This window comes from Lytechinus pictus, chromosome 14 (genome assembly GCF_037042905.1).
Source record: "Lytechinus pictus isolate F3 Inbred chromosome 14, Lp3.0, whole genome shotgun sequence".
Taxonomy (NCBI): domain Eukaryota; kingdom Metazoa; phylum Echinodermata; class Echinoidea; order Temnopleuroida; family Toxopneustidae; genus Lytechinus; species Lytechinus pictus.
Window position 1 is genome coordinate 1,851,486 of NC_087258.1, and position 131,683 is coordinate 1,983,168.

A 131,683-nucleotide genomic window follows, 5' to 3' on the forward strand; every position below is an offset into this window, starting at 1 on the left:
ACTAGCTTTAACCGAAGAGTGCTCCACATAGGCAAGAAGATGTTTTTTTTTTCAAAGATGGTGGGGGGGGGGGGCGCTATATGGCATTCATTTACTGCGATTGTATATAGAGATACTTAAAATGATACTCCGGGCTGAAAATATTTAAATCTAAATAAAGAAGAGTATAAATTATCAGAGTAAAATGCTGAAAATTTCATTAAAAATATTTCATCAATAACATATAGCAAAGTTACATATGGTGAAAATAGTTATATGCAAGTCATCATTAATATTTATTAGGTGGGCTGATGATGTCAAATCCCCACTTTTCCTTTTCTTATGTTATTACATGAAATCATTATTGTTTCAATTTTTCATATATATTATGCGAATGATAAATCTCTCTCGTAATGAAATAAATTGCAGCAATGAATATGCAATGCACGTAAGCAGTTGTTATTTCAATATTTTTTGTTCTTGGATAAAGGGAAATGAATAAACCTAATTTCATATCATAAAATATAAAATAACAAATGGGGATATGACATCATCAGTTTGCTCATTGAATATTCATGAAGACATGCCTAGAACTGTATAACCGGAATAATGCAAATCTTTAAAATGACTACTTTGTTATTCCTTGACCCATTTTGATCAAATTTTCAGTGTTTTGTTTGTCGGATTTTTCTTAATCTGTACATATCATATTATTTTCAGCCTGGAGTACACATTTAACTTAACCCGAAAACCGAACACAAAAAGTGGTATGAACCGGTGTACAGAACACCACATCAGTCACTTTACTCCAATGTTAGATTGACAAAGTTGGATTATAAAAACACCCATGCTACTAACACCTTTGATTGTCACTCTAACACTCTTCGGTGTTATGTCCATTGTTCAATCTCTATACTGATACTTTAACACCTTATGTCGTGGATCTCTATAGGGACCTCAACTGGTGTCAATTTAACACCCAGTTATTACAGAACACCACGTTCACAATAGAAGAGATTCATTAGGTGACACAATTCCATTGAAAAAATGTGATTCTATTTTCTTGGGACACCGCGAAATCAACCGAGCATCTTTGAAATGTTAAGGAGGGCCTTTTTGAGAGACAATGATTTTTTTCGATGATAATTTGATACTAAAAAAATAACCCATTGAGATAAATGGAATGAGATTGACTAGATTCAGTAGGTTACCATGAAAATAGGTCGTCTGGAATCATGAGAATGATGTCTGATAGATGACATTCATGTTTGACATTGTAATACTCTGGAGGAAATATTATCTTTTTATTCTTCATATTTTTGTTTCTTGTGATTTTCTATGATTGATGGTTTGTTATGCCATTGGAAATGCAGCACAAATTTGTCATCTTTGAACGTTTGCAAAATGATAATAAGCATGCAGTATGAATGTTCATGTTGTCATTGTATATAAAATGTTATCATTATTAAACAACATGTTCATGTTAAGTGAATGAAGTTTTTAATAAATTCTAATTCAATTTCAAAACTCTCTTTTATTTACTTTAAAAAATATTTTACGGTAGTAAAAATAGTTATGCTCTAGATATGCTAGTTATGCATAATTATGATAAATTGACACAATGTTCGCAATAATTACAATCACATAAAAAAAACAGAAGAACAAGTAATGTTTTATGACTACAAAACGGTCATACCCCCGGTAATTTAATAATCTTTGCTTCTCAACCCATTTTTGTGTTGATTTCTCTCTCTCTCTCTTCCTGATTTCAAGTTTGGGGGTGGGGCGGACCTATGGTAATAGATACGCTAATACTGGTGGTATTACCAACGGATTTCCCTTTATTTTATTATTGTTTTTTATGGAGTGGACGCTACAACAGTGTAGCTCATGATATTTTTTTTCTCCAAATTTAATCTTTTGCAATTTTGATATTTATTTCATGCTCTACCCGACCACCATGATCATCATAATTATCGATTATGATAAGAACAAAATGATATGTTATCAATAATCTCATTGATGTTGTTCGCTCTTAATTTTAACCCTTTAACATGCATGCCTACATCACTGATTTTAAATTTCTTGTTACACTGAATGGAATTTTTGCTTCAGTAAATACGATAAATAAAATGTATAGTTCGATATTTCCGAGTTATTCTTAGATTTTACAACCGCTCTTCTGCAAGACAGAACGGCAGTTTTTTTTTTTACTTCAATCTGATATCCCGCTCAAATCTAGTGGATGTTCCGTCAAAATTGCAATGTCGGAGCCAAATTTCTTTCGGACGATTAGGTGGAAGGTTTTACCAAACTGTGCTGGCAAAAACCATTCGATTCCAGAAATGAGATTGGGTGGAAATTGAACCTGGAAGACTGCCTCGAAAATCCAATTTACGTGTAGTACTTTGTATGACCTACTCACTAAATGAAATATTTAAATATCATATCTTACTCTGCTGAGGCATGCAAGTCAGTGCGTAAGACGTGACAAATGAGACCCTGCTCAATTCACTGCTAACCCAACCTCAAATGTTAATGATTTAGAAAAAGAGGGGGGAAATGTGTGAGAGAGAATGAGAGGGACCGTGAGAGATGGGCGGGGGCAAAAGGGAGAGAGCATGGTCGTTTTTCCTATATAGGACAACAATGTGTAAAATATTGAAGTATAATGAGCGAGCAAGCGAGCGAAGCGGCCAAAACTATTTTAAGGGGTTTTTATTTTCCGGATAAAATTTAAGGAATGGGTACACTTAATGTGGAATTTTGTGAAAATTTGCAATGAAAAGTTATTTTCTTTTTTTGCAAATATTTGGAAATGCAAATAGGAGAGAGAAAGGGGAGGGGGAAGAGAGAGAGGAAGGAGAGAATATAGAGATAATGGAGGTGAGAGGGGGAGAGAGGGAGAGGGATGGCTGGGAAAGGGACAAATGAAAAAAGATATAATTAGGAGGAGGTAATTCCTTTTCAATCTTAAAGGGGAAGTTCACCCTGACAAAAGGCTTATTGAAAAATAGGAAAAAAATGATAAAAGATATTGCCGAAGGTTGGATAAAAATTCATCAAAGAATAGAAAAAATTATTAGAATTTTAATTATTTGATTTGTGACGATATATGCGAGCAGCTTTCCTACATATCGTATGGTAAAAAATAAAAGAAATGTCATTTTCTCAGAAATTTGAAAATAATTTTTACTGTACCTTCAGTATATCAATAGTCAAATCGTTTCACATCCGTTCCTAAATTGAAAACAAAATAAGTCATCACGAACCATTGAAAAGTTGAAGTTTATGCATCTTATATTACATAACATATGGGGCAGCTGCTCGTTTATGACGTCACAAATCCCACATCTTAATAACTTTGATGGATTATCCTCAAACCTTCACCAATATTTTTTTATTATTTTTTCTCCTATTTTTACAACAAACTTTTCTTCAGGGTAGGCTTCCCCTTTAACTAATACGTTCCGTTATTTGCCATATCAATTTTAATTTTCAATCAATAATTTCCCCTCTTTTTCCCTGCTATCCCCCCCCCCCTCCAATATGAACGCCCACCCATCTTCCAATCAGACCGTCCATTATAATTATGGATAGGAAGGGTCTTAAAACTCCTATAATGAATTATGGGGGTCATAAAATTTATGTCTGCTTTCATTTAGGGATAATCGAATGGTAAAGAGTTTACGATCATTTCTATAACATCACCGGCTTAGGAAAACAAAATAAAATTGTATAAAACTGTCATCAGAAATATTAAAGTTGGCTAGATCGTTAAAAATGGAAATCAAAACATGGATGAGCACGAAAACCATATCCGAATAAGCACAGCAAGGGGTAATCATAAATGCATATATTTTGGTATTGACCTATATCTACTTTATGTTACATTAGAAGAAGAATTCGAGTTAGCAGGAATCAAAAACAAGTTTTTGAAGAGGAAAAGTCAAGTCAATTAGGGTGCCATAACTTTATGTATATTAAACATTCTTATCAGCCAATTATATTTTTAGGCTTTATGTTGCCATGAGGAAGTAGTTCAGTTTGTACTTGACAAACGGGCATAATTTTGTCATTTTTGCCCCCAAATACTGATTTTATTTCTTGTCCCAATGAATTGTCGGAAATATTTATATTCTCATAATTTACTCGAAATCTATTTCGCCTATGAGACATATAATAATGATCTCACACTCAGGTAGATTCAACCGTTTAAAGAGAGGAATTGAACTTATAATGAATTAATTTCGTTGTTGTAGATGATGAGATTCTTTTTCACATTTCTTGATACCCCCCCCCCCACTAATCAGTCTTGTTAAAAATCGAGAGATATACACCAAAATGATAGTCTAGCTAATTTGGGAGCCAAGTCGAACCGTACTCAGATACGCATCAAAAGCAATCAAGTTTATAAGGCACCCGAATAAATCAGCAATTAATTTTTCCTAGTATAGTGCGTCACAACCAACTGCTGTTATATCTCTTCATCCTTCTTCCATCATGAGCTGATTAATGAGTTAAGCTAATCATTAGGTACGTCGAGATCTCTTTAGATATTAACCCTCTTCATCCCAGAGAGACTAATTTATAGTCAGACTCACTGTGTATGATAGCTCCATGGATAAAGTGTCTAATTCTAAACAGTTCAGGCGCAGAAACGGGGGGGGGGGGGGAGGGTGGTATAAAACTTGTATGCCTTACTGGCGTAGAAATGGGTGTTTGGTGCCATGCCCCCAAAAGTTCCATGAAAAAAAAGAGAAAAGGAAGAACTTAGGAAAGGACGATTTTTCACTGACAAATTTGCGCTCAACCAATCAGATGCAAAGATTTCAGTAGCTTTTGACAGTGAACCCTCTGACTATTTGCTCCATGAAATGCCCCTTAATTGTTTTGGCAATTGTTTTTTTTAATCTCATCGAGTCAACACAGATCCATTTCGACTGATGCCCATGAAATCCAGTATCATTTCTGATTAACCAAAATATTTATAGAAACCTTTTTAGGTCATACAAGCTCTCTAAACATTTTGCCATCTAATTTATTTGCCTTTATTGCGATCCACACCCACAATCGATGAATCAAATTCGTGCAATCATTTGTTAAGTTTATTTGCGTGGCCTAATTAGTTTCATTTGTACTAAGATATTTCTTTTCTCCTTCAAATTACATCTAATATTTTTTGCATTCTTGTAATATTTTTATAATAATTTTTGAGAAATCATTGTACTGTATTATCATGACCATTATCTGAATATAGCACCCCCCAAAAAAAAATATTTAAAAAATAAATGGAAACGGATTATTGTATCCATCAATCAAAGCCCTTGTTTAAAATCGACTGTAATTCTGAAACGGGTCAAATACGAAAGCAAGGCGAAATGGGAGCAGAAACGAAACGAGAAAAGTGTCAATGGATCATTACGAAATGGACGCATTATCCCGTTAACGATCAGCTGATCAGTTTTTGTTTGTGTCTTTTTTTCCATTTCTGTTCATTTTTTCTTCAATTTTTCTTCGGAGCATCTTTTTCAGCATCCTCTCAACTTTCCCTCCCGTCTCACGCAGAGTCGGCAGTCACTCCACAGAAACCAGTCGTGTCCCCTCCAGAAAGGTCAAATGCAAAGGTCAAGGGTCACATGAAATGAAATACCTGTATGCCCGGGGCTTGATGAGATAACGAACGTCAAATTAAACCAAAAATTTGGATTCTATTACCCCAAGATGCCCGAGAAGCTCACATTTGATAAGGATTAGCGGGTTATTCAACAATCACAGACTTTCTCCATTTCATCTGATTTTTTTTCAAACACCAAGGAATTTTTGGTAATATTTTCATAGGTAGGTGAGTGTCATGAACGTTCATTGAACTATGGGAGAAGCTTTGAATTTTTCTTTTAAGTCCGTTAATAAAAAAATAAAAAGGATAACTATAAAAAGTGACGAAATATAAAGAGAAAGGAAAAATAACATGAAAAATATTCATTCATTCATCATTTCAATACTAACTTGATATGACAGGCATACTTGCAATGAAAAAAAGGACCTTCTTAAACAATAATAGGCCTATATCTAACAAAATAATTTCCCCTCCAGGAAAATTAAGACTATTAAAAATATGATTCATGATATCACTTGTGAGTAGACCTTAACCTCTTCTTATTCTATTCTCACCCAAATACTCTTTATCCTTGACCACGTTGACGACGTCAAGATCATAACTAGTGCTTGTTTGATCACGAGACTCGGTCACGGAAGACGGTATGATATAGATTGCAACAGGGGCGCTCCTCGATCAGAATTTTATTATGACCAGGGGTGGGAGGTAATGGACCAACTTCGCCCCGAAAGTATAAAAAAGTCACCATCAGCAGAAATAATATGACTTTTCGCGTACTATGTGCAGATATATATTTCTATGTTTAATTCTATATTCCTAAACGCTTTTCCTACAAAGAGAGAGGGATGGCTCAAGTAAAGAATCCAAAATATTAAATGCGAGCCCAAAGGACACCGATTATTGCCCATTGCCCGTTTCATCAAGTGTTCGCATGCACCCCACCTTGTTACTAGTGGGCCTTGGTATATCTTGGTCTTTAGACTCACTGGTCTATACAGTAAGCCTCTTGGCAATGGTCCTTGGAACCTCAAATAAATGTCTTTATTCAATCATACGTAAGTATATCAGTATGAGTCACTTCAAATTGGAATTGTTCTTGGTCCATGCTTGCAAAATATTCATTGAATCGTAAAGATCATGATTCACTATATGAACAGTCATATTATTTTCTGAGACGCAAGTACTATAATTCATCATCACGCGTTTCTAAAAGTGCACTTACACTCGGCATTGGTCGGAGTCGGTAACGATGAGCAATATTATTGTCTTTACCGTTTTGGACTGAAATACCGAGAGCGGTTCTTTTTCGGTCAAGTACGGCTGTATTATACGGTCTACCGCCTTGTCAACGGCTGTATCACGACAGTACTACGATGTCCGGTCAACCTTCGGTCGACACAAAATATGATGAGAACACATTGAAAGCAGTTTGTATAGCGACTGTATTACGTCTACTACGGTTGTATTACGGCAGAACAACGTTCATCAATAATTGATATAAGCTCACTGAAATCCTTGTATTTATTAGCTCAGAAGGAAAAGTTAATGAGAAACACTTACTATTTTTGCTTCAACAATACATTCCCGGTCACGCTAGTTGACCTGCCCTAAATTTGTGACGTACATTGTGCTAACATTGGTGAAGGGGGGGGGGGGGGGTTACATTGTAAACCGTCTTTTACTTATTTATTTTTTGTATTTTTCTGGTTTCTTTACAGACCAGCAGACGGGGATGGCTTCTCCAAATAAGATCAACGATGCTTGTGGGTGGGATGTAAACCAGTCTCTAAAGAAAGCGAAAGAGTAGTGTGGAATCATTACGATGGAACGAAGCTCATATAACGAAGCTCATGTGAGGAAAATTCGCTATTAATGTAAAGAGCATGTTGAGAGCCAAGAGGTACTTAGCAATACCAAATAGTGGGAGCATAATTCCCTTCTTGCTCTCGGGTTTTAACATGTTTAAGGGAGAAGGGTTAAAGCACGAAAACTTGAGAACTTCTGAAATTGGCAGGAAAATATGAAAAACAGGTTGAGTATGGGGTGAAAATATGCCTCGGAGCAACAACATCTTGCGTTACATTTTCAATTGATGTATTACGATTATGTTCAGTGCCTGTTACCACCCATCTCAAATTGGTCATGTCACTGTGATGTTGACTTTAAAGGGACTAAACCTTCATTTAATTGCTCCTCATACGCAAAATCATTATCCTTTTGTTCAAAAATTTTACTCAATACACTGTAAAAAAAAAAAGGATAACATTTTAACCAGCATGAGGGTGATTTTGTGTCCAACTAATTTGGGGCAGTATTTTACCTAATGCGGGAATAGCATATTGTCCAGTAAGGTTAAAAATAATTACTTTAGAATGGGCAAAATTTTCATCACACTGGATAAATAAAAATGCCCAAAAGAAATGCCCACTGTTGGTTGGACACATAATTAACCTCATGAAGCATTTTTACTCAATATTTTTTTAGAGTGTATTGCTTCTTTCATACAAATAATTATGTAACCAAGCTTGGCTCAACAATGAGTAATACAGATAAGTTCAAATATCTTCATTGGAAAAGGAGGAAGAGAAGAGACTATTGTTACGATACTGCAACAAATAACAATGAAAATTTAGTTTTAAATTCGATTTCCTTTTTTTATTACAGGAAATACAATGTACATCAATCAACAAAATAAAAACAAAACATCTTATATGTCTTGAAGAGTTAGATGTGCAATCCAAGGTTATGATATTATATCCCAATAAAATCCAAGTTGGTTGGCTAAGATTCCGTAAATTAAAGTTCACAATGATGGCGATGACGAAATTGATGTTGAAGCACGATGAATAACAAGAGTCACTGTAACGAGTTGAAATGTCCGTGAAGACGATGTTGATGATGATTAACAGTCAATTTCAGCAATCCATGGGTTGAAAAGCGTTCATTAAAACAGGTTGATGATCTCGATGAGAACTGATAATTCCTCTCTAAAAGTAATTGCAAACAGTTCATTGATGGCGTGCAAATAATTCCACAGAAGATAAATGTTGTATTCCAGTTGGAAATAAACTATGCTCTGACATAAAGTCTGGCGTGAAACTCTGAGTTCTGATCTGATATAATGAGAATAATGTCCTTGAAGAAACTGCCAGCTTATATACAAATTATTCACTATTCTAGAAGCTTCTGGTATTCACTATTCTGGAAGCTTCTAGTATTGTCTACAAAAAGAACATTCTGCCAATTTCTAAAGCAGTCTAATTTTAGAAGACTCTTGAATGACCTCAGTGAAATTAACAATGTAAACAAAATAGCTAATCCTATTGTCCTTTTCACTGCCATTAGGAATCTCTTTTGTGTTGCAGTCTCTATTCAGAAATAACAAAATTCCTCAGCCTATCAAAGAACATGCCTAACAAAGTTTTAGTGAGACATTCTGGAATGTTCTTAATCATTCTATGCTATGAATATCCTTAAAGAAAAAATAACTAAATAAATGAATGTTATTGCTCCTACAATTCTTCTTATATATAACAATATAAACAACAGTTTCTCCCATGTCTGAGTGTGATGAGTATAGGCCTTATAGCATGTATAGCCGTACGTCGGCAAACATTTTTTGTGAATTATATTCATACAAGCAAGAGAACGAAATGACCGAGTTTATGCAGAGGGGATTGTAGCGGGTATTTATTGAAATAAAATTGAACGCTCTGGTGCACATTCTTGGTTGTAATCTTGTGAACGTTTTTTTTTTCAGGAGAAGTGGGGGAATCGCGGTTTGGCTTTATTTTTTTTCCCGGATGGGAGCAAGAGCGCCCCCGCAACCCAACCCCTCCCGATTTTTAAGGTGCATGGGGCCTTCAGTGTGGCGAGGGTTTCGAAAAGCGATTATTATTATTTCCTGTTTCGGTAGACCATTACTGATCCGCTTTCACGCTATGAATATGATGAATCGTATTCTTGAATTGGAAACATCCAATACTCCAGCTCGTATACCTCATATAGCTTCAAACCCTAAATATATGGTGAGGGGTGGGCAGAAGGGTCGGGGATGTACACCCCACAATCTTTCCGGAGTCAAAATCCATTCTCAAACTCTTAAATTCTGAATGTTGGAAGGACGACAGTCTATTTCCCGGATCATTTCATTTCACAGACCTGAGATATTTAACCTCCCAAATCCTATGATTGAATATTTCCGGGCGTTCGTTCTTTTTTTCCAGAGCATAATTGAACTGCTACACATTTCCCCCCATGTATAGGCAGTTGCGTCTTGAATAAAATCTTGAACGAAATTTAATTTCGGGAACCACAATCGAGACAAAAAGCCAGACCTAACCTTTAATTCGTCAAGAAAGAACCAATATTGGGACCAAATATGTGCACAAGGCGCCGCAAATATTTGCCAAGTGTTTCAGATGTAGATTTTTACCCCTCATAAGGACTTATATTTTTCATCATTACGAAGTGTGACTCGGTGATTTGACCCGGTACGAACAAACACTCGTGGCGATTAAGTTGAAAATATTTACCTCGTAAATCAAGCGATGTGGGCTCTTCAAGAACCGCAGACGACCTGATCAGAATTTGGCAAAGTAATGCAAAAAAGGGTTGTGGTTTAGCGAATGTCCCCTCGAATTTTCACCATGCCAAAATTCCTGCAAATTTCGAAGCTTGATGTGTTTTTTCTTACAAAATCTTACTCAAAAATGCCAGATTCATACAAATCTTTTCCATGATTTAAAGGCCAAAAATATATTTTGGATGCGGAAAAAAAGCATTATTTTCTATAAGTTTGTTTTTATCCCGATTATTTTGTGGATAACTTGCTTCGCTCGCTCACATAATTACACCGCCCCCGTATAGCATTCCGTCTTTATGGGCGGCGTTACGTTATGAATAGGGCAAGGTTACCCTTTCCATGCATGAACGAAAAATAAAAAAGAAAGGTAGGGGTATCACATATCCTCTATATTTACACGACCAACATGACCAAGCATCCCCTTTCCAAAATTCCTTCATCTTTTTCCTTTCGTTTATAATTACCTTCTGACTTTAATTTCTTCTTGTCTTCATTTTCATCACTTAATTTCAGAAATCATAGGGGAGGACCATTATCCCCAGGCCTGCCCTCTGTGTCATCGCCCTTGATTAAGTTCGATCTGTTAATTATACACGATAATTGTTCTTATAAGTATGCAAAATATCTTTGGAAATAAAAAAATAAAATGTTTGCTCGGTATTCTCAATGATTATTTTGGTCGATTGTATTCATTAATCTGAGCAGGTACCCCCTCGGCCACTCCCACCCCCCGCCGATCTTGACGCACATTATCCCGGCACGTTACACCCGAAAAAAAAAGAAATGTTGCTTGAATTGAGCACCTTTACGCCGTGACATCCAATGTTTACAAATGTTTACAGAGCAGCAATAGGAAGTGGTTTTTCTGTATGTATGTTTAGTCATGGCCATGGAACAAAGTGGCTTTCGCAATGACCTTGAGAGTTTTACAGATGAACTTGGACGAGACATTCGTGGTTCAAAGAGAAGATCGACTCTTGGGAACATTTTGTGGATGGATTTTCAATAGACTTGTGCGCGTTGAATCACTGCGTCAATCAGTGGTAGCAACATAAAATGGACCATGGCCGCATTTGCCACATCCTTACAGTCGGGACTGTTGTCACTCTAAATGCCCCCCCCCCACCCCAAACATTTTAGAACTGAAAAAAGAAGATATAATTAACTGTAAATAGTAAAGAAATGCTGTAAAATATAATTCTAAATTTCTAAAACTTATTTTCTCACTTGGTTGTTGCAGGTGCCTCATTTAGAAATACTAGTATCTGTCACAAAAAAAATCAGTTTTTATTTTATATTTTGCTCGCAACTATTTCAAAGTATTCCGTCGTCAGGTTTTGCCCTTCAATTGTCGTTTGTTCATACGCCCTTACTACAGCAAAGTGCCGAAAACAGTGAAAAAATGGAGGCTTGATACTCTTATGGGCCTAAACAAAATAAATATGTTGATTACAAGATGAATTTGAAACATAAGTTTCCAAACCTTTTTACTGTTTTCAGATGTTTACGAGAAGTGAAAGTACGAAAATATTTTCGATGGTATACACATAACAACAGAAGAAATACAAGGCTTAAAAATCTATTCATTACAACTGGAGAAATATACAAAGCAGTCTAACCCCCACAAATGAACCGTTAACGACCAGTTTTATTTCTTTAAGTGTTGAATGAGGATTAAGCCCCATTTTGTAGAACAGTAAGCTGTGTACTCAAGCGTAGATAAATATGGGGGACGGAGGGGAGAGGATCGGCGCCGACTCTCCCATTTGTGAAAAGTACAGTTTCTCCTTTTTTATCGATTATGTTTTTTTACATTCATTTTCATTGTAATTATTATTGTTATCATTATCGCAATTTTTTAAATCAAAATTTTATTGTTCGAAATAGACATGAAATTAAAACCGGATACTCTGAAAGTTTGCTTTGCCCAGTTGATCGTGGGCCCGGCAGCCGCTTTGTAGCGCCAGATCGACGAGACTCTATCCCTTGAACAATGTTGAACGTCAAACAGGGTAGCAGCAACTCCCATCTTGTAACATCTTTTGGTCTGACGCGGCCGGGGTTTGAACTCCCAACCTCCCGGTTGTGAGACGGACGCTCAACCAATTGAGCCAATACACCGGCGGTATTGTTTTTAATTATTACCATTATTATTGTTGTCGTTCTCTTTCCTCTTCTTCTTCCTCTTCTTTTTCATTTTCTCTTTCTTTTTCTTCTTCTTCTTCTTCTTCTTCTCTCTTTCTACTTCTTCTTCTTCTTCTCCTTCTTCGTCGTCGTCGTCATCATCATCATCATCTTCGTCATCGTAGCATTTTTTTTGGGGGGAAGGGCGCGACTTGTAAGATTCTGAGATTTGTCGCCCCCCCCTTCCTCTTTTATGAGACCCTGAAATCGCCCCTGTGCATACCAGTAGAAAAGTCGTAAATAAAATATATTTTTCTCGATGTGTTGCAAAGAATAATAGGCTCTTGAATCGCTAGAATGAGTAATTTCATGTGACGCTGACATGGAAACATACCAGACAGGCTTTGCACCACGCTTTGTTGGTTATAGACTGGAAAAATCGCAGGTTGAGAACAGGTATTTCATGAGAGATACATAGAGAGAGAGAGAGAGGGAGAGACAGGGGGAGAGAGAGGGGGAGTGAGTGAGGAGAAGAAGAAGAAGGGACATAGTAGAGAGAGAGAGCACAGACGTTCAGACGGGGGGGGGGGGGGCTTAGGGTGCTCCCCATCCCCCTCCCCCAACGCACCCCCCCAAAAAAAATCCATGACCAAAAAGGAAAAGAGAAAAGGGGGAAAAAGGAAAGGAAAAGGGTGACAATAACACTATTTGTTGTATAGTATATCAAATCTATCACAACGTTATCTTATCTTTTTAAAAAAGCTTATTTTTATTATACGCCATGTTTGACCCCTCAATAGTTTTGGCTTGTTACGCCAATGGCAAGGAGATAGGGAGAGATGGAGAAAAGGGAAAGAAAGAGAGAGAGAGAGACAGAGAGAAAAGAAAACTTTTAGATCTTTGGAAAAGAGAGATGAATATAAGCATGGAGATAGAACAGAAAGGAATAAGTAAGGACTACCATTTGAAGTACACAACCGTATCGAAATTCCACAGGTTTGGCTACATAATACTTTGTGACAAGACAAATTAGATAAAATGCCGTTTTTTTCCAAATATAGTGACTTCCCCATCAACACAATGCTTTTAAACAAACTTTGAATGAGTCTCGATAAAGGGATTAGGGTGAATAATGATTATTGTCTCCTCTACCACAGAGCACCATGCAGGGATGGGGTACAGAATAATGTTTCGTCTTCTTTAAGGTTTACTACTCATGAATTAAGTCTGTTTGTGTGCTAAATTGTAATTATAATTGTGCTTGGATGTGTGAGCAATTGGAATCGCATGATGAAAGCTGGTAAAAGACTGAGTATGATAAGTTTGGGGTACAATAATGCTTTATACTGTATAAAGACGACTGCAGTATTAGATGGTGAAGTCGACGTAGTTGTGGTGGTGGGTGGGTGGTAGGTGGTGATGGTACAGTAGTAGTAGAAGTAGTAGATGTGGTCGTATAGTAGTAGTCGTAGTAGTAGTAGTAGAAGTAGTAGCAGGGGCCGCGGAAGCGGGGGGGGGGGCTGGATGGCTTCAGCCCCCACTTTTTTCCAAAACCATGTACAAAAACGTAAAAATTACCATACGATTGTGATTTTTTGCATGGTCAGCCCCCCACTTTGAAAACTGTTCCGCGGCCCCTGAGTAGTAGTAGAAGTAGTAGTAGTAGACGTAGTAGTAGACGTAGTAGTAGCAGTAGTAGTAGTAGTAGAAGTAGTAGTAGTAGTAGTAGTAGTAGTAGAAGTAGTAGTAGTAGTAGCAGTAGTAGTACTGTAGTATAGTAGTAGTATAGTAGTAGTAGTAGTAGTAGTAGTAGTAGAGGAGTCATATTAGGGTGAATTCCGCAATGAGCAATCAAGTAACAAAGATTTTTCTAGACTATATGCGAACTATATGCTAACATAAATGACGTTCGCATTAATGTGATAAAAGTTATATACCGGGTAGGACTACTACGTGGAGAGAGCGACAAAATTGCTGCCTTGCCAATCGGACGCCAAAGTGCACTCCGAAATGTTTCAACCAATTCAACCTACGAACTGTTGGTAAAACAAAATTTAATGCAAATTGATTGAGATTTGTTGCTTTTTTCATTATACGTATAGATTGAAACTGTTTCGAGGAGCAATATTCATTCTAAGAGAGGAAGAAAGCAACTATTTGACTATATATATATGAGGTTCATGATCTAAAGAAAGTCTGTAGTCGAATATGCTTTATACTAATATAGCATTTGCAGAGAGATATAAAGAGGAGAAAAACGATACCTCTTGTCTTTGTCTCTGAATTGACCAAATGCACGAAATGAAAAAGAAAGGGAAAATTAAATTCAAGAATCTTACCGCCAATTCTATATCCGAGGTAGTACACTCAACCCGAGCCGGCCTCCTGGATTCATGGGGCATCGAATTCGTCGTCTGCACCCAAAGAACCGATACAATCACAAAAATCAAACATAAAGCACAGAATACATCGTTCCCAGGGGTCACCATTGTCATTTCGAAGTCCAAAAGAAGATCATAAATGGTTTTTATTCCAAATTATGTCCATGGATGACTTTGTGAATGTGTTATCTCTCACATCGATTGATATGGTATGTCTGGTTACGAGATCTTCGCATTAGCGCGATCAGGCGACCTAGCAGACGATTTTCGCCCGATAGCACCAGATGTGATCGATACTCGTACCTGGAATGGCTGGAAGCGGGGTTCAGGAGGGGATAAAAGATGTCCACTATAAACAGTGTTATTGAGGAGCTTTCTTCGTTTTGATTTTATTCCAAGGTTTTGGTTTGTATATATATATATATTTATATTATATATCACATTTTATATATCACATTTTTTTCCAAATTTGCTTCTTTAAAATGAATGTTTAAGCGATGGTTTTATTATTGTTCAAATGTGACTTCAGAATAATTTGAAAATATTAGATTGTAGGTAATGCAATATGTCGTGTTTTATGGCATATTTGAGATATAAAATTTACTAATGACAAATGTCAACCTGACGACATATCCAGAGATTATTATGCACCTGTGAGAATTGACCTGGACTGGAATGTATGAACGCTGTAGGGCGCCCTGCTTCTTTCAACTGAATGCAGGTTGGTTTGAGAAAAAAAAATACCTACGGGTTCTGACGGTTGGTGGTCTAAAATATAACTCAAACACGATAAACTTTACATAACATCATACCCAAGAGATGTATCTACTCATGAGAAGACATATGGTATTGTAAAATTGAAAGCAGTTTTGGACCCTGATCCACTCTGACGTATACTATTGGTCACAGTGGATTGGGTAACCAAAAATGTTATTAATTGTTTAAGTATAAGAAAATGTCCAGATTATATTCAAATTATGGTAATTTACACAAAATGTCATATACAATAATTGGCATATTTCTTTACATGTTAGGTCTAAATATAAGACAGATATTTACAATTTTAATTTCCCAAGTTTTGCTTATTTCTCCCCTGCGCCCCCCCCCCCGAATAGATCATAGGAAAAAAATAAAAACTTCAAAACTATTGCTTTATTAGGTAACATCCTCGATTGGCAAACCAACGGCAACGCGACAGTGGAATCAGATTATATTAAAGGTCAAATCCACCTTAGAAAAATGTTGATTTGAATCAAAAGATAAAAATCAAACAGGGATTATGCTGAAAGTTTCATCAAAATCGGATGTAAAATAAGAAAGTTACGGTATTTTAAATTTTCGCTTATTTTTCACAAAACAGTTATGTGCACAATTCAGTGATATACAAAAATTAGTGAGAGTCGGTGATATCCCTCACTCACTATTTTTTTGTTTTATATTGTTTGAATTATTGAATTAAAGACCAACTTGACTGAACCATAAAATGGTAATTCCACATGTTCAGGGAGTAAGAAAAACACTGTTTCACAGGAGAATGAGGAGAAAATTAGAATGATGACAATGATGACGACGATGATGATGACGACGACGATGATGATGATGGTGATGATGGTGGTGGTGGTCATATGATGACGATGGCCATGATGATGATGATAATGATAATGGTGATGATGACGATGATGATGGTGGTTATGCTAATGATGATGGTGATCATTATAAAGACCGTGACGATGACGATGGCAATGATGATGATGACGTTAATGGTGATGATTATGGTGATCATACTGATGACGATAATGATTATAGAGATGATGATGATGTTAATTATGATGATGAAAATGATGATGATGGTGGTGATAGTGGTGGTGATGATGATGATGGCCATGATAATGACACTGATGATGAATGAAGACGATAAGGATGATAACGATGGTGATCATAATGAGGATGATAACCATGATGACGGTTGTGATGAATACGATAAAAAAAAAGGATGATTAGGTGGAAGAGGAGTTATGGATGGGTAGAATGGTGATTAATGATCATGATAACGACGATGACGATGTTGATGATGGTGACTGTAGTTCATAAAAAGAAGTACTTGCATGTATTTTGGTGTCATTGTCATTTCTGGTGATAGCCATATTCAACTATATAGCAACGTCATCCAGAAGTGGATAGGAGCGTGTTGGGGGGGGGGGGTGGTGTCGTAGCAACCATCAGGGGAGCATTTCATCAACATTTTCATCCTACAAATTGTCAGATCTTACATCTTTCCTTGAATCTGATTGGCTAAGAAGCACTGTTACTATGGTAACTGTCTGATAAAATTGGACTTGTCGGATAAAACATCTGACAAGTCCTTTCATGAAACGCTCCCCTGGACTGTTGCCAGTGGAATGGGGGAGTGGTATTACTCTGATACCAGTTTGCCTTTTTTAAATTAGAGTACATGCAAAGTGTACGTAATTACATGACAAGGATTAAGTCATCTCTCTTCTATATATATATATAAAAAAAAAATAATCGTTTTTCTCTCTCTGTCTTTTTTTTATTTATCACGACCTATACAAAGATAATTGGTGGAAGGGGCAATCACCCTCTGCCCCCCCCCCCCCGACGTTATCTATCAAAGAAAAATACAACATAAATATTTACCAACATCATTCGCAGGACGGCAGATTCCGCTCGCGATCGCTCTGGCTTTTCTCGTATTTTCTCCTATATCGCCCTCTACGCTGATTTACTATACAGTAATCATGACGAGTTTTTCGATGATGTCATCGGGTCATGCGTCACTTCAAGTAGGCTTATACAGGAAGTTTCTTATCAAGATGAAATGGGTATATTACCAAACCAGAGCCAATTATATTCACAAAGAATGACGATGATGGTAACTTTGCCATTATGGTAAATACTGTGTAAACCATGATGTTGATTGGCTGACCAGCCCCGTTACCATGGTAGTTATGATAATTAAAAAAGTGTTCTTTTTGAAACGGGTACCGGGTGGTTGATATGGTGTCACTTTCAGGGATAAATATGACTTATCAACAGACCATACTGCTCTATCGCTTGAACTTATTTCAAACCTTTGAAAGTGACATTTAAAATAGTATTTTAATCACACCAAAAGCTTACAAGATACAAATATGAGGAAAAAAGGGGAAAGGGGAAATACTTTGCCCCTCCCGTGCAGCGGTCTAATCATATCATTGCAATCTAGCGAAAACATATCTGTGAATTCTTTGCAAGTAAGATCGTGTCTGATTAATTGTTGTATTGTTTTGTATGAAAATTACATTATCTTAAAGTTAACTTTAAAATTTGACTACCAAGTCTGAAGGATTGGAGGCTACACATTCAGGGGCGGATCCAGGATTTTTCTTAAGGGGGGGGGGGGCACATTTTCCCGATGAAAATTTGACAAGCCCCCCCCCAAAAAAAAAAAAATAGTCCCCTCTTTCAAAAGGGGGGAGGCACACTTGGGTAAAAACGGCATATTTACATTACAGATTTTGATTATGGCTCTCAAGGGAAGGGGGGGGGGGGCATGGGCCAGAGGTGCCCCCCCCCCCTCTGGATCCGCCACTGCATGTGTAGCATCTCAGTCCAAAATGTACACTTGCTACTAGTGCTGTTCAGAACATATGTAGAACAATGAATAACAAAGTCTTCATTTTATGTCTTATGCAAAAGGAAATATTGCAATACCCAATCAATCCCAATTCAATCTAAAAATGAAAGAAATGTAAAATAAATCATACTTGAACTGGATGACCTGTTATCGAAACCGAGGAGAAAGTAAAGTGGTGATACAAGGAAACAGATTACTAGTTACAAGGATATTAAAAGAATACGTTGAGATAATTATTATTACACCAAGGATGAATAACACTAGTAAAGGAAGGAGGAAGTAATTAAAACAGTAGAAAGCTGTTGATGAAATAACCAAGAGGAAAAAACTTATCACCTCGCTAGAAATTATCTAAAAACAATGAATTACCGTCTCTTTGGAAGAAGGGAATCACATCAGTACATTTTGTTTTAAATCCTGACTTGACAGCCCTATTAAAAAGTAATTCAATATCTTTCCAGTCTTTTACTACATTGTTTTCTCACATTTAAACCTTAATTACAAATAAAAATATCTTTGGTTGCTCATACTCCTCAGAAACTCATTTAAAAATGACAAAATGACACTCGGTAATTATTTTTCCCTATTTATTGGTAACTTATTGATAACATTTTACAATTTTCTTCTTTTAATCAACATCATTCACAGATGTTTATACAGAGAGCTCAAAAAATTAATTTCTGATCTTTTACCAAACATTGAAATCGCAGATAAAGATATGAATTTGGGATATGTGACGGATTGCTTAAAAGTCATATAGGATATAGAGTGATATAACAAGTATATCAGAAAAAACCTAATATATTTAGGAGATACAATACAATGTACATGTTAAATCTTCTATTTCTCATGAAACAGATATGCCTTATACAGATCCGATATTGATGTTTTCTGTCTATAAATAGTGAGACATTTTTTTAAACACAGACAACTACATGCAACCCTGTCAATAAAAATTTTGGGTGAATTAAATTGTAAAAAATAGACGCAGAAGTGCATGACGAAAGCATGCAGAAGTTTACATATTCTGTGTTACCATGGTAACCATACATTACAAAGAAAACAAATCAAGACATAAAAACAGCTTCATAGAATGTTACTCAAACAGTGTATAAAGTAATTTGTGTATTATAATACTTTGTTTCAAAGATTACTTTTGTGAAAAAAGACCCATGAAGAACGATTCATTGTACATATTCTTTGCACTGTTAACATCTATACAAATTACTGATCTTCAATCCCTATTTAAATTTGTGGATGGAAACCACGAGCCCAATACATGCAATATTGTGAGAAACAAGATAAGTTGTTCACCGACATTATATACAATTGATGAGAAACCAAGGAGTTAGCAGGTTACAGACACCATGCTTAATAACAGAACACAAAGACAGATATTATCAATCTTCTATCCAAATCTGTTCAACATTTAAATAATCCCAAAGCCCCTCAAATCAAATTCACATACATGTAAAAACATTATCAAAGTTTTCTTCTTTTGAAAGGCTTTCATTGAACTCAATTTTCTTGAATCTATCAACAATAAAAGGGTTCCTGTATGTGCATGCAAATTTCAAAGGAATTTTAATTGTACAAAAAAAAAGATAAAAAATATAAATTGCATAATTAAATTTAAAGATTCTACAAAAAAGAAAGAAAGTGAGTGGCATTAAATTATATAAATTATAATCACAATCTTAATTGATTTCTCAACATGCAATCTGAGATTATCTCTATCAAAGTTACACAAGTGCATTCACTGAACCTAGCTCTAAGTATTTGTATATCTTTTGAGTTTTGCATGGACTGAAGTAACAAATGGTTATCTACACAAACGGAATGTCTAGATTACATAGTGGTTCACTGTACTAACAAATACAAACTTGTTAAAAACAGAGTAGAATTGTACAAGATTCTTCTCATGAAATGAGTTCATTCTTTGAACTTCCTACAATCTTCTGTTATCTGGTATATTCCATCTAATTTTTTTTGGTACTTTATTTAAAACTGAAAATAAACCAAGTGAAAAACCCCACAGGCCATATCACATTGCGCTCCTATGAGTCTATCTCACCATGTATTCACAGCCAAATAGCTTGTGCTGATGCTGCTTGAGCAAGTATTTACTTTAAAATAAGTCATGCAATATGAGAAATAAAAACACAGAATGTGTCAGGAAATTTTCAGACTAACCTCCAAATATGTATGTGTCAGGGTTCACACATTTCTAAGGCAATAAAGTGTCAAAATGTATGTTACATTCATAGATTTTGTTAAACATAACATTTTGCAATAAAACATTAATAAGAAACAGTCTGATCAGAATTAGATTTCTAATAAGCTGATGATATCTTGACTTGACAAGCAAACACACAGGAGATAATTAGATTTCAACTAATCTTGCATCTACTCAATTTATTTATTCTTGAAGAAATTGAAGTATTTGCAGACTCGACTGCAATGAATATCACATACATACACTATTAGAAGCTTTGCCTGACCTTGCAAGATGTACATGTATTGAGGAATGTTAAAGACTGTAACGCAACATTACTGTCTTAATGGCAAATCGTCAATCATTCTGCACTACAAACCGAAATGTAACGGAGATCCAATTGAAAAGCTGGCTTCATGCCGGAACAGATGCTTATATCTTTCAATCATACAATATTCCTGTATTAAATATACTTTTTTTTTCAAATCAAGCATGATATAACTTTCTATTATAACAGCTAGTTTACAACTAATACAGTTAAATGTACATAATATGAAAATGTAGGCGATATCTTATTCTTAAAAAGACCTACCAAGAACAAATGGCATACATTGGTACATGATGCTTGCAGTAAATCATCTTGTTTATCATTTCATAATAAATTTCTTATCATCCACCTAACTCATGCAAAATGGTTCTTTTTAAAAGGATCAGCCCACCCTAATTTGTAGAAGTTTCCTTTTTTAAAATGTAGAAAAACAAACAAACTGAGAATCAGAGTAATACATGTATATAGTTAGTGAAACAACAGAAAAAAAAAGATTCCCATTTATATTCTTATTTTGTTTTCACACAAAGTCGCATTTATGCAAAGACCCACAAGTCTGCCAATTCATGTTTACATGACTGCATATTAAAATCCGAGTAAATGAAGCAATTTCAAATTTAGATCTGCTCCCACGGTCTTACGTAAGTATATGAGTGTGTCTATTTGCGATTTTATCTACTGAGCTCGACTTGATGTTAGGGTGGACTATCATTTTCAAAGAACTCCTACATGCACGAACACCTTTTGGTATACAAAACACATACACCTCCATCACTAGTGATAGTTATATTTCTAGAATAAACGTTAAGCATATATGTACAACAAACAATAATAAGATATGAGTAAATACATTACTAGAAGACTTAAGAGTTAGATAATATACATATGATGGAAATAACTTGGAGTAAGGGGGGAGGATAAATTGTATGATGTACATCTCGGAAAAAATTAAAAGCTTGGTAGAAAACGATTATCTTTGTAGTCCCTGGTATACTTAAAAAATATTGACACAAAACCTCAAAACTTGCACGCAAGCATAAACACTCGTCATCGATCAGTCTAATTATTCTTTTTACAAGCTATCTTGTCATTGTGAATCATAAAAGTGGAGAAAGTTTACTTAAACTTAGGCTCCACAGATGTCACTAAAAACTGGCTTTTCTCTGAACTCTACAGAAACAATGGCACAGAAGTCTAGCTGATATTTACATTACTATAGGCACCAAGTTTCGTTTCTTCAATCTGCTTTTGAGAAATTTCCTCACATTCAGAGGTAAATTATTTTAGTTTGCAAAAATTGAAGGATAGATCACTGTATCACACATACTCACAATTGATGCGATGTCACATGTTGTTAAATAAATCAAATTACAAATTTGACATATATATTTTTTAATTTTCACACTTTCTCAATAACACCCTCAAAAACCTTTAAATTCAAATTTACATTGTCTTCAATCTAACCCAAGCCTGGCCTACCTTTGATCACCGACCCGGCCACCTTACGAACATACCCCACAAAATCCTAAATACCAAGATTACTCATGTTATTTTTCTAGCAGTATACCTCATCGATTATAAATCTGGGAAGAATGATACAAATAACCCTTGAAATTAGCGTTACACCATTTTTCATCCATACCAAGCTTTATATGGAAGCTCAATCAGAACTCCCGTTCCCATTCCTGTATACCGCTTCAATCATCTCCCCTTTGCCCCCCTCCAAGCTCCAAACCTTAACACCTTACATACCGGATTAAGGTATATCCATATAGTTTACATGATTGGGAGTGATTATATCCGGTATGTCAGGGGTTAATTTGAGGTTGGTGTCACATCCCTCCAAGCAGGGGACCATTAAGATATTATTTTTAAAGATTATTCTCACGATCTTTCAATTCTTAAAGGAGACGACACCTCTTCTTCTTGACTGGTTCGGGTGGTTCCAACGCAGCTAGGATGGCTTCGTCAAAGACGTTCTTCAGTCCTTTCTGCAATGACAAAAAAAAATAATGTGAATAATCTTGGATTAAATGTAGGAGATATATCCAGAAAAATAAATGGCCAGCATCAACATGTGTTCTACCTTTGCGCCCTCTCGTCTATAGATTCAAATTATCTGATACGTAACAAGTTGGTAGAAGTAAAATAATAAAATGTGCCTTAATGAGCCTTGGATAGGTCTCTGTATATTTCTTGGGGTGTTGATTATTGTCACCTTTCATTTCTCAACATGCACAGCACATGATATTGATGGAACATTAGCATTGCTTAATGGTGGCCCATAGTTATTCTTCAATCACAATAAAATGTGAATCTGGTAGTTGCAATCTTGTAACATGGCAGTCATAAGTTAGTACATAAAGTTAGTCTTCATATTTATGCACTGCTGTCCTATACAAATGGATATAATTCAAGGAATAATAAAGAATTCCCTCTAACTATAAATCTTTAGAAGGAACGAGTGAGGCAAAGTAGACTAATTGTTTGACAGCTAAAACTGCACCACAGGTATGACATGTACTATGTTTGTTTGTGTCTATTATTCCCATGGAAACTCATCTTCTACATATTTACCATGTCAAGAGAGAGAGATAGAGTAAAATGCATGAGAAAATACATGCGGGAGGGGAGAGAGAGAGAGAGAGGGGGTGGGGAGGAAGTGAGAAATGGGGGGAAAAGGGAAAAGAAAGAGAAGGAAAGAGAGAGATAGGGGAGAGATAGGAAGAGAGCTAGGAGATGGATCAAGAGAGAGAGACCTATTCAGAGACATAAATATCAGATGAAATGATGGAATAGAGAGCGAGAGAAAAAAAAGACATAAAAGGGAAAGATGTAATCGGTGCAAGTGACAGCCTTAAAAGAAAACAGCGTGGGTTTCTGAGTTATTTTAATAACAGAAATCCATCACAGCTGTATAGTCAGTTACACTCCCAATGTAAAGGAAACCAACAGATAAAACTGAGAGTGAACTCGTGTGTTCTATGTCAATCAATTCTAATTCAATTTCTTGTGGTCCATTTTTACTTTTTCAAAAATCCTTTTGATCAATTCAAAGAAAGTTGATATTTTTTGGAAGCCCTCAATGGGATGACAGTTTTGTGGCTGTGTAGGTAGAGACAGTAGCCCACGCAGCATGCTTATCAGCTGAAGATTGGAAGCTCTTATTGGAATTTTCCCCAGGGAGTGGAGAAAGGGAATACATTGTGTTAAGGCATGCCAATATTCAATGATCGAGGTAATAATATCTACAATGTTAAGCGCTTTATAGAAAAAAAGTATAAAGAGCTATAATGTTACTGTTATTATTATCATTGAAAGTTACATTTTTTAGTTTTGATTGGTCTGAAGTAAATTTCATTAGTGTGACTGTATAAGTCTAAATTCAATGACTTTGATGGCTTGGGTAATAAGGTTATCCTGATGTATTAAATATCATAAAGCCGTATATCATTAACATCTCTGTCTCCCAAATCAACACGAAAACACTGTCCAACTGACCTGTGTGAGAGCGGAGCACTCTACATATTTAACGGCACGCAGTTCCTTTGCCATCCTCTCACCGGCTTCTCCCGTCGTAGGCTTCTGCTTGTTCTTCATAAGCTTCTCGATGGTCGCTGGGTCGTCACGGAGATCTATCTGTGTTCCAACCAGCAGGAATGGTGTTTTCTGACAATGGTGAGTTATCTCAGGTACCCACTGTGATCAGGGAGGGGGGGGGGGATAGAGGGGAGAGAAAGAGATTAGCTAGTTAAAACGATGGATTTTATGCTACAAACAGTGGATTTCAACTTTTCTACATTTTGCAGCAGCACCCAGACAAGGACATACAGATGTATGTTCCAATTTCATGGAGAGTCAGGAGTAAAGTCATGCTAAAATAATGCAGATCTTCCGACCTACATGTATTACACATACATGTACACGTAAATGTACTCCTGGGCCTGTTGCAGAAAGAGTTGTGTTTGAAGGCAAGTCAAAACCTCAAGCGCAAGTCCCTAATATGGGTGCCTCATTGGCTGAAAATCAAGTAGCGCAAGATTTTTTGAGTTGCGTTTGATCGCAACTCTTTCTGCAACGGGCCCCAGAGATGCCAAGTTCAAAGACCAGCTAAGCATGAGATTTTCTATGACTCGGCATAAGATCACTGGCATTGTGTATAATGCATGCGTGAGAATGGGATACTAGGGGATGAGCAAAAGACTCAAATGCTGGAGTCTTGCCCATAATGCGGGAGACTTGGCATGTCTGGTACCTGGGTCTATGGCCCATTTCATAAAGAATTGCAATTAAACTAAGGTAACTATGCAATGAAGGCAACTTCCATGATATAACAGGGCAAAATAGGCAATCACAATCATGGTTTCCACACAGGTAGTTCCAATAATGGCATTTACCAACTAATCTGGCAACACTATGACATACATGTATTTCCCAAAGTTGCTCTGTACCACCAAATTTCACGCTCTTTCCCTCTTTCACTAATGGAATAAACTTTTAAAACTAATAATTATTTTCTTTGAAATTTACAATTTCTTGGTCTTGGAATACATATATGCAAGTATACTGTATTGCAATTTCCTACAGAGAGAATTACAAACCTTTTCTTTGACATTTTCAAATGATGAGGGCGCTACAACTGAGAAACAGACAAGGAAGACATCCGTCTGGGGATAGCTGAGAGGTCGAAGTCTGTCGTAATCTTCTTGTCCTGTTAGTTACAATGAAAGAAATAATTATATATAATTAAAGACATGGAAAGGAAAACATTTTAGTTCCTGTAACAATTAATTGAAATTGTGTCTTTGAAGTGGCAAATACATGTAATAAAGAATCTTAAGAAGCTATAATCAGAAAGGTATAGAAAGTTGCAAAAAAGGAAAGATACAGTTCTATTTCTATATGTACATTTAGTATACATGTACAGTAGTATTGCTAATGATTACATGTATATGGAGAACATACAAGAATTTCTCTTTGACATTTCAACTTGTTTTTTTTTTTCAAGTTGGACAAGCATGCAAACTAAAAATATTGATTGGGCTAAATAATGGAGAGGAATTTGCTTCTAAAATGCTCTCCTAGTTTTATTCTCAATTTGAATATTATTATATATTTTTAAAAGGACATGCAGTGCAACATACAGTACCATTTTCATATTTTTACTGCCTCAAGCTACGTTAGAGGTGACTTTAAAGGTCAAGTCCACCTCAGAAAAATGTTGATTTGAATCAATTGATAGAGAAAAATCAGATAAGCACAATGCTAAAAATTTCATCAAAATCGGATGTAAAATAAGAAAGTTATGACATTTCAAAGTTTCGCTTATTTTTAACAAAATGGTTATATGAACGAGCCAGTGACATCCAAATTAGAGAGTCGATGATGTCACTCACTCATTATTTCTTTTGTTTTTTATTGTTTGAATAATACAATATTTCAATTTTTACGAATTTGACGATTAGGACCTCATTGCCTGAACCACAAAATGTTAAAATAATGGAATTCTACGTGTTCAGGGAGGAATGAAACTTCATTTCACATGACAATGACGAGAAAATCAAAATATTTCATATTTCATATAATAAAATACAAAAGAAATAGTAAGTGATGTCATCGGTTCCCTCATTTGCATACCGACCGGGATGCGCATATAACTGTTTTGTGAAATGAAGCGAAACTTTAAAATGTCATAACTTTCTTATTTTACATCCGATTTTGATGAAATTTTCAGTGTTATGCTCGTTGAATTTTTCTCTTTTTATTCAAATCAAGTTTTTGTTGGGGTGGACTTGTCCTTTAATAGAGAAAACTAAAATCCATGTTTAACATGAAGTATATGGGAGAATTGTCCCTCCAACTTTTTAACCATTTACAAAAAAAAAAAATATGCAAATTTGAGATTTACTCAATTAAGCCCTATTTTTCTCAAACAACTACAGTTTTTTTATTCCTTGTACGATTCCTTTAAACTTTGACCACTTTGGTTTCTATTTTTCCTTCTCATAAACCTACAAGTATTTATTAAAGTTTGGATGACCCTTTAATGTTTGACAAAGAGGAATTCACAGAAACTGTAATTGAAACTAACATATCTATTACGCTTCCTGTTTGTCATATCAATAAAGACTAATTACATGTACTTCATATTGTAGGCATGAATGTCATGCTATAGAAACATTAAACTTCCTTCTTCTACAAGTAAAAAGTTCGGTTTTAATTGATAATTCATTCATGGTAATTGACACCATTTTTTTTGTTTGGTCCAATATCCTCTGATCGAAAGAAACCCTTCATATCATGCAGAATACGTATGTCACAAGAAATAAAGCCAACAATTCTGAACATGAACAGAGTCCAGTATTCATCCATCAGCATTTTGCATTCAAAACAAAATAATGACTTAACTCCTTTAATTGACAATTTAGTTTCAACCATGAAATTGCTGTTTTCACGCCCAGATATGCATTTCTCACAATAAAAATTTTGTAACTAGACATTATTAAGTATACGATCTATACTTAAGAATTCATGTCTATGTCCCGAAAAATGGGAAAACAACTGTTAGAAAGGGCACAAAAATGTCAAAAGCCATTGAGAATAGTTAAGGTCCAATGTTCCTTGTTACATGTATGTTTCACTTTAATACCAAACAAATGAAGTTCATTATCAAACCAAAAATATTGAAATATTACAAATTTAAGCCCCTCCCCCCCAAAAAAACAATGATTCACAGTTTGGACAAGATAAAAAAGTGTTTATGAAATTCTTACCTGCTGTATCAAATAGACCCAGTGTATACGGCTCACCACCAATCATAACAGTTACTGCATAATTATCAAATACCTGGAATAAAAAAAATAAATAAAAGTAATCCTTGAAAGCTATATTTCATGTCTGGAGTCTCAAAATTACATATATACGTGTAGTGCACCAAGGAGAAATGCATGTACGATACTTGCATACATTGTACACATATATACTGTACATGGAGGAATATACATGTACCATACATGAAATGATCCATGGCCAAATCCCAGGGGGGGGGGGGCTACTTGAATTATAACATGATATCTATGTGCCGCGCAAAAGGCAGGGGTCGGGGGCTCTGAAACTAAATCTTGGTCTGAAAATGGGGGTCTCCGGAACGGCTCTTGGATCAGCAATATGGCTAAGTTGTAATGCTCTGGAACTGACCACATAAAAAATGGGGTCTCTAGAGCACATGTACATGTAGCATGGTAGCGCACTGTCCAGAACGAGAAACACAAATTTGAGGATCTTTGGAACGGGAAAAAAGTAATTTCTATGGCTTTCTATATTGGCGATGCTCTGGAACGGAAATTTAGGCTGAAAATGGGGGTCTCGACCGTGGCACATATGCAGGTATCATATATTTACACTAAGTAGCCCCCCCCCCCCCCATCCCCGGGGCCAAAGCATTTGTTGTTTTGAGGTCTCACATTGAATAGAGAACATCAACAACAGCCCATGCATGTATGTTTTGAAAAAGCTATAAAAAAAAAATATTAATATTAAAAAATCTTTATATTGTACACATACTGTACATGTGTATGTACATGTATAGTAGGCCCTAAAAGTTTTTACAGATTTACAAGTCAGACCAGTCATACATGTATGTAGGCATACATGTATCAGAAATATGGATTTGTAGTTTGGGCTGAAATGTAATAGTAGATACAGGATCATGTACATGTTATAGACAGTATTGTACAGACATCAAATTTAGTATGGATCCAGCACAATAATGTATTGGTACAATGTGTACCGGGTAGGCCTACACACTGTACATCTATATGTGTCATGTGCAGTCCAAAAATCTGTATGTATTTTTGCCAGTTTTTATGTATAAATGTACATACGCAAAAGCAGATTTGTAGAAACTAGATTATAGATTTGAAGTGGAATGGATTGATGATGTGGGTATAGCAGGAAGAGGAAGGGATCTCTGAGCTCAAGCACAAGCTGCGGTATATACATGTACAAGTACACACAGGATATGCACAGGATATCCTATATCCTACATCTACATCATAAAGTAATCACAGCAGTCACTTTATACATGTACATGTATCTGAATGTGGATTGTATACAGTACTGTACATGTACATTGTACTTGGTATGATGTTCCTCCGATATACTCCAAGAAGAGTTTTAACTGGAGGTGTAAATGACATGTAGTGGACAGTCGATTAGTTACTATGTATGTACATGTTCATGTATTGTTGAATTATACCGGATATAAGGTGGATAAGTGCACAATATGCATACATGTACAGTTTGTTTCGTACAAGATACAATTATACACACATGTAGGCTTCAGAATAAGCCTACGTACAAACCAAATGGAACAGATTCTAAACAGATGATACATCATACATGTACACATGGATGATAAAGAATGACAAACATGTCAAACAGCATTTAGTTCTAGATGATCTACTTTTAATATCCCAACAGAACATTGACTTGCATGAAAAGAGAAAATCAAACAAGTATACATGTAGTACTGTTTACTGTAGACTCTACATGTATGTATTCAATTTCAAGAAACTGGAATATTAAAAATACAAATTTTGCATTGGGGGATTTCAAGGAAATTTCCTATGTTAATTGTTTTAATATGCTACTTTGAATTTTCTTAAATCATTCAAATGACTTTGATGCTGGGGTGGACTGGGCCTTAAATGGTGTAAAAACGAACAAGAAAATTATATTAAAAAAAGCCAAATAATACTCACCGTTGGAACATACTCTGAAGGGAATTTATTTGTTGTGTATGAGATGAGTAGACATGTTTTACCAACAGCTCCGTCCCCAACAACTACACATTTTATCGTCTGCATTTTGGATTTGAATTTGAAATATTTGGTAGATTGCTAAGTTTTATTCCCGAAGGATGACAAGCAAGGATGGCCTATTCCTGCATAAAGATAAGAGGAAAGTAAAGAAAACATTGTAAAAAATAAAAATTAAAAAATAAATATTACCATGCAGTGTATGAATTTTTATGAAATGGTACAAGTAATACATTTTTCATTTACAGGTATAAGCAAATAATGCTACATACTGTTCTGTATTGTATTTAAATAATACAGTTAGTAGTAAAAAGAATTTTTAAAAAGCCACCCACAAGAAAATACATTGTATGACTACATGTACATGGACACAACACATCTGAAAAATCTAGCTTATTGCCATCTTCCTGTTTGTATGCATGTATGTAAACATGTACATTTGTACATGTAAAAGTGGAGATGTAAATTGCAAGAAGTTTATTTAAAAGAAGAAGTGTTAATATTGTTACCTCACAACATGAAAAATAATCCCAATACAGGCTACCGGTACACAAATGCAACATGCATGAAATAACGCAATTCACTCGCCAGTCCCATTAGGTACACCTGTAAAGGCTACATAGTAAAACACAACTCTCTCTTAATAATTTACTGACTTGAAATGATTGGCAGCATACAATAAGTTTAACTTTGCCTACATTTTCATTTATGTACTCAAACAAAAATCCAAACTTCCTCAGCTAAAAATAGCACAAGTCAGAAAAGCCCTACCCTACATGTACATTTTTTTGTACTTGTACATGTATGCCTACAGTATGGACAGCTGTGTATTGCCCAGGCAGCCCAGACAGAGTATACTCCATGCAATACCACGTGACATCATATCCAAATATAACCCAACTCCCCTTTACATGTCCTTCCAACTATAGAGGGCTATATAAACGATAGACTTCTCACACAGGGGGCACAGTTTAGTGCTCTACGCTACAATACACTGTACGTGTACATAGAGGCCTACATGCTATTGCACACAGATAATACAGCAGTGTGCAAGACTCGTCCATTCACAACAGTGTACAGATACTAGCAGAGAGCACACAATACCATGCATTGTTACTGTGGGCATGTACATGGACTCCTCCCACTGTAAGAAAAGTCAATGGATAAAGTGAGTCAAAGTGTATTACACTCGTACTGACCTCAAATATGTTTAGGTGGGAGTTTATTACAGAGAATCCCATATGACATTTAACATATTTTTTTAATAGTGGGGAAAAGGAATGTGGGGCAACGCCAACAGTCATACATGTACCAGTACATGTTATTTCTGTACATGTAAGGCTCACTTCACTGTAAACAAACATGTACATTGTACATACTGTACATATCGAAATAACAGAGTTGAACAGTAAATTACATGTATCTTTAATTTATTTCAAGAATGTTTTTCTTCCCTTTGATTTTGAATTACCTGATTTGTTTCAACAGAACACAAGTTGTGTACCTCCGTTGTGTAAATTGCAATGTATCTATAAAGTCCAGGCCTAGTATCAACCTGTAAACATTCATTAAAGAAATAGGAGTCCCAGTATCATTCCCATAGATGACTGTACATAATATCTGGACAAAAAAGGAGTTTTCTTTCCCTATATGATATCATATACATGTGTACTAAAAATTTCCAAAGAAGGAGTAACTCCTTTTAAAAAGGAGTAGTTGGCATGCCTGAAAGTAACCCTGAAAACTAGTTAATTGCAACATACAATATAAAAAGAATAACAAAGTCAAACGTAGTTCTAGTTGATCGGAAGTGGTGACACCTCTCGTTCAGTATCCCATTCGTACATTGATGAAAACAGTTTTGATTTCAGTTCACGCACCCGCACAGCGATGCTCGGCCGGAGGATCAGGCGTAGCATCACGCCACGAACCAGTGGGGCGACTTGTGGATGAACATTTGCACTCTTGCTCTTTGAATGCTTAAAAACGTATTACCCTTATGTCTAAGTTTCATGAACTAGGTCCATATACATGTACTTTCTAAGTTATGACATTTCAAAACTTAATCTTGGTTTAAGATGATGATATTGATTCCCCAAACATGGTCTAAGTTCATTGACCCAATTGACCTTTGACCTTAACCATGTGACCTGAAACTCAGGCAGTATGTTCAGTAGTACATGTACTTGAATACCCTTATGTCTAAATTTCATGAACGTGGTCCATATACTTTCTAATTTATGATGACATTTCAAAAACTTAACCTTGGTTAAGATTTCAATGTTGGCGGCGCCGCCGCCGCTGGACTCGGAAAAGCGGCGCCTATAGTCTCGCTCTGCTATGCAGACCAGACGAAAAACCTGGTTGTTTTAAAACGTTTATTAAAACACACCATTTAAAACGTGTCAACCCTGTTTCTCACTAGTAAACTGTCTATTTCTACTCTTCAAAATCAGAACAGTTTTGTTCTCAGGATGCTTAATTTTCCTTTGCTGGATGAGCCTTTGGTTAGACCTCCAACTATATACATGTACATGTAGCCTTTGGTAACGCATGGTGTTGTTTATAGTAACTTTAACTTATATCCTGGAAATATGGCCAATTCCACCTTGAGGTGTGCCCCCTCTTCTGAAATTTTTTTCGGGTACGAAATATCCTTAATTTTGGGTTAAAAACCTTTTTTTTTTCCTTTTCCTTGTCATATTTGTTCAGGTACGAAATGTCCTTAAATTGGCTTGTCAAAGTTTTCTTCCGAAAAATGTGCCCCCCCCTTTTGGAAAATCCTGGATCCGCCCCTGCCGTGACCTCATCAATCGCATAAAAGACAACAACTATACCAGACAATTCGCAAACTTTCTTTGAGGCAGACCCCAAGTCATTTATAGAGTGGATTCTCTTTCTTTTCCCTGTGCGTATCAACAGTGCCAGCAAAACCCAGCTCCACATACATGTACTTGCATTTTACACTTCATTTGCAATCTTCACACAATTCGCCAAAACCTTCTCAACAAAATGTCTATTAACAACCCATACATGTAGCCTACATGTACATGTATGGGTTGTATCTAGTTGCCGAGAAGGTTTTGGCAGGTTGTGATTAGTGATGTACAGTATATGTAGGAAGTGTCTTCAGTCATTTCTACAGATATCAGCAATCTCTGACCTTAACGGTAGAATACAAGAGAGTGTCTCTATGGAGAATTCTCCATTTCCACAAGTACTGTATATAATTTTCATATTTGGGATAGCAAGTGCGAAATTTTCTTGATTGTATTTCCTCTAGTTGTCATTTTTAAAGCACTGAAATAAAGGCGATATGCATGCTGTAGTCTTGGCGAAGAACAAAGAAAACAAGATGGCGACGTAAACACGGTGGCAAGTATTCCCCGTCTTTTCATAATAATTTTCTCGTTTTTTTAATGAATTCTTGTTTAAAAATGAAATCAATATCGTAGAAATGTCGGAAATTGAAGTTGTATCCCATTTACATGATTAAGGGCTAGATCTTTTCGAAGGAAAGTAGAAATCTCTGGGAAAAATTTCAGTTTTTTTCGCGGTACACACACATGAATGGGAACGCATTCCCTGCCTCCATGGAGAGTAAGCATACATGTACGTTAGTACATGTAGTTCTAAATGATTTTTACTCTCTAGGAGCCTCCTGGCTAGGCGGCCGTCACATGGCAAAACGATGTACCGGTATCTGAATATTTTGACTTTTTCAGGTTTTGACATTTGGTGGGGTTTTTCAGGGAGCTCTTTTCATTTATCTTACTCTCATAATTACAGGTATTTTAGTTTTCAAGATACATTTGTAGCTTGGGCTATCTGCAGTACTTTTTTCAAATTTGCCTACTCGTTTGATGGTAAAAGGATGTATCTTACAGATACACTCCAAAAGTGCCGCAGAAGAGCGCAATGATCTTTGGTAAAAAGATGTATCTGTTAGTTACACTTTTCTTCCATCAAATGAGTGAGCGCACCCAGCTTCGTGAAATATGGCAAAAGGATGTATCTGCAACATATATTTTTACCATAATCGGTGAACCACGAACTTCATAGACTAGTTGATGGCAAAAAGATGTATCTGCACAACATACAAACTGTGTGCCACGAATTTCAGAGACTAGTTTATGGCAAAACAGTGTACATGTATCTGCAACCTACTGTACATCTTTTTCCACAAATTGTGCCAACAAAAGTCAGATACTAGTTTATGGTAAAAGTGTGTATGTGCAAATTACACCCTTTTACCAGTTGTCATATCTTTAAAGTTTTAAAGGCTTGTTTCATGGCTAAATTGAATTTGACCTTAAACACAAAATGATGTATTTTTGATCTGCAAATACATCACTTTGCCATGATTCAACCATAGAAACTAATCGATGTACATGTATGTGCAGATACACCTTTTTGCCATGATATCGCTGTAGGAATTGTATGATGTACATGTATCTGCAGATATATCATTTTGCCATAAACGTAGGACTAATGTGGACAGTTGAATATCTTGGCTACATGATGGTGTATCTACATAAAAAAAGTTATTTTGATGAAAAACAAAAGTTAAATGTTATAAAAACTATTAAGGGAGATGAATTCAATGACATTCTTATAAATCTAAATTATCTAACTAAATTCAACACTGGGAAATTTTCTTTTGAAGACAAAAGCTGTAACTTCAAAGTGATTTTTCTAAGAATGTGCATTTTGCAGATACATGTACATCGTTTTGCCGTGTAACGGCCGTAGGTGTATACATGTAGAGACAGTGATTTTCCGTTTAAAAAAATGGTCTTTTCCATTTCTGAAAATCTGTTATTCTGTTTCAACTTGATCTAAAAATGGAAATTCTGTTTTGTCACTGAAAATGCACACAGCAAAAACCTGAATTCCATTTTGCAAAGGTGAATTCCATGAATTTTTACATGAAAAGTACAAGAACCAACAGAATTTCCGTTTTACATGTATGTACCGGTAAAACGGAAAATCACTGTCCCTACATGTAGGTGTACTGGTATTGGTAAGCTGATTGTTGGTATAGTCCAGAATTCATTGTTGCATATTTTGTTTTCATTCTTATGCCCTTTATCATCTATCAAAAGGGGGAACTGAGCAGTTCATTCAGAACTCGGTCAGAACAAGTGACAACTGCTATTAAAGAGTAAAGTTAGGCTAAAAGACCACTCACACGTATTGTGAGGTTAGTAGGGCTTTTAGCGATATCAATAACCTTTCTCTCTTGATCAATAATACCCGCAATTATGTAGGGACACAGTGATTTTCCACGATTTCACGGAATTCACGGAAATGGCCCTTTGAAAGTGGCGTTTCAAACGGAAAACATATTTTTCATCAAACTGCACAGAACAGCAACAGAAATTACTCAAAAATCTCACAAAAATACTAGCCACAAAACACGATCTCACCCCACTTTGTTATTATTATAGCGAATCCAAACATCGTGACTGCACTCGACTCTATTCGATCGAATCGAAAACATCACAAGCGCAAGCTCAACTAACGTAGGACAGCCGAGCTGTGTGTTGCTGCCCTCTATGTTTGAACATGTACAGCACGATATCAAAATGGCTGATAATCAAAAGATGTTGACTGCTCAGAACGATGTCCAAAAAGCCCCAAAATTATCGATAAAACTTCATCCAACCCTAAAAAAATGCCAATAACGTGAAAGGTGAGGATGTATTTTTGCTATTGTTAAAGATGCCATGTAGCCATTTACATCCGATGAACGCGTATTTCAAAGCATTATTGGTACAGTGGCAGATACAAATTTTGGCCAACGCGAGTATGTGACATCGCTATAATGCATAAAAATGCGTATTGATTATGTTCTTTTGTCGATATCGTTAAGATACTTTAAGCATGATATCGACAGAGAATTTTCTCAACGATAACAGCCCTCGAGGTTAGTATGCTATACTACATGTAACCTTGCACTACAAACGTGTCTACGCGTGGATATTTTAGTTGTCAGTTAACACCGCTTCATAATGGATTTAATGTTATCCGAAACTCATTCCGCTACTCACCAGGGGTTTTTCTGGTGATGGGCGTTCCATTTAGAATTTTTATATCATAGCACATAAAAGAGCAAAATCGCTTACCTCGGCCAGGAAAGTGGCTTCGCATGTCTCTTCCACGGAAATGAGAGGAAGGTCATTGGTGGCGCTAATACAATTCACAACCTTAATTCAGCTCGTCTGTATTTTATAACTAGAAAAAGTCAAGATTCTAGATTCATTGTACATGTATGCGATATTCCCATGATTGTTTGATAAAATGTAGACACCAATAAATGCAATAACTTAAAAACATACTTTTTAGATTATTTTTGCTGACGATAATACTTTTTGAAACATTCAAAGCGATGACAAATAAAACAAAAAAATAGACAATTCTATGTGCCTTGAACGAAGCCAGCAGTGCTACTGTTCGTTTGTCAACGAACTTTCCACCAAAGTCTTTACTATAAAAAGATTGGACACTTTGCCGACTTCGCGTAACGCTTTGCATCGATTTACGTGTAAAATAGTTTTTGTGGCTAGTCCTTTCAATCTAGTGTCTTTGATATGAAGATAAATCGCGCGCCCTCTTTAGCTAATTGGATGAAAAGTTTTGGAAATTAAAAGACGGATCCATATTTTATCAATGAAAAGAGAAATCAGCGATTAAATGACGCTATTTGAGAGATATGCATGATTTGGGGAATTGACTTCACATCGTTCGGTAAGTTTTGTAGAAGGACTTGATTTTATAAAACCTCTTTTTAAATTCGCGGGATTGCCATGCAATTGTTGCAATTTTGTATGCGCTGTGCCTTCAATTTTCTTGTAAAGCACCCATGGCCAGGGTGGGCTAAGCCTAAGAGTAAGATCGTAGACGAGAGTAAGAACTAACAAGTGGAATGCCTCTGGCCGTCTCACCTGCATCACGCGATTCAATATAGCAGCAGTGCTGATTTTGAAAACTACTATAACTCGCACAAGATGTTCAGTGATACTTGGTTACTCTTATTTCCACGTTTTATGAACTAGACCAATACACTTATAGAGATATGATGGCAATTCAACAAATACCCCCAACGTGGCCAAAGTTCTTTGACCTTACATGACCTTTGACCTTGATCATGTGACCTAAAACTCGCACAGGATGTTCAGTGATACTTGATTACTATTATGTCCAAGTTTTATGAACTAGACCAACACACTTTCAAATTTATGGCTGTAATTCAACAAATACCCCAATTTGGCCAAAGTTCATTGACCCTAAATGACCTTTGACCTTGATCATGTGACCTGAAACTTGCACAGGATGTTCAGTAATACTTGATTACTATTATGTCCAAGTTTCATGAATCAGCTCCATAAACTTTCAAAGTTATGATGGTAATTCAACAGATACCCCCAATTCGGCCAAAGTTCATTGACCCTAAATGACCTTTGACCTTGGTCATGTGATGTGAAACTCATGCAGGATGTTCAGTGATACTTGATTAACCTTATGTATAAGTTTCATGAACTAGGTCCATATATTTTCTAAGTTATGATGACATTTCAAAAACTTAACCTTAGGTTAAGATTTTGATGTTGATTCCCCCAACATGGTCTAAGTTCATTGACCCTAAATGACCTTTGACCTTGGTCATGTGACATGAAACTCAGGCAGGATGTTCAGTAATACTTGATTAACCTTATGGCCAAGTTTCATGAACTAGGTCCATATACTTTCTAAGTTATGCTGTCATTTCAAAAACTTAACCTCAGGTTAAGATTTGGTGTTGACGCCGCCGCCGCCGCCGCCGCCGTCGGAAAAGCGGCGCCTATAGTCTCACTCTGCTATGCAGGTGAGACAAAAATAGTAAGACTAAGACTCTAAAGAGTAAGACTAAGACAAGTGCTACACAGTCCGACCTCTCTTATCCTGCCTCTCCTTATCCGGATCTCTCTATTATCCGGAGATTTCTTTTTTTTCAATTCAATCTAGTACGTGAGGAAATGAGATTTCAATCTAAACTCAATCCTATACAAAAACTCACTTTGATTACATATATTTTCCAATATAGTCTACCTACAACAGCATTATTTTTCAGAACTTAGGCAAAATAACTTTCCAGTAAATCAGGGCGCAGCGCAAACAATTCATCACGTTCTCTTTTGTTTCCCGGGAAAAACAATGCATGTCTCGCTAGCTAACGCTAGGACTCAATACGGACAGCGCCATCTATCATATCATGTTTGAGCCTACAGTCAGTATAACAATGGCTGACATTGCGAAGCTACGATACCCGTCGCTTTGATCTAATTGTAAAACCAGGTAACAGTGGGTCAAAGAATTGTGACTGGTACTGTAGTTTCATCGAGTCATTCTCTTTCTTTTGAGGTATGCTCGATGTATACCTCAATCATTTTAGCAGGTAAATCATCCAACAGTTTTTGCCATCGATCGGTTTCATTTCCGTAAAAATACCGCCTATAATTTGCACTGACGCTGCAGTGAATACTGTCTGTACACCCTAGATAACCTGCACTGCAGCTACCGCCGTTTGTTGGGGAGGCTATAGAGTACCGAAGTGTGACGTCAGTTGACATGGTGTCATGGCGGGCTGGTTCTAAACAGAATCGCACCCGACTATCGTCTGTACACATTTTGGCTCCTCTGAAAAATAGATTGCAAGCGATCATTCCGATAGCAGCCATTTTCTCCTATGACAAACGCACGCTTTCATTCTGGGTTCATTTGTTTAGAACCAGGCCGCCATGACACTCATTCTGGGTTCATTTGTTTAGAACCAGGCCGCCATGACACCATGGCAACTGACGTCATCGCTTCGGTACTCTATAGCCAGGCGGCTTCTAGAGAATAAAAATCATTTACTAACGTAAGGTTACTCTCATACGAAGCCAGGCAGCCCTCCCCATTCATCTGCGTGTACCGCAAAAAACCCTGAAACTTTCGCCCCCGAGATTTCTACTTTCCTTCTAAAAGATCTAGCTCTAAATCATGTAAATGGGATAAAACTTCATTTCCGACATTTCTACGCTCTCGTTGTTATTTTTAAAACAAGAATTCATCAAAAAAATGAAAAAATATTGTGAAAAGACGGAAGAGACTTGCCCGATGTTTACGCCGCCATCTTGTTTCTTATTGTACTTCCCCAACGTTACGGATGCGAGCGTCGCGTAACGTTGGGGAAGTACAATAAGAAACAAGAAACAAGTATTCAACCTGGCATAATTCAAAGATTTTGACATATTCCCCAAAATATTTAGAAATAGGGAATTTATCTTAATTTCACACCTTTGTTATTTCCAGAGTAATCTGTTGTCGATATTTTCTTTGTCAATCTGTCGACTGTATGCGCGGAGGATCGAATTATGCGGCGATGGCCTTTTGCACTGAATGGTACTAGTATTCAACCTAGTGAGGATTGATAGCAAATCTCAAAAGGGTTTAGATTGCTAAATTAGATCTAGATCTATGTAAATCTCTGGCTTTGATTAATTCCCTGTTTGGTCTCATCTCAAATGGTCTAGTCCATAGTCGGATGGGACAAGGGCAGATTGAGAGACAGGGCCATCTTTCATCGCTAGGTTGAATACTAGTGCCGACGGGTTGAATACTACTTACTAGTACCAAAATCCGTCGCCGACTATAATTCGATCGCCCGCGCACACAGTCAACTGGTTGAAGAAAAAAATAACGGAAAAAGAATAACCAGCATTTGCTCTTGGAAATAAGACGGGTCTGAAATTCAGGTAAATTCTATATTTCTATATATTTGAGGAAACTCTCCAAACGGGTTGAATACTAGTGCCCTTACGGTACACGCAGATGAATGGGGAGGACTGCCTGGCTTCGTATGAGAGTAACCTTACGTTAGAAAATGATTTTTACTCTCTAGAAGCCGCCTGGCTAGGGAGGCAGCAGCTGCGTGTATTTAAAGGAGAATGAAACCCTTGAAACCAGCTGAATCCATATCAAAGAGAAAAATCAAAGAAACATATTGTTGAAAATTTGAGGAAGATTGAATGAATAATATTATAGGAGTGGGCTATAAATGGGTGATTTTTGGTTTTACTGTGGGAACAGTTTTTTTGTGTTCCTTTTACCTTATCTCAACATGAAATGACAATATTTTTTGTCTCGGGTCCGAGAAAAAAGTGTGCCGGGCCAAAATCCAAAATGGCCGCCAAAACCCCCCAAAATCACAGTTTTGGCCACAACTTTTTTATTTGGTGGTCAATTTCTCTGGTTTTGGTGTCTATTCATATGTTTTGGGGGGCAGGCAATTTGTTTTTCCTATAATAAGTACTTTTAAACCATTATTTGTAGAGTTAAAAGGTAATTATACCTAAATTTTCCCATTTTTGTAGCCTTTTTTCAGCCAAAAAGTGGGTTTTATCATCCTGGGGTTCTGGGATATTAGATGGTAGGAGGTCAACAATAGCAAGCAGCTTCATATAGCTATATTGCTTTTATTCCTCCATTTTGGGTTTTTAAGGATATTTGTGAAATATATCTCATCAAATAAAAGAAAATGTCATTTATCCATAGGGGCTATACGGTGTACAATGCACTGTACATACTACATGTACACTGCATATATCCATGCATTGACCACCATGGCATATGTCAAGGCCTGTATATAAACTATAGTGTCATAGAAATGAGCTTCAAAGGTTTAGAATTAGATTGTGAATTTGATTCCTTGTCAGCTGATGTACATGATGAAACCAGCAACGTAAACTGCACTTAAATATCACATACATGTATATATCGTATAGGTACATCACATTTTTAGCCATATCTTCTTCATTAGGAGGCTTTTTTTTACCTGGTTCTGGTGTCTAACTGGCCTATAGATGTTTATGGGGTCAGGTAACTACTAGTATCATGGTAACGCTGATCAACAGCAAATCAGAATCAAAGATTGCATGCAAGTTACCATTAAGTTAAGTTAACATAATGGTAAATTTTTTATGCAATGGGGCCCAGTGTAAATTACCTCTCTCCGCCCCCTGAATAAGCATATTTGACAAAACATGTCCTCAATTTCTGAGACAAAACATATCTTCAATTTCTGAGGCATCTCATTCTAAACCTGAGAGCTCATTTCTATGACACTATAGTTTATACAAGCCTTGTTATCTGTCATGGTGGCCAATGCATTTATGCAGTGCAGTACATGTATGTAAGTACAGTACATTGTATACTGTATAGCCCCAATGGATAATTGACATTTTTTCTATTTAATAAGATATATTTCACAAATATCCGTAAAACCCAAAATGGAGGAATAAAAGCAATATAGCTATATGAAGCTACTTGCTATTGTTGACCTTATACCATCTAATATCCCAGAACCCCAGGATGATAAAACCCACTTTTTGGCTGAAAAATGGCTACAAAAATGGGAAAATTTAGGTATAATTACCTTTTAACTCTACAAATAATGGTTTAAAAGTACTTATTATAGGAAAAACAAATTGCCTGCCCCCCAAAACATATGAATATACACCAAAACCAGAGAAAATGACCACCAAATAAAAAAGTTGTGGCCAAAACTGTGATTTTGGGGGGTTTTGGCGGCCATTTTGTATTTTGGCCCGGCACACTTTTTTCTCGGACTCGAGACAAAAAATATTGTCATTTCCTGTTGAGATACATAACAAGGAATAAAAAAAAACTGTTGTCATATTGAAATTACAAAAAAAGTATTTTTGACCCATGTATAGCCCACTCCTATAATTTTTTAAAGAAAGTTATGAGCATTTGAATATTGAGATCACTAATGCCATGTAGATCCTCCCATTGGCAATGCGACCAAGATCTGTGATGTCACACACGTACAACTCCCTCATTACTTTAGTACTTATTTCACTTATATTCTCACTTTTATAGTCTATCACAATGTGAGGTGTTCTCTTTATGAGAGGACAAGTACAGAGGTTTCACAACATTATACAGAGATGCCAACTTTTGGAAATCAGAATTAGGGAGGATTTGCAACCGACACCAAATTATGTGCGCATAGCGCACATCTCGAGCGCAGAGCGCTCGACCCTTGCGGCCGGGGTCGAGGGCCCGCCTTAGGGCCCTGGAAGCTCTGGGTTTCTAGATGCTCTCTGGTGCAATCTGACCCTTATTTTGGAGCATTTCACATGTTTAAAAAAAAACATTGTTCCCACTTTTTTGACATAAAAATAAAATATCAAATATGCATTTTTACATGTAAAAAAAATGAGGGGACAATAGAAGAAAAGTACCTGTTCAACTATAATAATGAGGAATTATCCTCTTTATTATTATCAAAGCGCGGGTAACGTCTTCCTCCTCGCTGGTCCCTTGCTTGGTGAAATAAGTCAACAGGGTACTAGTGGAGCTCGAAGATCTCGTCTTCGCAATGTCCGTATGCCGTTTGCTCCCTACGTGCTTCCGAATATCATCACGACCTCCGTGCTCAACTTTAATGTCCACGCTGCAAATTGTGCAAAATGCATGGTAGATTCCTCTTTCCGAATACACGAGTACTGGAGACTGTATTCAGTCTTATACTTCTGAGACCATTTCTTGGTCTTTTTTTGTTGATTTTCCGCCATTTCGTGTCAATATCAACCCATCAATACGCCGAAATCACACACCGATATTCCATCGCACGACTCGACAAATCCAGCGGCCGCGAGCGCACACGCCTCGCGAAGCTAGCCAGGCCTACCGGCCTTGTGCACAGTGGATTCCCGTTGGGCATATCACATGCACCAGCTTTTCGCTGCTCCTTATTTGTCTGCCTTTCACACAGAATTTAGTAGCAGCGAAACGTAATGGAGTTACTACATGCTAAAGTCAGCAGACGATACATGTACTTCCAATCCAATTTGATCAATGCAAAAAAAATCGTAATTTCGGGAGGATAAGGATGGTAATCGTAAGGGCGGGAGTTGGGATGAATTTTCGGGAGCCTCCCGATGAAATCGGGAGGGTTGGCATCTCTGCATTATATCATTGATGAATCATTTTGTCATATGATTAGAATGAGCAAAAAGAGATGTTTTGGGGTATATTTTCAGTGTCCAAAAGCGGAGAGTTGTTCATCTGTGACATCATAGATCTTGGTCGCATTGCCAAAAGGAGGATCTCCATAGCATTAGTGATCTCGACATTCAAATGCTCATAACTCTTCTTTTGCTAGTCCTATTTTACTCAAAATTTTGTTGATCTTATTCTTTGATTTTTCTGTTTTCACAAAAGCTAACTTGCTCCAAGAGTTTCATTCTCCTTTAATATTGCCTTATTGGGTTTCCCAGATCCAGATAAATCCCTTATCCAGATTGGTGCTGGTCCCAACCCGGGCCGAGGTCCCAGCGACAGTTGTCCGGATAAGATTAAGAGAGGTCGGACTGTATTTTGGAAAATCAGTAGAGGCGCACGGCCAATATTGGAGACTGTCTCCAAGACCAATGTGGGAGATTATCTCCAATATCAGAGACTTTTGTAAAGAATTTGGGTATCCAATTTCAGAGACAGTCTCCAGTTTTGGAGACCAATTTCCTTTGTTTACATTTGCTGCAAAAGGATTACCTTGGCGGCAAATAAAAATGTGATAAGGAGATTCCTCATGAAAAATTACCCCTTTTCACCATCTACTTTAAAAATTCACCAGTAGAGGCGCTGGTCCAAAAATTGGGATTGTCCCAGAAAACAAGGATATCCTTATAAACCAAGACAAATTATGTCTTGATAAATTGAGACTGTCCTTGTTTATGGGGACGTTTTTTCTTCACTTCTCCCTACGGGACAAAGGCAGCAATTAGGGGAATTGAGAGTGCTAAAAATAGATTCAGTGACCTCAATAATTCCCCCCAGTTCACCGTTTATAATATTATGACTTGCCGTCTTCCAATAATCTTGTTATGAAACCCGATATGTTTACATTGACTAGCACTCTTGATTGGTGTCAGCACTCAACAGGTGAATGAACTTTCCTAGATTTCTTGTGTGGAGAAATCCTTATAAACTGAGACAGTCCCTGTAAACGGGGACGATCCCAATTTTCTGACCAGCGCCTCTACTGTTCACCGTCTACTTTTGTTTTGATAAGGATTTTTGTTGTCAATCACACACAAAACAAATGGGCTTCTGACCTCAGTGAGACAAAATTTTGGGTGGAAAAAATAAATGCTTTTGTTGGTGTTGTTTCTTTTGTCCTTTTGCAAAGCAAGTCTCCAATGTGGGAGATTGTCTCCCCTATTGGAGAGAGTCTCCCATATTGGCCGTGCGCCTCTACTGAAAATGGGAGCTGGTTCCCAATTTCACGATAGATAATGGCAAATGCCCCGGACTCTGAGAATCAAACTTGGGTGGAACTACATATAGATACATCTCAGTCTAACTAGTAACATGCTGCAATATTTGGAAAGCCCAATATTTTGTCGAAATGACATTCCATGCGTGCCAATTTGCATGCCATTGGCATTGGGAGTGTCCCACAATTTGGGCAATAGGCTAGACATGAATAGAGATTCTACACACATTCTTCACTTCCTCTTCACCATACAATTTCTGCAAAGTCCACTTTAAATCTCGAATTTACAGGCAAGAACAGATTATAACATTATTTTTTACAATAAAAATAAAAGTGCATTATATAACTTACGATGGGAAACGACGCCCCTTTGAATATAAACTTCCGTAATATCCGTAATTTCTGTGTGATTTTGAGGATTCTTTCTCATTTCAACGTCCAAAAATACACGGTTAATGGCCGGTCGACGAATGCGCACACATACGGACGCAAATCTGCATAGTCGTGTATATTCATATTGTACACACTACTCATAGACACTACCACTTTTCGTTGATGACGCGCGCATCGAAACAACCGGAAATAAATTGATATCGTAGATGGCGACAAACCACTCATGGTCAGGAATGAAATGGACCCACCGTACGTAGTGGCATTGGTGAACATTATTTGTAGGAAATAATAATTATAATAATAATGATGATGATAATGATAATAATAAAAAAATAACAATAATGATAATAATAATAATGACAACAACAACAATAATAATGATAATAAAAAAAAAAAATAATAATGATGATAATAATAATAATACTAAATAGGTTCATTATTGCGGACTGAAATAATCGCTATAGGGTATTCATTATTTTGTCTCGCAATCTACTATGGTCAACAAGGATTATTCGTGATCACTCTCGCAAAAAGTGTTCACTAGCTTTCTAGGAAATTCGTGATCACTCTCGCAAAAAGTGATCACTAGCTTACAATAATAATGATAATAATAATAATAATACTAATAATAATAACCATATTTTTTTAAGGTGCACCTGCACCTAGATACCAATACTGCATATAGCATTTCTATTTATTTGATAGCAGGATAAAGGAACATTGTAGATTAAATGCATTGCTTCCCAGGTACCAGCAGGAAGTAATTCCTCAAAAAGCTGTGCACACCAGAATCGGTAGACTAGCTTAGCCAAGGTAATATACATCATATAGGAGCGACTATACCGTGTTTACACTTAATCGGCATTTGAATCGGCTCGCGGTTCTGAACCGCGAGCCGATTCAGCATCGGCTTTTTCATAGCGTGTAAACGCGAGCAACTTGAATCGGCTCGCGGTTCAGAACCGGCAATTTGCACCACCAAAGTAGTAGGTTCTGAACCGCGAGCCGATGCAGAATCGGTTTTTTTTACTACGTGTTAACAGAAAGCCGATTCTGCACCGGCAATTTGTGCGCATTTCAATTACTTTACCAATGTGACGTAATTGTAAGCGCACTGATATCCAGCGTTGTCTTTATTATGACGTATATTGTTGGTATGCGTATCATTCCAGGTTTTTGCATCGGCTCGCGGTTCTGAACCGCGAGCTGTAACAACGTGTAAACGCAATCCAAATGCCGATTCTGCATCGGCATTTGGTTCTGAACCAAATGCCGATTAAGTGTAAACACGGCAACGAGCACCTAGCAAGGTGGATACGTGCGCTATACAAATCCTATATCATTATATTATTTATTGCTCACGGGCATAGGTGCCCCAGCCGGGATCGAACCCCGGACTTTTGATGTACAGCCAGATGCCTTAGACCACTCGGCCACGGCAACTCCATAATTTTGTTTTGTAGTGATCTTTATTATTCTTTCAAATAAATTTCATACATACATAATCAATAAAATATAGAACAAAATGATAATTGCATATACACAAATTAAATAACAGTGTAATAAACATATAAGGCAAATTGTATCAGAACAGAGACATAATCCGAACTCATGCAAAAATAACATTTCAACAACTTATGTATGCAGCTAAAGCAAATAATAAAACAAAGACGTAACAACTACGCAAATTTAAAGATTGAATGTATATGACCATTCTCCCGTCCCATGAGCCCCCCCCCCCTATCAGACCCCAAAGCTGAACAAACTAACACACCAACAACAAACAGGGGAAATAAACAGAAAAAAAACACCATACACATAAAGGAGAGAGAGACAAAAAGGGGGAAAAAAGACAGGAACAATTAACAAAAGAAAAAAAAAAGAAAGCAAAGGACAGGAACAATAATTTTGAAAGGATAAAAAAAAACCGAACCAATAACAGACAGGACAGAGGTCATTTTACAGTGACAATGATCGATCGATTCCATGCACGGGCAGACGAGGGGCACCCCTCCCTTCCCCATCTTTTTTATTTTGGTTAATGTTTAAAACCTTTAAATATTCCCATTTTTTATAGTGTCGCGTTAATGTATTACGCTCTAATGCAATTTTCTTTTCTTCTTCTTTGCTAATAAGTAACTTTTCCTTTATCTCTTCAGGAGTTGGTGGTTTACCCTTCCCTCTCCCTCGATATATTAAATATTTGATTATCAAAATGATATGATTAAGTAATTGTATGTTTTTTGTTGTTTCCTCGAGACCAATATGAATTTCCATCCAGCTTAGTTTTTTGAGAATTGGAAGGCTAAACAAATTACTACTCCGTTCCCACAAATCTCCTACTTTTTCACATAAAAAAAAATAAATGCTGATATGTTTCTTCGTATTTGCTACAGAAAGAACATTTATCACTTGCTATAAAATGAAACCTGTATAAGTGATGATTCAGAAAGATGATATTGTGTAACATTTTAAATTGAAATTCTCTCAATTTGTTATCCAACGTACTAAATCTAGGACGATAAAATGTTTTCTCAATTTCTTTGTTTGACAGATTATATAATAATGCTAAGTTATGAAAACTAACTGGTTGTTCAGCAATTTGTTTTATACACCCTCTATATAGATTTTTGGAAGTAACCGAGTCTAATTTAATTTTTTTCTCATAAAAGACAAATTTAATATTCAAGCCGTCCACTGAAGTATTCCTTCTTAATCTGTCTTTCCATTCTCAGGGGGTATGTGCAAATATTTCTTGAATAACTGATACTTCCTCTTCGTCCAATCCCATACATCTGAAATAATTATCCGGCTTAAGTGCCCCCTTAACATCTGTATTGTGATGAAATTTAAACATATTTTTGAGGAACAGATTTTCATGAAAAAACGTTTTTCCTTTCTTCAAAATACACTTATTATTAAAGAAAATTTAATTTCTGTTACTATTTGTATCTTTTTTAATAAAAATATTCATATCAGACCAAATACATAACATTTCTCGGTAATATTTTGGTAATTTAACATCGACCATATCAGGGGAAAAATTGCAGTAAAATATTAAATGACCACCAAATGTCCTCAGGAGAAATTTAAAATATCTTTTCCACTTCGCTCTCTGGTCACCAGTAACTAACCTTTTAATCCACATCACTCTTTGTACCATTATAAATAGTTTGAAATTGAGCATTTTTAGCCCACCTTGCCTGTAATCCAGAGATATAAAGTATTTCTTTTTATTTTGTCTTTCCCCCACCATAAAAAGTCAAAACATGTATCATCAATTTCTTTGAAAACCCAGTCTGGAACTGAAAATAGAGAGCTCACATAAGTCAATTTGGAAAACGCATACGTTTTAAGCAAATGAATTTTTCCTATCAAAGTGAGATCTCGTTGTTTCCACCAATTTAATAACTTTTTGATTTTGCTCAAAATTTCTTTGAAATTCATTTCTTCAGCCACATCAGGATTGAGTGAAAAGTAAATACCCAGTATTTTCACAATATCAACTCTTTTACCGAATTGAAAGCTGTTCCCCGATGGAACAGGAGGCCGTAGAGGCAAAATGAAAGTTTTATTTTTATTAATTTTCAGTCCAGATATTTTCTTGAACTTCTCAAGGATTATGTCTAATCTATCTATATAGTCTAAATCTTGCACAAATATTGTCATGTCATCAGCATAAAGAACCTGCTTAATTTCTGTATCGCCAAAGCAAATACCCCTTACTGAATTATCGTTTCGAATAGAGTGAGTTAAACACTCTATACACAATATAAAAAGATATGGGGACAGGGGGTCCCCCTGCCTTAGCCCCCGCTCAACATCGAAATAGCCAGTTGATCTCCCTCCATTGAAAACGCAGCATAGTGTGTTAGTGTAAATTACTTTGACCCAATCCCTATATAACATCGTGTCAAAACCGAATGAACAAAGTGCCTTTTGAAGAAAAGCGTGTGAAATTGAATCAAAAGCCTTTTCAAAATCGATTGCTAATAAATAACCCGATTTATTAAAATGTGAGGTATGAAATATCATGTCATTAATTAATCTTACTGCTTCACCAATATTTCTGTCATTTAAATACCATAATGATAAATACCCTAATGATAATCCATAATGATAAACAGTATGTGAATATCGATACCCTTTCTATTACGTGTGTTTCAATATCTATGCAAATGTCCAGTTTCCCCGCTCCCTCCAAAAAATTATCTAAAAAGCCTTGTGAAATCTTACGAAAATAGATATAGCTGTAAGGTATTTTTGCATAATCAAAAATAGATTTATTAAGCTGCAACAATAACTATTTTCTCTTCCTTGTTTCAACTAGTTCGCATGGTCTCTATAGTCATTGACATTATGTATAATTTTAAAGTGTTTATAATGTATATCAATAATCTTTGACAATCACGTTCGGTTTATTAAGTGGTGTCAAGTAGTAAGCTGCTATACTTGAAATTACTTGCTGGCAGTTCAAGTTAGAGCAAAAGACACCAGCATTATATTATCAAACACAACCGTGTTACCCAAAGGGCACTAGCGTACCTACGGGGGGGGGGGGGGGCAGAGGGGGCAGACTTCCCCCTCTGACGAGTCACAACCCACGCAGCCAAGGGACATATCTCTGCCCCCCCTGACGAGTCTTGAAGCTAGCTAGACCTTTTTTTTTGGGGGGGGGGGCCAAATGGGAACGGGGCCAAATGGGAACCGCAACTACCCTCTATGAGTTTTCAGGTAGTGAAAAAATAAAAAGATGGGAAAGGGAGGGGGAGAAAGGGAAGAGAAGAAGGAAGGAACTAGAGTATAAACAGAGATGTCTGAGTGAATTACTCTACAATATACCCATATCATAATTCAATTGAAAAAAAATATGACGTCATCTCTAAGTTGCCCCCCGGCCACCCCATCAAAATTTCCCGGCCCCGCTTATTTCAAAAAGGGTATTTCATTTTGAAAAAAAAAGCATTTTCAATTTTGAAAAAAAGGCATTTTTTCCTATGGGGATTTTTTTTTTTTTTTTTTGGGGGGGGGGAGTCCTAGTAAAATTCGAGAGGGACACATTCATTTACATCCGATTTTTAATAAATCTTCAATATTATGCCCTGTTTGATTTTTTTAAATTCAAATAAATAAGTGCGGTGCTTATTCATTGTATAAAATTTTTGGAAGCATTTTGTATAATAAAGAGTGGTCTTCACCGGTAACCATGGGCTACTTCCCCGGGGATGTGAGCCCCTTCCTCGAATTTAGGGGTGGGGGAGTCGCCTCGCCGCCCCTCCCCTTACAGCGACAAAAAAATAACAATTCGCATGCCCCCAACAAAATCTGTGAGCATCTACCCGCAACAAGAAAACACTCGGTGTCAAATTCGTTGTCGCCTCTAGAGATTTAATCCCGACATCAATTGGTCAATAGTCGATTGTTAGTGGATGGAACTCGGCAGCAGTTTGATTCACGATTGCGGCACTGATTTTTGAACGAGGTAAGTTGATTGTACAAAATAATATTCATTTCAGTTTTGATCTAATGAAAACATAATCTAGATTGACTTTGCGCCTTATCATCTAAAATACTTATTAAAACAATATGAAACCACCATAATTATATCAATCTATAATCGTGCTTATTATTTCAATGCTCTTTGATTTAATTGTGATATCACAAATTTCCAATGATAAGTTATATTCAAATGTAAAATCACTCATTTATTGCACTAAAGGAACTATACATGTATATCATTCAAAATTGTTTCAACGTACACTCTTACAAATGTTGGGCAACATACGTACTGTCCACACAACAGTTGGTTAAAAATTTATCCTATTCTGGGTAGTTTTAAACCAATAATGTGTGCTTTGGTTGAGAACTACACAAAGTTGGATATTTTCTGTGTGGACAGTATGTTGCCCAACATTTTAAGAGTGAATAGAGCCTACCCCCTGTCAAATAAATTCACTTCTTTTCCCATTATAACGTTCAACTACCGATATTTAATTGGATTGATCAGGGTAATTTTCTAATTTAAGAATAAACATTATCTTTTTTTTTCAGAAAGAGTCTGTGTCATGAAGTATTCCTTTGCATACCTGGCCTTAGTGGGCGTGGCCTTGCTGACATGCGCAGTCGCTCAGAATGGTAAGCCAATCAATCACCAATAACTCTTCCCGAATATAGTTTGATTTTTACTTTTCCAGAGCTTGGTTTGATTCATTCATCATTTCATTCTAAAAATATTCGAATTATGAGAGGCGAATATCCCAACAACCGACGCATCATCTTTTTTTTTTTTTTTTTTTTTTTTGGGGGGGGGGGGGGACTACGATCTTGTGAAATAAATACCGCAGAGATATGGGCATTGCTATTTTTTATAGACATATTAAATTACATAGATTTATATACTCTTAGTATACTGCGCCTTGTAAAATGATTGTTATTAATGAAATCGATGTGTTTGGAACTTCATTCTTTCGTTCATTCGTTCTCATGGTTTTGGTTTATCCCCCCAAGCTGATGATTATGCTCGTTTGAGAAAATCCCTGTTTAGAGATTACGACAAAGAACTTCTGCCTAGATTTGACGGGGTGAACCGTGTGGATATGGCGATGACATTAATCAAACTGCGTGGACTGGTCAGTACAATTATCATGAAAATAATAATAAAATATCAAGAGCAATATGTGTATTTATTTGTTATTAAGTATTGCTGTATTTATGTTTTCTTTTGCTTTTTATATTTGCAAAAGTTTTGTACAATTGAGCTTATGGTGCGGACAGTCTTGAAACAAAATACCATTATTATAATTGTTGTTATTGTTACTCATATCATTATAAATTGATCAATAATATACCAATATGATATAATATTGATGTTGATGGTAGTAAATAAATTACTGATCACGTGACAGATTACAGCCAATCATTTGATCAAGATCACCAATTCATAAAGATTATATATCAACGAACGTAGAGGGCAGCAACACATGACAGTTCGTTGATAAAATCTCACCTCATCATCCTGGAAAACAATAATATGATTTGAAAGAACTTGTTTTCTATTTATTTTCCAACAGGATATTTTCAAGGGAACCATCGATGTGAATGCCTGGCTGGTTATGGTACGTGGCTTTACATCGGGATATCGCATCGGGTCGGATAATCGCGTTACAACCCGACCATTATTTTGAGAAGAGGCCTGGTGGGTGTTAGGGGGCGCCCCCCCCCCCTGAATGTCCCAAAGGTCAGATCTAGTTTATCATCCCATTTGTATATTTGGCTAATAGTTTTCACAAAGAATCGGATAAATCAGAACCGAACATTCGTTTAGTTGACTGATAATTTTCACAAAGCTTCCGGTAAACTGGACCCAGCCTTCCGGGAATTTAGGAGATCCTTTTTCCGATTTTTTTTTTTAGTAATCTTTAATTCTCTTCTCTCATAAAACAAAATTGAACATAGTAAAATATAACATTCATGATCATAAATTAAAAAGCGATATAAAATCAAATTACCCATAATTACAGAGTTTGATTTGAACGTACAAATATTGTGCTCAACACACATACATTTGACAATTCTTAACAAAAATGAAGTAAAACAATGTCATAAATAAATTCTAAATCAATTCAATTTGTTCTCAATATATCTGATATACATTCTTTTCTCTTACATTTTTATACATACATAATACATTATGTCTAATTGAAAAAAAAGTACAACCTAAAATCAAATTATTCTCCATTTATTGATGGTTGTATCACAAAAAAAACTCTATAAAAAAACCTGTAAGTTATTAAAATACTACTAGTGAGATTTATGAGAGAAGATTTAATGTTCATAATCTTCGGACCTTCCCGCACACTCACATCCCACCACACTCAACACAGATTCACGCACAAACACACGCACCCTCACACACACATCCATACATCCATACATCCACCAGATCAAATGCATTTCATCTGTCCGCATAAGTGTTATGGCAGCTGTCATGAAAATAAGTGCATGTCATGCATTTATTAAAAAACAACAAATGGATTCGGAGTGCCTCGTCGTCATGAAGTGTAAAATTTCTCAGGTGACCGGATAATTTTCCACGTGCCTCTGCTATTCTTTTTTCCTCCTTTTCATTTTCCAATATTTTATTCTAATCTCTTGAGGGGTTGGGGTATTTCTTTTAGCCTTACTATGCTCAAAGATCATAAATTTAATTTAAAAAATAATATGATTTAGTAATTGTTCCTTCCCTATAACAAAAACCTGAACTCCAATATGAATATCCTTCCAATTAACATTTTCAATTTGACGTAATTTAAATAAATAACCACAGTCTCTTCATAAAGTTTTTATGTATTCACAGATGAAGAATATGTGCTCATTATGTCTCTTCACATTTACCACAGAACGAACATAGATTATGTGTTGATAATCTAAATCTAAACAAATATTTTTTAGTATATACAAGTTCATATAACAATTTGAATTGAAACTCCCTTAACTTGCTATTTAAGGTAGCTACTTTTCTCGAATGGTCGGGTTACCCGATCACCCGCGACCGGACGCGATAGCCCGATGTCAAGGATCAAGCATGGGATATGTTATGATGAGATAATAATTCCGTAAGGTTTATAGTCATTTGGGATACTATCTATTGAAAATGCTTCACAAATCACAATGACAGGCATAAGGCAATTGGTGAATCGGGACAACAGATCGTCTTAGGATTCGGATCTGACAAAAAATTGCAAATAATATAATAATCGTTTGTTCAGAGTCCAGGACGACACTGCTGTTTTGATTCACCAATTTTAGACAAAGGTTGGTTTGTTAGGAAGGAATTTTACAATAATTCTCAACGTTACAGAAAACGTCTGCTTAGTTGTTGCGAAAAGTCCCTAATATCAAGACTACAACACCACAAAATAATAACAATGGTGGATTATTTTAAAGCGCACACATTGGTCAGGCATGACGCTCATGGCGCTATTTACAATCTTAAAAATAAGGGCATAAATACAAAATGTCTTCCACCATATTGATAAAGTACAAACTTTCAAACTTAGTGATACAGAGCTACAAAATGGAAGAAATTTAACACAGATATAACTAGTTTGATTAACAGAAACATTTCTTTTTTAATCAAATAATGAAAATAAGAATGATTAATCAATATAACATAATCATCTAATATATGATCTAGGCCAATTCAATGTTATTAATTTGACTGACTTAAATGAATAAAATACAACATATTTATTAAAGATAATGCAGTTAACACAAGTGAAGAATAAAATTACACGGATGGTCAAGTGCATACATGTTTGGTAATAAATTAGGTAACATCAATAATTCTTTGTGGTCAAACTTTTTTATTAATTCATACAGAATTGGATTGATCCGAGATTATCATGGAATCCCGCAGATTTTGGAAACATCCACGAGATTCGTGTTCGACCATCTGAGATATGGGTACCTGATATAACTCTTTACAACAGGTATACTATTACGTTTTAATCACAATCAAACATATTTTTTTGTCAATAGGCCTATCTTTAAATTGTCAAGATTCGGAGATAAAGCGTGTGCCTTCATTTTCGCTGTAAAATGACTTCGTATATATTTTTCGGGGGAAGGCAAGATCCGAATTTTTATTTTTTGAAGAAACTCAAATGCGAGGGAGCGATGCAATCGAGAATGTCATTGGGACACTTTTACATTTTCTACACTTTGTATCAATAAGAAGTTTACACTATGAAAAAAGTCTTTGGAATTGAAAATTTACAAGATGGGAATATATTCTTGGGTTTGGGCCTCAGCTATCAAATGAAAGTAAAAGTTTTGAAAGAACTTTACACTAAGTGAGCACTGTCCGTTTTTCTAAAGCTAGCAGAAATCGGTTTCCACAGAAATTCTCAATTTCACATTGTGACAAGGAAAAAAGCAAACTGACTGTGCCGTGCATTTCTTAGTCATTTCTTTGGCACTTATAGCCAATTGAAAGAAAACTGACACATTTTAACTTTCTGTAACAACTTTGCCATCCAAATTAACATTTAAACTCTAGGTAAGCACAATATTGACCTTTATTGTGCCAGCTGGATCTGAAGACATTACTGAATGTGGACAAAAGACTTCAGACTTCTCCAGCATTTTTTCACGAGGTTTTTATCCTTAAGACTGGGCTTATATTTCATATTTCATTTAAAACTTCAAAATATTCCCCCTAGCTAAATTCCATGTGTTCTTTATGACGTCTACTTTAATATATATAACTTTTTCTAAGTTCAGCACAAATCATTTTTCACGAACTTTTCAAAAGCAATTAAGTGATGCTCACTCAGGCGGAGAGATTTTTCGACAATGATTTTCGATTATCGTCATTTGCTTAAACAGATCTGTACCAATGTTTAAATGTGGAAAGAACTTTAGGATATTACAAATATATAATTTTACAGGATTATTTCTCAGATTTAACTTTTTTGATAAGCACTGCTTGTACAAAGAGAAATTGAAGGATTTCGTTCACACTTTTGTGGAACTTAGTGTAAATTTTCATTAGAAATTTTTAAGTTTCCAAATTTCGGGGGGGGGGGGGGGCACTGGTGCCCCCTGCCCCCGCGGCCATATCTTACCACTCCCCGCATATTTTGAGATAGAGCAAATCTGTTCCTGATGCAGCCACCAAATCTGGAACACGGCTCCAGACCTATAAAATCTTATATCGATCGGTTTGAAGGCGGTTTCGTTGGTGTGACTGTATGTAGCACGCAAGGAATCTTCATCACCGGCGAATGAGAGGGGGGTCGGGAGGGGGGGGGGGGGACTTGAGGGATTGTGTTTGGCAAGGAGAAAAGTTAAAAAATGAACAAAAATCTTTAAAGCAATCTTCTTAGGTGATGGTCACAACCCCCCCCCCCCCCTCCAAAAAAAAAAGAAAAAAAAGAAAGAGCCTTCTCAGCGACCGGGCAGCGAGTTTTTAGCAAATTTCGGCCGGGCTGCGAACCGCGGCCGTCCGCGGGCACCCCTGGTTTTGGGGGCATCGCTCGGTCGCCGCTCAAGATTTAGCGCGGAGTTTAGCTTCAGCCACAACTCAGAGCGGCGACCGACCGATCAGTAGCCTGCTTGGGCGCCGCTGGAATTTAGGCAACGATTTTTGTAGAATTCGAGCGGAATTTAAAATCGGTGGCCGAGCGGCGCCCTGTCAATTATCCATTACTCAAGGCCAAATCTGGGTCAAATCGGGAATTTTTTTCTGTTTGGCAACCGAGCGACCGGCTGACGACCCAACGATTCCCAAGCGGTCTCCCACTGGACACCTGTCCGTTTTTTAAGTAATCGCGCGATCGATCTTGAATTCGCCGCGAGATCATCGACCGATCTGTGAGCGGCCGGCGACAGGCCGGTGAACGCTTGATCTTAGGAGTTCGATTTTTTACCTAAATCGTTTGTCGGCGACCACTCGATTATGTCGGCGCCCGGACGGCGACCACCCGGGCACCGAGCGTATTTAGGGCGGCGAGTGGAAAGTGAGCGGGCGCCGCCAGAATTTTAACTCCGCGCTGAATCTTGAGCGGCGACCGAGCGATGAAAACCAGTGGTACCCGGACGGGAGCCGCTCGATTCCCGGGCGTAATTGGCTAAAAACTCGCCGCTCGGTCGCCGAGCAGACTAATTTTGGGGGTCGTGACCTTAGCCTAAAATTCTTGATTAAAGGTTGTCGAGCGGTCATCGCCAGCCGCAGGCTGCTCAGAGATCGGTGTATGATATCGCGGCGAATTCAAGGTAGGTCAGGCGATTAGTTAAAATTAGGCCGGTGGCCAGTGAGTCGTCAGCCGATCACTGATCGGACGCCAAACAGCTAAAATTTCCCCTGATTTGGCACTGAGTAATGGATAATAGACCATGTAGACAGGGCACTGCTCGACTTCTACAAAAATCGTCGGGCGACTCAGATGCCTAAATTCCAGTGGCTCCCGAGCAGGCTACTAGGAATCGGTCGGTTATACCTCTCTGAGTTGTGAATGGAGCCTTAGTTAAAGTACATGACACTGTCCTCTCATCATTTACGTCAACTTCCACCCATGTACCTCATTCGGAGGTTCCATGACAATTGCTCCGCCGACAATTACTGCTACGCCGATATTTGCTCCACCGAAAACTGCTCCGCCGACATGTATATACTCTGCAGACATTAGCTCCGCAAAATGCGACGATTGCTCCGCATGATGCGACAATTGCTCCGCATAATGCGACAATTATTGCTCCCGAAATTGCTCCACCGCCATTTTGCTCCGCATAATGCGGCTATAGTTCCACCGCTCCGAGGACATTTAATCCGTAAAATGCGACAAATGATCCACAAGCATGACGATGAAATTTTGGATCTGGGATATATTTATTATTTATCACGGCCTGGTTTTCATTCTTTCCTTATTAATTAGTTTATTTGTAGTTTTATGCATGCACTTACTGACAATGGGTAGCATTATTATTGTCAGCAACATAATAACTGCTCCCCACAACGGACCTGTACGCATTTTACATACAATTTGATAAAATGAAATCAGTATATTTACATAATAACACTAAACGAATTTTAATGCAATAACCTATAGTTTTCTTGTAAACTAACTAAACAAACAAAATTCAAAATTTTCAATCTAAACAATTAAACATTAATTTGGGTTGGATTCAATGCAATTTTAAAAAACAAACACAGATAAATATGTCGTTGAAAATTTAATACACTCCTTTATTTTGTTATCAACCATGCTTGATTTATTAAAGGTTGAATATGTTACAACATTGTTATTCAAGATTTTAAACACTTCTTTATACACTTTACTAAATATAAACAGAAGTGTATAAGATTTTAAACAACGTATTAATTTTATCTATGTTTGTTTTTTAAAAGTACATCGAATCCATACCAAATTCTAACTTTTTTTAACGGTTGTGATTTTCAAGGGGGGGGGGGGGGCTCGGACCGGATGCACCCCCTCCCCTGGATCCGCCAGTGCATTTATTTATTCATGCATTCATTTGTCATTTATTTAGCATTTTATCTGATCACTAATTTATCTATTTACCTTTTCTGTTTAATGATTCATTTATCTATTTTTCGGTGGGGGTGGTGTAATTCTTCTCTTTGCGATCTCTCTTTACACCATTCTATACAGCGACTCACCGCTTCATGACTTAGTGACAGAAGCTTTGGTCGTCGTAGTCTCTTTTGGCGGGATATACAACTATCCTCCCTTGCAGCTGGAATCGACGTGTACGATGGATTTGAAAGATTACCCCTACGATCAACATGTAAAGTAAATTCATGATATTTGGACCCTGTTTCACAAACTTAGGTGCACGTATATGCTGATGTAAATGTTGAAGGACATTATCTAACTGATAATGTTGAGAGTCATGTTTGGCCTAGATTATTCACTCAGGTTATAGGTTGGTGTTTAATATACAGAGGGCGATTAAGTCCATGAGGAGGAAGAAAGAACGAACCTAAGAGAGAGGGAGGGGGTGGGGAGCGGGGAGAGAGGGGGGAGAAATAGATAATGAATGGAGAAATCCGGGTCGTGTATAACATCACCATATTTTTCTATATTTTATTGAGAATATTACTGACGTCGTCCTAAGGTCGTCAAAATATACCATTGTGCTGTCCATTAAAGCGCCAAGAAAAATTGAAGCGGCACACAGTGGCCTGTGTGTCAAGACAACTCAAAATAGAAAAGGGTGTGCTCCTCTTTTAATTGTTTCTATAGGAATGCAGTATGAAGTTCGGATCATGGTCCTATTCAAACACTACAATAACCGTTCATCCTATATTCGACACCATCGACTTGACAGAGACTACTCCGGATGACCATCCGATCTGGGAGATCGTCGACTCAAAGGTCACGCGTGAGGCGTTTACCTACCAATGCTGCCCTGCCTCTTACGACAGTGTTACGTTCTCCGTATTGGTACGTCGACGAGAGACCCACGGCCGAATCGCATCTTCTGTCATAACGACATGGCTCATTCTCGTCGTCTTCTTGATCGGGCCGTCGTCGGCTGGGAAACGGATCATATTCGCAGGGCTCATCTTTGTCGCTTTGGTGGTGCTCTCTGCAGCTGTTAGTGCCGAGGTTCCCGCCTTTTCGACGACCAGGCTTGGTCGGTTCATCATCGGCGGAATGCTCATCGTCGCTGTCGTCAGTATTTACAATGGCCTCGTCTACCGCTGCTACCCCAGGGAAAAGCCAGGGCAGCTTATTGTAAGAAAATACATTAAGATCGCAACCTTCTCTAAAGGCGGGCGCGTGGCGGTCGTGCGGGGCGGATGATACGAATACAAAAATGACCTTTTTATATTCTGGCTCTATACTCATAATGCGGGAACGCCACACCTACATATATGTTATTATTATTTTACTGGACTCCCAGCTGGCACCAGGGACGGACGAAAGATTAATAACGCAAGATGGGGATGGGGAAGATGGGTTGACCCCCTTTTTCAAAATTTCATCTAAAATGGTTCCCATGTCATTGCCACCCCCTCATAAAATAAATGTAAAAGGAACAAAAAGCACATTGAACATATTAAGTGGGCGAGAGGGAAATGTTATCAGGAATTCGGAGGGCGGGGCCCCTCCCCCTTCTTTGCACCCGCTGTTGTTGTGATCCCAATCATAAAATGGAATGGATACTATTAACAACAAGGAGAATAAAGAAGAGTGAATTATTTTATACAAAAAAGAAGTTAATTGCACGTGCAGGCACGCATATATTTATGGCACTTCTATATGCCTATACGTTATATCTCTATGAGAAGCACACTGACAGTTTGTTTACTAAAAGGGGTTTGTAGATTCAAATAACAAACTGTTATAGGGGAAATAAAATATGTTCCAGAAAGTCTTTGTTCAGTCGAAAACTTCATCCCTCGAGAAGTCTTTGATAGAAACTCGAACCTTCGACGTCATTTCTACCGATATCTTTGTGTTCAAGGGATATCCTATGTTTAGATTTAGATTTTATTCATTTTCCGTTCACAAAGCACAACAAAATCAAAATAAATCAAAACATATTAAGTGGGTGGGTGTCCACACCAGAGAAGTATTGAAACACCAGTTTGGAATCAAACCGATGCTGTTTTAATACTAATTGGTGTTGTACAAACATTTATCTGGTGTTAGACCAAAACGAAACTGGTGTTGTTTTACACTCCTCTGGTGTGGACATATATAGATTTCGGGCTGGTGTTAAATCAACACCAGAGTTTTTGCAGTGTACCAAGCCTTTCATCTTGTATTCTATCACTCTTTCCATTTCTTTGCAGGAAGGAGACAGCTCAACTCGATCGCGGACCATCGTCATCGTCGATGTCGCGGCTTGCGTTTGTACTGCCGTCATCCTCGGCATTTCGACAGGCGCACTTTTTGTCTAAAAGCAATCCAGTGTAATTTTCGGTCATGATTATGATAAAAATGTTAAATTCTATTAAGCCTATAGCAATGTTGAAGTCACTGACGTATTTTTTTATTATTTGTATTTGGGTTATAATAGGTGGTAGGGTAACAAAATTTTATTTTAGACAGTCAAAGAGTTTTCATTACACACAAAAAACAACATTGCCAATCGCTCTTTGAAGTTTGATGTCACTGAAAAGTGGCTAGTATTACACCTCTTACGATATGATAAGTTTTGTTTGCTATTCTCGTATATGGTATCCTTTGTCCATATTTCGACATTCATTTTCAAAGGCCAGAATGATAGAATGATATGAATAGCAATTGTAATTATAATTACATCGAGGGGTTTACTTTGGTATAATTATTTTCAAGGAACTTTCCCGCATGTTAACTAATAATTAATTTCTTTAACCTTTTTCACTTTTTGTAGCCAATTTGAAATAGAATTTCATACAATATGAATTGAAATCCAGTTGACATTGTAGTTTTTCGTTCTTTTGGGAAATTTCAAAATTTATTGACATCTTTTCTGTTCTATGATGACCAGGGGGTGTAACACAGTTCATTGCACATGGTTCTGCTGACTCGATGATGAAAGTGACTCCAAGCATAGTCGGGGTTAGGCGCGGCCTTTCTCGTTCTCTCCCCCACCCCTCCATCTCTCTTTCCTCCTTTTGTATTCTGTCATTCCTAATTCTAACACTCACTTTTTCTTACTTGTTTTCCTTTTCCATCTGTCACTATCTACCGCTTTCACCTGCATTTGCGATCTTTCCATTATTAAAATGCCGAGTCTACGGAACCCTGTTCACCTGTGTATGTGATCATGTGCGTAGAATATTTAGTGGGTGTTTGTGTATTTCCTTATATATTCCTTATAATCATGATGATACCATTATTATTCAGTCTCTGCATACGACTTTAGTTGACTACAATGCTGTATTATTTATGTTCTATTTACAACATGGCTTATTGAGTATATTTCAATGACTATTCAAAATCACTAATGTTCCCCCCTTTTTTTTCGTTCGCTCGGCATACGAAGACTTTGGTGGAATGTCATTGTTACTTGTGCCTTTATGTGACTCTTCTATTTCGTTTTGTCTTGTGTAATTGTCTTTTTACATAAACCTCTGTGTCCGTCTTCGTAGGCAATTCTACAATAATGATTATTTGGAGGGGTGCACACATTCTAGAAGCATTTGCTTCTTAGTGGATCCCTCTATTTTCTCAGATCTTTATGTTTATGAATACATTGTTTTACTTATGGGAAATATATCATGTATGTATCTACCTCAATTTATATTTTAGTATAAGTTTCATTTGCAATGGTCTTCTAATTATATACGACCATTTTGCTTTTTTTCCATAGAAAATGAAATAAAACAAATTGAAAAAAAAGAAAAGATCAATCGCTTAATAATTGCACTCTTAAAAATGTTGGGCAACATACGGTCCACACAACAATTGGTTAAAACTTTATCCAATTCTGGGTAGTTTTACACCAATAATGTGTGCTTTGGGTGAAAACTACACAGTATTGGTGTAAAACTACCCAGAATTGGATAAAGTTTTAACCAATTGTTGTGTGGACCGTATGTTGCCCAACATTTTTAAGAGTGTGTTTAACACGCATTTGTCTCAAAATACCGTAGAAGCTAAAAGTTACTGTTCATTGATGAATAAAGTATCATTTTTTGCATTTATATCACTTTCTAATATCATTAATACCAACAAACTAGAGGGACGAAAGATAATTATCATGCCCATGATCTAAATTGCTTTATTTCTATTATTTCACATATACTCATTTTTAAGATATGTTATATGTTTAAGTTATGTACCTGTTACTTACATCGAAACTGTACATTAAGTTTTATACTACTGCATGCCCTGCATCGACAGTAATGCGCCATGACCTGGGCCTATCTTAATCTTTATTATGTTTTGTATTGACTTTTGTTTTGTGAATTTCTTTCCTTTCCTTGGTGTGTTATCTTAAGCATCGCGATTGGTCAAAACGCGTCACGATTCACATGTGTGAGGGTGTGTGTGTGCGTGTCCCTAATATTGGGTCAGATGCATAAAAAAGTAGCAATTGCCGGAAAGCAATTGCTTCAAGTGCAAGCAATAACATTGCTAGCCAAGCAAAATTTAATGCCTTAGCAACTGCTTTATTTCGTATTCATAACCCTTTGCTAGTGCTTGAATCCTTATCTTGCCTCCAGCTAGAAAGCAATATAGTACCAAAGTATGACGTCAGCTGCCATGGTGTCATGGCGGGCTGGGCCTAAACCATAGAGTTAATTTATGTTTATATAACTCTATAAACAGAGTCGCCGCTGACGATCGTCTGTACATGAAAAATAGGTTGCAAGCGATCAAATTCCGATCGCAGCCATTTTCTCCTACACACGCTTTTATTCGGTTGGTTCATTTTGTCTAGAACCAGGCCGCAATGACACCATGGTAACTGACGTCATCGCTTCGCATCTTCTTTAATGCGATTCTGAGATATTCGAGCTTAAAACTTCAAAATTGATTCTTTTGCTTTCTTTGGAAAATTGGAGAATGGTGTATCGATTTTGTTCCCTTTGAACTGTGGAACACAATAAGGAATCGTGACATAAAACTTCTTGATTTCCTGATTTAATCTTGTAATTTTCTTCATTTTTGTACACTCCTAGCTTTTGATCAGGTAAATTATGTATGTTTCCGACGTGGGAAGGTTTATCAGGCAAAACTACGTATGCCCTGCGCATTGCAAAGTTTTTCTTTACATGAATTCAATCATAATAAACAAAACATTCTAAAAAATTAATCAAACTTTCACCATAAATACCTACAAAATATAAAAAATTTGCCGAATTCATTTGTCTTCTTTTTGACTATATCAGCTTCCAATCGCACCCCTCTTCGCATGTGAAATATTTTGGTCACTTGAAAAACGGTGTCGTTTTACCAAACGTTTGTTTCCTGTTGGAAAAGATGAGAAGACAGCAAATTGAAGAAGTAAGATAATAGGAGGAAGAATATTGAATCACTACAAACGGTTCTTAAAAAGTCCCTCTCAATGTCAGTATATTGAAAAAATATCAGCTCGCGCTTCACGCTCGTATTGTTTATTAAAATATGCATCTTGTTCATGATTGCTCAGACTGTATAATTTTCAGTTGTAAAAACACAAAATGTAAAAGAAATTTTTATGTCTCATGAGCTACCTTATCTTGTTTGTAAGAATAAGGCTAAGATGTATCAGTCTTTAGGAGGACTGCTCCTTCATGATCGCAAAAAACCCAGTTTTTAGCAGCCATCCCGGGGCGGCTAATTTTGGGTAAATGTGGAAGAAACTATTTTCACTCCGTCGCTGAAGATCTCCCAGTCACAAAAATGTACCCCTTCAATATATTTTCCCCTCAAAACTGAAAGTCTATCGGTGCGCCTGTAAAAAGCCTTAAAAAATATATCGTGAAATCGTTCGAAAATAAATGAAGGTATATCTTGGCGTAAGGTAAAATATAAAATCGCATATTTTCATAATTAAAAGAAAATAATGTACAAACGGCAACAATATCTTATTTTCTCTTCCTTGTTTCAACCAGTTTGCACTTTGAAGTGTTTCTAATGTATATAAATTAATCTTTGACTATCATGTTAGGTTTATTAAGTGGTGTCAAGTATAGAGCTGCTATACTTGAAATTACTTGCTGGCAGTTCAAGTTAGAGCAAAAGACACCAAAAATATAAGCAAACACAACCATGATACTCAGATTGGCATGTATAACATATTAACAACAAGAACAGGGCCAACCTAGGGGTCAGGGGCGACTGCCCCTGTATAATTTTTTAGGAAGTGAAAAAAGAGAAAAAAATGAGGAAGGGGGGAGAAGAAGGAAGGAGAAGAGTGTTAAAAGAGATATCGGAGTGAAATGAATTACTTTTGGGATTCGAACTCACCTCGACTTCCCTGGGGATGTGTGCCCCTCCCTCGAATTTAGGGGGGGGGGGGGTCACTTCGCAGCCCTTACCTTGCCGCGACAAAAATTCCTAACAAATCATGCCCCTAACAAAAACTGTGAACATTATCTACCTGCAACAAAGAAAACACTCGGTGTTAATTTCGTTGTCTCCTCCAAAGTTTTAATCCTCTCATTTGGTCAAAAAGCTATGGAAACCAACATCAGTTTGATTCACGATTGCGACACTAGCTGAATTTGAAATTTGAACCAGGTAAGTTAATTTATATTCATTTCAGTTCTTACCCATTAAAAACATATTCATAATTAACTTAACGCCTTAGCATCTAAAATACGTATTAAAACAATGTTAAACCGCCATAATAGTACTTACTATTCAAATAAAAATGTTCTTTGTGTTGATTTTAATATCACAAAATCTTCCTTGATAAGTTCTATTCAAATGAAAAAAAAATCTCATTTATAGCACTAAAGAAACTATATGTATGTTTCAACGTACCCCTGTCAAATAAATTCACCCCTTTCGAAATTGAGATGTAATGTTTAACCATCGATATAGATTACCGTAAGGCATTAGATCCAGTCCAACACTGCCAATATTAAAAAAAGCATGTCAAAATTTTTTATTTGAGAGCTTGCAAAATGTCTTAAATTATTTTTTTCTTTACTTTCTAGTTTATCATTGTAAATATATTTGTATTATTCTCTTTTTTTTGTATGTTTGTTTTTATCATCAATATTTTTGCTACATTGTTTTATCATTTTATATCTTATCCTATATTATTTTTGTTTTATCTGTATGTTTGTTTGATCATCAATATATATCTTCCTTTGTTTTTTAATGTTCTTATATTAATTTCATCAAGGGACCCCTTTTACAAGGTCTGCTTCTAAGGGGTCCCAAACCTTTCAAGTTATATTCTCTTTGCCAACCTTTGTACTAAATATTTGTATTATATCACTTGATTGGTTTGAAAAAACTTATATCACTTATTATATTTTAATTGTATTTATCAGGGGATGTGGGGTGGTTTTGAAAGCGGGGGAAGAGACGGGGGGGGGGGGGTGTAACAATACATTTTTTAACGTTTCTGTTATTCATTGAAAAATGGGAGATGAATCCCACTAGTCACTTTGATTCTGCGACCTTTGTGTAATTTGGACAAAATAAAATGTCACGAAAAGCGATAAGATTTTCATCAGTTTCATTCATACTTGCGTGGTGATCATATTGAATTCTGGTAATGACCCCCATCCCATGCACGAGATATTGCGAGATATTAAGTTTGCGATCTCAACGATATATAATATAATATAAATTTAATTTGAATCTTACGTTTTGCTTTAAATCTCGAGGGATTTTAATCTGAATCATTTAAGATTAAAAAATGAATCTGTAGGATCTAAATTGAATCTAGAATTCGATTGGTTCCTAACTACAGTCTATCTGGATTGATTTTAAACCCTGAATTTGGAGTAAATAACATTAAATCTCTCTCAAAATATAGTTGAAATATATTCCTATTTACAAATACTTATGTTAAATAGGAACCAATTTGCTTCTAACAATCTTATTTTCAGAAAGTCAAAAAGGGGGCCTAAGCTTTCGATCCTAGCAGAATCTTCGTCGGAGGCAAAATGACAAATATATAAAGTGGAACAACCATAATATAGACCACAAACAAGCTACAGCAACACTAGAAACAAGGAGACAAAAGGGGCATTAGTGAGTAGAGAAGACCAATCAGGTTAATGAAGGGGATGAAAGAAAAGGAGTAGGCAGACACAAAGGGAAGTTAGTGTAAGTAAGGCCAAGAGGGATTAAGATAATGAGGCAGGCAACATCAAACAGGATCTGGAACAAAACAGTGATAGAGGGGTGAATAACTAGAGAATTAGTGAGAGGTGGGTCAAACAGGTTACAAAGAAAGGCATAATAAACTGGTGCATAAGAGTGGGGGGAAAAGGAAAATAATGGGGAACAACTGATAATGTGCAAAAGACATATAAGTATATATGATAAAGCATTAAACAAACTAAGAGAAGAAGGTAAGTGTAAATATGTATCTATAAGTGATATGTATATAAATACATCCAAAAAAGAAATGTATATGAAAAAATATAAATACACATACGGTGTAACTGATATTGTAATCCGCTAGGTGTGACGGGAAAAAAAACATAGGACTATACAGTAGAAAAAACAAACAAACCTGTATATGTGAAAAAGAGGAAGCAAATTCCCTAAAAATGTAAAAGCAAATCTTATTTTCAAATGAAATACGGATGAGTCGATACGCTTTATTCATAAATGCGCATATAGGCTTAAATATACTTTGTACTTTATCAAACTGTTAAACAGAAATTATTCTACATTGTATTAGACAATCAGTTGAAGGGATAATATTCTAAAAAAAAATTAACATGGGTAATTTTCTAATTTAAGAAATAACATTATCTTTTTTTTTTCAGAAAGAGTCTGTGTCATGAAGTATTACTTTGGATACCTGGCCCTAGTGGGCGTGGCCTTGCTGACATGCGCAGTTGCTCAGAATAGTAAGCCAAACAATCACCGATCACTCTTCCCGAATATAGTTTGATTTTTACTTTTCCAATGCTTGGTTTGATTTATTTCTTATTTTGTTCTAATAAACTTATTCAAATATTCGGATTCATGAGAGGCGACTATTCCTACAACCGACGCATCTTTTTTTTAAATAAAAATTTGGAACTAGGATCTTATGGACTAAATACCGCAGAGACATGGATATTAAAATTTGTTGTTTATCATTAAATTATATAGGTTTATATACTTTTTACTTGAGTATTCTACTGCGCCTTGTAAAATGATTGTTATTAATGAAACCGATGTGTTTTAAGTTTCATTGTTTTGTTCATTCGTTTTCATGATTTTGGCTATCCCCCCCCCCCCCCCCCCCAGCTGGTGATTATGCTCGTTTGAGAAATTCCCTGTTTAGAGATTACAACAAAGAGCTTCTGCCTAGAATTGACACAGAGAACGATGTTGGTATGGGGATGACATTAATCAAACTGCGTGAACTGGTCAGTACAATTATTGTGAATATAATGATTGGAAATCAAGAGCAATATATATATTTGTTATTGCTATATTTATGTTTTCTTTTGCTTTTTTAAATTTGTAAAAGCTTTGTACAATTCAGCTTATGGTGCGGACAGTCTTGAAACAAAATACCATTATTATCATCATCATCATCATCATCATCATCGTCATCATCATCATCATCGTCGTCGTCATTATTATTATTATAAATTATTAATATCATTTATTACTACTATTATTGTTGTTGTTGATATTGTTACTATTATCATTATACACTGATTAATCATGGAGAATAATATCTCAATATGATAATTGCTGTTGATGGTATAGCTACATAAATTACTGATCACGTGACAGATTATAGCCAACCATTTGATGAGGATCACTATTTCATAGAAATAGATATCAACGAACGTAGAGGGCAGCAACACACGGCATATTTCGTTGGTAAGATTTCACCTAATCATCCTGAAAACTGTGAATTAGATTTATATTGATACACTTAAAAATCATTCTATAGAAACGTTTCATGAATTATACAAAGGATTGTGCATTATATGATTAAAATATTGTCGAAAAGAATATAGCAATGCCATTCGAATAGATTATTGGGCCTATCATTTATCGGAATAATATAGGATGGAGATTAGAAACGTAATAAAATAGTTTGAAAGAACTTGTTTTCTATTTATTTTCAAACAGGATATTTTCAAGGGTACCGTTGATGTGAACGCCTGGCTGGATATGGTACGTAGCTTTACATCGGGGGAGCGTTTCATCAACATTTTTGTCCGACAAGTTGTCAGATCTGGGCCCCGTCTTACAAAGAGTTACAATTGATCCGATCAATCGTAACTCAATGGAAATCCATCAGTGTCATAATTTTTTTCTACGAAAAATTTGCACAAGGTCCTATGTATGCAAAAAGAAGCACAGTGAATTTTCTAGAAAACAATGAATGCATGAATATATATTATAGTTAGAAAATATTTTGAACAAACATGCATAATAAATGTTGACGTTGCTGGCCGTCCATAGTTGCGATTGTAAGACGGGGCCCTGACATCTTTCCTAGATTTTGATTGGCTGATAAGCAATGTTACTATGGTAACTGTCGGATAAAATGGGACTTGTCTGATAAAACGTCTGACAAGTCCTTTCATGAAACGCTCCCCTGGATATCGCATCGGGTCGGACAATCGCGTAACCCGACCATTTTAGAAGAGGCCTGGGCCCCCTAAATGGCCGAAAGATCTGGGGAGCGTTCCATCAACATTTTCGTCCGACAGGTTATCAGATCTGACAATCTTTCTTTATTCTGATTGGCCAGAAGCACTGTTACTATGGTAACTGTTGGATAATTTAGGACTTGTCGGATAAAACGTCTGACAAGTCCTTTCATGAAACGCTCCCAAGTTCTAGATTACCCGCTCTTTTGTATATTTTGACTGATAATTTTCACAAAGCTTCGGGTAGACCGGACGTGATATTAACCCGATGTAATGGAATAAGCCCTAGGATAATTATGAAGCGAGACTATAATTCTGTCAGGTTTATAGTAATTTGCAGGGGCGTCCATCCATTTTTCAGATTGGGGGGGGGGGGCGAAATCATTAACGTTCCAAAGGCGCTCGATCGTACAAAACACCCACACACACACACACACATACATATATATATATATATATATATTATATATATATACACACACACACACACACACGCACATATATATATATACACTCTTAAAAACGTTGGGCAACATACGGTCCACACAACAATTGGTTAAAACTTTATCAAATTCTGAGTAGCTTTAAACCAATAATGTGTGCTTTTGGTGAAAACTACACAGTATTGGTTGAAAACTACCCAGAGTTGGATAATGTTTTAACCAATTGTTGTGTGGACCGTATGTTGCCCAACGTTTTTAAGAGTGTATATATATATGTATATATCTATATATTTGTATGACTCATGAGACACAGACACGTATCTCACTACACAGATAGTACGAGTGCCGAGAGTGAGCTCAAATTTCTTTATATTCTGAGCTGAAAACTTGATATTCTAAGCATTTGTGGTACCAATGATTAAGATTTGTATCTAAAAGAGAATAGATGCGAGCGCGAAGCGCGAGCTGAAAATTTTGATATTTCGATCTGAAAAAATGACAGTTTACTGGACGTTTTTGATAAAGAACAAGCTATATATCCAAGAAAAGATGATTGCAAATTGAAGCAGTTCTTTTGAGGCTTAGAACTGAAAATGGGACATTTACATTCACCAATTTAATCATGAAAAGTATGGGTTTTTGCTACAGAAATGATGCGAGCGCGAAGCGCGAGCTGAAAATTTTTATATTCCAATCTGAAAAGCGGACATTTTGAGCACGATTTTAAATAAAGAACGAGTTGTGTATCTCAATCTCGCTTGCTGAACATTACAATCTTGTTTTTTTTTAATGCATATCCGGAATTATTGGGGGGGCAAAATGATATGTTTGCCCCCCCAATATTTTCATTGGTGGGGCGATCGCCCCCCCCCTGCCCCCCCCCCCCAGGATCGACGCCTCTGGTAATTTGGGATACAATCATTTAGTCTATCTCTCAGACAAGCAATGATATATGGAAACTTAACATTTGAGATCATAAATATCGCTCTATCCAATAGTTTGCTGCACTTTAATTTGAGTGCACCAATATATAGTTTCCGCAATGCAGCCTCTACGCATATGGGCGCTTTCTGGAACGTTGAAAATGTATTGAAAATCTTTGGCAAATCACAATGAACAGGCTAAAGGTTTTTCTGTTAACCGGCACAGGGAGAACAGATCGTCTTAAGATTCGGAGCTGACGAAAAAATGCAAATATATCGTTTGTTCACTGCACTCTAAGAATACTGAGTAAAATTTTACCCAATATTGGGCAAAAAGGGAACATGCATGTTTGCTGGGTATATCTTTTTACCCCATATTGGGCTATTTCAACGCAACATTGCGTAAAATTTACAAAATCTTTTTACCCAACCAACATGCATGTTCCCATTTTACCCAATATTGGGTAAACCTATTTTTTTTAGAGAGTGCTGTTTTGATTCACCGATTTTCGACAAAGGTTGCTTTGTTTTGAAGGAATTCTCAACGTTCCAGAAAGCGTCTGCTTAGTGGTTGCGAAAAGTCCCTATATACAGGTCTACAACGTCACAAAGACATTGACTCGTATTCTGAAGTCAGGTAAACCATGGTCTAACTCTGTGCTAAAATTATGGGAAGCCAAAAGTGTCAAAATTTGTATTAAGTTGTACGTTTCTTATATTTACTGCGCTCTTTCCTGATTCATCAGTGGTGAAGACGATCATCTATACTTCTTAGACAATAATATTGTGAATAATTTGAGAGCCAAACGAGCTGAAATATGATATCTCTACTGTTAGTGATTTATGTAACAATTGGCTTTCCATACTTAAACCACAACTTTAAACCAGATAATTGTCTAGGAAGTATAAATAGATGATTGTCTTCACCATCGATGAATCAAGAAAGAGCACAGTAAACATAAGAAACATATACAACTTAATAAAAATATTGACACTTTTGGCTTCCCATAATTTTAGCACAGAGTTAGACCATGGTCTACGTTCAACCTGACTTCAGAATACGGGCCAATTAAGGACAATAGTGAACATGGCGAATTGTAGACGTGATCACTTTTAATAATTTAGGTAATATCAATAAAGGATTATTAATCTGTGTGGTTAATCGGTTTAATCACTTCATACAGGGTTGGAATGATCCGAGATTATCATGGAATCCCGCAGATTTTGGAAACATCACCGAGTTTCATATCCGACCATCTGAGATATGGGTACCTGACATATCGCTTTACAGGTACCCTTAAGTTTAATCTTATTCTCTTTCCTTTTCTCACCAAATCCCATTCATAAAAGGTGTTTTCAGCATATTCAATTTTCAAGATCCGCAGATAAAGCGTGTTCCTTATTATTTTCGCGGTGTAAATATTTTCTATAACCATAGTCATACGCATATTTATTCCTGGGGCAACATGCATAATATTTTTTTTTTAAAGAAACTCAAAAGTGAGCGAGCGAAGCGACCGAGATTGTCATTGGGACACTTTTGCATTTTCTAAAGAAAAATTGAAGGATTTTGTGCACACTTGATAAATTTGTGAAAATTTTCAGTAAAAAAAGTTTCCGAATTCTGGAAACCCGCGGCCACGTCTATAACCCCCTTCAAACCAATATTTTGAGATAGAGCAAATCTGTTCCTTATGCTACAGCCACCACATAATTATGGAACACGGCTCCAGACCTATAAATCTTATATCGATCGGTTTGAAGGCGGTTTCGTTGGTGTGACTGTAGCATGCAAGGAATCTTCATCACCGGCGAATGAGAGGGGGGTCGGGAGGGGGAGGGACTTGAAGGATTGTGTTTGGCAAGGAGAAAAGTTATACCCCTTTCACACTGAACCCAATTATGCGGATAATATCCGCATAATTTGGTTGTAAAATCGGAGCAGGACCAGAGTTATCCGCATTATTTCGATGCTGCAATTATCCGCATAATAGCAGCATCGGGACCAGATTTTGGCTTTGTGCACGCATTTCCAAAGTAATGCGGATAATTGCCATGGTGCGGTCACAAAAGGTCACCCTTTTCCAACACAACCCAATCTTCTTCTTCTGTATCCTTCCTCCGCTGTATCGGAGATCCGCAGTTTAATACTGCATTAACATTAGCGTTACATATTTTGATGTGAGAGTAAGGTAGATCGAGAGAGGTGAATCTTATGCAAGAAATTTAAGACAAGTAGGTTGAGGTCGTTTCTGGAGGAATCTGCTAATTCGACGTCAGGAAGAAACAGGACGGAAGCGGTAAATTGTTGAGGTTCTTGATCATTGAAATGCACAGAAAAATACTGCAGTTCCTCGTCTTCTTTTATTAAGTTTAGAAGGGTTTTCCTGTGTGTGCTAAATGCTGGGCATTCTCCAACAAAATGTACAACACTTTCCAGTTCGGAGTGGCAGAACTTGCAGAACTTGCAGAACTCGCAGAACTTGCAGGACTAATCGGAGGGGGTGTGTGCAGTTGCCATGACAATAAAATCCGCCTTTTTCAGGGGAGCGTTTCATGAAAGGACTTGTCGGACGTTTTATCCGACAAGTCCCACTTTATCGGACAGTTACCATAGTAACAGTACCTCTCAGCCAATCAACATCAGAGAAAGATGTCAGATCTGACAATTTGTCGGATGAAAATGTTGATGAAACACTCCCCTGGTCGCGCGCTCGTAAAAAATAGTGAGGATTTTTTTCGGAGTTTGTGAATGCAATTTTTGTTGAATTAAAGGCGGATAATTGGAGGATGGGTTTGTGAAAGGGGTATTAAAAAGGGAACAAAAAACGTTTAAAGTATACATCCAAAGAAAATTCACGAAAGTGATAATTATAGACAAATTATATATGAATGGAAAGGTCTTGTCTTTTTATACACAAATATGTCACTAAAAAGTCTTATTGATGTCGTGGAAATGCAAGAAATGAAATTATTAGAGACCCTTCTCAGCCCCCCAGCCGCCCCCAGACCGACAGTTCACGCAGTGAAAGCAGTCGAGAATAATGACGTCACACAATCATCGAGCTCATTATCCCTCTGTGCATAATACACTGAATCACCTTACTGACCTCTTCAATATCTTCCGAATTTACCGTTTTCTTCATGTAATGTGACATCCGAATTCTGTTTTCGACAACTTCAGACTATAAGGGAACCAGAACTGTGTTATTTTGCCCGTTTTTTATTGAATTGTGAACTGGAAAGATCGATTTTGTCCACTCGACAGTCTTCGTTGTGTTGCTCTACTAACTATTGAAAAACTCCAAGCTGCACGGTCCCATTCACTTGCTCCCGATGCATGTTGCAGGCTACGCTGTTTGATCCAGTCAAAAGTCAAGGTAAGCATGTTTGGAAACTGTACTTGTTCTGACGATGCATTCAGGTCAGATGACAGATACAGATCTGATATAAGTTTAGAATCATGCATTTTGGCATAACTACTATTAAAATTAAAAAGTTTTTATTTTAGAAATAATGTTTTTGCACAATTCCACCCAAGGGTTCATTACATGCCGCCACGCACAGAAAAATCAAGCCATAGAAGTCGTGTGTTGTGGACCCAAGAAGTGAGATCCCAGACGCCTCCAGGCTAAGCACGCGCGACCCACTAGTTAGAAATCCACTGCCAAACGCGGTTCGTGGTGCGAGGTTAGTATACTTAATACGTGTGAGTGGCACAATTCCAGCAGATTTTTTCTACAGATTTCTAAAACTGGTCAGGACTCAGGCAGGCGATTAAATTATTTAGGAGCACTGAGTGGTATGGACCATGGCTGAAAATCTGCTGTTTCAGAGGAATGTTTAAGTTTTTATTATACACAGAATTATATCACCATGATGCCGATGTCATGAAGCCAGACAAATTTTCAGCAGTGATTACCCTGATTCCTGGCCAAAATCACTCACACGTATTGCGAGGTTAGTATTAGTATACTACTAGTACGTATTGCGAGGTTAGTATTAGTATACTAACCACGAACCGCGTTTGGCAGTGGATTTCTAACTAGTGGGTCGCGCGTGCTGGGATCTCACTTCTTGGGTCCACGACTTCTATGGCTTGAATTTTCTGTGCGCGCCGGCATGTAATGAACCCTTGGGTGGGCCAAAATTAGAGTCTGGTGTTTCTTTCTGATTAGAGTGTTGCTGCATATATGTATGCGTAATGCCTTCAACAATGAAGATAAATGCAATCTTTGTAATGACACAGAGACTCAGAGAGCACCGTACCTCAAGTGATGTTCGTGTAGTCTCCACTTCACTACTGGAGTACTGCTACAGCCTACACTACGCTACACACCTACCCGGGTAGGTGTGGCGTACATGTACGGTAGTGTAGCGGTAGTGAAGTGGAGTGGGGCCTACACAAACATCACTTGAGGTAGAGCACCAGTGTTCTGAGTGGAACTTTTCAGGTGTCTAAACCTACTATCATTTGTTGTTGACCGGGAATTACATGCCACCGCACGTTATCAATCATCACGATAATTAAATTCATACTTTGATTTGATTATTTAAACTATTTCTTTTTTTCTCTCTTCTACACACAGATCTACACACTTGCTGACTCTGGTGACTTCTGGTCTCTGCTTGCTACCTCAATCAGGGAGATTCCATCATGTCCTTTTACTATGATTTGGGTATAGCCATTTCTTTCTTCACTCTTTCCAGGACCTACGGTTTGCAAGTCGTGGACTGATAATGATACAAAAGAAAATTTTTCTTTATCAATCTTGGAAACAATTTTGAGCACAGTTTTGGAGAGAACTAAGAAATTTGACTTGGACAGGAATACAGCTTGTCAAAAATAATAACACACAATTTAAACGAAAGAACAATTTTAATGTTACTAGGGTATTTTGCGAGAAATGTTATACTCAATCACACGTCCCAAATCAAGGGTAAGTCCTTTGATTAAACATGTAGTTGAATTGCGATTGCAACTCGACCTTATTACGCTTGAATTTGAATTTAAGACTTACGCTTGATTTGCAATTGAACATAAGTTTCTTGCAGTGCCCCATAATTATGTTTTGTTATCAGATATTTAACTTGCTGATTTTTCTCGAAAGGTATAATATATTTGTCCTTTTAAACGGTATTTGAATATGGGTACGCCTTTTATTTGTTTTCCACAATATTTATTGCATGTATGAACAGAAGTGAAATATTTATTGTGAAGCACTGTGAATGTTGTGTGATGGTTCATCGTTTTTGTTATAAGACTGAAAGCCTGGTGGATGTGAGGAAGTGGCCTGGATGAAAGAAAAGTGAGCATGTGTCCAATTACTGATTTGCATATTCTAAGACAATTTTGTTTCTGGATAAATTTTGCTATGCATTTCCTACATTAAGAGTAAAGGAGAAGTCCACGCAATCAAAAATTCATTTGAATTTAAAGAAAAATAACAAGATATTGCAGGAAATTTCATAAAAACTTTGATTCAAATTTATATAATTACTATTTTAACAGTTCCGTAAATATAACCTATTGTGATCAGATGAAGAGTTTCCTATATCGTCAAATCTGCAAAGAATAAAAAACAAAATGCCACAAAAAATAGAAACGAATGTGATGTGAGTGACAACTCTAATTTGCATATCATTGTTTTGTGTATATGACTGTTTTGAGTAAAAACAACAAGGGAAATTACTCTATTCAAATAATTTTTAGTTGATGTGGACTTGACTTTTAACTCTACCCCTCCCATCCCAAATAAGAGTAGAAATAATCTAATCAAGAACTTGAAAATCAAAAGCAGCAATTAAGAAGCAAGATTTGATAAATACAGGTCTGAATAGAATTTCACAAGAAAATAAAAAGAGAAAAAAAAGATGGGTAGGGACGGGGAAGGAATAAAAAAAAAAATACCCAGAAAAAAAATCCGAGTTAACGTTTCGAACCAGGGTCCTCGCACATGACAAAACAATGGCCAACGCATTTGGCCACAGACCATCGCCCTAACTGAGAGGCATTTTTAAGATATATGAAAGAAAGTCCGCTCGCCGCTGTTTCCTAATAATGCTTCGGCAATTCAACTGCAATTTCAGTCATTTCGCGATGGATATTGCCGTGTTTTTTTTGTGGTTCCTGACTTTGCTACTTAATGAAATTTCATAATTTTTGTTCAGTCATAAAGAAGAATGTCTATGCTTTATATTGACTATAACATTAATGTGACGCAAGTGTGATTTCTACGTGAAAATATGCTTTGTTTATTCACATATATTTCTTGAAAAAAAAAAAAAAATCTAAGCTAAATATCGGTTACCAAAATACGTTAAATGTGCACTTTTTTCACTGTTCAGTAAATTCAAACTTTTATCTATAAGACCAATCTTAAGAGGAATAAACAATTCTAAGAGCAAAAAACGCTGATTGGAAAGATCGTCTCAAATGGGCTGCGAGTGTCAGCTCAGCTGCTCACTGCTCATTGTGTGACGTCACTCAGCTGGAGCTCGCAAGAGGACCGGTGGAAGGCAGAAATATGGCATGAAAATAAATCATTTTTGAGAGCTGATTTCTGCAATCTCTGATCACTATTTTGAAAAGTGAAGTTATATATCTGATTAGTAATACTTCCCCTTTACAATGATGACCACATAAAGTCATTATAAAATACTTTTGATTCTTTGGATGTATACTTTAAAGCAAATTTCTTAGCTAAAGTATGCGCTCTAATGATTTACGTCAACTATTATTCATAAAATTTTACAGGAAACAGGATATGATAAAAACTTTGATATAGTGACAATCTTTTGTTGATACGCATATAGCTATTCATGTATTTTTTTGTGATTTTTTCCTTATTCATCTATTAGACAATAAATTCATTCATTTATTGTTTTAATGATGTTCATCTTGAGATCTGTCTTATATACTTCGTTCTATACAGCGACTCACCGCTGAATGGCTTAGTGACAGAAGCTTCTGCTGTTGTATACGATATGGGCGGGATATTCTACTTTCCTCCCTTGCAGCTGGAATCGACTTGTACTATGGATTTGAAAGACTACCCCTACGATCAACATGTAAACCAAATTCATTATGTTTGGACCCTGTTTCACAAACTTAGGTGCACACACATGCTGATGTCAATGTTGATTGACATTATACTAAATGATAATGTTTAAGATTGGTTTTATATAAAGGGGGCGATTTTATTCAGTGAGAAAAAAGGGAAGGAGGCGATTTAAAAAATCCGTGAGAAAAAAGAAGAATGAGCCTAAAAGAGCCAAAAATAGAAGATATCGAAAAGAGAAGTCTGGGTCAAGGACATTCACCATATTTTTGTATTGAGAATAAACATCATCCATCGGTCGTCAAAATCCAAGGTGCTGCCCATGCATTTGCGTTATGCGCCAACAAAGTTGAGGCGGCATAGCACGGCATGTGTGAAAAAAAAAAAATTCTTAAAAAGTCCTGAGCGAGCGGACAAAAATTTTGACCCTTTTAAAATGAAAATCTATTTTTGTGATACATTTCAATGACATACCAATATGATGTGGAAGAGGTTCATCGTGGTGAAGGATTGAGTAGAAGAAATAACCAGTTGTCTCACGATGTATCAAACCAAATTAATACTCAGAAAGTATATTAGGCCTATACCTTTTTCCTTTCGGTTTTTGTTTTTCCTTTTTTTTCTTCTATATTTTCTTGGTCGAGGAGTTCATCAAGTTATTTTTTGTGGGGGGGGGGGGGGGTGGCTCCAAAGCCCCACCCCATCTAAACGCCAGGGGTTCCGCCCCTGATTTGTAAGGACGCGGAACTGTAATTCATTCGATAAGATATCATGTATTTTGCCTATAAAGACATATAGCGATACATTACGATATAATTTTATATCATGTCAAGACAACTAAAAAAAAGGGCGTGCTTCTCTTTTAATTGCTACTATAGGAATGCAGAATGAAGTTCGGATCATGGTCCTATTTAAACACTACAATAACCGTTTATCCGATAGAGGACACCATCGACTTGTCAGAGACTACTCCGAATGAGCATCCGATCTGGGAGATCGTCGACTCAAAGGTCACGCGTGAGGCGTATACCTACCGGTGCTGTCCTGGTGAGTTTTACGACAGTGTTACGTTCTCCGTATTGGTACGTCGACGAGAGACACACGGCCGTATCGCCTCCTCTGTCATCACGACATGGCTCATCCTCGTCGTCTTCCTGATCGGACCGTCGTCGGCTGGGAAACGGATCATATTCGCAGGGCTCATCTTTGTCGCATTGGTGGTGCTCTCTGCAGCTGTTAGTGCCGAGGTTCCCGCCTATTCGATGACCAGGCTTGGTCGGTTCATCATCGGCGGAATGCTCATCGTCGCTCTCGTCAGTATTTACAATGGCCTCATCTACCGCTGCTACCCCAGGGAGAAGCCAGGGCAGCTTACTGTAAGGAAAAAAAAAACAATTTATTAATATCTCAACCTTCTCCTAACTAACAGCAGTTACTTTGGTATCTATGCATAATGAAAATGCAAAAAATTAATATGGGTTCATGTGATTATTTTTTTTCTACGGGACTTCAAAGTCGCCGTATTTGAATGATATAAAATGTTGCGCAATCAAGAGAAGTATGTCTCTCTTAGACCTCACGAATTCACCAAATGAGTTTATATCATCTTTACTCTGTAGATATCGCATCAGACTTCATTTTTTCAGGATATGTAACTAAGTAGATACCAAAGTAAGATTTTTATTTATTTATTTATTTCAATATATTTAACCAGGGTAGCCCACTCAGCAATAAACTGGTCTCCCGTGGGGCCCTGGAATACATGATAAAAACAAGTATAAAAACATTTAAATACATATGAAATATACACAGAAATATTCTAAATAACTTAATAATATCATAACAGAAAACAGAGTAGCAAGCATACGGCATCCTTAAAAACATGATACTAATTAACAAATTACATACAAAGCAATGTACATGTATATAGATAAAATAAATTAGATAGACATAGAAAAGTTGATTTCAAATTAAAAGGCAAAAATAAAATTTAAAATTTAAAAAGATGCACTTTCAGTTTCTGTTTAAAGATTGATAGAGATTTTGACTGTTTCAAATTAAATGGCAAGTTGTTCCAAAGTAAAATCGCTGAGTAAGATAAAGAGTGTTTAAAAATTTCGGTATGAGTTTTTGGGGTGATCAAATTATCTTTTGCTGCATATCTAGTGTTAAAACAATGAGAATCACTTGCAAAAGTAAACACATTACGATAGAATTCCGATGACAGACCATTGATACATCTATACATAAAAATACACTTGAAATAGGTAACGCGATCGTTGAAGGGGAGCCATTGGAGTTCACGAAACATTTCTTTTGAGGGGGTATAAAAATTACATTTTAGGATTAATCTAGCCGCTCTTTTTTGAAGTTTGATTATACGATCTGTGTGCATATTGAAACGCAACCCCCAGATTTCACAGCAATAATCAAGGTGTGATTGGACTAAACATAGGTATAGAGTCTTGAGGGTATTTTGGTCAACATAAGGCCTAACCCTTCTTAGCATACTTAGGCTGGCATACACCTTTTTACATACATTATTAACTTGGTATGACCAAGATAGGTGTTGATCAATTATGACTCCAAGACATTTTATCGTTGTACACCGTTCTATAATTTCTCCATTAAATTTGATAATTACATTTTCCATAGAAATATTAGATAGCTTTTGGGGTGTCCCTATTAACATAAACTTTGTTTTATCCGTGTTAAGTTTTAGTTTATTTACGTTTAACCATTCTTTTAAGGAACTCATATCATCTTGAAGCTTATATTGAATATCTTGTGCAGACGTACTGTGAACATATAATGTGGTGTCGTCTGCGTACATGGTAATACTACAATATTTCAGGGTATGAACCAAATCGTCGATGTATATTAAGAAAAGGAGCGGCCCAAGGACGGACCCTTGTGGTACTCCTAGCGAAACAGATTGCTCATCTGAGAGAGTGCCTCGTACAGCTACTCTTTGGGTTCTATCATTGAGATAAGAATTAAACTAATATCTTTTAATTGGCAAAACCTTGTCTATTTGGAGTCAGCAGCGGCCTCATTTGACAGGAATGGTGCATAAAATTCCAAAATACAAATCTTTAAAAGACGTGAATCTACTCAAAAATAAAAAAAGTTTATTTTAAGCTGCACTTTATTCAAAATCCATGTCATTTTCATTAAATTCGGCAAAATTGTAGAGGAATGCATTGCAAAGGTGTAGGAAAGTTAAAAATATGGGGTCCATGTGCTCGTTTTTAAAATATCAGTGTCCAAAGTGTTGCGAGTTGGCTTGGAACAGCCCAAAATACGCCGAAAACGTGCAAAAGTCTTATAATACCGTCCAAACTGTCTAAAATACGAATGGTTCCGTAGTTTTGCTCCCAAACATTCAAAATCCATGTCTATTTCCTCATACTCTTCATATTTGTAGAGGAATACATTTTGAAGACGTTAAAACATTAAAAATATGGGGTCCATGTGCTCGTTTTCAAATTATAGTTGGCTTGAAACAGCCCAAAAATGCGCTGATAACAAGCAAAATACCGTCTAAAAAGCAAAATAATGGTTCAGTAGTCTTGCTCCCAAACATTGAAAATTCATGTAATTTTGCGCATAGATACTTAAGCACCTGTATATTCCAAATATGCAAAAATTAACATGGGTCCATGTGCTTGATTTTTTTCTATAGAGCTTCAAAGTTCACCCAAATGGATGTTCGTAAGAATTGAGCATTCAAAAGAATTTGGCATTTTTAGACCTCACAAGATCACAGCAATGGGTTTAAAGCTCTATTACTCAGTCAAATTCCATGAAAGTTTCATCAAATTTTGTAATATAATTAATAAGTGTATCCTTAAGATGGATAATGTATTTATATTGCTATTAATTGTTTGCTCTTTTAAGTCTAGCAGCACTCTCAGTTCCTAGAAATTGCGCGAAAGATAACAAAAGCTCAAAAATGTGAAATTTCAATAACAAACTTGAGAAGTACAAGAAATTATGCACTTTATTCAAAATCCATGTCATTTTCACCAAACTTTGCAAAGTTGTAGAGAAAGGTATACCTAAGAGGTGCAAACATAAAAAAATATGGGTTCAATGCTCGTTTTCAATCTATCAGCACTTTTATTAGAGCAAATGTGCTTTTTAAAACAACCCAAAAAGCACAAAAAGCTTTGTATAAATATGTTTGTGAGAAAAAATTCCAAACCACTCTACCATTCAATTCAAACTCGGGGTTATATTCGTTATACTTTGCAGCACTACAGAGTAAGTATTTTGAAATTGTAGAAGAATTTGAAGAAGAAAAAGGTCCATATGGAATAATTCCAGTTTGTTAGCTTCATAAAAAACACATCGGATTTGCAGTTAGTGCACATAAGGAGAAATATCAGCTCATACCAAAAGCTGATTAATCACCTGTTCATCCATTGTGACGTCAGCGCGCGGAGTGTAACATATGCGCAGATCACAATGCGCACAAACATAACTGTGGATCGTCCTTAATATACTATTATATAACTCAAACGAAGATTCTTGCCATCTGATTGGTTGAAAGGTGTTCAATATTTGGTCCATTGTTTACTCCGTGCATTTTGTAATTTTCCATTGCACGGTGACCATGCATTTTTTATTTTTCCATTGCACGGTACGCGCGCTAGCGCTCCCTCAGTATAATCATGTGTATGTCTACTTACCTTAGGGTGTATGTGTGTGTGTGTGTGTTTGCGCGCATGAAGTTAGCGCAGATCAAACTGACTGTGCGCGCTCGACTCAGATCCATGAAGCAATGCGCGTCACAAACATGAAAGCAAAGGGCTGATGAGCTGTCGATACATGGTGTAATCCACCGACTAGCAATTATCAGAGAAAAGGAGTTGCTGGAAATAGGCCAACCTAATCTTTATCTTTTTTATTCCTTTTTTACATTTTTAAAAAAACTTTGTAACTTATATGAGTTATATAAAACAAATAATGAATGTAAATATTTGTGCAATGGAAAGAATATTTACATTCGATGAAAGATTAAAAGTTCCATCCAACTCGGCTAACGCCTCGTTGAATGGAACTTTACATCTTTCATCTCATGAAAATATTCTTCCCATTGCACGCATACACATTCATTATTTGTATATTATACAACACATGGATAGATCCTTGACAGCTGATTGGATGTTATATAACTCAAACGAAGATTCTTGCCATCTGATTGGTTGAAAGGTGTTCAATATTTGGTCCATTATACTGCGTGCATTTTGTAATTTTCCATTGCACGGTGACCATGCATTTTTTATTTTTCCATTGCACGGTACGCGCGCTAGCGCTCCCTCAGTATAATCATGTGTATGTCTACTTACCTTTTTGTGTATGTGTGTGTGTGTGTGTTTGCGCGCATGAAGTTAGCGCAGATCAAACTGACTGTGCGCGCTCGACTCAGATCATGAAGCAATGCGCGTCACAAACATGAAAGCAAAGGGCTGATGAGCTGTCGATACATGGTGTAATCCACCGACTAGCAATTATCAGAGAAAAGGAGTTGCTGGAAATAGGCCAACCTAATCTTTATCTTTTTTATTCCTTTTTTACATTTTTAAAAACTTTGTAACTTATATGAGTTATATAAAACAAATAATGAATGTAAATATTTGTGCAATGGAAAGAATATTTACATTCGATGAAAGATTAAAAGTTCCATTCAACTCGGCTAACGCCTCGTTGAATGGAACTTTACATCTTTCATCTCATGAAAATATTCTTCCCATTGCACGCATACACATTCATTATTTGTATAAAAGCGTGTCACATGACATTCAGAGGAATCAGCTATAGCACGCTAAGATATGCTAGCCGTGCTATAGTCGACTATTGCACGCTCGTGCTATAGTCGACTATAGCACGCAGAAGTAAATGAGCCAGCGCTGCAAGATCCCTGGGCACACTGAACCCATGGACATGCCCCGTACACGTTAAGTGAATTAGCGGTATAAGCGCATAATTATATACGTAATCACGTCTTCGTATCTCTGACCGATGTACGTAGCACTGCGCTTACACGTTGCTAAGCTGAACACAATGCGCGTACGTACGTTGCTAAGCTGATTATTCCCAGGGTACGGCTGCTTACCTTCTGGATTTCCTTCTTGATTTTATGGAATTCTTTAACAAATTGGACTTCATGGATCTATGACTTTATGGATCTATGTTGAAAGTACACTTGACTCTCCTGGGATTACTGGAGTAAATCTACTCGACGCTCAAAAGACAACATTGTAAGCAAAATAAGACCTAACGCGCATTAGTCATAGACTAGACCTATAGATCTAGCCTATCTCGATCTAGTCGAAACTGTAAGCTATCGGTGTTGTATAAAACAAATATTCAATGTTGTATTCGTGCGTTGTTCCGAATATTACATTCGTTGCAAGTTGAAACAGTCTATTCAACTCCGCTTCGCGTCGTTGAATAGACTGTTTCAATTTGCACACTCATGCAATATTCGGAACGATCGCACTCATCAACATTGAATATTTGTATAATAATAAACAAATATATCAGGCTTTGAGAAAGTATAGTGGAATTATTTATCCAAGGTTGGTCTGGCAATTACTATTTTTCCCAGGGAGAGAGAGCGCGCGCTGGCCGGTGCGCCCGAGAGTTTAGCTAGATATCCAGTTTTGTGAAATAATGACGTCAGAATATTGGTATATCCAAAATTATATTTTGGATCAAAAATTTGTAAGCTCAGCGCATAGATTTTGGTTCTGAATTATTAAAAGTAGGATATAAAACAAATATATCAGGCGTTTCATTTGAAAGCATAGTGGGAATTATTAATACTCGGTTGGACTGGCAAAACTATTATTTTTCCCTCGGGGCTTCGCCCCTCGGGAAAAATAGTAATTGCCAGACCAACCTTGGATAAATAATTCCACTATACTTTCTCAAAGCCTGATATATTTGTTTACTAAACTAACTCAAAGCCTGGTATATTTGGAAACAATTGTGTTCCAAAATTCTAGATTTCAATCGAAAACTTCATCTTTGATTATGAGAAATCTATGTACCGTCTAAATGACAGAAACTCTAACCTTGAACGCTACTCACCTATGGTCTCATGTGGTCTAACAAGCTTCTCATCTTGTATTCTATCCCTTTGGTCATTTCTTTGCAGGAAGGGGACGGTTCAACTCGATCACGGACCATCGTCATCGTCGATGTCGCGGCTTTCGTTTGTACTGCCATCATCCTCGGCATTTCGACAGGCGCCCTCTTTGTCTAAAAGCAATCCAGAGTTCGAGTGTAATTTGCCGGTCATGATCGGAATATGAAATTCTATTATTATGTTGGAATCAGTGACGTAATTGGTAGGGTATCATAATGAAGTAAGGAGTTTTCATTATAAACAACAAATAAATAATTTTCAATCGTTGGTGGAATTTGGATGGTCAATTGGATATTTTATTGGCTGCTATAATTATCTTACTTCTTGCGATATGATGCATTTTGTTTGTGATTCTCGTACTGTATCCTCTGTCCATATTTCGACATTCCATTTTTGAAAGCAAGAATGATAGAATATGAATATCAATCATAATTATAGATACATTGAGGTCTTTTGAGGATCTTTATACTTTGGCATATTTGCAGAGAACTTTCCCGCATGTTAACTATTTCTTATCACGTTATGTAGAAAATTTTGAGATTATCCTACAATAATTATTAAGGATGAAGTCCATGCAAATAACATTGTACTTTGGGAAAATGTTAAATTGGCATCTTTTTTGTTTTATGATAGCCACAATGTATAAGCTAACTGTTCATTGATTAGTAAATTGTAGAATTCTTTTATGCATCATCACTTTTCGCCATCGTAAATCGAATAAACTGAAAGGACTAACTTAATCATTAATTTTGTGAACTTTGTTAGACTGAAATGTATGGAATTCTAAACAGGAATAACTTGTAAATGAGAACTGTGTACGTTTTGTGATATACATGTAGGTGTGTTAAATGTCAAGCCGCATCGCGATTGGTGCAAACATGTCACATGATTCACCTGCGTGAGGGTGTGTATGTGGGAAGGGGGGTGGGTGGGTCGTCTGCGCATGTGTACTCATTCGTTGCTAGTTTCACCTGAATGAACTTGAACATCAGTAGGGTCCTCAGTCAAGCATAATTAAGTCTTTCATCTGAGGGTCTTTGTTGCACTGTGTTTTTGTTCTCCTTGAATGACTTGGTGCACCGCAGTGAATGGTTTTCTGTACGTCAAGTACGTGTACCCTTTTCATCATGGACTGTTCAAAAGAAAGCACTTTCTAAGGGGGAGAATCACTTACAGCTCTAACTGCACTGCCTCCTTTCAACTAAAGAACTTCTCAATGGAGGTTATGCTCATCCGAACATTGGACCTTATATTCAAGATGGAGAAGTATCGCCAACATCACTTCAATATGGTACAGCTAATGTTTAACGCACGATCAAGTATTCTTCAGCTACCCTTCTAGAATTTCGTAATTCCAAGCGAAGTTTGGTCGTTTGTGACATCATTCACTCATAATGTGGCATCCAACGAAGAAAAAGACGGCGAGGAACTCCGGGCGGCTGTAAAAAGAACTCTATAGATAAACATTACTCTATCTGTATTTAGAAAAGGATTTGGAACATAAACCTGTTAAAAAGGATAAAGGGGAAAAGGTTTTAACATTGAAAATAGTTCTAACTTCGCTGCACTTTCCTTCATAAAAATTTGCAACCAGCAATTTTGTTGTCGAGATGAGTCTAGCTATATAGTGTTATCAGCGTTCCCCCCCCCCCCCTTTTTTTATTATTACTCATGACGTAACAATACATTTGACCTCTGCATTTTACTCCGCAAGTCAAAGAACTTCTTTATTGTGACGTAATAGCAAATGCGCGCAGCAGCCGATTCCGCGCACGCGCACGTATGCGCTATACTAGATCTCCATAGAAACACATACGAAACATACCGAAAGTTGGCTGCTGTATAATTTTTTTCAATGGAGACATGAATAAAACACCATAAAACCCATGTTTTAAGACTAAATAAGGCTCAGCTGGTTGGAATTTAAGATCCCACGTTTTCAAGATGTCCAGCCACCTGCATTGGATGTTGGTGGTTTTACCTTTGCTTCTCACTTTTACAGGTAAGATTCGTTTAATATGAGTCCGACAGTCGTAATAAAAATAATGAATGAAAAGTTGCTGCATGTTGTGTTTGCCCGGCGCCGTCCGGGCTGTTGGCCGTAGTGCCCCCAGGCCCAGGGCCCCCACTACCACCGGTCGGCCCTGGCCTTGCTGCATGTCACATATTTGTGTGTGTGTGTGTGTTTTTTTTGTGAAGATTGTTCCTAACTTGTTAGATTTTGATAAAGTTAAAGTCTAAATCAGACCTGACGATATTCTGACTTCAACTTCAAGTTGTTCAAGACGTGATGAAATTTGAAATTTGAAAAAAAAGGATGAAAAAAAGAGTAAAAAACCCTCCTTCCCCGTCAAAGCCAAAGGCAAAGCCAAGGCAAGGGCAAGGGCAAGGCAAAGGCCAACCAACTACCAAGCGGGCAAGGCCCCAGGGCCCAGTGCCGGGGAATAACCTCCTGCAACCTAATAAAGTAACAATAACATAATTAAACATTAGGCCTAGGGCCTAACTTAAGTTAGATCAAAGCTTCACTGTCACTGACTGACTGTTCCGCTGAACAAACTGCCGGAAATTGTCTGTTACTGTTAGTGTACTGTTTGTTACTGTATTGTTAGACAGTAGTGTAACCCAGGCCAGGGAGCTACCGCCCGCGCGGGCGGGAGCTCCCTGGGTTACTGTTAGTGTTATACCCAGTTGTTGTGTGTCCGGACAGGTTGTGTGTCCGGACGATCAATTTTAGGAAGTCATTTGAAGAAATTTACAGGCAAAGTTTCATAAATTTTTAATATTATAGAGAACAAAATCGAAGATGATTACAATTATTGAATTCATATTTTTACTTTTTAGGGTAATCCAAAGACAAAAAAAGAAGGCTTCAAAAATTTAAAGTGTCCGGACACCCGACCCCCCATCCTACTGTACGGTACTTAGAGTTAGACAGTGTTACTGTTAGTGTTATACCCAGTTGTTGTGTGTCCGGACGATCAGTTTTAGAAAGTCATTTGGAAAAATTTACAAGCGGAGCTTCATCAATTTTTAGTGCAAAATGTAAGGAAATATTATAGAGAACAAAATGGAAGATGATTACAACTAGGAATCATTTTTAGTGTAATCCAAAGACAAAAAAGAAGGCTTCAAAAATATAAAGTGTCCGGACACCCCATCCCCCCATCCTACATAACGTTAGATCTAACGTTACTCGTTAGGCTATTCCTTCCCTAAAGTTCAAGCCAAAGGCCTAAATAGGATAGCCTAGATCTAACGTACAAAGTCTGACGTTAGAATTAGATCCAGGGCCTAGCCCTAACCCAGAAAAAACGAAAAGTTCTCTCCTTTTACCCCAGTCTCGATCGGCCATTTTGTTACAATTCATAACAAGAATGGCCGATCGAGACGGAGGTAGAAGGAGAGAACTTTTCGTTTTTTGAGGTTCCAGTCTGTGCCCAGATGTCAGGAAACTGCCACTCGTTAGACCTTCATCCATATAATCGTGGTAAGTGCATAATTTATGTTTTCACAATTCATTTGGAGAAATATTTAGACCATAATTCACCCTAGTCCCGTGAGTATGGTAAAATACACGGTAAGCCCCTGGGCCCCGGCCCGCTGCGCGGGCCGGAGCTTCCTGGGTTACCTAGCCCTAGAACTTAGTCTTAGAAGTAATGTTAGAAGTAGAACGTTGCCGTTGGCGTTGGGCCTCTCCCGCGAAGCGGGCCGGAGCTCCCTGGGTTAATCTAGATCTAGACTAGAGTCTAGACCGGACGTCATGACATTTGGCGAGTGACTGATCCAAATCACAAATAATGCGATGACCCCCCCCCCCACTTTTTTTTACACCGAGACTAACTTAGAAGTTGTAGGCCTAGATGATCTAGAACTAAACTAAATCTAGGCCTAGCCTTTTCAATTTCATGTCTTCCCGTTGTTGCACACAAAAGACAAAGTAAAAAAAGTTGATAATCAACTTTTATTATTTTGTGTGCAACAACGGGAAGATAAGACAAGCATGACAACAGGGAAAAACACATAAAATTTATTGACTATTGTTATCTGAAAGATTTTGTAAAGTAAAAAGAAATTTATGTTAAATCATGTTTGGTGCGCAGAATTGGGGACCACCATCATACAGATCCAATTTTTCTGGCAAGCTGAATTTCCCGAAAAAAAATGTAATTTTCCCCCTAAAATCAGCCTGTTTTATTATGTGACACTGTTGCTAGTAGTAGTACAGATACCCAACTTACTAGATCGAGACAGATTTAATTTTTTCTGTCAAGGTCAAGGACAATTGACAAATGAGAGTTATTCTACTCGAGTTTAGACTAGACCTAGGCTAGATTTAAGTTGTAAGAAAAATGATCTGGATTGTCATTTATATTGGTGGCAATTTCTTTGGAGGTGTGCACCTCCATCACTTTTGATTTAAACCTACATAGGCCTAACTCTAGAAGAATAGGGAGTAGCTCTATAACGATATCTAGTTCTAGATCTACATGTACCTCGGGAATAAGGACCCTGAACGTTGGAAGCAGGTAAAGCGAGCAGAAAAAAATTGAATTAAAATCGATTATCGACATCAATGTTATCAAATGATCAATGTCATGTTATCTTGAAAAAAAATATTGAAACAACGTTGCCGAGATATATTTTATTTTAAGATTGATGAAAACCATGCGGGTAAAACAAATCTAGATAATGACCTTTTCGTTTATATATTTTTTCTTTCAGGTTCCATTGTAAATGCACAGACAACAGACGGTAAGAAACAATTTCATTAATTAGTAATAATACTATACCAAGTATATTTCAGCGCCTTGAGCACATAATCAATGTGGATTTGGCGCTTTAGAAATACTCTATATTATTATTATTATTATTATTATTAAAATGTACATGTATAAGATTTTGTGCATTAGATCTATGGCATTTATTTGACAAATATTCTTTTTATTATTATGTTTCTTTAATGTTTTTAATTATATTTTTCACGTCTTCTTATTCGTCTACTACTATTACCTCCTATTCCTCCTCCTCTTCTTCTTCTCATTCTCCTGCTCCATCTTCTTCTTCTTTTTCTTCTTTGCCTCTTTCCCGCTCCGCCTTGAGACCTAATGGTATGTTAATTTGATTTTCATTGTAATAAAGGATTATACTTTGATATAAACAACAAACATACATCAGTATGAAAATATTAATATATACATACATATGTGATATCATGCTTACTGTTTCTTCTTCTTCTTGCAGAATCCGTGGTCACTCTGCTGGCAGGTGAGAATTATGATGGTGGTTATGACGAGGGGAATTACTTATGGAGATTAGGGTCAGATTTATTATGTATTGATGGAGAATTTATCAAAGAAATGAGGACATATCAAAGAACTTTTTAACTGATTTGATATTTATATCAAAAGTTTGCCAATTTTGTTGGCAATCAGCATAAACCGAAACCTTTTATGGTTCTACCAAACCAATCGTAGGTCCGATGCGTTCCATGTATACATGTCCTTATGAATGCATAATGAGTTTTAATAAGTTTGATAAAATGACAAACGAAAGGTAGTCTCCTTAAATATAATGTTTTTCGATTATTTTTACTGAATATTTTTTCTAAACATACTACATGTCTATCTTATGCTTTTCATTCTTCCCTCCTTCCTTTTGTCAGCAACAACGCAAGAAGCAGTCACAGGTACGTGTACTTGAAAACAAAGAGACAAACTTGCAGTGACGCATGGGGAGGGGGGGGGGGCACATCCGGCCTGAGAGCCATAACACAAATATTGCTTGTGGAAAATGTCGGGCATACGGAAGTGAATTTTTTATGCCCCTGAGTAGACGTCAATATTGATTAAACAATTGTAAAAGAAAAAAAAAAAACAAGCAAAATAAACAAAACCTACATATTCATCATACACTATTATTATTCAATCGTCACAAAATATATAAACTTACCGGTCTAATATTACATATAATGAGTTCAAATTAAAATGTAAAAGGGTAGGGATAGATATATGGAAAATTACCCTTGTACATGAGAACTGATTAATTTTTGATTGGGGAATTTGGGGAATGGGTCGTTATTTCAACAAAGATTATTGTGGTACTTTACGTAAATGGTTTTCAATCTTACCCATTTATGTAGCAATGGTTGAAATCGATTCTTTGAATGAAAATTATGCCTTACAAGGATTATTATACAACAGTTTTATATTTGTTTATGAAGCAGGTCAGTAATTTATTATAATTTGATTTTGATCAATTTGCACTTAATTGTGTATTATGAGTGATTTTGGAGCTTACAAGTCATGGTGGACTGAGTGAAAGCTAAGTCCATCCATTAGACATGGACAATCAGATTACGAGTTGTCACTCTACTACTCTGGAATCTCTGTATAATCTACTATTGAGCCAAATTGGGGGGGGGGGGCAAAAGGACCAACATTAAAAAAGGCAAAAACTCGTCACATTTTTCGAAAGCAAAAAAAGTAATAACTTAAATCACTTCACTCCTTAATGCAAGGGGGGGGGGGGGGTAACACGCTTTGTCTAGTTTTGATTGCAAGATTATTCATTTATTTATTACTTACTTGGATTTACTTGGATGTAGAGACGTAAAGCTTGTAGCTTATTTTGCCCCTCGTCACGTTGGATAGACTCTGGTAGGGTAAAAACTTTAGTGGATGGTTTTTCCAGTGCCTCTCAATAGCTGATTTGAACATATTGACACCACTACATGTACAGTGTAGATGCGCCCTGTACAGTAGCCATAACCACGTGTTATCTTATGATGATATGAACATACTACAGTTGTTTCTTATTGTCGTTGGTGTATTTTTTTTTCTATTTGTTTGCAGATCCCTGTGGGACAAATCCATGCACAGATGCCAGGACACAATGCGTGGCGGATGGGGAGTCATACACATGTGAATGCAGACCAGGGTATATCAAAGTCGGAAGTAACTGCACAGGTTTGTAAAATATCCCTTCCCCCATTCTACGATCACCCCTCCCAAAGAAAAAAAATGAATTAATAAATAAAATAAAACAAAACAAAGTAAAAAAAAATCAACAAAATACCAGACTAGGTGTCAAGTGTTGCCCATGTTTAAAGGACAAGTCCACCCCAAGAAAAAGTTGATTTGAATACAAAGAGAAAACTCCAACAAGCATAACACTAAAAATTTCATCAAAATCTGTTGTAAAATAAGAGAGTTATGACATTGTGAAGTTTTCCTTAATTTCACAAAACAGTTATATGCACACCCTGTTGGGTATGCAAATGAGGAGACTGATTACGTCATCCACTTACTATTTATTTTGTATTTTATTATATAAAATAGGGAATATCCTATTTTTCTCCTCATTGTCAAGTGAAACAACAATCAATTCCTCCCTGAACATGTGGAATGAGCATTGTTTAATACTATATGATTCAGTCAAGTTGGTCCTTATTGTCAGATCTATAAAAAAATGAAATATTGTATGATTCAAACAATAAAAAACAAAATAAATAGTGAGTGAGGGACATCATCGACTATCTCATTTGAGTTGTGCATATCACTGTTTTGTGAAAAATAAGCAAAACTTTCAAATGTCATAACTTATTTTACATCCGATTTTGATGATATTTTCAGCAGTTTGATTTTTCTCTATTCAAATCAACATTTTTGTGGGGGTGGACTTGACCTTTAACTGATGGTGTAGAATAGGCGCTTCAATTCTTGTGACCCTACAAGTAACCTCAGGGGGGAATAATAATAGATATATTATGTAAAAGTACCAAACAGAGAGTTATGACTGGCTTCATTAAAACTTACGGTTATGGAACTGTCATTATGGTGACTTGTCTGAAAGCCTTTAATAGCTTAAATTTTAATTAAATTTTTAAACTATCTTTTTATTCTTTTCCACCAGGCTCCCAGCAAATCTCTGGCTCCTTTTCTGTCACACAGATTGGCGGTAGTACTGTATCGTATTCCGCTGATCTTGCAGACCCAACCTCTGCAGCCTTTGTTTCTTTAGCTGAAGATGTAGAAGATGCGGTAAGAGAAATTTGGTTCATTGAAAGTTCTAATCGGTGATAATTGGATTGAAACGCGAACAAACAAAACAATGAAAAAAAATGAAAAACGATTATAAAAACTAATTCTTTCTTGGTCAGTTAAACTTTGTGTTTACATTATGAAAAATAAAAAGAATGAGGAATTAGAGAAAGAAGATAAATAATGAGGAAAAGGAGGAAGAAATACAAGAAAAAGGAGACAAGAAGAAGAAAGAAAGAAAAAAAAGATGAGTAGGCGAAAGAGGATAGTCAACCACAGCGCTGGTCTACCATGTATAACAACTTAGATGTACATGTAACCATAATTTGTGGTAGGCATGGTCGGAGTAAAATGTCCGTCTAATCTCTCATTAGCATAGACATGACCAATGGCAGATCCCGTGGGGGGGGGGGGGCATTTCTGGCCCATGCCCCCCCCCCCCCCTTTGAGAGTCACAGAAAATATTTTTAATGGCAATATGTCGTTCATACACAAGTGAGGACCTTTTTTTTACGCGGGACAAAGTGACTTTCATTTTAAGTGACACCTTTTTTATTTATTTTTTCTTGAGAAAATGTGCCCCCCCCCTTGGAAAATCTTGGATCCGCCCCAGGGCCTGACAGAAGGTCTATATTTCTATTACCAAAAATCATGTACCAAAATTCAGTTATTGCCTTTTCCTCCCTACCCAGGTTGATACCGTATACCTAGCCAGTACTATGGCAGACATCTATCTTGGCTGTGAGGTGACGGGCTTCAGAAGTGGCTCAGTCGTGGCTGACTACAATGTTCTATTTGCTACAGAAGATGCCTCGAATCAACCTGTGGTTGTTAATCTGACCGAAGCGACAGAGGCCTTCACGACAGCCCTGGCCGCAGAGGCAGGCTCGCTTGGTGTAACCATTGATGAAACAACAGTTACCGTTACAGGTATGAAAAGAACCAAAATGACAACAGCAGCAAACAAACAAACAAAATCCCTAATATTCAGATTGATTTAAGGACCTTCAAATTGCACGAGATGTTGTCTCAATTCAAAGAGGTCAAAGACCCTATCAAGTCGCTACAATTCATTAGAATCATTTTGTAGATTTGATTTCACAATTTAAATTGAATTCCAGAAGGTTATTTAGTTTCCCTTTGCCAAGAGTAAGAAAACAACTTCTGAACGCAATGGTATCATTGTAACACTGCTTATTAACGGGCTATACAACCATTATCATGATTATTTCCAATTCTCATTGGAGAAATCCCAATGTTGAATTTTCAGTTTACTTTGTAAGTTTTTCGAAGAAACAATGTTGTCTTTCATGCAGATTACGACGAATGTGCGTCCCCCGATGACCACGACTGCGACCCCAATGCTAACTGCACCAATACTGTAGGATCGTTTACCTGCGCGTGCGAAACGGGTTATCAAGACGACTCAACGGATCCCAACAGACCCGGTCGAGTTTGTTCCGGTAAGGCCATTTACATTGTTTTCGGTTATCGGGGTATTGAATGTTATCAGTATTTCATCAGTCTGACTTGCCGAAAAGCACCATTATGCATATGCAAGGAATCTTCAATAGGAGGGTTGCAAAAAAGTTATTTTAATCCTGTTAATCTATTGCAAATTATTGTTGCAAATTGGCATTAGTTACTACTGTTTAACTAACCTTAGAGAAAATAAGTTAATACTTTCAAGGAAGCATAAGCTATTAAGAGACCATTAGGAAAGCCTAAGATTGATTTTGGAAGCTAAGTACGGCCTACATTTCAATCGTTTGAAATAGTTTTTCAATATGATGCAAAGCTAGTCTCCAAATAAAATGGTTGATGAAGTCTTTGAAGTCTTCATTGCAACAGGGATACACTTCCTGTTTAACAACAGTTTGTATCAATAGTAAGTCATTAACAGCTACACAAATCATGCAATTTTATTTGTCAAAAGTTATTGATTACACGTTTTATAAGATGAGGCACATGAGAAGGTTATTATTTGCGGGAAAAATGGTAGTGGTGGTGGTGGGGGGTGGGGGGGGGGAGTGATGTTAAACTGAGAATTCGTTAATCATGGAACAGTAATGAAGAAAAATTTTAGAGTTGAAAAGAATTCGTTGAAATATCTATAAAAAAAACAAAAAAGAGAAATGTGTTGCCTATTACTTGTCTTTGCACATTCAGCATCAGTAATATTTATTTTCTTTCTCTTTTTCTTACAGAAATACCGCCAAACGGTAAGTACTCGTAGTGTATAAAATAAAATGATGAATATATATGTATATATCTTGACTCTATCCGCTTCTATAAATGCTTAAACATTTGCAGACATGTTCTCTTTTTTACAAATATTTTTAATTATCCAAATAGCAATTTCAATTTTACAGTTGTATTTTGCATTCCATTGTGATAAGAATTCTTAATTTAAGACTGAAGCTCACCGTAGGACAGTCTATTTATCCATTATATTTCAAGGTTGGCTATTTCATCACGATTTAATCAATTATTAGGATTAAAAGATGTTCCTATATTGGAATACTTTTACCAAATTCTATTTGTAAGTAAAATCTAGTTCGTTATGCATTATTAAAAAACTGTGAATTTTTTTATTTGCTTCCATTTGATGATTACTGGTTATTATTTCTCTGACGAAAAAAAAAGACTTACTACAAACAAAAGATGTATGAATAATCTATTTTATTAAAATCAAAATGCCCGAGATTGAAAAAAAGAAATCTACATTGTATTGCACAATGAGATTTTATATTATTTATTGTGATAATGTGTATCGACATTGATTGTTTTGTGATCAATTTCAGCCGCCTGTGATTCAAACCCCTGTACCTTGCCCAAAGAAATGTGTAATCCTGTTGGATATACCGAATATGAATGTGCATGCATCGAGGGCTACGACTACACCCAATATGGCGACTGTGAACGTAAGTAAATTGATTTTCTTCTCCTGTATGATCAGCAATACAGGAAAAAAGAAATCCCAGTATCATCTTTTATCATCAGAATAAGTGCTAAATGAATAGAAAGATTTAGGTATCCATTGCCATAACGTTCTTTTTATATGTGGATCTGTGTCTTTTTGTTAAAAGTCGATCATAGATAAATGATTTTTCTTTAAGCAGTTTGATCTTAAGTGCCATCACTCTTTACACACTCAACACACTTGCCAAGTTTCATTTATTAATCCAACGATTTAGATATAATACGCAACTTATTGCAAAACAAAATAGCCCCGTTGCTCAGTAAGAATGTAAAGGTAAGCTTCTTGATGACTTGGACTTTGTGCCATTTTTACGAAACCGTATAGCAGAGTCACATAATGAATTGTTATGAGTTAAATCTACAGCAGATATGTACATGTAATAAGTTGATTTTTCAAAATGTCTAGAACTTTAAAAAATTTTGCAGTGTAAATATTTTTTTTAATGACAGTAACACCTTTTCCCCATTTCTTTCCTTTTACTTTTTTTTAACAGCAATGGGTAAGTGTATATGATTGTTATTTTTTTTTTTCATTCCTCTTCATTACTGGCCTATTTAATACCAATTCCGAGTTAAACAATAAAGCAAAACAAATCTAATACTATTTATCATGAAACAGAAAAACCCACAAAAACACGACCTAAAAGCCATGTCAATGAAGCAAGGATCTGGAATGTCTATATTCCTGAGATGATGTGATATAAATGCCACTTAAACGCATTTCGTTTCCCATGCACTTTTGGGGAAATTTTGCTGGAATCGTTTTTGTTTCTTTTAAAACATTAACAATACATACTGATCCACCTGCGTCAGTTTACATTCCTGGAGATATAAACTTAGAATACCTTTACCTCGACTATTGATAGTTTTTACAAGTAATTACTCTGCCTGTTTTCCCCAAACTTGTTTTGCAACCTGCTTCCATTTTGAGTAATAACATCTTGGAATTTTGAAACATACTGTAACTTGCTTTAATTTTCAGCTCGGTCAACCACTTTCAAATGCTACCATTGCCAGGATTCCATCGACAACGTTAAATGCAACGGTCGTATGGTGAGATTCCACGGTTTAATTTTATATACATTTATTCTTATTACGACCCTCATGGAAACAAAAATTAACAAATTTTCGTCATTGCTTAATATTAATTTTGTATACATTTCTTTATTTCGCAGGTTCTTTATTCTGAAGTTTCAGTTGTCCTAAGATTCGAGTTTCCGAAGGTTAATTAATTCCAAAGCTGAATATAAATCATTTTCCGTAGGTTTGTTAATCTGTAAACGAAACAAGAGTTGTTATTCCAAAAGTTCTTGTTATTGTTGTTAACAGTTGTTTTGTGTTCATTCAGCTTAAAGAATATTTACGCCATTCCATAGGTATTTTACGTTATCATAAAATATATTCATATTTAAGTCATTAACCTAATTTTATAATATTGCAATAAACCATTATTTTTTGGACTATAAATCGATTGAATTAACAAACTTTCGGAATAAAGATGGATCAAAGAACCTTTGGAATAATACCACAAATCTTCTGAGTCATGAATATTTGTTTCCATTTACAGAAGAACAAACGGTTTGTTGAATTTGCAAAGAGTTATGATTGATCCAATCAATCGTAACTCTATGGAAATCCATCAGTGTCATAATTTTTTTCTACAAGAAATTGGCAAAATTCCCTTTGTAAACAAAGGAGATCACACCAAATTGTCAAGAAATCAATGAATTTATGGATATAAATGTATATCTATAATTTTAAACAAAAATAAAAATGCATTTTAAATGTTGACTTTACTGGCTTTCCATAGTTGCGATTGATCCAATCAAGCCCAGGAATACTAGTTATTTTCAATCTCCATTTTGCAGGAATCCGAGAATGGCACTGCCCAAATGTGTCCAAACCCAACAGACACGTGTTATCAGACTATTCAGATGAACCCGGAAGGAGATGGATTCATGATCAGAAAAGGTTGCATGGACCTGGTAAGATTATTTTCTTTTTTCAAATATTCTATATCAATATCTGGTATTTTGTCGAGACCATAATAATCAACGAGATGGTAAGGAAATTAAAATGAAGAATATATTTTTTTCACAAATATTGTACTTTGTTCTAATTTCTTACTGGATTGTATCAATAACTGACATTTATATTTCAATTCTTGTTTGTTTTTTTAAATGTAGGTCTATACAAAACGACCAATACCTGCAAATGGCTTACAAATTTGATAAAAATTATTTTGATGCAAGATTTAAAAAAAAAATCATTGTGTCATCATTTTGTCGTTTTCTTTCCGTTCGAAACTTTGACAGGAGGAGTGCTATGACCTGCTTTACAGTTACGAAGCCGATCCTGAGAAGGCATCCTGCTTTGAGTACATCTTTCCATACGGGAGGGACACCCCACCGGGCCCCGGGGTACAGTGCCACTACTGCTGCAGCGAGTACTTCCCCCTCGATCTTTGCAACTACGACAGTATCCATTTTATTTACGGGACGCCCCGAATCAACAGCTGGGATCCAAGAATGAATTGGGATTTGACCATGAACTATGTAACAGAAGAGCCTGAGAGTGGGTCACAGCGCCATCTACCGTTCTGTGGCGTCCTAAGCCTCGTCGTCACCACTTTACTTACATATTTGCTCCATTAACAGTATTGCCTCCCCAGTACTTTTAATTCAGTTTTTGAAGTAGGGGAAGTTAGATTATTCGGGGAAACAACGTAAATTACAAACACAAGTAAAAGTTAATTGAAAGAGGAAGATTGAATGGCTAATTTGAGAGAAAAGTGATTTTCATGAATACTTTTAAATCACATACAAATTATGGAGTGCATGTGCTTTAAAAACGTTTCATTTTGTCATGTGAAGCAAGTCTTGTTTGATGCTAAATTAAAAGCTGATTTAAATTGATTAGCATTCTGAATATGCAATTAAATCAAATAACAAATAGGATGAAGGTATTACATGAATTTGTAACTTTGAATTTGAATTTATCAAATTTGATCCTATTTATTCGTATCAAATTAAAAGAGAATTAACTTTAAAAAAAGAATGGTGTTTTATAAACTGTTCCCTAACTTTTCAGTTGCATTTAAAAAATATAGTCAACTGTAACAACTCAGGATTATAAAGTGGCTATGCATATTTTACATTTAATATATTTTGTTCTTTTGGAAAAAGTCTATGCGCGTTTGTATTCGAAATAAAACTGCCAAAAATAATGTTCATTGAAAAATGGTTCCAACTTTTAAATATATGATTTTATATGTATGTTAATTTTAGTTTTCTTACAAACTGTGCTGTCATGTGCATTGTTTTGTGACAAGTTGTACAGCGGGTCAATTTCACAAAGACTTACAGTTATGGGAAGTTTTCATTATGGTGAATAACTTGACAAATTCTATTTTGGTTGGCTTCTTTCAAGTCATTCTACTATGTGAGTTTCCATAATGGCAAAAAGTCTCGTAAAATAGTTGTAAGTTCTTTCTGAAACGCACATTTCGAAATGACCAAAAAGGCCGGAATATGAAAAAAGACCAATACAAAACAGGATCAGAAGGGTGGGGGGGGGGGGGGGTTATGGATTACTTGATTAGAATAAAAACAATCAATTCTTTTAATAAATGGGAATATTTCTGCTTTTTCGGGGGGGGGGGGGTAATGGGGAGATAAATTCTGGGTGCATGGGGGGGGGGTCTAACTTTGGTCATTTGTGTGTATGATTGTCCAGTTACGTAAGCGTCCATTTGTTATATGATTTTCACTTAAATTTTTTTTTCTCGAAAAATTACATGTTTTGCCATTTAAATATTTGTGTCTGTAAAATGTGTGGAGTTAACGTTAAAGTACATTTCTTCATTTTTTTAAATCTATTATTTTTTTACTCTCTTTTATTCTTATTTTATCCTTGAAAAAGTTTATGTGTAACCTTTTTGGTCTTTTTTGTTTGTTTTTCGTATACATATATATTTTTCTTTGTTCATTCATTTTAATTTCTTCCTCGAAAAAGTCCATGTGAAACTATTTTGTGAGTTTTTTGTGTGCTTTTGATGTGTAGTTTATGTGAACGTACTGTACATTGTCATTTATCTGTTTATAGTGTATGTGAATCCGCTTTAGTCATGTTTAGTGCACGTTTCAAAGTAAAGTTGATGTCAACGTTTCTTGTATTAGATTTCCCTACTGGAAATAACAGTTTCACACAGTGTTAACACTAATATAAAAAATGCTCCAATATAACAGAGTTAAATCGGGGGATTTTCAAACTGTTGTGTTCACACTATGTCACACTGAGCCATTTCCACACGGGTTGGTTTGATTTTATGTATGTATATTTTTTTCCTCGAAAAAGTTCATGTGGAGCCATTTTCATTGCACTGTAAAAAAAAAGTATTTGAAGGAAATAAAGAGTGAAATAAAGTTACACAACAAACTTTAGTGAATCATATTAGCCTGTGTACTTTTTTCGTGACATTTTGAAAATGAGAGAGCTGATGTCATGCAAATTACTTTGTGTATTTATTTCATACAGATTTCAATATAAATTTTGATTTTGATGGAGTTGACATAAAAATTGAAAATAGAGAGCATTCATCCAGTGTAGGAGATTATTATTATTATTATTATTTTTTTTTTTGGGGGGGGGGTAATTTACGAATTACATGTAAAAGATCAAAGAAATTGTAAAGTATCTTACAGTTTGTGGGGGCAACAAATGCCATGGCCGTGGTCTAAGACGCCTGACTAAACATGAAAGTCCGGGGTTCGATCCCCGGCTTCGGTGCTTATGTCCGTGAGCAAAGCATATAATTAATGATGCTTTTTTTTTCAAATAAATGGAAATGCTATACGCATTCTTGGTAGCTTTGTGTGCACTAAAAGAAACACGAAACAATTTCGTGAATATACAGTAGTTTACGAGAATCATTGGAATAAAATATATTGTTGATTTTAGCATAAGGGCTTGACATGTCCCAAGAGTGATGAATCGAATCGGCATATCTCACATTTTCAAACAGAACTGAAAAAATAATTATCGTACAATAACATTTGAAAAGAATGTATTGATTGAGTGACATCATTGACAAATTTGCATAAAACCAGTGGTCCGAATATTAATGTTCTGTGAAGTATGCAAATCTTCATGATTAAAAAAAGAGATTGGGGCAAATATTCCCTAGGAAAATTTGACAAGCAAAAAAAAAAAAAAAGAATACGATTACAATTACGATACAGTGTCAACCTAATGTTTCTTATTTATTTGCAAGAAAAAAAAACACTTAACCATCGACATGCAAAGATTTTAAACATGTTAGATCGTATGTACAGATCCCCAAGCAACACATTCTCAAGGATGGGACTCAAACCACCTGCTCAAATTGACTTATCAAGCAAAGTACGATATTAGGTAAATAGCTCCAGAGTACAAGAAAATACCAACGAGAGAGAGAGGTAGAAAGAAGGAAGAGAGAAACTAGAGAGAGAGAGACGGGCGATGTAATCTACCAGGTGTGCGTTTCATAAAGCTGTTCTTAAGATACGAATGACTTTACGCACGACTGGTAACCCTTTCTCATGGCAAGTGATATATCCCTATGTAATTGATTTAGGACCTAAGATCATGTTCCAGTCGTGCGTAAAGTTGTGCGTAACTTTACGAACAGCTTTATGAAACACCCACCAGGTATCTAAGCTGATAAGATGAACAAAATGAATGCAGACATAATTATTTAAGAAGAGAGAGAGAGAGAGAGAGAGTGGGGTGGGGGATGGAGAGAAAGAGTAGATGATTGCACACCTGTATGTGATATCTACTTACGGTGCACTTGCATTCGACCCCTCGCTTTGGTCGATACGTTGCACACGCGCGACGCACGACCACCGTCACACGACAATGGCACTCTCGTGGCGGATAAAATCATAAAGAATAAGTCATTTTGGTGCGTACATCACACAAAGGCATCGGATCTTTCTTGGCTCATGAACGACGGCTTGGGTTTTACACACATTAAACGGTTTCTTTCAGGAGCTATTTATGAGAGGAATTTAACTTTTAGACTATTTTCCGGACGAAAGTTAAGGTAGGGAATATTTCTGTGAATTCGTTCATGACGACGATTAATAATATGCATTTAGTAAAAAGAGGGGATAGTAAGATGATGAGTTTGTTTTGTTTGTCGTGTTTGAAGAATACAGGTGGGCAAATATTGTTCCTTTGTTCCGTAGGCCTATTGCTTACGCTATGTTAGTACGTATGGGCCTATCTATGCTCATGCATCATTTCCCCCGATTTTGTTGCTCTTTTCATTCTTCTATATTAAGTGGTAGTGTATAGTAGTAGAAGTCATGTAGTAGTATTATTAGTAGTAGTAGTAGTAGTAGTAGTAGTAGTAGCAGCAGCAGCATTAGTAGTAGTAGTAGTAGAAGTAGTAGTAGTAGTAGTAGTAGTATAGGCCTTCAGCAGAGAATTTTTTTTTTCTTCTTATTCTTTAACACTGTATTTGAACATTTCTAGTAAATCATATTACAATGAAACACTATAGGAACATATAAGAATTATATAAGGTACATATAAGAATTATACAGTTTATCCGACCTTTTTTTAGATAGTGATTACCATCCTAATAGGGTCTACCTTTTCTGCTGAGAAAAAAATATTAATCATTATTGATGTTGTTTACGTATAATGATTGGCTTATTTGCATAGAGAGAAGTATTTTTCAATTAGATAAAATAATGATAGAGGGAAAGAGAGAAAAAAGGGACATGCAGATTGAGTCTTATTCGAAATGATCTTTTCTTCTACTCCTTGATGTTTTTGTCCTACTTACTGCTCCTTCTATCTACGCAGAAATAATGTGGGGCTATAGCCTACTCTTCCCCTGTTATATCTTAATACAATTTTTTTCTTCAAAATTGGGAAAATCAATGCATAATAACATACCTTGTTAACATTCCTATTTCTATAGCTGTCTTCATTGTTGCTTTCGTATGCATAAATGCGTCTTTTCGGTGGCATACAAATGGGGGGGGGGGGGGGGGGTCACGTCTAAGAAAAAAAAACGAGAAAATGAAAGAGAGAAGGGTGAAGTAATTATAATGTAGTTATCATTTTATTTTGTCAAAATCTAGACCCTACCACAAAATTGTGTTTTTTGTAATAACATGTTGATTTTTTTGTTTGCTCGCTTCGCTTTCTCGCAATTCTTTTATATATAAATTTTATATCATCTAGAATCCTCATCATTACGCCTCAATGAGATGAATTATAAAACAAAGCGTAGTCTAAAACTTTATTTCTGAAATCAAAGCCCAAAAGAATTCCGATTTGATTACTTTCATCATTAGATATGAACATAGGTCTATACAGCTCATTATGAAGTGAAATAATGATTATCCCTATATGAGGGAGTTTTAATTTGAATTTGTTGATTAGGGGATTGGGTTGGGGGCGACATCACATTATTCCTTAGCATACTTGCCCTCAAACGTACTTTTTTATCAGGAAACTAACGTTTATTGGCGCAAAACTAAACAACAATTGTATCTTCTTTTCAAGTTTTCTTTCCCTTTTTTCACTCCACTTTTGTTTTGGGGTACACGATCCATATTTATTATCATCGAGTTGCTAGAAAAATGAATGACAAAGCTCCAATTTTACAATTCATTTTTGCCATCGTCAGATTATACAAGCACCTCTTTCCACATTTCATTTTTGAAATCAATCATGTACGGCGGGCCCAGTCGTTATATAATATCCTTAATCTCGCATATTAAATATTCCACGCTGAGGGACACATAATTCAAAGAAATTTCATTAATAATCCACATAGATATCTTCGCCAGATCTTCTTTTAGATTATGGTAATTTAGACGGAAACGCACGAACTTACTTTCCTGAAATAATAATTAATCCATCTTCTTATTTTACCGAGCGCATCCCTTTTACAGTTCATCTCCCATCTTCTATCACTTTGATGTACGAGAGTTAAATGCCCCGAACGTCTCAGCCAGCTCCCCTAATGGAATCCTATAATATCCAAAATGTATTAAAGCACGCTTTTCTATTATGGGTCGCGTTACCTTGTTTTTCATCCAGACGATTACTTCAATTTCAAATGCACTTTTTCCCGCCTTTGGGTCATTGGGAGGCAAGCGCGCATCAACGGGGATTGGGGACACGCTCCCCCATTATTTAACAACAATTATTATGAGTGCGTCCCTATTTTATCTGAGTGTCGGCTCCCTTTTGAATTGATTTTGTTCTTTTTTTATTTTTCATATATTCGTATATTTCAATTTTTTTATCAATTTACTAAAAATTCATTTACTTTTTTTCTTCATTTTTTCTCATTTGTTATATTTGTTATTTACTTGTTATTTATTCATTTATTTCAACTATTCACTTATTTCATTTTATTTTGTTTATCAATTTTTTTTTTTTTTGGGGGGGAGCAAATCAAAGTATGAGTGAGCCCTTTATTGTTTTCAAATTCTTGATAAATCGCCAATTTTCTCTATTGACTTCTAGGGGTATAGCGTTACATGACCAACGCCTATTTTCTGCCTTGTGTATCTTTTCCCCACTACATGAAAATTCTCCATGTGATACCGCCCTTCAATCTGTGCATTATTTGTTAGATGATTATCGAGAAAGGGTTTCAACAATAGTCCAATGAGACAAAAGGCATTTGGGAACACAGCACGATATTTTGGGCAAATTTACCAAAAGGGCACGAACGAGCGAACATTGTTGACCCTTTATAAAATTATGATTTAGTGATAGAATTTTGGTATGGTATTCAGATAACAGCACTTTCTTTTCTTTCCCCCATTCTTTCGGGGATGGGGGAGTGCCTCCCACGCCTCCAATATATTCGCCAGTGTTAGTATAACACCCCTTCTAAATCTGAATAAAAAAGGACAGAATGCTTAGTTCACGTTCAGAAACGCATGGGTTGTGGTTTTAAAGGTTTGATATAATCAAGAATGACGTGAGAGATTTAAATCACGAGAGATTGTCTAATTTCATTTGAATTCGCATCTAAAAACCACGCAGTACAGGGCATTGTTCTTTGCACATTATTTCGACCTGAAAACTTAGTGGGGGGTGGGTTACGAGTGCAATAAAGGCCTACAAAAAAAAACGAAATATGAACAGATCGGTATTAAAGAATAAGATCATTACTAAAAGCATTTAAAAAATGAATGCGATTGTCCCCTTAAAGAAATTCCTTTTATCTTTTCTGACATGTCGTTAAGGTATACACACGAAGAGAATATAGTTTATTCAACCGTGCAAATTTAATTTCAACAAAAATCGATACCGCTCCTCAACTGAATTGCATGGCATTCGTGGAAGGGTGCAACGATATTGTGGAGTTTCTGTTTATTTCGGCGTTATGCACCGTCACAATCGTCTGCCGTTTGAGTGCGTGCACCTTGCAATAAATTGTGATGTCACAATGCCAGAGAGCCTGCGCAATCAAGGCGCCAAATTGTTACGTCACAAGTGGCTACCGTTACCATAGGAATGTATTTTAAGAGTGTATCTCATCAATAATAATCTCACGAAGAGAATGGAATATTTGATTTTAGAATCTACATTTGAAGTGATATTCAAGCAGAAAATAGGGGGGAAATCGTCACACATAGTAAAATTGAGGCTCACAATAATTTTTCAGGACAGGCATGCCAGGTAGGTCCATAGACTTGTGACGTGCCGGGTTAAGAACTATTCTGCATGTCATTGATGACAGTCATGAAAAGAGAGAGATAATTTAGTAGTGCATCATTGAAAGACTGTGGTTACCACCTACCAATATGGCATCATTGGATTTCATACACACACAGCAAAAACTGTGGTGTTAACCGGTGTACATATAGAGGACCACACCAGTTATTTTACACCCGTGTTAAATTGACAGTGTTAGTTTAACACCTACATGTGTTATTACAACACCTTTGGTTGTCACATCAACACCCTTTGGTGTTATGTTCAATCCCTAGGGTGTAATTTTAACACCTAAAGGGTGTGGTCCTCTATTAACACCAACTGGTGTCAGTTTTAACACCTCAGTTTTTACAGTGCATACCCCCCCCCCCCCCCCCTTGAGCAGTTGAGAGCCATAACAAAATCTTGTTATAGAATGAAGGAATTTTTTTTGCTGGTCAAATGTTTCCTGGCATGCATTGCCATTAATTAGGAGTGAGGACCTTTTTTTTTTTGGGGGGGGGCTTGTTAATTATTTCTGTACAAAAAAAGCACCCCTTGCCTTTTTGAAAATCCTGGATCCACTACTGAGACCTACCAATTATGTAGAATTAACCCAATAAAGGAAATAACATCTACATATCTTTAATTGTATTTAGTTTTATTTCCCAATAAAGCCAATCTGGAACAAAATGGTTGTTGCCTGTCCAGTGAAAATGTTAATTGAAATTTTAAAAAAGTACGGAATCCAGAGAATAAAGATGAGTGGATGCCCAAACAACCCATCTCCCCGACAGTAACCTAAACGCGATTTCATGATATTGTGGGTCCATCGTAAAAATTTGAAAATCGAGGCCGATTCGCCCCCGCCCCCCGGATTGCCGCCAATGACAATGAAGTTTGGAAAGATATTCTTCTTAGCACTATAATATACCCGACATTATACTTTAAAACAATTTATGAATAAGATTCAACCATAACTATAGAATTCAAAGTAATGCATCACCTATTACGCGTAAAATATGTCCTTATTGGACACCCGTATATGAACCAGAGAAGATATAAATCATAAAGATAATCAGGATGTTGCCATGGTAAATAAGTCAAGGATGCAATTAGTGTCTTATTTTTGTCACGTTGCCTTGACAACAATCATAAACCTTAACTTCATCTTGCACTCATTAGCTGCGGATATGCATAAAAAACAACATGTTTTTTACTTTGCAGAAAACAATCATGTTTTTCATAGCGTGTACTAATTTGGCCAACGCTGGGGAAAAATGTTTTTTATAATGATGGGCGAATAAATGGATTCTTCTTCATTTTTAACTAGATGGTTTATATTCTCTTGACATGCCTCTACGTCTGTTGTTCAGAGCGATCGTTTCTTCACCCATTAATTTCCCCTTTTTCCGTTTTATGCACTATCATTTCATAAATATCTTTGAGCCACAATTCATTTAGGCTGAATTTGGGAGTGTGTTCATTACTTACACGCTGATCTTCGAAAAGTCGTAATTTCTTTTAAAAAAGGACTTCATCATTCGAGAAATACGACATCTTGGGCATGACTAATTTCTGAAGACAAAGAGTTGTTCATTATTGCCATAATCATGATAATGACATCCAGTATATGCTCGCATGCGACTTGCTTTTCAGAACGAAGCCGTGGCGCCTAATTAAGAAACCACTGGGTGTGGGTGTGTCTATGAAGAAAGAGAGAAAGAGAGAAAGAAAAAAAAAAGTAGGGATAGTGTGTGATTAGAAGGATAGTGTGTGATTGATAGTAAAATAGCTGCTAAGATTATGTAGCGAAATAGTGCAAGAGAGATAAACAGACGGAATTATGATGGAGAGAAGAAAAAACAAGGAGTGCGCCTATTTTGAAAAGTGAGAAATAAAAGAGTTAAAGATGGAACGAAAGGAGGAAGAAAGTGAAAGAATGAATTTAGGCAAAGGAGATTAAAAGAGAAGAAGAAGAAGAAGAAGAGGAAGAGGAAGAAGGAAGAAGTATAAGTCTAAGAAGAAGGAGGAGGAAGAGGAGGAGGAGAAGAGGGAGAAGAAGAAGGAGAAAAAGAAGAAGAAGAAGAAAAGAAGAAGGAGAAGGAGGAGGAAGGGGGGGCGGTATTGGGCGTATTGGATGAAGATATTTTCTGGGGTATAAGAGTTAGCGTATTCTCAACTCGATTTTGATAACAAGTCATGATAAAGGTGAATAAAGAATACAACTTAAAGTTGCATACACAATTATTGGTTTCTTATTTTAAAATGTCTGAGCGGTAATGCATGCAGCATGCAGGCTGCCTCATCTAATCATAAATCAAGATAAGAACAAAATATGAAATTACAGAAGGAAGAAACTGTCAAAGACAGAAGCCATCGATGTTGTGCCATGATGAATTTCAATCAATCTTCTTTTCCCTATATATATCTCGATGGTGAATACTTCTGTTTTTCTGCATGTCGTATGTGTTGGCACGGTAGAGACAGTCTCACTGGTGAAACCACACCGACAAAAGCTATATATTGCGTTATTACACTGGCGTACCATCGATCGGTTTAGAATATGTTTTGTTGGTGTGACTATAATTCTACGTGCTGAGATATTCTTCGCCGACTAGAGAGTGAGATTCTTTTTCGGGGTATTATTTTGAAGTGCACGCATTTCTCATTTTCTCGGGAAGAAAGTTGCCAGGAAAAAGTTAACGATCTCGCATCCAGCATTATTCTTCTCTATCTATGTTGAGGCAGATCGATGCTCAGAGACGTGAGAGGGTGAAACTGTCGGGGAGAAGAACAATGAAATAGAGAGAGAGAAAGAGGGGGGGGGCGGCAAAAAGTAAAAAAACGTACACAGCAAAAACTATGGTGTTAACCGGTGTACATAGAGGACCACACCAGTTATTTTACACCAATGTTAAATTGACAGTGTTAGTTTAACACCTATAGGTGTTATTACAGCACCTTTGGTTGTTACATTTACACTCTTTGGTGTTATGTTTAATCTCTAGGGTGTAATTTTAACACCTCATGGTATGGTCCTCTATTAACACAAACTGGTGTCAGTTTTAACACCACAGTTTTTACGGCGTAAAAAAGATCCATATTTAATCTAGCAACCAGGTAAAATTTCCGTTTGGCTTATGATTATCATTATAACAATGAATACATTTTGCGTGTTCAATTCACTGAGTAATTAGCATAATTCATATAAAACATGACAATCTTTAAGATTATAATTTGAAAAAAAATGCGAAAATCACAAGGCCGGATCCTTGTCATAAGAAGAAACAAAAAAGCAACATCTTTTTTTTAAATCTGAAATATTTGTATTTATACATATTATGTCATCTATTGTATATTGATTGTATTCAAATGTTTTTACGCGAATTGGAAATTAAATGAAATGACCCCCAGTGTAGTAGATTTCATGGTACACCAAGTATCTTTCTTGGAAAAGTGTTGGTCCTGAAAAAGACCACCCAAACTCGACGCTTGAGTTGTGTACCGAACCCACTATACACTATTCTTCTTCGCCATGGAAACCTTCAGAGGTTACATTGTGACCCCTACTTCCAAAAAACAAAACAGAATGCCTAAAGCAAATCTGAAATGAATCTTAGTGAATGGAATGTTTATACATTTGCCTGCTCAAAGAACGTGATACATGTCATAATTATCTTACTTGGAGAAACAGGAATATGGAAGGGGAAAATATTTTGATGTATTGCGGTTTCGACTGCAGATGACCACTTTCAGTAGACAAACCTCCAAAATCGATGCGTCTTATATAGAAAGCTCTTTCTGACCACAAGAAAATGTCGACATATTCCTCACAAAGGACACTTAGCCATATTTACAAGGCAATCTAAATGTTATTGAGAGAAATATTGGACAATTCAATAACCGCCTTTGTCATGGACATTACTCATCAATATTTGTTTCCTCTCTCTTGCAAGCCTGTAGAAACGGTGAGCCATTGTCTTGCCAAACCATATTTCACATGATATAAAGGCGCCACTCATTTTTAGATTGAGATACAATTTCACGTGATGAATTGGCGTTGTATCACACAGAACAACCTGCTTGTTTGTGTCATTAAGGAATTTCATAAAACAGACGTCCTTAAGGATGTGATATTGAAAAATATTGTCTGCTCTAAAGAGTGTAATATTTTTTTCATGGAAGTACGGTATAGATGATGGGTTGAGCGGGCGTGCAGCGTGCCAGTGCTGTGTAATGGAAATCAGTCGATTGCATGGATTTCCATCAAGATACGTATGTGGATATGTTTTTAGCCCAAGGGGAGAGGACCTGAAATAGAAATGATGAAAAGAAGGCGAACTTTAGATGGATGGTCATGAAAATGGATGAAAGGGAGAATGAAAAGTGATAGAGAGAGAGAGAGAGAGAGAGAGAGAGAAAGAGATAAGGTGGGTAGCATGAAAGGGGGGGGGGGGGGAGACACGAGATAAAGAGAGGGGTATAGTTGCGGGAGAGTGGAGAGGAGTTTAGGGGCAGATGGGTGTGATGAAACATATTATATTTTTGCTGAGATAAATTATATAAGAATAAGATTGATAGACTGGCAATTAGATACTACTACTACTACTACTACTACTACTACTACTACTACTACTACTACTACTACTCCTACTACTACTACTACTACTACTACTACTACAACTATATACTACTGCCATTAATTTTACAACTTTTACTAATACACTGTACTAACTGCAATAAGCAAGATGTATATAGCATGTTTGTGTAGCTGAATCTCTTATAGGATATGGGTGTTTTCGCATTCTAAGGCGTATATAGCTAGAGCTGAAATGTGCTGAATTATGTAATCACACAACATCTTAATAAGAACTTAATGTCCTCACTGTTTATCACACTCCTTAACGAGGGGGTAATTAACGATAAGGATATAAGACACATGTGCTTAATTGCATTCTCGCTTGAAGGATTCATTATCGTTATGCAGACATGGCGCTCATGATCTCAAAATGAGAACTGAATCTTTCTTTGTGAGAAATGATGGCAAGTCTAAAATAATAAAAAACTAAATGATAATTATGATTTAAATGGTCGAAATTATTTGTTTGATAATAAAAACAATGATGATACTAATAGTAGTAATAATAATAATAATAAAATAGTAATAATAGTAATAATATGATAATAATAATAATAATAATAATAATAAAGGTGATAGTGATAATAATGATGACATAACAATAATAATAATATTAATTAATGATAATAATAAAACTACTAATGATAATAATAATGATAATGTAAAAATACTCATGATGATAATGATGATGGAAATGAAAACAGTAATGACAAGGATGATGCTGAAAATAAATATCACGCTAATAAAATAAAACAGGAAAGGCAAAAAGAGGAAGCGAAAACCAAATCAATATGCACCCCATCATCCAGAAAGATCACTGAATGCCTATAAAAATAAGAAATATTAAAAAAATACATAGATAAGAAGACGTCACGTATAGAAATTAAATTTTATCCCGAAAGTGAAAAGGTATATGAGTTTGGTCGAATTTATGCTAATTCTATCCTATTGGAATGTCACCGAGCAGGCGACGTGTCAACGCACGGTGAAATACTTGTTTACCATTTTTCGTGGCATCTGGATCTCTCACGTGACCTTTCGCGCCATTTCTTGGGGTACGATGTCTTCTTTGATATTGTAACATGGATCAATCTACGACCGAAAAACACCCTCATAACTCATGAGATTTCCTCCCTATAGAACACAGGTGTGGATCCAGGGGGCACAAGGGGCAATATGGGGACAAATCCCATCGGAAACACTCCCCCATCTTGCCCCAAATGAATGAAATTGTACGAAGAGTCTCCAGTTTCTTATCCGCCCCTGAATTTTTCTTTGTCATTATTTTCTTTGTCTGTCATGATTGTTGTTGCTTCTCGGGTGGGATAATTTGCCCCGTTTTACGGAGGGGAGGGGGATTTTAAATTCGTAAAAATGTATTATTGGCTCCTTTGTTTGTCTTGTTTCTAATGCTTATCTGAAAAGATCGAAAACCGCCCCTCCCCCTTATTCATAAAATCCTTGATCTACCCCTGCATAGAACCCTAATGGATTCTGGTATCCTAGGCTACATGAAGTAAGAAAAGGGCGAATTTTCATGGAATAAGATGAGATGAGACCTACATAACCTACCATGGTTTCTGGATAGTGATTAACCTCATTTTGAAGCCAAAATTCGTGAACGCTTTCACGCATGGTCGCAGTCACATCTCGGCTATACGGTATCAATCATTGAAAAAAGCTGAATGGAGGAAATTGAACACCGCTATTAGACATGATAACATGTTAATATAATTTTTCTATAATGGGGTGTATCTTTGGTTGGAAAGCGGGAGAAGGGGGGGCGTGAACATGCACAAATCACAATCTCATGGTAATTATACGTTGTTGTTTTTTTCAAGTCGCTGTCCGTGCTACCCCTCCTCTTCTGCGGTAGTTCAATTATTTCTTCATCGATCATTTTATCATCATCATCATTATTATTATTATTACTATTGTCATTATTTTATTATCATTATCATTATTATTATTCAATTTTGCCTTTTTTCTTTAAGTTAATAACGAACTTGTAGTCACACAATTTATGTAATAAACCAATACATTAAAATCGGGTTTTCATGCTGTATATAGTTGTATATCTTAGATAAGGAAAAATCATGGAATTCTTTAGGGTGTACCAGAATTTACAGAATATCAGTATTTGGTATTCCTACGTGCATTTTTTTTTACAGTCAACACCCATTGTTTCACACATAGGCATTGGTGGACACCTCCATAAAATCGCTGATAGAAACTCACGCCATGTTGACCTTCACTTCTAATATACTTGACCGTGCACACTGTAAGGAAATGCTTATATATATATATATTTCGAGACATTCACTTGACTGTTGTAAATTCAAGAGAAAATGTAGGGAAGAACAAGAAATAGAGTAATGAGCCAAAGTTTTTGAGGGCAGAAATAACGTATGGGCTAAAATTTATCAAAGGCTGCAAGCGAACGGTGTGAGCAAGCAAAATTTTAACGTTTTTTATACAAAAATATCATGTTCTGATAAATTTCGACATAATAGGCCATATTTAGAAAACGATGTCTTTTTTACCCCTTTTCGTTTTCTCCCCCTCCCCATTATTTTCTGTCATGATAATATTTTGGGGGTCCATGGCCCGAGACTTCGCATCATGTACGCCAGTGAGATTGTTATAATGGAGAGAAAAGAAAAAAAGTGGGCACAATGGTTAATTAAACTGAATCAAATCCTTGGTGTGGGAAATTAAAAGCTGATATAACTTTTGGCATATGAATTCAGATGATGCTTATAACAAGCACTTTCATAAAAAAGGGCATGCGTGTTCTTTTTCTCTGGAGATGTGTTGGGTTTGTGCAGATGGTTTTTAAGAGGAAGAAAAGTTGGAGCCCTAAATGGCATGGATGTACTTCGCGTTCAGGCTTTCGATGAGTAATGGCAAGAACATTGAAAATGACGCCATAATCCTACACAATGGAGAAAAATGAAAGGTTCCAGCACTTAGCAGCAAGCCAGCAACACCCAAGTACCATTTCTACATTCATCGATCAAAACCATGCATGATATTTGAAACAGGACGAAAGTATCTTAGCCAAAACGGCGAGCAGTCGGCTTTCATTAATTCTATATTCTGGAGGTGGACATGCACTCTTGGATGAAGAAAGGCACTCTCAATGCCACGGCTGTTCACGAGTCTTTCTGGTTTATATTGTCGTATAACCATCATCAAGATTCAAAATTCATTTATTCAGGACGAACCAACTAGCAAATTTTTTGGATGCCGGTTCGGATGGTGACAATAAGTTTTGTATCCGAGAAGTTAATAGCAACTTTTCGCTCCACGACGCACGGCGGATTCATGAATATAGAGGATGTATTGACAAATGCCCTTCATGACAATGATCAATCGAGAAGTCTTTGTCGAATATTGGTAAAAAACTGCTGCACCGGTTCATCAATTTTCGACAAAGACCTCCCAGCTGATCTTTGTCATTGACGGGCATTTTCAATACATTTACTATGTTCTTGAACCATCCGTACATAGCGGATCGAAAAATACCTATTTTGAAGAAATCATTTTTTTTCTCAGACTTTCATTTCAGATGATTTGAACGCGAGGGGAGAAAAGTTTTCGAATGGGCCAGCTTCACGGCTGACGAAACATTAGCATGAAAACGGGCACCTAAATGAGAGCAATGAATCAATATTTACGTGACTGCTTTAATGGGGGAATAGGACACACACGCACCACGCCAGAGGCAGAGGAATGGAAAACGAGATGGAGAATGGGAGAAAATGTAAATATAGAACACGAATACATACACGTATGAGAGAGAGAGGGGAAAAAAACTTACAGAGGGGAAAACATCTATGGTGGGAAAAGTCCATATATTTTCGTTTCTTCAGACCGTTATCAATAGTTTTTTTTTACTATGAATAAATGTAAAATGACGAACACGATTTCTTTTTCAAAGTTTGTTTTCAAACCGAACACCAAAATAGTGATAGGAAATTAAAAAAAAACAGAAATAATAAGAGAGAAAATTAAATATGAGAAGTAAATGTAAATTGTGCGTTCAGAAAAAGAATAAAAAAAATTCTCTCTTTTCAAATACTTACCCTATATTCCACCCTATCATTGAAGGTCAAGTCCACCCCCAAAAATGTTAATTTGATGAAATAGAGAAAAATCAAACAAGCATTATGCAGAAATTGGATCATCAAAATTGGATGTAGAATAAGAAAGTTATGACATTTTTCGCTATTATTCACAAAACAGTGATATGCACAACTCAGTGACATGCAAATGAGACAGGCGATGATGCCACTCACTCACTCACTATTTCATTTGTTTTTATTGTTTGAATGATACAATATTTGACGAACTTGATTGAACCATATAGTATTAAACAATGCTCCAGGTTCAGGGAGGAATTAATCGTTGTTTCACAGGACAACAGGGACGAAATTTGAATATTTCAAATTCCATATAATAAAATACAAAAGAAATAGTGTGTGAGTGATGCCATCAGTATCCTCATTTGCATACCGATGTGAATATAACTGTTTTGTGAAACTAAGAGAATCAAACTTCAAATGTCACAACTTCCTTATGTTAGCAGGGCCCGCTGGGAGAACAGTTTTCGGAACTGAAGCGGCTACCCTGGGTAAATATACCGCTATTATTATTATATTATTATGTTACATCTAATTTAATGAAATTTTCAGTGTTGGGCTTGTTGGATTTATCTCTTTTTATTCAAATCTACTTTTTTTGTTGAGGTGGACTTGTCCTTTAACATATCAACTTCAGTAGCTAATGCTTGGTGTGAAATGAACAAAGTACCGTCATCTATCTGCAGCAACTTTGATAGGGGAAAGGGGGATTATTGGAAATAATTACTCTGACAAATTTAAGATGTGGTGAAATAATGCAAAAAAATTAAGTCACAAGTAATGTAATGATATGCAAATAGCTGACAATTAAACCTCAGGGCCTGGTGGAAAGTTGTAAAATCACAATAAAGACCTATGTTCATTGTTCAAGACTTTCGCATGGATCTATACCGACACTTAGATCTTGCATTCCCATATATCATTCCAATAAACTCAATTAATATTGAGTAATTACATTTTATAGGTTTAAAGCAACTTTAATCTCTTTTAAATGTTAAAATATTGATTGCGTAAAGGATAAATTACAAAATGAGGACCAAGCGACAGTTGATCGGAATAAAGGATTAGATTTATACAAATTCGGTCACACTGGAGTCATTTTTAGAGAGCGTGCATGCTTTTTAATTTAGAGGCTGATACCAATTACGAGTCTTCCTTTAATATCTTGAAGTTGAGATGACTTTCGCCTCTCACGATTCGCCTATTATATTACAACGATTGTGTCAACACTCCTCGATCGAATGGTATCGATTCCTGCGAACGGACGAATGTAAACGTGGCCCAGATATACACCCTTTTATACTCGGGATACACACACAAAAAGACGGCTAGTGAGGACAGGAGACATAGGAATTGCCATGGAAAGATCAAAGATCTGTTGGGAAGGATATCACCAAAAAGCGCAAATGGGGAGAAACCTAATCTTCGACGTTCTGTCATGCGATTAACCTTCTGTAAAGTGCTCTCCCTTGGAAGAGAAGAAAAAAAGATACCCCATTTTGTGTTTCTCATTGAGTGATTCTTGTAGATGGATGTGATAGAGGGGTTCTTGAGAAAAACAACGCCGCTGCAAGCGTCGAAATTGCGTATACCTCTAACGTTTACCCAAGCACTAATCTTTGAGGATCCCACTACTTTCAGAGTGAGCTGTGAAACTTTTGAGGGTGGATTTTATCCTTTCGTAGTGATATGTCTTGTAAAAAATGCACATTTCTCTCAAGAAAAGCTATAATGCACTCTATAAAGCCGTATAGTTCACTCCAATGGGATTGGTCCCTAGTATCACTCCACGTGGAGTATGATTACAGACTAGAATAGCTATTTTGCATTTAGAGAATATTATTCTTCATTTGCTACCCCAACCAATTCCATACGCAATGATTCCTGGGATTTATCCAAACCTAACCATTAATCTTTTAAAGTGCTTTTTCTCATATAAATATTTAGCAAGACTCTATCCAGGCAAGCTAATCCTATATCAGTGCATCTTGATGATTATAGCTGCATTACAGGCATGTCAGGATAATGATATTCAATACATGAAATTTCACCTTGAATATATCGAAAATTTGTTTTTAAAACACTCGTATTTTATTTGCCATGTTTGTAGCATTTTGGTTGAGCCAGGGAACCTATTTGGTTGAAAAAACCTCGCTCATTATCATGCATGCAAGTTGTTGATTTTGAGCATTAATGTTACTTGAATGATGTAAAATAATAGGTGATCATTTTTGTTTCCTTGTAATTGGTTAAATGATACATGTATAAATATTGTCCATGGGTAGTTTCCTAAAGTTGCTCAAAGCTATAAACGATTTTTAAGCACGACTGGGGATTGAAATGCTATTGCAACCTAACAGGTGTTGTTTCCAGGCTGTGCAATATTAAAACACCTAAATGCTACAAACATACCAAAGAAATATGAGTGTTTTAAAAACAAAATGACTGCATTTATCAATAATTTCATCTAAACGTTGGAACCCCTAAAAAAAAACAGCATTGACAATTCAAATGGATTATGACACTCCTAAACATGGATTTGAGGTCCCGCTATAGAAGAATAGCTTTCAGCTTAAGTAGCAACCCTGGATAAAATAGATTTTTGATGATGATGATGATGATAATTGTTATTATTATTACTATCATTATCATTATTATTGTTTTATTAATATTATCACTATTGTTTATATTATTATTATTATCATTATCGTTATTATTGTTCTCATTATTATTATTATTATCATTATTATCCTAATTATTATTATTGAGGACAGCTTGACTTGCGCAGGATGATAATACTGGAATCCATATCCTAGTAGCCATTAAATAAACCCATACGAGCCCCTGAACGTTATTCATATTTGGTCCCTGCGTAACTCCGGGGCACAACTAGAAACACTCGGCAATGCATAACTCAATTATAATGCATCAAGCGTATTCTCGTTGGAGATATAAATACATTTAAAGAAGATGTGTTTTTTTCTTCCATAGGCCTATTGATATTCAGTGTCACAGTGTTTGAATAACCACGTAGTATTAATGTAACTGTTATTTTTAGCGGAGTAAAAACAACTTTAAAGAGAGTAGGAAAGTGGCCGTAACTATTTTTTTTCGTGGCCCAGTACTTTGGAATTCTCTACCGGTTAATCTGAAAACATCTTGTTTATTTAATATTTTCAAACATAACTTTAGAAATTTTATAAATGATCATTAAACCTGTTTGTAAATAGTTTCTGTATATAATATAAATCATACTACTTGCGTATCTATGACTTGTCTTTGTAATGTTTTCTAATTGTTTTGCAATTTTTGATAATGTCGATAATTGTTATTCTTTTTAAAGTAAGTTGGGTCGGCCGCATTATAAGAACATGTTCTCATGCCTGGCTGCTTCTCTCTAATTGCTTTTTTTCTTGTAAATTATTATGTCTTTGATGTTATGTATACTTTGTTCCTCATGTTTTTTCATCATATTATGGTGATTTTATGCAGAGAGAAAAATAAACTTGACTTGAATTGAATTCTTTTATGAGAAAAAAATAATAGGAATGAGGGCAAACCAAATATAAAAGCGAAAAAATAAGCAGGAACTCAAAGGCATGGGAAAAGGAAATTATGTAAAGAAAATGTAGATTTTCTAGAGAAAACTACTACATTTAGCTTATATTAACTCTGTCCTCGTATGGTATTCTTCAATAATCTGCCTTTTATACACTTCTGAAAACTACTGCAGATGTTATTAGGTATTTGCATGCTAATTATTAGTCAAACTAAAAATTCATACTTATCAATAAAATTCAGCCTGACACAATATAGGCATTAGTAAGCATGGCAATGTTTTATCAAAGAATATGAAAAAATGAGAGTTTAAAGTCAGTGAGTGAGTGAAGCGATTGAGCTTTTCAAAATATTTTTTTTTTCTCTGAAGTATCTGTTGCAAAATAATTTCAGTGGATAAGGATTTGCCAAAATACAGTATAATTATCTTCATTCTTTTTTCTTTATTCTGCTTTCTTTCTTTAATCTATTATTTTTTCATTCTATTTCATTTCATTTTTCAATTTCTTTATCCATTCATTTTATGTTTGTGTTATTATTATGATTTTTTTTGGGGGGGAGGCTAACAATGAGCCCCATTGCCTGCGGTCATGCAGCTGTGAGATGCTAAGTATTACGCTCTAAAAGCATACTCGTTACAAAGACTATAAATCGAGAGCCAGTTGGGTGAAATCAATGTCTATTTTAATGTTGTATTCTATAGCCAGAAATAATTTTTTCTTGTCAAGTTTGACCAAAGATTGTTTAATAATGGACCTAGCATGCTATAAGTAATATAGCAGTTACACCCTATGCACTGAACCCCCTTCCATATAGTAATCTTATCTAATTTGTTTTCAAAGTGTATATATAGGAAACAATGCGCATTGTCAAGAAATGCAGCTTAATGAAGTCTTGACGAAAGAAGAGGCGGTCGGATTTCGAAAGCGCATCGAAGAAAAGACCGAGGCGAAAAGGGGGTTAACAGACAGAATTAATTCAATGGGTTCTAACTTACTGCAACGTGATATGTGATGAACACACAGATGATGCTGAAATGTGTGATGGTTTGATATAGAGTAGCTTGACTAATCACCTCGAAGTTTTAAAGATTCTTTATAATGTAAATTTCAAAATCCCCCCGAACAATTTTCGGCATTAGTCATATATACATACATAGCTAAAAAGTTCGATATAGTTGGATCTCATCATGAAGTTGTCATATATAGATCTTTTGGTTTGATGTTCGATGGTCGAATGATAGACATACGTTTGGATAGACCGACCTTGGAGCTACTAACATCCGTGGACCGACAGAACGAATCGACTTTTGAATGACGGGGGGGGGGGGGCATGACGTCTATAGGGATTACGGAGTTACCTGTTCTTTGCGCCAATTAAAGTTCCACTGGCTGATTAATTACGATTCCTGACTACAGCATAAAAGGCTGGCATTCGAAACCCGTCCACAACACTTGATTATCTACAGTAAATTTTTCATTGGATATAGTTTGGCGGGAATGTTCGGAGGAGACTTTTCTGGCTTATTTTCATATTTCCCCTGCCTTTGACTCTCAGCATTGAATGAATTTAGAATATCTCGTTTCAGTTTTAGATAGTGAGGGTTTTTTTTTTCCAGGATTTTAGAAAAGCATGATAATAATGTAATGAAGCCGAAATCTTAGTCTATTTTTCAAGTTTACAATTTTTATTCTTGGATGGCGTTTGATAGGTCTAGGAATATTCCAAATGAGTGGTAATTATTATTCATATTAGTTAAGAGGGTATTATTTAAGTCAATTAATGCATGTTCACAGGAATGTCCTACCATTGATATTCTGTTATTATCTAAGTGTGAATCCTCTATGTATTTTTAGGTGAGGGCGGGGGGAACCTTCCGATACAAGAACTAAAGTTGTAGCCCTTTTTAGCATTTGTCCCTTATTCGGCGTTGTAATAAATTTACATACATGTACGTAGTGGAAATACAAATTTTCGAGTAATCATGTATGTGCTACCTGTAAGACGAACATTATTGAGTTCGGATTTCGGTGTAGGAATTACAGGATTCCTGTGTAGGATTTATAGGAATTACATTTCACATTCTGGTGAGCGGCTGCCCTTCGCTTCTGGCCTAATTGTTCCATCATCCCCGTCCAAATGAATTCTAATTTCTTCAACGGTACCGAACTTTGTGCAACCACATGGAACGCCTAGCCAGCGTGGAAAGTCGGAAGCCAGGAAATCAACTTTCGCCTGCGACAAACATCATAAAAAAAAAGATGAAAGATGAAGGTAGACAGAGCATCCGAGAGCTTCCATAATTAAATCTTGTTTCCAATTCGAGTGCGGAACGGTCAGGAGCGCAGACGGATACAGCTCCGCAGTGCACATTATGACAGTGATTATTACCGCGTACATGCCTGCGTTACGTAAACTACAATCATGTAGGAGTTGGATTTTATCAAATAAAAAATGTAACGCAAAAGTTCATAGTTCATAGAAAAGCGAATTACATTCATACGAAAAGAAGGATTGATTCATTAAAACGAATTTATTTTCTCTCATTCAAAATAATTGGTAGGCCTACGCAGCCATTATTATTAAAAAAAACTCGCCTTAAATGTGGAAATTATATGATAAAAAGAAAATGGATTATCATTGAATTTTATCTTAAGTTTCCTCCACGCAGGAGACCTGAAAAGGGGAAGAGCAATATGATGTTTAAATATCCATTTATCTTCGCCCAGGCATCAGAGTTATATTTCCTTTCGAATTTATTCCACGGTTTGCGAAGAGGTCACCCTTATTAATGCAACAAAGAAGGAAACTCGATACTGCCATAAGGTAGGCAATAACCTCATGATATCATACCCCTTGACAGATGGATATTAGTCATCCCGTAGCGGTGTATAATATGTAATATCGCATCTTTCTTCAGCTTTGATGCGAGGTCAAAAGATCTTTAGTCATCTTTTGTTGGTGACCTCACAAGCATAACGGAGGGGTTAGAATCTTTTATTTTTTACCCATTCAATTACTTCAACAGATTGTGGCGAACCCGGTCCGGGTAGACACGGTCACGGCGGGAAGGCTGCATTGTCGGGCAAGCTAATACATGTATCATTGACTGTGAAGTATGGCGGAGGGGTACATTTCTTTTGCACTCGTTTTGACGTGTTTTGTTATTTTACATGATTCATTTGCTTCATATTGCAAATTAGATATTATACCTAGGCATACCCCTGAAAAAAAGGGATATTGGATGGGGTATAAAATTAGAACATGAAAAATGGAAGGGTGGAAGAAACACTAGCATACCTAAGAGGGGGCAGACTGCCCCCCCCCTCTGATGAGTCACAACTCATGCAGGGGACGTATCCCTGCCCCCCTGACGAGAACGTGATTTTTTTTTTTTTGGCTAGTCAATTTATTTTTTTGTGGTAAGAAATCCTTTATTTGTGGTTAAAGACTTTTTTTTTTTTGCTTGTCAATTTTTTTTGTGGTAAGAAATCCTTTATTTGTGGATCTTTTTTTTTTTTTTTGCTTGTCAAAATTTTTGCCCCCTTCTGGAAAATCCTAGGTACGCCAGGGGAAAGAAATGTATGTGAACCTTAATTTGTCCATGGATACCTCACGCGCCTGTATTTACCCAAGTATTACTTATCGTGCAGGAAAATTGCACACAAATTAAAGTTTACAATCGGGTGAGGAAAAAGGGAAATACACGTATGAGTATAGAATAAAGCTCGGTATATCCAATATACAGTATGTCAGGAATATTGAATAAGAAAGACATAACGTTGCATTAATTTTCATAAAGGCAAGGGCAGTACTTCTTCAAATTTTGAAAAATAATGAAAATATATCGCAAGTATATAGACTCCACCAACATCAAACGCACACTATAATACTTTAACATCTAATGCTGAAAGCAATCTTTCATCATCTCACCAATCGCATAATATAAGCGATTGAGAATGAAATATTCAAGAAGAAACTAGTTATAAAAGAAAAAAAAACACCTGCTACCGACATCCATTTTCTTTTTTTAATCCCAACTCAGATATGTTTTACCAATCTCACACCATCATCACCTTGGACGTCAAAATAATTAGATTATGAGAGGCAACTTATAATAATGACACTAGCACACGAATAAAACATTATCATGTCAGCAAGAATCCAGGCACTGATGGGCTTTGCATTGCCAGAAAAAGCAATTGCACGATAAACTCACCCGTAAAAGACATTAGATGATGGATTTGTGCGGTAGATGTTGTTTTATTTTTCTTGTGAAGATTTTATTTTTTACTCGAGCTGATTCATGGTTCAACCACTTTCATCAGCCATTGAACATTTCCTGGAATTGCATGGCAATCTTATTCAAAGCCTGGACCTTCTTGTTTTTCTTTGTAGAGAGGGTGTTGGGTGGATGAAAATAGAATGATTGCTGCTGATAGTTGCTGAAGGTTGATGTCTGTTTTGATTGGTTCAGATAACTCTGTTTTTCATGTCCTTGTATTCATTAGTTAAGACTTATCTCCGTTTTCGGCAATAATGAAAATTGATCTGAAACTTTGTATATTATTGTATTGTATTTATATCTATATGACGTACCCTGCCACAAGCCTTAGCTTTTAGGGTATACGCCTTCTTATCTAAACCTAAGATGTACCTATCTACATGATCTATATTTTTCATAACAAACTGATTTTTGTAAGAATTTATGTTTACGAAAATTGTAGAAATTTGTGAAATCGAAGAAAATAAATGTTTATTTGCATTGAAAAAGAAACATGCTAAGGTTTGTTATTAGAGGGCATGGCCAATAACGTTATGTGATTAAGGGTGGCCCTGTTGTATCTTGATATGAAGGGGGGGGGGGGGAGGTGACATAAGGCATAAAGGTGACTTGATTTTTTTTTAGATGAATGACAGGAATAAAATAGAGCACCATATAGCCCCCCATTTTTTTTCTTTCCCCTCTTATTGTCTTTTTCTGTTTTCTCCTATCCTTTTTTTTATAAACCAATAAACGAAAAACCATAGGGTCGCCGCCCCCCCCCCCCCAGGATGCCGTCCCTATTCGACATGCACGATGAAGAATCGAACAAAACCACAACTTTCTGCGCTGATAATGCATTATTTATTCGAAAGACATAAACCCGAGAACCGGTAGAATTACAGATGAAACGAATCTGGTCTGTGGATGAATTTAAAATGAACAAACTGTGAAAAAGAATACGAAGAAACAAAAAATTGAATCGGATCTTTAACAGCAAAATACAGGGTATTGGTTTTAACCGAAGGTTTGTGAGGAAGACATAGACACCTCGGTTCCACAGAGGATGTAAGAACCGCGAAAGAGGATGATGATATTTGCAGAAAATGCTGATTGTAGATGTCCTGTAGATTGGGTGGTTCGATGACGTTAATAAGTACGAAAGAAATCAGGGCCTAAAGGTGTTTGTTTCTTCAAATGAATAATGATTCATTCTCTTTCGCCATGTTCAGATTATACGTAGGTGACTGATTCTGATTCATAATCTTATAATGAATAAAGCTAACAAGTGAATTAGCCATGGATATTAAAGTCCTGTTTGAAGATTTCAAGAAAGTACGTTGCAATTTAAAACATTGAAAAGGGATAGAAGATATTATCCTCATTCGTAAAAAATTAGGAATCTCCAATCAACATAATAAGGAGAAAGAGGATGTATATAGAAGGCGAAGATGAATGAAGTTTAAGATTAAGCAGATGAAGGCGAAGAAGATGAGAAAGAACCATGGGAGGAGGAAGAGAAGAAGAAGAAGAAGAAGAAGAAGAAGGAGAGAAAGTATAGAGGGGGAGGAGAAAAGGAGAAGAAAGGGGAGAAGTTCATGAACAACATCAATAAAAAATGAAGAATAAAAAATATTACGAAGAATAAAATGAAGAAGAAGAAATAAAAATTGAGAGGAAGGAGACGAGAGGGACATCACATACTGCTTCTTAGCTTATAGGCCTACTCCTGATTGCCCGATATCATACGTCACGTGACCTATATTAAACCTCATCATAAAATCTTCAGTGCCTGAACACCAACAGGAAAGATGTTGACAACATAAATGACATCTCTATTCTTTGAGTTGAAGCCTGATTTAAGGACCACCTGCTACCATCCAAACGCAATTCTTCATTGTGCCATGGTCCATGATCACGCTAACGCATATTGGTTTCTTAATTTCTGGTCTTCGAGGAAAATTGACTCTCTTTATCCTATAATATGCCTTACGATGCTAGTTTCCCCAGAAATGGCAGATTCTTTCAAGGTTTTCATTGTACCCATTCAATCAAACAGAAATAATCAACTGTAGACAGAATTAAAACAAACAACATTATTTTGTTTCATTTTAGCAATCTATCAGTTCTTCAAACTACATTACATACTGTCAACGGTGGAAGACCACAGATTAATAGTTGTCGATGAGATTCCTAGTAGATAAATATAATATTCTGTTGGTATTTGACTGTGATAAAAATGAGAACAATATAAAATCATATCAACCCCGCCAGCAACAATAAGACAATAACAACGTAACCCTACTGGAATGAACAGTGTCCTACAGTGTGTTCACAGTGTGGAACACTATGTGAAATCACCTTCACACTGTTAAACTTGAGCATTTTAACCGTTTGAATATCATATTGACAGAGGCGACCATGTGAACACGCTGTGAACAGTCACACTGTCGATATGTTCACAAAGTGAAAATTTCTTCGCATCGTTAAATTTGACCATTTTAATTGTGTGAATAATTTTTTCACGTAGTTTTCATGATTGATTGATTGATTGATTGATTGATGATGTACACATTGTGTGACAACGTGCTCTTTCCAGCATGGAACAGCCGAAATTTGTAACATTATTGTCATCAGCACCCTATTACTAATCAGCAAATGTACACAGATCCTTATTCAAGCAGCTTATTCAGGCCACCCCCCCCCCTCACGATCAAAATACAGCATGTGGCGTTACACGAACATTCGAAAATTGAAACGATCCTAACGGCCCAATATAATTACATAGCTACAAGCTCTACAAACATTGTTTTCTGTCAGCATCATTATGGTTTCGATGATCTAAAAAGGTCAAGCAACCTTTGTTACCTGTGAGCACTGGCGGATTCAGGAGGGAGGGGGGGGGGGCAGCCGGCTTTTTCGTGGACGAAAATACCTTAAATTTTTGGTGAAAATGATTTTTCTATATTTTTTATTTTTTTTTGCTTGTCAAATTTTCTGTGTATGGACGAAATGAGCATTTTTTTTTTGCTTCTAAAATTTTCTTCGGGAAAATGTGCCCCTTGCCCCTTTTGGAAAATCCTGGATCCGCCCTGCCTGTGACAGTCCCCTCTTGTCCTTAAAAATCCCCTCACATTATACTATAGTCAATAATCTATATTACTTACTCATCAGTGCTGGGCGCCTATCAGAATTCACAATTGCAATAATTTCACACCCTCATCGTATCCAATTATCGAATCTTATATTCTATGGAATACAGAAAAACAAATTACCACCGCCGTTTCAATACTACCCCAGGCCCGAGGGAAGGTTTGCATTTTCTTGTATAATTTCAATTTACAAACGACACGTCATATAAAGCCACTCGTTCGGGAAAACATTTGATATGGATATTTGTAAAGTTCATCTCGTATTATGAAGAAACTCAATTTTAGTATCGTCGTGGGAATAAGAGTCCATATCGGTAATGGATTTACGGTTATGAAATTTAATGGAGTTTGCACGGAGAGAGAAACATGGCCGGATCATCTTACGCTTGTTTCTCAATTTGAGAATGTTCAGTTGGTGATGATGAGTTTTGAATTTCAGAAACATGTATTGTAGTCATGAGGTCATGTATGGAAATGTTTAATGTTTCAATATTTATATTGGGGGACTCAGATGGGTGGATATGATAGTGATCATTTAAACTGTTTTAAATAATATTTTCTTATTAAACCCTTTTAACATTTTATTTACCCAGGGTAACCACTTCAGTTAGAAAACTGCTCTACCAGCGGGCCATGCATAACATATTTTTATTATTACCCTTCTCCAATCTAAATGCTGAGGAAGATGGCCCCATTTTAATAATAGGTCTGTGGAATGACTTAGCCAGGGATCGAAACCACGACCTCCTGTTCATGAGGTGGGCGCTCTACCACTGATCCACCATGCCCGGTTTACGAAATAGGAATGACATCTAAGGAAGATATTAAACTAGTCACAACTGGGGAGCGTTTCATAAACATTTTCATCCGACAAATTGTCAGATCTGACATCTTTTCATGATTTTGATTGGCCGAGAGGCACTGTTCCTATGGTAACTGTCGGATAAAATGGGACTTGTCGGATAAAACGTCCGACAAGTCCTTTCATGAAACGCTCCCCAGATCCGCAAACACGTATTAAACAGGTTAAATGAGGAGAGAGAAGGGAGTTGTGTGTGTGTGTGTGTGTGTGAGAGGGTGTGTGTGAGGGTGTGTGTGTGTGTGTGTGAGGGCGTGTTGGAGAGAGAGAGAGAGAGGGTGTGTGTGTGTGTGTGAGGGCGTGTTGGAGAGAGAGAGAGAGAGAGAGAGATGTGGGAGAGGAATACAGTGGCTGATGATAAAGAAATACATAAATAACTGATAGAGAGAGATGATATATAACGAATGAAGTGGAGACATAATGAAGAGTACTGAAAGTGCATTTCTTTCTATCGGAAATAATTGACGTTTGACTTATTTACGTCAGATAGGTACTTCACAAGAGTGCATTAAGACAGATAGACTCGGTCATAGCTTGAATTATGGCTAATCCTGCTGTCATAAATTTAATACATGCTGCTTGACTTAAATTGTGACGTTATAAAGCGAGGAAATTATCATGATTAGTAAGCCGTGTCTAATGATCTGATGATGATCATAATTGTGAGAAATTATACATGTAAAACAGGTTGGCAACTCTTTTGTATTTTTTGAGAAAATAATGTTAGGCGTAGCTTAATTCAAAGCTCCCCAGAGTTTTCTTTTTTTCTTCAAAACTTTGGTGAGGACGAAAAAATGTCTCAGTCAGGAATCGAACGTGATTATATCGAGCACACACACAATTTATATATAATATATATCTATAAACATCAATAACTGCAGGGAACTCACAATAACAATCGTTGCTTTCTAGTTAGTTCCCTTTTTTATTTCTCTAATTTATATTTTGCTTTGTAATTACTTGTTGATTTGTTTGACTTTGAAAAGAAAAAAAAAACGAATAAACACAATAAATCAATAAACAAACAGATCGGCCTGTAGTCTATAGGTTTCATGACGAGAATAGCATCGGGGAAATTGACGTCACTAAGGTGGATTTTCCTTGACCTTCGAATGCATTTAAATGATATTGATGTATGTTATATCGAAATATGTACACGCAGGTTATTGTGTGCTATTTTCAGCAGAGTTATGCATGATCTTTGTTATCCGTCAATTTCCATTTATACATGGCCATGGTTGCAATCAGCAAGGGTTAGGGAAACTGATGCTTCTTTCCATTTAAACGTACATTTATATTACAAATTTTCACAAATAGACTGTGTAACAAATCATTCATTTTCTTTGGTAAAATGGTACAAAAAAACGGCGAAAATATTGTTGCCCCCCCCCCCTTCGGGAAAATATCCTTCCTTGTACAGGAATAGCAAAACGGAATATAAAATGTGAGCGAGCTAAGCGATCGAGCAAAATCTTTTGAATTTTTATTTAAAAAAAAATCAAGTTTGTGATAGATTTTGACATAATATTCAGAAAATAAACCCTTCTATCTTTCCTTTTTTGGGCCTGATATTTATTTTCAGGGGGGGGGGGCAAGAGAAGCTTCCAAGCCCCCAATTTATACGTCACTGCTCTCTAAAAAGCAAACAACACGAGCCACACTTACAGATCTAAGTGCAGTGCTAACGCTTCGGTGCTGCTATTTTTATAGCAGTCATATCGTTAGAGTGTGGGATGAAATGATTCGTGTAATCTGAAAAGCAAGGAGTCTGTATATAAGGCAGATGGATCGAGGTATCTGTGTTGTGCTGTATTGTAAATTGTCTTGTCTTCTTCTTCCCTCCAAATAGTCTACATGCCTCGACTGCAATATGAAAACGATACTCAGTAATTTCCAAACCAACATTTACGTTTTTAATGTGGTGTATATGAATTTGATTTTCATTTCATTATCAATTATGAATTAATCTTAATTTAGTGTTTTTCCTGATTACTTAATTAGAAACAAATGCAAAAAGCAACAGCTCACAGAAATCCAACGTTTTGTTGATGTACATATTTTCATTTCAAATAGTAGGGGGCACAATATCGAATGTCCCCCTACTATTTTAGGCCTTTTATGATGAAGAAAAATACATCATTCACAATCGAAATGATCCATGTATTTTGGATTAAAATGACTTTACATTTTTGGTGATAACTTTTTTTTGCTTGTCAATTCTTTTGGGGTTAAAATGAGCTCACATTTTGGGTGATGACCTTTTTTTTTCTTGTCAAATTTTCCAGTCCCCCTACCTTTGGGGACATATTTCCGCCCATGCATATTTTAGTGGAGACCCCATCACCCTAAGATTTTCAAGAAAGCCTTTATTGAACGATAACTCATTATTGCGAAGATCATCAATACAGCCTAGAATCGATTAATCTCCTACATTTATTTATTGTATAGGGGCGAGTCAAATACTTTAAGGCGTTTAATTATAAATTCATATAGATTAAAAAAAGAAACGAATTTGAGATTAGTTTGATTCATTCAATATTTTGTAGATTTATTGAAATGTTTAATTATTGATAATAGGAATCACTGAAAATAGGAATCATGATACCTAATTAAGCTAAGTAGTATCAGTGTGTAACGGTGAACGGGATGTCAGATAAACATCGAGTCTGATTATGTAGACTATATCAAGGTGTACCCAAAGATGAGATAGAAATGATAGAGAGAGGAAGTCATCTCAAGGAGAAAGCAATCTTTTCTCCGCGTCCCGGGGGAAATTAAAACACCAAAATGTGAAAATCGGCAGCGCATGAAACACCTTTTTCATCTGTCTGAGCGATAAGCGAAGGAGGATGTAGTCTTTCATTCAAGTGGTTACTCTAAAATAAACTAGTCAATATGACTCCAAGGGGGGGGGGGGGGTAAGCTTATCTTTATAATTATCTTTTGGTCATATTAATTTTTTGGGGTCAAATTTGACGAGAACGCAGCTATTTTTTGCACTATGAAACGGAATAAGACTAGACAGATTAGTTGACCAAGTTGACTATAAATCATTTTAATCATTTTAACTCGTTTGTTTATTGTGAGTGTGTTAATCTTTGACTCTGGGCATTAATTTGAAAATAGGAAATTTTCGAAACCAATGAGAATATGAATAGAACAGAAGATTCAGATAAAGCATCGAACCACCCACCCAAAGATGCTTCCCATATACTAAGTAACCATGTGAACAGAAGATTCATGGCAGCTAATAACAAGCTGTAAAATAACTTGCCCAGATTTGTTTAGGGCCGATAGACATGTTTAAATTTTTCAAAATTTTTAAATATCCAGAAACTCCCTCCTTTTTTTTTTTTTTTTTTTTGATGAAGAACGAAAGCTGGTTTGAACATGGAGAGAAAATTCATCGTACAAAATACGGGCCGTATCAGTTCGCCCCCATTGATAATCATTAATTAGGCCTATGTTATGGGTTAATAGTTCATCAGTAATGGGTCAAAGGACTGTCACGTGATTGTGCTTTTTCAGCTATTCTATTTTGTTGTGTAAATCAATTATGATGACACAATCATCAGTTTTCGTGATGAAATTCCAACTTAAACTAAAGCCCAATTTGTATGCGTTCTGCAGCCGGGTCTGCATTTTGTAAATTGTAAGTATAACTTCATGAAGTAGTTTATGTAGAGTAATAATTTCTGTTTTTTGTGATCAATTTTATTTAATTAATTTCATTTCATGGAAATATCTTTCGATATTAAAATCGTTTAATCAAAATGATAAATATGAATATTTTGTACTAATTCACGTAGCGCATCGCTTTGTTTGTGATTGAAATGAATATTGTAATAGTTTGAATTTGTGACGGTTTATCAGAATCACTAAGAACACGCATGCACATGACAAAATATATTCCCAAGAATTGACTCGAGACTAAACCTAAACATCGTCACGCGTCCTCGAAGCTCGTTACGAGCTTTTGCTCGTCGATTAGAAAGGTGTCGAGAGAAAATAACAGATGTCTTCGCAATATCCAGGGTGATTTTTCAATCCCGGAAAGGAAAACCAAAGATCACAGAGAGGAAGAAGAAAAACGTGTTATTTTTTAGAGAAACTTACGAGTCAGGGAGTTTGTGTTAGCACGGATCAACCACCTTGATAATGGGTGAGAGAGAGAGACAGACGGAGGCAAATAAAGGGGGGGGGGTGGGTGGAAGTATTGGTGGACAGGTAGAGACCGGCAGAAAGACAGAGGGAGAGGCAGAGAGAAAGAGAATAAGAGACAGATATAGAGAGATTGATATTTTAGACGGTGGATATAATTTGCTCTCAGATGAAGCGGAAATTGCATCAGCTGTGTAACAACATGCTTGGTTTATTCCTAGGTGGATGCTACTTTCATAAACACAGGCTTTCTTGTTAAAGGGAATGTTTCGTAAAAAAAAATTGAGATAAATCACTATCATGAATATGACGGATGACTTACGAATTCAGTCGAAATATTTCAAAATGAAATTATAATTGCTTCAGAAATATACACCACGAAAAGTTTAAAATCAAAATATTTTCATCTGTATTTTTCACCTAACTTTGTTGTTTTATCGGTAAATGGAGTAGAAATAGATATTACTCCATAAATTATGGACTATGGATAATTCTGATGACGACAACAACGACGATTGTGGTGGTGGTGATAATATTGATGGTGAGTTTTATGAAAAAATATTAATAATGGTATTGATTGTAACGATGATGACGGACATGATGGAGATGATGTACTGATATTGATGACGATGACAATGATTATGACGATGATCGGGATGATGATGATGACGATGATGATGATGGTGATGATGATGATGATGATGATGGTGATGATGATGATGATGATGATATTAGTGAAAACGATGATGACGATGATGAAGTTGATGACTATGCTAATTAAATCAATTTTAACGATACCAATGGAGATCATGTAGTAGAAGGGAATGAGAATCACCAGACAAAGAATGAAGACTGTACAGTAAGGTAGACCTAATATATAGGGATGCAGGAGGCGAAGGCGTATATCCCTGTGTTAGAGAACCTGATGATTATTACGATACCAATAATGGCATCGATGATGATGGATCCTTGATGGAAAGAAGCCTTGGGATTTACGGCCATAATTTTCAACCTTCTATAACTCCCTGTCTGCCTTTATCTTTCTCCCTCTATCTCTCTCCGTTCTTCGCCAATCTCGCGTTATGCTCAACAGTCATATTCTCACCCCCCTCCCGCTCTCAAACTCTTTGTTTTTCTCCTATTCTTCACTTTCCGTTTACCCCCTCTCCCCATTTCTCTCTTTGTTTCCTGTATCTTTTAAAAAAAAATTTTTTTCTCTTTCTGTCTGTCACTGTCTCTATCTCTGTTTTTAATATTTCTCTTTTATGGAAGAATATCACAGTAGAGAAATATGACAAAGGACAGCCATAAAATGTCTGAATGTCGCCCACATCTTTATCAATAAGTGTCTAAAAACACGATGATGAGAAACAGACGTTAAATACATTTACAGGAAAACGACTATTCTACAAATTATCAACCATCACCACACAATGACAAAGGCGCATCATGCGCGCATCCCAGTGCCTGCATCTCCATAATCCATATACATTCATTTTCTGAGAAGGAATTCTGCACTATATATCACGATATTCCTAATTGCATTAACATTTTATAAACCCGGCTTGTCGATAACACCGCTTTGATCCTGTTGATGATTTTAACATCTTACTTTGGCAATGGATTTTATTTTTCAAAGCGTAAAACCACATCTGTGTAGAAAAAAATGTTTGAAAAAAACTATTGAAAATTGCCTTGGCAAATATTCTTCGAAATCATGGATTAGTCATTTTCGATACTGAGCCTTTTAATTAAAACAACAGGCGACGAAAGTAAATTGTAATACATTGTTATTTCATTTCATTGCGTTGTTTTATAATTCGCTTGCTTTTGTTGAATATCTGAATGAAAAAAATTCGTTCAATCAATCAAAGATTTGGCAAGATTAGAACACCACATCGTATAACGCCAAATCATATAGTTAACGCCAAATCGTCATCATTTTTGAAAAAGTGATCAGTCATAATACAAACATTTATCATGTTCAGTGTTGTACCGTGGGTCACGGCATTGGGGGGCATCAGCAAACATTTTGAGACACTTAGTAAACGCGCGAAGCGCGCTCAGTTGCCAGGTGTACTGACCTAATAGAGACATTGTATGGACAGTGCCATTAAACGGATATGTATCTCACTGATTAAATAATGTGAGCGCAAAGTGAAAGCTGAAAATTTTTGATATCCAGACCTAAAAGGGACATTGTAAGCCAATTTTTGTTATCATGATACGTACATGTACCTGTCTCGGTAAACAAACAATACGAGCGCGAAGCGCGAGCTGAAAGTTTTGTATATATTGACCCCAAACGGACATTTTAAGGACTATATTTTAGGAATCATTAAAGAGTATACATATCTCACCACAGTCATCTAATATGAGTGCCAAGCGCTTGCTGATTTTGTTGGAATAACATATAAAC

General features: G+C 36.4%; 4 protein-coding genes across 12 annotated transcripts; 3 read left to right on the plus strand and 1 right to left on the minus strand.

Annotated features, from left to right (window-relative positions):
* Positions 1-18,899: 18,899 nt before the first annotated feature.
* LOC129276788 (cdc42 homolog) lies at positions 18,900-35,925 on the minus strand. Of its 8 annotated transcripts, XM_064109740.1 has the most exons (7): positions 35,817-35,925; positions 31,160-31,243; positions 29,632-29,813; positions 27,643-27,715; positions 25,471-25,580; positions 24,371-24,568; positions 18,900-22,860 (listed from the first exon to the last, which is right to left on the minus strand). In XM_064109740.1, the coding sequence occupies exons 3-7, from the start codon at positions 29,734-29,736 to the stop codon at positions 22,771-22,773; spliced, it is 576 nt and encodes a 191-aa protein (XP_063965810.1). In that variant the 5' UTR covers positions 29,737-29,813; positions 31,160-31,243; positions 35,817-35,925; the 3' UTR covers positions 18,900-22,770. The 8 variants fall into 8 exon arrangements, with proteins under 8 accessions (XP_063965810.1, XP_063965811.1, XP_063965809.1 ...); XM_064109741.1 differs by lacking the exon at positions 31,160-31,243; XM_064109739.1 differs by lacking the exons at positions 31,160-31,243; positions 35,817-35,925 and adding an exon at positions 30,460-30,613.
* LOC129276355 (neuronal acetylcholine receptor subunit alpha-2-like) lies at positions 30,651-61,657 on the plus strand. Its single transcript, XM_054912737.2, has 10 exons — positions 30,651-30,856; positions 49,792-49,889; positions 50,459-50,542; positions 50,915-51,036; positions 51,478-51,522; positions 53,789-53,898; positions 57,583-57,718; positions 58,177-58,671; positions 59,736-61,293; positions 61,489-61,657. The coding sequence occupies exons 3-9, from the start codon at positions 50,473-50,475 to the stop codon at positions 59,841-59,843; spliced, it is 1,086 nt and encodes a 361-aa protein (XP_054768712.2). The 5' UTR covers positions 30,651-30,856; positions 49,792-49,889; positions 50,459-50,472; the 3' UTR covers positions 59,844-61,293; positions 61,489-61,657.
* A 2,124-nt stretch (positions 61,658-63,781) lies between these two features.
* Positions 63,782-84,489, plus strand: LOC129276354 (neuronal acetylcholine receptor subunit alpha-2-like). Of its 2 annotated transcripts, none has more exons than XM_054912736.2 (8): positions 63,782-64,098; positions 66,318-66,401; positions 66,787-66,908; positions 67,630-67,674; positions 70,707-70,813; positions 76,458-76,593; positions 77,462-77,959; positions 83,752-84,489. In XM_054912736.2, the coding sequence occupies exons 2-8, from the start codon at positions 66,332-66,334 to the stop codon at positions 83,857-83,859; spliced, it is 1,086 nt and encodes a 361-aa protein (XP_054768711.2). In that variant the 5' UTR covers positions 63,782-64,098; positions 66,318-66,331; the 3' UTR covers positions 83,860-84,489. The 2 variants fall into 2 exon arrangements, with proteins under 2 accessions (XP_054768711.2, XP_063965399.1); XM_064109329.1 differs by lacking the exon at positions 63,782-64,098 and adding an exon at positions 65,494-65,571.
* A 938-nt stretch (positions 84,490-85,427) lies between these two features.
* LOC129276065 (63 kDa sperm flagellar membrane protein-like) lies at positions 85,428-98,317 on the plus strand. Its single transcript, XM_064109405.1, has 14 exons — positions 85,428-85,744; positions 88,468-88,497; positions 88,987-89,010; positions 89,408-89,431; positions 90,597-90,710; positions 91,657-91,784; positions 92,477-92,714; positions 93,101-93,247; positions 93,992-94,006; positions 94,589-94,708; positions 95,261-95,266; positions 95,749-95,819; positions 96,635-96,751; positions 97,082-98,317. The coding sequence occupies exons 1-14, from the start codon at positions 85,687-85,689 to the stop codon at positions 97,418-97,420; spliced, it is 1,431 nt and encodes a 476-aa protein (XP_063965475.1). The 5' UTR covers positions 85,428-85,686; the 3' UTR covers positions 97,421-98,317.
* The last annotated feature ends 33,366 nt before the right edge of the window (positions 98,318-131,683 follow it).

Excerpts from the sequence above, each read along its gene's own strand:
- LOC129276788 (XM_064109741.1), bottom strand. The coding sequence starts at position 29,736 with ATGCAGACGATAAAATGTGTAGTTGTTGGGGACGGAGCTGTTGGTAAA. Across the intron at positions 25,581-27,642 it reads GGGTCTATTTGATACAGCAG|GACAAGAAGATTACGACAGA; the intron begins GTAAGAATTTCA and ends TGTAACTAACAG. Across the intron at positions 22,861-24,370 it reads AGTGCTCCGCTCTCACACAG|AAAGGACTGAAGAACGTCTT; the intron begins GTCAGTTGGACA and ends TTGTCATTGCAG.
- LOC129276355 (XM_054912737.2), top strand. The coding sequence starts at position 50,473 with ATGAAGTATTCCTTTGCATACCTGGCCTTAGTGGGCGTGGCCTTGCTG. Across the intron at positions 50,543-50,914 it reads ATGCGCAGTCGCTCAGAATG|CTGATGATTATGCTCGTTTG; the intron begins GTAAGCCAATCA and ends TATCCCCCCAAG. Across the intron at positions 51,037-51,477 it reads TAATCAAACTGCGTGGACTG|GATATTTTCAAGGGAACCAT; the intron begins GTCAGTACAATT and ends ATTTTCCAACAG.
- LOC129276354 (XM_054912736.2), top strand. The coding sequence starts at position 66,332 with ATGAAGTATTACTTTGGATACCTGGCCCTAGTGGGCGTGGCCTTGCTG. Across the intron at positions 67,675-70,706 it reads TGAACGCCTGGCTGGATATG|GGTTGGAATGATCCGAGATT; the intron begins GTACGTAGCTTT and ends CACTTCATACAG. Across the intron at positions 77,960-83,751 it reads AGAAGCCAGGGCAGCTTACT|GAAGGGGACGGTTCAACTCG; the intron begins GTAAGGAAAAAA and ends ATTTCTTTGCAG.
- LOC129276065 (XM_064109405.1), top strand. The coding sequence starts at position 85,687 with ATGTCCAGCCACCTGCATTGGATGTTGGTGGTTTTACCTTTGCTTCTC. Across the intron at positions 88,498-88,986 it reads AAATGCACAGACAACAGACG|AATCCGTGGTCACTCTGCTG; the intron begins GTAAGAAACAAT and ends TTCTTCTTGCAG. Across the intron at positions 96,752-97,081 it reads GAAAAGGTTGCATGGACCTG|GAGGAGTGCTATGACCTGCT; the intron begins GTAAGATTATTT and ends AAACTTTGACAG.